Source organism: Equus quagga, chromosome 13 (assembly GCF_021613505.1).
Source record: "Equus quagga isolate Etosha38 chromosome 13, UCLA_HA_Equagga_1.0, whole genome shotgun sequence".
NCBI lineage: Eukaryota > Metazoa > Chordata > Mammalia > Perissodactyla > Equidae > Equus > Equus quagga.
In genome coordinates this window covers 4238716-4382497 of record NC_060279.1, presented here as the reverse complement: position 1 = coordinate 4382497, position 143782 = coordinate 4238716, and the positions used below count along the sequence as shown (strand labels likewise).

Genomic DNA, 143782 nt, shown 5'->3' with positions numbered 1-143782 from the left:
ACAATTTGTGTCTTTTCTACCTTAAAAACAGTCTCGGTCAGCTGTACAATTCTTGCAGTGGCAGATGTTCACAAGAGTATCATCATATTGGCATCAGTTTGAAGAATGGTGACAATTCCAACATCCCGCTTCTTCCCGTCCCCAACACATAAGAGAGGTCTTCCAAAGGCTCCCGTAGTTTTCAAAATAGATGCAAAAAAGTTTTAGGATGCACGGCAGGGTGGACGACTGGGCAGAAATGTCTCAGGGCAGGCGCTCTGCACCCCTCGCTTGTACCAGGCCCTCTGAGTGTGGAAGAGACCGTGAGAGGGCACTGAGCTAGCACCCGTGTGCGATTATAAAGCCCATCCCATTTACTCACATATAAGTGAGATGTAAGCTGGGGCATTATGGGAGTATCCACAGTTCCTCCGAAAATAAAAGACCACACATATTGGAGAGTTAGTGTTGAAGCTCACACGCCCTTTCTCTATTTTAGCACCTTGTGCACATCTTTAAATCTAAATCCTGCTTTATTCCCTTTATGAATTCTCTTAGAACTCAGCCTTCAAACTCCCTCACAAAGATGAGAGAGGATGGGAAGGAAAAGGAAGCAGCTCACGGGGACCTCAAACTGAACGGGAGAAACAGCAGCGTCAACCGGCCCTGCCTCCTACCCAAGTCCTGTGACTGTCGTGTCAGAATTCTTCCCGAAATTGGCCTTTCAGACCACTTCAAAGGGAAAAAAAATTCTTTTAAAACAAAATAATCCAGAAAATGGGAGAATGACAACATAAACGAGTGTTTACGGATCTTCACCATGCTTTTCATTCCCAGTAAAAAATAAAAACTCATAGGTTAGAGATGGGGTAAGAGGAAGTCAATGGGAGACAGTGAGTTATTGGCAAGGATACCCAAATTGTCTAGATTTTTCCACATCTCATTGTTTATCAATTTCATGTAATGGGAGGGAAAAGTGAAAAACAACAACAATAAAAAACAGTCAACAGAGACGAGATTCCCCACGTGGGAGTGCTGGCCTTACTTGCTAACTTACTCCAGACTCTCGTGCACCTCAGCAGCCGGAGGCGCCGTGTCGCTCTCGTGGCCCATGAGCGAGGCTGCCCCTGGAAGCACGACTGAAGCCTGATAAAGAAGCGGCTACTCAAGACCCTGGTCCTGGAGACTGCCTCTCTAATCATCCCACTTCTGCCGCGTAGAAGGAGACGAGACTCCTCTCGTTGGCCGTCCGGGGATGCTCACAGTAAGCGGGAAGGACTTCAGCGAAAACCAGAAGCAACAGCTATCACTCTCCGAATGGTAGGGACTCCTCAGGGGAGGCCTGGCTGCTCCACTTCAGTTGTGTATATGATGGAGAAATGCCTCGAAGGGAGAGAGCTCTGGCGCGTCTCCTTGCCAGCCTCGCTGGGGCGCAGAGGGCCCAAGCAGGGTGCTCAGCTGTGTGCCGGGTCACCAGGCATCGGCGGCTGCTCGACAGCACTAACAACATAATCTTGCTATATGAATCCACAAATTGATATGATAAAGGGTGTAATGTTAAAGTAAGTTAACACAACACAGGAAGCAGAAAGCACCCTGTATTTTAGAGAGAGCAACATCAACAAAAACTTCTCAAGTTGTCTTCAAGTGGCATAGCTAATGGATATTTTCCAAAAACTACAACCGACAGTTGGTGCTGACACCGGGTTCCAGCCAGTCTGGACACGTATCCGTCACTGTATCTACATTCTCCAACCACAAGAAACGCTAAGACTGGTTAAGCCCTTTGATAAAAAGGCCATGTCTATAGAAATATTAAAAGAGCACCTACTGTCTGCATTAAGGCAAACCATTATCTAAATGATGGTGACAGGAATGTCTCTGAATCTTCCCAGCTGTAAATGACCTGAACCAAAGTACAAAAACAGCAAGACAATTTATATCTATGTGGAATCACACCATCTTTTCACCATGCAACACTGGCTCCTCACATCAGGAAGATTAAATAGAGTATTTATACATATCCTTTATACACATCTTTTTCTTCCTCTCTGAATAAACACGTGCTTGTCCTCGCCCAGGTTTCCAAGGCCACCTGTGATTACGGGCTACATTTTCTGTACAAGAGTCCAGTCTGGATTTGTTTCTTGCTGAGATGAGCTGGGTCTTCTCTTAATTTTTCCGGATGTCCGCATACACCACAGACTCTGACTTGTTAATCTTGTCACTGTGATGTCCGCCGGAGTGGTCTAACTGCGCATATATGACTGGGCCCTGGAGAAGACAAGCAGAATGAGAGGTCTGGAAAAGCTGGTGGTCCCACTGGGTGCAGGTATAGAAGCAATAACTAAAGCGAGAACGTTAGGGTTCCAGAGCAAAGAGTTCCCTTTTTTGAATGTCCTCAAGAAGACCTCCTAGGAATGATATGTCCAGGAGTGACTTTAAAATAAGATGGGTATATGTTGGTAATTGTTAAAGCTGGTACATGGGGCTATGTTACATTGTCCTCTCTTTTGTATATATTTGGAAATTTCTATAACAATATAATATTCCTTCTCAGGAATTACTCTTATCTGAATATCTATCACAGGATTCCTCAACCCCTGTAACTGGGATCAGAGTCTTAAGGACTAAGATGGGCACTTCTACCAACCTGAGACCCCAATGAAACCATGAGCTTCAGAACAATACACGTAAGAAACCAACATATTCAGTGCCACCCAAAGATACAATCAATTTGAACTGGTCATTTTATATAAATAGTTACTTTAAAACATTTCAAATATTCTTCCACATACCTACTTATAATCCTTTTAGTCTGATCCCATCATAACCAATAAAAATACTGCTTCTTTGACATCTAAGATCAGATAACTGCTTTTCTTGTTTCAGAATAAAATTCAAAAAAAACCCAGAAAGCCATGATCTATTGAGATAGAAAGGGAAACCTGAGATGGACTGAAGGAGAAGAGATCCTTTCTCGGCCTCAGCAGGAAGGCAGAGAGCTGGCGGGGTCCCACCCAGGAGAGCACGGGCTGCCTGGGGCAGGGCGAGGCCTCTCACTCTTGCGGGAGGAGGTCTGAGCAGGGGCTGGGGGTTCAACCATCACACAGGGGATTGCGCTTCATGACCTTTACAGTTCCTCCCAACCCAGAGCTTCTAAAACTGTAAACAACAACGACAAAACCACCCTGGTTTTAAAAGAAAGGTTTAACATAACCCAAAGTCGACTTTTCTCGCAATCCAGGGAAACTCTCCTTAAGAAGCCTAACACTGTGCTTAAGCTTTCAACTTTGAAATCAAAACTCAGTAGCCAAAGGCATGCGGTTTAAAATAAACATCTTACTCCCACCTAGGAGCCCCCATGACTCGCATCTTTTAGGGTGTCACAGGGCTCCGGTGGCGCTCGCGCACTCCGACTTCCACAGCGTGGACAAACCCAGCTGTGGGGCTCTACCATGGTGCAGCTGGGAGTGGGGTGAGAAGTCACACCCAAGGGCTGGACCCGTCTGCTCTTCGGTGGATCCCCTGTCCGAATTCATGAGACTTTCTTCTTGAGGTGGTGGCACTGGTGAGCATAGCCATGTGGCTTCAGGCACGTCTGGAAACCCCTAAGCATCAGTTTCTCTGTTTCTAAAAAGGCACTAACAAAGTGTTATCCCTCTTAGAGTTGTTGTGAGAATTAAGTGAGATGATACCTTAATTAACTTAAGCAGCGTCCCACACATAGCACTCAATACGCATTAGTCATTATTATCAAGAACATCTTCTACAAACACACTTTAGAATGCACCGCAGTGACTGAGGAGTGAATCAAACAGTCAGACTCAGTGCGTCTGTCTTTGGTCTGTATGTCCATCCTGGCGAATATAACAGATCACACTGTTAATACCAGATCAGAGACCCTCTGTATTCATCTCAGAAAGCTGCATGTTAAATGCAAATTTAAAAGGAAAACAAAAAGAAGTTAAAAAAACCCATTTTCTATCATGAGGAACAGAATGAAAACAAAGTGTTCTCTAGTAAGTTCATTGATCCCTGGTAACGGTCACCTCTAAGAATAGGACAGACCCTGAAATTAAATTATGTGACTTCCTAGGTAATGAAACTTCATATTGTAATTCCTCAAGACTCACCGGAGTTTCAGGGTGTGTTCACGGGGGAAGGAGTTTATACCACGTGACAGAGTATAAAAATGGCTACGAACTCTTTCCCTTGCAATATAATGCTCTTCCCAGCAGGAGTAAGTGCCCGCTTCTCCGCCCCTTGAGTCTGGGCTGGTCTTGTGCCTTGCTTTCACCAACAGAAAGTGGCAGAAGTAAGACTGTACGAGCTCCACACCTAGACCTCAACAGGCCTCCGAGCTTCCACTCTCTTCCTGATCTCGGGACTCACACAGCCACGGCCACCCTGTGAAGAAGCCCAAGCTAACTGCTGGCTGATGAGACACAAGGCCCAGCTGCCCTCTTCTCTCTGGCGAGCAGCCTCCTAACTGACAGACTAGGATCGAGACCACTGCAGACTGTGCTGCCAACGTGAGCCAGCAGAGATCAGCGGGACCGTCCCAGACCAGAAGATCCAGTCACCAGCCCACAGAATCAGGGGCCTAAGAAACGGTGGTTGTTTTAAGCCACTGTGTTCCTCAGTGGTTTGTCACACAGCAATAGATAACCTGAAACACTGTGTGAGTGGAGGACAAAGACAACAGAGAAAGCAACAAAGGAAAAACACACAGAATCATCTCTGACTCAGTCAGTAAATGTTAAGACACCAGTAAGGTCTTTCGTGTGAGACCGTATTGTCTTTCACGGCAAGAGAACATAACAATTTGTTGAAAGCAGTTGGGAAAACACTGAAGAATAAAAGGAATTCCTTCCTGTTGCTAGATCTGGTTTGCTTCAAACTGCTCATCACCACTATCCAATGTCCTCACTCTTTCCCCTTTCGAATCTAACAGGCCCCTAAGGTCAGGGCCTTTGTTAATTAACTGCCTAGAGTGGTCCTCAGCAGGCTGTCGGCGCTGGAGGGAGGGATGGAGGAAGTGATGGATCCAGAGGAATTCTGGGGCCTGAGCTGAGATCCAAGATCTGCTCATGGATCTGGCTCAGTGTAGACCAGCGCTGTGAAGTCTGGTTCTGGGGAATATTTGAAAGCTGAAGGTACCCTGGGTCTCCGTGGAACATGCCTCAGGATCTTGACTTTGAGGGCCAACGAGCCCAGTCAGAACTTCAGGCGGATCCAATGAACCAAGATCAACCTGGAAATGAACCCGCCACTGCTAAGACACTCACTTTTGGGCATGCGAGAATTAAACCACCACCACCACCGCCACCCACGTCAACCTAGCTGTCTCTCCTGTACATCTCGGCACCCACACTCCCCACCCTCCCCTTTTTTGTTTTTGGTTTTGCCATAACGAATTACAAGAGCCAAGTGAAAAACTGCCCTGGATATATACTTTTTCCAACTATTTACTAAACAAATAGTCCATAACTACTGAAAATGTTTCAAGAAACCAACTGCTTGACATAGGTCTGTTTCAGTTCCAATGAGAGGTAAAAACACCTCTGAAGTGCAGCTGAGTGAAAGTCACTCCAATATAAAAACATACTGGTGAAGGTGTGGGGAGAGGGCCCCGGAAGGGCGGGTCATGGAAGAGTGCGGAGCAGCACTACCTGGAAAACAGCTTCACTGCTAAGAAGCTGTTCTGTTCTCTCTGAAGGACACTTGCCGTAGCCTCGGCAGCTGGTCCTTCAGGCATCAGAGGAGTCCCTCCTGACACCCAGCACAGGGATCTCCAAGGGAACACCTGCTTTCACCACGGCTTTACCGAGTGTTCACAGAATACCTCTCTCAGTACTTATTTCACTGCGTTTTAAAAGCTAAATGCACGGGCAGGCCCAGGGGCACAGCGGTCAAATTTGCACGTTCCACTTCTCGGTGGCCCGGGGTTTCCCTGGTTCGGATCCCGGGTGCGGAGACGGCACCGCTTGGCAAAAGCCATGCTGTGGTAGGCGTCCCACGTATAAAAAGTGGAGGAAGGCGGGCATGGATGTTAGCGCAGGGCTAATCTTCCTCAAAAAAAAAAAAGCCAAATGCAGCTGTGAAACACAGCTACATATTATGACTGTCTCTGAGATAAATGAGACTAACATCGATAATCAAAATGGAGTTGACAAGAACTGGACAGGCAGGATGGAATGAGCACGGGCCTCAGAGCCAGACAGATCTGGGTCTAACACCAGCTCTGCTGCTAAGTGCTGCCCTCGACCAGGTGACTCAACCTAGCTGAGCCTCGCTTTCTTCTGTGTAAAACAGACAATAAAAGATCTTACCTGCGGGCGGCTGTGAGGACTAACTGAGGTAACGCACACATACACACGTCTTCTCAAAACAGTCCCACATCTCTGTACCGTCGCTGACAGATCCAGAGCTATTCTAGTCAATTACTGCTCTCTAAAACACGCCTGCCTTTTGCATACAAAGCATTAACCATTTCCAGAAAAGGATCGAAAAACCAACTCTTCACAAGACATATACACAAAAATTATTTTAAACCAGTCAGTCAAAACTAAGCTTTACAAAGAAGGACTTTACTTATCTTTTAACTCCAGGGGTGCATACCTCACACCCTTTCCAACCCAATCTCCACCCCGCTTTGCTGGAAGAACCCTAATTTGGTTCCAGTGCTCACCCTCCCTCTGCTCAGGTAAATGACCTTGGTCTCCCCTGTCCCCAGGGGCGAAGCCAAGTCATAACTCCTGTCCCCTTGCAGATGACTGAAGAGGCATCAGCATGTGACCCACTCTGGCCAATGGGGAGAAGTGGGGGCAGTCTGCTGGGGGGCTCCTGGTAAAGCTTTTCTTCCAGAATAAAAACTGCACGGGAGAAGACTCAGCAATTCTTCCAGTTTCCTGTTTTCATGTGCTGCCTGAAACCGTGGCAGCCATTCTGCAGCTGAGGGAAGGAGCCTGAGAACAAAGACAGTACGCAAAGGATGAAAGAATAAGATGGAAAGAACTTGTGTCTGTAATGACATTGCTGGGCCACTGAACTAACGAACCCAGAGGTGCTCTGCTTTGGGACCTCCTGCAAGTTAATAAACCTCTTATTGTTAAAGCTACTTTTACTTAAGCTTTCCAATCATAACAAAAATAGTGACCAAAGAGAGACGAGTAATATAGCAACTTAACGTCCTGTCTGGGCACTATGCGTCACCTTTGTAAACCTCTTAGAGCACTAGTATTCTTTCTCCTCTTGTGATAAAGTAACCTGGAGTTATTTATTCATCCAAATAGTTATGACTAATGCTATTAAATTTTCGGATAATGCCTGCAGGTAGGAAATGGGAGGTTTTGCTGGGAATATGTCATGATAGAACTTCTGGAAGAAATCACCAAGGGAGAGTTTGCAAATATTCCTACCACACCCTCATTTCACAGATTTGATTGCTAATATGTAGACAGCAACTACCTACACCTGCTCTTATAAGGCACAGCAGACCACGGACTCTTATAATTAGTAATGGAAAAATGAGGAGTTTAGGGGCCAATTTGCCCCAACCCATCATTTCAAAGATGAGGGAACAGATGTTGAGGTTAAATAATTCTCCCCAAGTCAAGAGAATCAGCTGGACCCCAGAGTCAATACTAGTTTGTAACACATCACTAACCCTTAAAACACTACCTTGGAGTTCATCTAAACATGAAGATTTCCTCGAGGTTGTTTGTCAGATTATTAAAATAAATTGTTTCCCAGGATATTAAAAAAAATTCTCCATATGATGGAAAAGCCTAAAACTGATCCGAACACCCCAGGAGACTCTGGGGTGCTTGAGGGCAGGAACTGGCTGTTAACCATGCCCACATTTCCCATGTCCTGCCTACACTGCATGGATGGTAAGCACTCAAATGTGTGTGGAAGTGAGCCAGAGAGAACATACAATGGAATGATTACCCGGTTAAAAGAAGTGCTAAGCTTGGTTGTGCTCAACTTACCAAAGGTATCTTATCTCACAAATTCCCTAATAAGATGAACAAAGCAGGTCAAGTAAATTTTTCCTAAACTGTGAAAACCTGTGCCTTAGTTCGAACAAACTGAAGATAGAGTATATCGTAAGGATTCTGGGGAGAACGACCCCCATAAAATACTCTGGGGCTCTGAAAGGGAGGTATTTCTGATACACAGCCTGCAAGCAGCAGGTGATGGCCTAAAAGTGTCCACTGGGATCCCTGCCGACGCTCTGCGGAGCGTCTGAAGCAAATGATCTAACCCTGGGAGAGCAGCTCCTGTTGTAAGTTGGCGTGCCCACAGAATGCAAACCGAAACAAAGAAAAACTGGAAGACATCTGTGAGGACATCACACGGTCCACTTCCAAGTATTGTGTTAACTGGCAAAGGACTTATAAGTTCCAGAAACGGGTAAGGCAGAAAATAGTTTTAACATGTAAAACTATAAACTAACAGATACAGTACAACTTGATGACAAATAGCTGAGTAAGACAAAGGGCGCTCCAGTACATGCCACCTGAATAGAAACCCTGATTTGTAACACGTTGGGGAGAAAAGAGACCTTGAGGGGCCTGCACTGAGCACCCAGGGCTCACCTGTGAGGAATTTTTACTCCAATTCTACTCTCAATTGTAACACATCTAGTGTTATACTGAAAATGCTGACAGACGACAACATGGATTGACCCAATGGTTGAATTACTTCTCACCAGCCTCAGACAATGCCATGGAGCCAGGCCTGGGCAGAGCCGTGGGGGTTTACTCACAGGAGAGAGGAGCCTGTCTCTGACTCAGGCACAGCAGGGTGAGGTGGGAACACTGCCAACAGGGTGGGCACATCCACTCACTGAACAGTCAGCCCTCCTCTCCTTCCTCCGCTCAACTCCCAAGCAGGAAATGAGAGGACTTCTTTCTGGAGAAATCGACTAACCCAAGACAAAGGACATCCAGCAACTGACACTGGGAGGTCCCCCAGTGAAAGCCAGCCAGCGCTGCATACAAACGGTGATGCCCACACCCAGGAAGTTCTACCCCGGCACAAGGAGCTTCTGACCAGATCTGAGTGCCCCAAATAGGATGCATAACCAAGGACCGCTGGGCATCTGAGGAAGGCTTCTAACATGAAAGACAGAAGTGACGAGAGAAAAAAGGGAATTCAAAAGAGACAGCAGAATCAAGTAACAGAAGATGCCATAAAAAGAATCAAACAAAACAGAAGAAAGAATAATACGCTCAGAGTGATAAGACAACGCCTCCGTGAAAACAAGTACAGGGCTCTATCATCAGAGAAAAGAGAAACAGCTCTTGAAAATTTAAAAAAAAAAAAAACACAAGATAGCAGAAACAAAACATTCAGTAAAAGTTGGAAGATAAAGTTGTGGAAATTTTCTGAAAAGCAGAACAAAAACTGCAAAACAGAAAAAAAGGAAAACTAAAGGATTGATCTAGGAGATGACCTAATTCCTAATAGGAGTTTCCATAAGAGAGAACAGAAAATGGAAGGAGGAAAAGTTCCAAAGAAGAATGGGAGAAAATTTCCTAAAACTGAAGGACACAGTTTTCAGATTGCAAGAGCCCACTGAGTTAGCCAGCACAATGAATAAAAAAGACCCACAATTTCAGAACACGAGGGATACGAAATTTGAGAACACAGGGATAAAACAGATTCTAAGAGAAAGGGAACACAACTGGTCCCACAAAAAGGAGCAGGAATCAGAAAAGTATCAACGTCTTAGCTTCCTGGCAGTGGAAGCTAGAAAAATCAGCAATGTCTGAAAATGCTGAAGAAAAATGACTGCCAACCCAGAACCCTACCCAACCAGACTACCAATCAAGCTTGAGGGAGGAGAATAAAAGCAATTTTAGACACGCTAAACACAACCGTCTGATCTTACAGTTTGAGGGTCAGCAATCCGAAATGGTTTTCACGGGGCTAACATCAAGGTGTCAGCAGGGCTGTGTTCCTTCTGGGGCTCTAAGAAGAATCTGCTTCCTTGTCTTTCCCAGCTTATGGAAGCTGCCTGCATTCCTTGGCTAGTGACCTCTTCCTCCACCTTCAAAGCCAGCTGTATAGAATCTTCAAATCTCTCTCTGACTCTGACCCTCCTGCTTCCCTCTTCTAAGGACCTTTATTACTACATTTGGCTCACATGGAAAATCTCCCCACTCCAGATCTGTGCATCCTTAATCGTGGCTGCAAAGCCCCTTTCGACGGGTAAGGTCACATATCCCACAGGTTCCAGCAACTAGGATGTGGACATCTTCAGAAGTCATGATTCTGCCTATCCTACAAAGCCTCAAAATTTTTACCTCCTGTGCATCTTTTCTCAAGAAGATATGGAAGATATGTTCCACTATAGTATTGGCTCTACGAAAAACAAAAAAATTGTATAAGAAAGCAAATATATATGGTACAATGGTGGAAAAAACAAGTACACATAACAGTGAACAGTAACCACCTAACTATGGTGTGAACAATACTAGGAAGAAGCATGTGTATACATACGTGTATGCACATGTATGGTGGAAAGAAGTGCTGGGAGAAAAAGAGAACTAAATTTTCATACTCCATTATATGGAGTCAATATATAATATCTAAAACTGAAAAATCTAGAAGTAGCAATATAATAAAGTTGTTGAGAAATATGAAGATAAACACCAGAAGAAATGGCTAAAAGAACGGAAAAGCATTTGGTTATTATTTCTTTAAATATTTTTTCTCACTCTCCTCTCTCTTTTCCTTCTCAGATTCCAATCAGATTGCTTTATATTGTCCACTGGCTTACTACTACAGCTCTGTTCATTTCCCGCAATCTTTCCTTCTCTTCATGCTTCACTTCAGATGCTTTCCGTTGCTATGTCTTCACATTTACTGACCTTTTCTTCTGTAGTGTCTAATCTGTTGTTTACGCCGTTGAACATTCTTTCATTTCTAGAAGTCCCATTTTGTTTTTTTTTTATATTCCTATCTCTCTCCTCATTATGCCAAGCTTTCCTAACATCTTATAAATTCTATTTATAAGATTTATAATACTTGTTTTAAGGTCCTTGCCTATGAATTCCATGATCTCTGTCATTTCTGGGTTTGTTTCTATTGACTGATTCTTCTCCTGGTTAAGTATTTTATTTTCCTGCTTCTTTGTATGTATTGTAATTTTTTATTGGTGCCAGACATTGTAAACTTTACATTGTTGGGTGCTAAATTTCGTTGTATTCTTGTAGAGCGTGCTGGACTTCGTTCTGACACGCAGCTAAAATACTTTTAGGTTAGTCTTCTTCTTTAAAGGCTCCTTTTATGCTTTGTCCTGGAGGGTCCATGGTATCTACATTCTGGTGCTAATTTAGCCCCACTACTAAGGCGGGACCATTCTGAGGACTCCAACCAGTACCCTCTCTCCACTCTGGCTTTTAGGAACACAAACTATTCCCAGCCCTGTGTGAGCTCCAGGCATTGTCCCACCCCCGGCTTTTCATGTGGTTCCTTCTCTGGTCACAGGAGTTTTCTCCCGCATGCACCAAATCTGTACTCAGCAGGGGCTCAAGGAGACCCCACTCCAGATCTCCAAAGCTTCCTCTGTCTGTGTGGTTGCTTCTCTGGTACTCTGCCTCATAAATCCTAGGCACCTTGGCCTCCTCAAACTCTGACTTCTGCCTCCTCACTTTCGGGAGACAACTAAACTCCATTTGCCTTCCCCGCACTGCAGACTGGAAACTGCCTCAAGGCAGCAAGCTGGGCCAATCACAGGGCTCGCCTTATTTGTTTCCTTTCTCTATAGGATCACAGAGCTGCACAACCTGTTTTTCAATGTCCAAAAACCGTGGTTTCTTTTTTACTTCTCTAGTTTATCTTCAACAGATGAGCAACTCCGAAAGCATGTCAAGGGTAGAAGAAACAGTTTCCAAGGCTTCCTTAGCTGTTAGGGCTCTCTACAAGTCTCATGCCTTTATTCCCAACCCTATTCCCATCCACAGCGCAAATTTGTGAACATGAGGTCCCTCAGGTCTACTATGTGATCCCAGAGACAGGCAGACAGACAGACCAGGAATAAATAAAAAGCCTGACACTGTGATAGATTACATGCTGTGCAGAAACCTGGGTTCTAACCCCAGTTCTGTCACTAACTGGGTACGTGCTTTCAGTAATTTAACATCACAATACCTCAGTTTCCCTACCACATACAACAACTGTGGAATCAGACCACGGGTACTTCTATAAAACATTGTTATTCTTTTCTTTGCTTCCTCTTAAATCCACTCCATCCCCCCCAACACCTCCTCGGGACAAAGCCATAGCTGGCGAAATTCCTTATAAGGCTTTCTACCCTAGAAGAACAGAATTGCTACAAAGCTACGGAAGTTCCGCCACGCCACAATCACAGCTACAACAGCACAGCCAAAACACCATCCCACCCACAGGCTAGATTCTGTGCCGAGTTCCAAAGCAAGGGATTCGTCTTTTCTACAAAAAGTAGAAACCAAAGCCTTTCCTTGTTCATCAAGCCTACTAATTATTCAGATAAATGCTTACTTTCAATTTCTTCTAAAAAATTCATACAAAATAATTTTTCTGTTTTATTTTCAATGCCAAGAATATCAACTTTTTCCTGCTAATTCCTTGTCTTACGGAGCACCTCAATACAGATTCTAGTCCACTAGACTTATTTCCTTGTGCAATTAAGGAAGAATCTTTTACACCTGAGCAAGCCATTTCTTAATTCTACTTGGGCCAGAGCAGCCACGCCGTTAGTAAACCGTCTGTCAGCGGTGGTTGGTGGACATCTTTCCTCAGGTCAGACTCTTCTCCAGTCTCCCGTGGTCCTCCTAACCAGCTCTCACTTGCCCTCTCCCCCTCTTGCTCTGTTTCTCTGTTTCTCTCTGTCTGTCTCTCACTCTCTTGCTGTCTCACGGTTCACTCAGGAGAGGGACAGCACCAGACAGCAGAGCAGCTGCGGTGGGCAGAACTGCAATTAGCCATTACCTGGTGAGATGCAGAAGGCAGGCTCTTTACTAGACCCTCTGTGTCGGAGGGGGACTTCCGTGGAGCCTGCTTAACCGGTGACACATTCTCTGATGCACTGCAGCTGGTGAGTTGAGAATTTGGAGAACAAATGTAAAAGAATTAAAATTAATGGAAACAAAAGTATAGAAATGCAAGTGATGACAAGATGAAGCAGTAGACATATAAAAGCAAAGCAACAAAACAATGGGTATCAAAATGATCACATAGCTTGAAACTACTTTTTATCCCTGACACTTATTCTTCCGAGTCAATAAACCTACTTCTTGGGGAGGAAGAGAAACGAATATGGTGTACCCTACGCCCCAGTTTACATAATGACATCTGCTGAGGGGCATTCTGGCTACAATAACACATCTTATCCTTTGGCTGCTTGGTCTTTGTCCCCTGCCATCAACCCTCCTTTGGGATAAAGGTTTAAAGGAGCAAGCTATCCCTTCTTAATGGCAATTTGCTTTTGTAATTATCAAAGACAAACCTCTTCGGAACATAATTCAAAAATTACAGACACCCAGGCTTCCAGTCTTGGCTCATCTCATTCCTTCCATTCCCCAGCTCTCCATATTTTGTTTCCCTACCAATACCACAGCCAAACCAAAGAAAACCCAGGAAGTCAGGAACGGTAAAAAACTGTGGAAGCCACATCACAGAGGCTGAACTTTTTCATGGATACAAGGGTCTTTAACAAGCCCTATCTCATAAATAAATCAGGGAGCGTGAATGTCACCAGGATTCCCTAATGCGATGTGCCATCAGCAAAGCTTAAATCATTTATAATGTATTTTTGGAAAAAATCTTAGGAGCTGAGAGAAGATCACATTTAAAATCTTGCTACTAAGACCAAAGCATAACATGCATTCTGTAAACTGTGCCTTCTCTGAGATGGGAGGCCATACACCCCAAACCAAAATGGTCTGAGTATTCTAACACGAAAAGGGGCTCAATCACCAGTAATACTATTCAGGTATGAGAAAAGAAAACTAAAACACACACACACGAAGGCATTTTACATGAAGAACGTATATATTCAGATGATCATAAAACTTCTATGTAACCTGACAACCCAATTTTATTGGGATGGTATGCTCAACACGTTTCTAATTACAGACACATGACGTATTGTGGACAAACCATAACTGCTGTTAGGTTAGCTCAGAGCTAGCCAGTTAGTCATCAACAAGGGAGACAGGCTGAATATATACACGTGAATATTAACAGCAACGGGCGATGTGATTAGTTACCATGTGTCTAGTGGGAGTGGAAGAGGAGACCCAGCCCCGTTATAGTCCCAATGTGTCGTCTATGTCAGCTTTTCTTAAGTGGAAGATAAGCAGGATCTGATCCCGGCACACCAAGGAAGAAAAGGCAGGAGAGGGAAAAAAACCAGAGTGAGAAGATCAGCAGCATTCACGATGCCATGCAGGACTCGAAGGCACACTCTTCTGCCCCTTTCTTAACCCAAAAGCAAGAACTACAGAGACTGGCATGCCACCAGCCTGGATTAGTCTCATGTTGAAAACCAACACTCTAGTTATATTTCATCATGAAACGCTCACCATGCAAGGGGGCAGACACAGTCAGCAGAAGAGAAGCATTCCAAGCAAGTAATGCCTGAATTGAACTCGTTAAAACACAGCACCCCTAAAAACTAGAGCAGCAGAGCCCAAACGGAGGTTCCCACCGTCCACCAGCAAGGGAGTCCAGGGCATGCAACCCTCTCAGATCACAGCCCTTCAGGATGGTTAGGGAAGCCCATGCACCTGGCCACAGCTCGTGCTACCTCGACTGGAGTCCAGCCTTCCCCTCAGTCTCACCACATGAGTTCTACAGAGCTTATGTGGTCAGCTTTCCAGCTGGAGTGGGCAAAAGAGAAGGTCTTTCAATTAGACACACACCTTGTGTTCAAGTGTGTGCTCTCTGAGAAGCCATAAACACAAAGGAATTCTACTTTTCTTTACTGCTGGTATATTTTGGTGTTCAACTCTTATTATCTCAGCTTGGATGAGGCCAGCCATGCATTCAAGAATTGTCAAAGCAATAAAACGGCTCACCAAACTACAAAAAGGAAAAGCCCCACATCACCGCATCAGGTGGGGGTCGTTTATTAGCCCAACTCGTCTTGATTAGAGTTTGATATTTGCCCAAGTGGAAAGAAGAACCTTATGAGATTATTGCCAAGAGATTAGAGTTAACCTCCTCAATTGGCTAAGCGATGTCTGTGCCTTAATAATGCTAATTGCAGAGTGGATGGTACAGACCCACACAGCACAGACTGCTGAGCAGTTCATGTCACCAAACCTGAGAAAGAAACTGTACAGCAGGGATTCGTGTCACAGTCCACATTTAATAGCAGGCCACTGATTTCTGCTCGCCAACGTCAGAACACCTCCGAAGGAGAATGTCCGATTCTGGCATGAAAGCAAACAGTAGCTAATGCTTCACAATTCTTTCTCCATAAAAAACACAGTTTTTACAAATTCTGATTCCTTCCCTCCGCCCCTCCCCTACAAAGCAGTGTTTCTTACCCAGTGTAATCCCGTTTGGAGTTTTTCCTTCTGTAGAGGACAGCCAGAATCATGATGATGAGCAAGGTGAGGCCTAGGACCACAGCAGTAACTATACCCACCACCACCCAAACTGGAAACACGGGCAAACTCTCTAGAGAGAAAGAACAAAATAGTGTTAAGGTGATCACTAACAGAGAGAAGAAACGGAATTTTATTAAATTAATAAGCAAGCGTCTTCCTTTGGTAGTTACGACACCCTCTTTTATTATCCAAATTCTGAGATCCTGGTATCTAACTGATGACGTGCTGATAAAGAATGAACTACAGATCTAAGCATTTCTACACACACCCCCTCTCAATGCTCTAAACTCAAGGAAAATCCACGGATGTGAATTTACCTCAATCTACTCTCCACTAAGCAGACCTCGTCTCAAAATGAGACACCAGAATCTGCGTTTTCTGCTTATTCTCACAAAAGGGAAGAAATAGCTGTACTGTTTTTGCAAATGTTAAAACTTTCTCCTGGAGAATATCAAGATACATTAATTTCTGTCTTTCCCACTACCCATCCCCTCCAACCATAATGAATTTTGGTCTTATTTCTAATTAACACTGAAAACTAATACTCCTGAGATGGGATGAACAGGTTTCAGACAGCAGGCACAGAAACGGAGAAATCGGCTGCTCCAGTTGGAATGAGCGCAGGCCCCCACCGCCCGCCCACCCGGGCACGTGTGGTAGAGCCACAGGCCCACGGAAACAGGGAGCATAACAGTATGGCAAAAATACTCCTTTCAGACACTCCCGGGATATAAGTGTTATTCTTCAACTAAACCTGAGATAAAGGGGACTGCATCTCTACTGCAGAAATACTCAAGGAAGTACCTTTCTCTACAACATAGAGCCTAATGTGTCCTGGCTGGACAACAATGTCAGGAGGGTTTTTGACATCACAGATATAGGTGCCATTGTGTATAAACTGCATATTTTCTATGTTGATTGATGCATCTTTCTTGTCAAGGTCTCCAGCCCAGCTGATTCTGTCCTTAAACGGCGGATAATTCCCGGGATATACTTGCCCTTGGGAGTAGTGGAAAAACTGCAATTAGAAAAAAAGAACACATGAGCTATTCTCAAAGGCAGAAGTTCCAGACTCTGTAACAGGCATGCTGCAAAAGGTTCTTCTAAAAAAGACTTTATACAAAAAGAAATACACCTTATTACAAATCTCAAGCTATGGAACCTAAGCCAGACAGAGGTTAGACATCAGGGGGTTCAATCCTGTTTCAGTTGAAGAAATAAACCTGTATATCACCCCCAATCCTCTCAACCTCCCAGTGATGTAGTGATCACCACCCATGTGTTTATAAATAAGGAAATGGAGACTCACAGAAGCCATCTGCCCAAGGTCACAATGGTAACAGGCGCTGGGTCCAGAATCAAGGTCAGGACCACCTGACTCTTCAGAGCCAATGCTCACTCACCATGACTCAGCCAGCGAACCCACAGCTTTCGTCTTAACTCACAAAGCTTACCATTAAGAGACACAAACACATGAAGGAAAAGAAGCCTAAACAGCACAGACCATGGGCCTCACTATGGGATGATGGGTTTCTCCCTCTTACTTACTGGTTTCCCATAGAAAAGTCATAGGTATGTGAGAGGAACAAAGCCCAGATAACCCAAAATGTTCTTTCTTCTCAGACCTGCCTTTAGCAAAGGAACTCATTTCTCAAAGGAACTGTCAAACTCAGCACCCTGGGAGCAAGGTGAGGTCTAGTGGGTGGGGAACTGATCCCGAGACCCGGCTTCCATCCAAGCAGCTCTGCTGGAGCCTTGCTGCCTTTGTTCTTACTCACGGATCGGGTGACAGTGGGGTGAGGAGTGGAAACTAGCATTCGTCAACCACCAAGTTCCACTGGCGATTCAAATAGAACATTTTCGGAACCCTTTGTACATGTTGAAAATCCCTGTGCAATCTCATCCATTCCCAAGATTTAATGACCATCTATATTTTAACTCCCAACTTCTCTCCCCATCCACAGTGTCCCCTGAGCGCTAGTCTCCTCACTCAACTGCCAACTCACTTTACCGGCCCGCTGCCCCTGCCCTCCACGTTTGTCACCTTCTCTTATAGACTTCATCTGCGACCTGTGAATCTGATCTTGACTGATGGCTGCATTCCCGTCTCCTAAACCAGAAATCTTGGAGTTATCCTTGATTCCTCTATCTTCCTTCCCATGCAACTAAGCTCCCAATCCTGCCAATTCTACCTCCTCCCTTCTCTCGGTTCTCTGTTCTCTCCACTCAGTTCCCACTGATAATACCTAATTTTATACCCTCATCATCTTGGACTATGGCCTCTCAACTGGTCTGTCTGACTCCAGCCTCAACCTCCTGCAATCCATCCTCCACAATGCCTAAATGATCACTGAAAACCAGTAATAGTAATAATTACCATTTATCAAATCTATACCCTGTGCTTAATTTAACTTAAATCATGCTGAGAAGTATGAAGGGTCTTGAGATGTTACCCTTGTTGCGAGCTAACAAGTCAGTGTGCCACAGGTTCACAGATGCTGGCAGAAGACAAAAAGACTCCTGTGAAGTCTTTGCTCCTGTGAAGAAGACTTGGAGACAAAAGACCTTATTACTTATAACACAGCGAGCAGCATGTTTATATCTGTGGCCCCTGACGCCCCAAATCCCACAGGGACGGCACAGAGGGGCTCAGGCAGAAGCTGTGCACACAGAGGCTTTGCATCACAGCCGAGGAGTCCCAAACTTAGGGAAGGCAAACCTTTTACAATGGGCAGTAAGCCTGTCTGACCTCTGCCCCAAAGGGAGATATTATCGTTACTATACTGGACAGTAAGCAAACCCGTCCTCTGCTCCAGATGGAGACACCGTCTCTGTCTTCCAAGGTGGGTCACTGCACAAGAAAGGCAGCCAGTGCCTCTGATTACAAGACGTGCAGAATGTGAAAGACCTGTGGAAAACAATGCTCTGATGCTCACAACCTCTGTGTAAGCTGAGATTCACCCACCAGATATTGCACAATGAGGAAAGTGAGGCTCAGAGGACGTAGTGACTTGCTTAAGGTCACAGGTCTTAGAGATAGAATTCAAACCCAGCTTTGATTTCAAAGATTGGGCTATTTCCATTATGTAATGCCTCTCATGTCTGACCACATCTCACCTGCTCAAAACTCTTCATTCTCTTTTTTTTTTTTTATCAAGAAATAAACCGTAAACTCTTAGCTTAGTAAACAAGTCCTTCTGTCATCTGGTGTCTGTCTTCCTTTCCCACCTCATCCACAAATATTCCCTGCCTTGCATTTCTAAACCAGCAAAGAAAACCCCCACTATATTGTTTCCCACCACTGTGTCTTTATGCACACTTCTCCCTCAGTCTTCCTCATTAGCCTGGGTGCCTTTGGAGGCAGGGTATGAATTGTATTTCTCTCTGGATCCCTCAGCACTTAGCACAAGGCGGGAACTACGTACGTCTGCTGAACTGAACCGATGAATAATGCTGTGGTCAAACCAGCAAGAAAGAGAGAAGTGAAACAGCAAAAAAAATTCACAAATAAGACTACATCTCCTTATCGACCAATATTTATTAAGTAGAAGCCACTGTGCCAAAGCCATGAGGGATCTCAAAGATGTGAGATAGGTCTCTACCTGAAAATGCTTTTATTCAAGATGAAGATGACAAAAACTGTCACATTAAGGGACTCCATATCACAGGAGTGGCCCAGATAATGGGGGCAGTGAGTTTTAAGAACAGCTAAAAACATCAAGAGATGGGGCTGGCCTGGTGGGGTAGTGGTTAGGTTCGTGCAGTCTGCTTCAGTGGCCTGGGGTTCACCAGCCTGGATCCTGGGGATGGACCTACATACCGCTCATCAAGCCATGCTGTGGCAGCATCCCAAATACAAAAGAGAGGAAGATGGGCATAGATGTTAGCTCAGGGCCACTCTTCCTCAGCAAAAAGAGGAGGATTGGTGGCAGATGTTAGCTCAGGGCCAATCTTCCTCAAAATAAATAAATAAATAAATAAATAAAGCTCAAAAGAGGCCAGTACAACTTAAGTGGCAAGAGTCCAGAAGTAGGAAAACAAAGCCTAAAACACTTTTTACTAGACTGATGGGGATCACGCAAATGAATAGACGCGGGGCTGAAGTGCTAGGCTGGAACTGAGTTTTTTTAATGGGTTTTGCATTCTAGACAAGCATTGTTAGCAATGGGAAGCTATGAAGTTTCTGACAAGGTGAAAGAACTATTCTAAGATTAGGTACCGGAAGGAATGTAGGTTTGGAGTGAAAGACGGAAGAACAGAAGTGGAGGAAAAACCAAGGGGGTTATGCACTGGTCCAGGCACACGGTATTTATCACTTAATGGAGAGCAGGGAAGCAGGAAGGCTGACAAACAGCTAGGTGCTAGAAACAAAGGAGAAAGAGCCAGCAAACACTCTTATTTCTTGGGGGGGAGGGGGGCATATGACGGGTGGAAGGGAAGTAGCAGCAGATGGGGGAGGGAAGGACCATAAAAACCCCCACAAAACTCAAGGTTTTAAAATTGGGTCCCCAGAAGAACACAACTCCCCAAAAGGACCAGCAGAGCAGACAACCAGACAAGCTCCATTTTGGACATGTGGACCCTGCTTCCACTGACCAGGAAAGACATCTATGCTATGTTGGGCTTGAATTTTCCTGAAAATCTACAAAAATCAAAAGCATCCTGCTCATCTTATTAAATGTGTGCCGACATTTGGGAGTTAAAAGATCCTATATCAATGACTGAGCATTTTGGAATTAACTGTAATCAGGTTGGTGTGTAAGTATAAACCAATCAGCTAAAAAAATCAATTAGAAATACAACATGTCCTTAACATCGAGTCTTGAGGTATGTACACCTGCCTCGACCCGCATGACAACAATGTGTTGAACCTAATGGAACCACTCTTTAAAAGAAAGTAATTACTGGGGCAGGCCCCATGGCCGAGTGGTTAAATTTGTGCGCTCCGCTTCAGCGGCCCAGGGTTTCGCTGGTTCGGATCCTGGGCGCCAACATGGCACCGCTCATCGGGCCACGCTGGGGCAGCGTCCCACATGCCACAACTAAAAACACACAACTATGTACCGGGGGGATTTGGGGAGAAAAAGGAAAAACAAAATCTTTAAAAAGAAAGTGATTACTTCTGGGCGTCTCCTGATGATACTGTATTTTCTGTAGACTAAACACCACCCTCACACCTGCTCCTCTGAAGGTTCGAGACAGGAATACTCACAAGCTGACACAGTTCTGTGGACTCCTGAGTAACTTGTGTGGTAGCTCTGCTTCTACGGGATCCATGCTACACTGACGCCACATTCACGCAAAGCGGGAGAATGCCTCTGATTCTGCTTCCCCACGCCATCTGTGTGATTCCGGCTCTCACTCACTCCTGCACTTTGTCTTACACAGAATCACACCCACCTGGACCCGGTGAGCAAGTTACCTGAATTCGTACATAATCTCTGACTCTACCTCACCCTTCCTTCCTTCTCAGGCACGACACCCAGGGGGCCTCCCTTTTTATAAATCCTGGGGGGCACATGTTCACTCAAGAATCTGGCAATCAGGTATATATCCCAACCCAGGGCAACAGAGCTTTTCTCCTGGAGACTTACTTCAGCAGTAAATACACAGTTTCAGTAGTATCACATATGACAATGAAGCCACTGAGGCCAAACAGAAAGATGTTTTATTCCAGGGGCCACAGTCATTTCTATACATCCTCCAAGTTTTCCCAAAGAAGACCCTCAGGAACTCACAATCTATGGACAACGGACAGGTGGTCCCTCTACTCTTTCAGGAAGAGCATCGAGGGTAATTTCTTAACACAAGGGCCCAGAGCAAAAAAGAAAAAAAGGCACTTCAAAATTGTCACAGGTGAACAGTAGCAATGAGGTAATTTCCTTACAGCTGCTGTAAGAAAGGGCTTCTTACAGAAACCCTGCGCCACACATTCTTACTAGGGGCGACATCTCCTTCAAGGGGGCAAACACTGGTTTTGGGGGCAGGGGAGGGTGAGAAAAGACATCTTCCTCTTTTTATACATAAGGCACAGATACACAGCATATGTGTAGTACTAAAATTTCATGGAAAGGGGAAGTAATTAGGAAAAAAGTCTAAAAAAGGCTTCTTGGGAAGGTGATGATAAGAAAAAAGATTGAGAAACACTGCTTTAAATAATCCCTAAAGCCTACAGACAATAAATATTATTAATAGACTTATCCATCTGCGAGAGAAAATAACATATAGGGGAAATAATACAGTAACCGGAGTTCAACAAAACAGGGCTTGAACAACTAACTGGCCTGTGTGACACGACCTGGGGGAGGAGCAACTCTGAGTCAGGCCCCGCCCACCCCCATCTGGAAGTGGGGAGACTCTCTTCCTCAGAAAGGTGTGGGGATTGTATGACACAGGCATGGGACAGACTCAGCATCTAGGCGACAGTCAACAAATGTGAACATGAAATGCTTGACACTGCTGAAGTCTGTGCTAAAGTTCCAGGACGGTCAACATCAGGCGGAACAGAAGCACAGTGAGCCGCAGATATTAGCACCTCAGGAGAAGGCGCTGTCCCGAGCACTGGACTTGCATGAACCCACTTTCTCCTCAGAACGCCCCTGTGTGGGAAGTTCTCTTGTCTCCACTTCACAGACAAGAATCAGGACAGTGAGAGTGTGTTTAACAAGCACCCACTGCTAACTAGCACTTGTCCAGTTACTAACCTGCCTTCCTCTCAACCCTCTGGCCCCGTATTTCTCTTCTGCATTCATGACACTCCGAAGTCATCGACATGCCATTCTTACTCCTAATGACTCCCCGAGGGAGAGCAGAGATGGCGCTTTACACATTCTTGAAGACCCTACACGCCCACCGCAGAGTAAGCTCCCAATGAATACTGCTGCATCAGAGGGACTGCGAGATAAATCAAGAAACTTCTAACTAAATCAGAAAGAAGTGTGTGTACACACATATGTATATGAATACTTAAAAGAAATACAAACAAAAATGGGGCAAATGAAAGCTGAAGAGATGCAGGATAAACTGTATTTGAGTCAGCAAGGTCAGTCAGGGGCTGCTCTGTGGAAAAGACAAATTTCAAACGGGCCTGACAGTGAGCAGAGCTAGGGGATGCGAGATTAGATGGGCATGCAAAGCCAAGGAGATAAGCTGCACTTAAGAGATGCTGAGCTGTTTTTCCTGCAGAGTCTGAAGCGAGAGAAGGGCCTTGAAGTCTGTAACAGATAACAAGCTCGGTCCTTCTGGAAGTGAAAATCAGAAGACCAGACCATTAATGACACCACAGCAGTAAAGGACCCTGGGAGGTAGGACTAGCCGGGAGCAGTCAAGCATCCCTACCGACACAGAGGTGTCGGTCCCCTCCGGCTGGAAGCTCCAGGAGACGGAGGTCAACGTGCCGGTCATGTTCGTAGACTTGAACTTGCAGGGCAGCTTCCCTTGCGTCCCATTTGCCACGAAGATTTCTTTTGGGGTATATACCTCCAAGGCCGATGCGCCAGCAGTCACTGGAGAGAGAGGAACAAAGGAGAGCTTCAGGGCGGATGTAGCAGGAACACCACGGTGCATGTTTATCAGACAAGATGACAAAGAAAAATACAGGTTACTAGACATATACAGTAACCCACTGCCACTGTGCACTATACATCGCCGGCAGAACATTCTATAGCCAGGTACTTCCTACAAACAGGGTAAACTGACGATGGTCTCAGATTTGTGCATTTTGCTTTTTAGTGAGAAGATACTTTTACTAGTTCATCTATACCTAGTATTTATGTTTTCTTCTTAATTAACAGATTTTATTTTTCAGAGTAGTTTTCGGTTTACGGAAACACTGAACAGAAAGCAGAGAGTCCCATATAGCTCCTCACCCCCCCACACCCGTTCCCCCTACTATTAACATCTTGCATGAGTGCAGTACGTTTACTACAATTGATGAGCCGATACTGTCCCATCGTTGTTAACTGAAGTCCACAGTTTACACTAGGGCTCACTCTGTGTTGTACATGTACGGGTCTGGACAAATGCGTGATGACATGTATCCACCATCACAGGAAAACAGAGTAGTCCCATGGCCTGAACACCCAGGGTACCACCCGCTCACTCCTGTCTTCCCTCCCCCTAAATCCCTGGGAGCCACTGATCTTTTTACCGCTTCTATATTTTTGCCTTTTCCAGAATACTATATAGTTGGAATCATACTATAATGTAGTCTCTTCAGATTGGCGTCTTTCACTTAGCAATGTTCATTTAAAGTTCCTCCACGTCATTTCGTGGCATGATGGCTCATTTCTTCTTAGTGCTGAATAACATCCGTTGTACGGATGTACCACAGCTTATCCATTCACTTACTGAAGGACATCTTGGTTGCTTCTCTGATGGTCTGTTTTTAATGATGTGGAGGCCATAGTTTTATTTCTTTAAATAGTTCTCATATGCACCGGTCACATTTCAACTGATAGCATACTGAACTCTTCTCAGCTTTCATATTTAAAGCAATTAAAATTATTCTAGGTAAGATATCACCTCATTTTAAAGCCATGTTTAATATTTAACTGACCTTTTCCCTATAATCAATTTAAGGCCAAAAAAAAAATAGCATAACATACCTTGTTTTCACTAGTGAAATCTTATCTACCATTAGATTTCAGTGTGCTAGACACACGTGTACTCAAGAAACAGCTGACACCCACTGGTCACGTTTCCATTTACCCATCGAGTTTTTTCGGTTAGCCTAAGCACAGAAAATAGTAGTTAAACTGTCTATCACTCGGAATATAAAAATAGCTTGTTTTTCAACATCTGTAATCAGAGGCAACTGTAGGAATTATTAAGGGTTGCTGCTAAAATAAAATAATCTTCACTCAAAAAGAGAGACTTTCATGGACTAAATGAAAGTTAGAAAGAAACTTATTTGGACTAAAATTAGAAACAATTAGAGTTAATATAGAAAAAAATTAAAACACCTATCTTCAAAATAAGGTGTTTTTTAAAGAAACAGTTTGGAGAAGATTCAGGTCTGCAGTGCTCCAATTATTCTCACAACGTAACAGACGAGCAGAATAAGGAAGGGTATTGTCACCCAGGACCAAGGGTTACATTCAGAATTTTTTCTTCCTGAAGTCTGAACTACGACTCTAGGCCAAGGAGAATGAGAGCACCCCCCACTCCTCCCAAACATCTTCCAAATGTTTATTCTCAGGATACAATGGGCACTTTTGGCTATTCTTTTAAATAAACTGATAGCCACACTGCATCAAGCAGATTTTTTCTGCTAAAGAGGGTGGATTATTATTATAGGGAACAATGGATTATTTATTTGTGGTCCAAACCTCAAAATAAGCCCTTCTTTCAAACAAGAAGCAAACAAAAGAGGTTCCTTGCTGTTGCCGGTAGGCAGAAAAGCAGCCCCGGGCCCTTGAGCTCAAAATGAAGGACAGAGCACAAGACGGGATGATGTGACCAGCTTATTCCAGGAAGCAGTGCTGGCCTGAAACCCTTATTTAGTCTGTGTGATTCTGACTAGTTTTCTGCAGAGTGATAGGCATTGCAAGGAAAGCCATAGTCTTTAAAGTCAGTAAGTAAAGTTTCTCAAGGATTTTCTCCAACCAGACCCCTGCCACAAGGCCTGGTTGCAAGAACTGTTACCCTGAGATGTTATTTAAAGATGGAACTAGGCCAAGTGTCCAAGTTTACAGTCATGGAATTTGAACCAAAAAGACTGCCCAAATCCCTAAATGGCTTTTAGACAATCTAGTTAAGATAAGTTTAATTTAATTATGCCAAAGCTGCTTAACAAACTGGCCTTATTATAAATAAATATGATAAAAATGGCTTAAAAAAAAAAAACATACTGTCACCCTTTTGCTAATTTAAACTTGTAGCTTTCAGAGCCAGGATTACGAATTTCAACTCTAGCCAATCAGCTAGTTCCAGAAAAATAAAACGACTCCATACATAGCTAGTTAATTTCTTCTTATCCCTGGCTCTCTTTCTCTCCAACATTACTCTTGTCATAATTTTTGAGATTCCATTAGTCATAAGATGAACTTTCTGAAACTCTGGTCTCTCTGTTTATCTTCTCTTCTCCCATAATCTTATCCTCAGGTCAATCCCAGCCACTCCTTCCCATGGTCATACCCTAGACCACAGCTTCTAAAACCTGGCATTACTGACAATCGGGCCAGATTATTCTTTGTCGTGAGGACTTTCCCATGCATTGTAGGATGTTTAGCAGCATCCCTGACCCCTACTCAACGTCAATAGCATCTTCTCCCCTTTCAGTATTGACAACCAAAAATGTCTCTAGACACTGCAAATGTCCCCTCAGGGGCAAAGTGCTCCTGACTGACAGCCACTGCCCTAGACTCTACCATCAATACCTGCACCCTCCCCCCAATCTCAACTTCAGGCTTCTCTATTCTCTGACTGACCACCCCTGTCTTTCCAGAGCATGTCCTCTAATACCCCGACTTCACAGATCCTTCAGCCACGTCAGAACCTAAAATCCATCCATCCTCAGTCTTTTCACTGTCTTATCCCCCACAGGTCTTCATCTGTCATTAGACTCATGCCCTGGCTCGCACCATCAGCTCCCTTGCCTCGCTCCCTTCAGTGCATTCACCCGGCCAAAGGTCGAGCCTGGCTAAATCCAGTCCTCTCCCCACTCTGCGTCTCTACCGCGGCGCTGACCACAGACGGAGGAAGCGCACAATCCCACTGATCGGTTTCACCTTAAACTCATGGCACTAACTTCAAGGGGGACTCTCACTGCTGCCCAGCACTCCTCCCACATGTTCCTACGTCATCTACTCTCACTCTCCTAGAAGACCATTCTGCACCTTCCTCTCTCACCTCAACTCTCCACCTCCTCCTGCTTCTCCCGCTCAGCTAATGACTGTGCTTCCTGTTTCACCGAGAAAACAGAAGCAACTTCCCTATGCCCCACACCACACCCTACCCGCTCCTGCATCTGTGTCCGCAGCCTGCCTTCCTCCTCTAGGATGCAGGAGCCGGCTGCCCTCTCCAAGGTCCACTCCTCCACCGTGCACTGATCTCAGCTTCTCCTGCCTCCCTAGGGACACCGTCCAGCAACTCTCCCACTTTCTCCTGAATTTTTCACTCTCTACTGAGTTATTGCCATCAATAAATATACATATTTACATCATGTCCCAGCTTTAGGGGGAAAGAATCTTGACCCTGCATCTCCCCACAGCTAGGATCCCTTTGCTTTCCTCTAATTTACAAATCTTAAAAGAACTGTCTATACTCTAATTTCTCTCCTCCCATTTTACCTTGAATAAAGCCAATTCAGGCTTTCATCTCCAGTACTCCACTAAAATTGTTCTTGTTAAGGAACCCAATGCCTTCCATGTGGCCAAACCAACAATTAATTCTCAAGTCTCATCTCATTGATTTACCTACAACGTTTGACACAGTTGATCACTCCTTTGTTGAAACAATTCTTTTTTTTCCAGTTTAGCTTCTGAAACATCCCTTCCTCTTGGTTCAGTTCTTATCTCATCGCCTGCTCCTTTTCCAGTTCTTCTGACCTTGTCTGTTGTAAAGTCCCAGATCATTCCTCTGATGTCTTATCTTATTCTTTTGGTGACTTCATCTAGTTTCAAGGCTTTAAACACCTCCTAAATGTAAATGACCCCTGTATACACACACACACTGTCTATTCGACAACTTCACTTGGATTTAACTGGCATCTCAAAGTTAATGTGTCCAAATTGAACTCCTAATTCCCACGCCCAAATCTCTATGGTCTTCTCATTCAGTAAATGGCAACTCTAGCCTTCCAGGGGCTGAGGCCAAAACCCCAGAATCCCTCAGGACACCCCTCTTTCTCATAACTTCCCTCCATTCCATTGTGAAACACCTTTTCTCTACTTAGAAACGTATCTTGAGATTGATCTCTCCTGCCTCTTTCAGTGCTACCATCTTGGCCCAAGCCCCTATCATCTTTCACTTGGGTCACTCCAGTGGCTTCCTCAGCTGGTACCTCTGCTTCCACCCTCACCCACTTAACTGCAGCCAATCCACGGAGAGGCCTGAGAGATCTTGTTAAAATGCAAATCAGATCTTATCACTCCTCTGCTCCAAACCCTCCAACGGTTCTCCCGTCAGCCAGGATCAGGTCAAAATCCTCACAGTGGCCTAGAAAGCCTGACATGAGCCAACTCCTGGCCCCCTCTCAGACCTTGTCTCCAACTCCTCCCGCCTCAGACAGGCTGCGGCAGCCACCCCGGTCTCCTTGTGCCCCTCTGCCTGTGATGAGTGCCCCAAATATAGAGAATGCTAAGGACAGAAAGACTAGAGGTAATCCAGGAAATCCATGAGGACAAAGGGAAGAGCCATCAACTGTGTGAGATGCTGAAGGTCAGGTGCTCTGGGAGAAGTCTCCGTGAATACCCCGGCTTAACGCTGCCCGTGGTCCCATGCCCATAACAGAACCCCAGAGGACGTGTACCAGGCACAGGACAGCAGTTTCTGACTGCCAAGACAGGCATGAATGAGTGGCATCTTGTTAGAAAGTTCCTCCTGTGTGGGTAAAGAGAGAAACTAAAACAGGTTTCCCTCTCACACCACATTCCATGCAGCCCAAGCGAGGGATGAGTTCACTGTTCCTTAAACAATTGGGAATGGCTTGCTTTGTCCAGCCTTTTTTTTAAGTGACTAGGAGTATTATGGAAATACATAGTAAAACTGTTGTGGAATTCAGATGGCTCATCTTCAGAGTCATAGTAGAGAGTTTTTAGGCGCTAGTTAAAAATGGCTAAAAATGCAAATGCAGAGAACACTGACATGTAGAGAAGCCATTGTTCTAATCTCCAGCCTTCCCTGTCACTGCAGACGGGAATCCCAGTCTGAAAGGGACACTAAATAGGTTTCTGTTAGGCCTAAGATTCACAATTACAGCACAGCAGCAAACATCACTGTGAAAACTATTAAAACTCTTAGAAGGGGAAAAAAGTCTCCTGTTGAATCCTGGAAAAACCAGTTGCCTCAGGAATAAAAACACAGAAATGAAATGAAATAAAAAGATTAAGCGATATACAAACATTTTTATATCCTGCCAACTTTGGTTTCTGAGTTACATATTAACTTACATATAAATTTCAGAATGATAACAGGAGCAGGGCTTACTTTCCTCCCGGGGGAAGGAATCTTGCTAAATTACACTAGAGTTCAAAGGGCAAGAAAACAAATGAAAACAACTCTTCTTGTAGGAGACCAATTCAAGTGAGAGAAGCCTGAAAAAATCACTTGACAAGTAATCAAAACATTTGTGGAATCAACTCACCAGGGGTCATTTCTATAGTAGTCAAATATGATACCCAAAACTTGATATTCTTTTATTTTGGCTGGAGAACCAGAACAGTTTAGGAAGAAACAAAGCAAATAGAGAATACAAAACAACATCCATCACAATTACAAAGAAAAAAGCAAATCCAAGAATGGTTTGCCCAAGAGGCGATCCCCCCCACCCCATGATCCATCTCCATGTTTTGAATTACTGACGCAGGAGAATGTCAATAATGCTTCCCAACTAGCATGTCAAGATGATCTCATTCCGAGTAAATTCAGACTCTTCTACCATAAAATCATTTGAAATACACTGGGGTAGCTTTATTACAAATGAATAAACACTCTTCAAGGCCTAAGAACGGATCTTGAAACTGTCAGTGGGTAAAGCAACCCCTTGCCATGTTGCTGCTGGGTCCACGTGCAGTACCATCGTCTGTAACAACCTACCCTTTCAACAAAGGCTGCTAAGATTTTCCTTAAAATTGGAAGAAGGCTTTTGTTTCAAAAATTTTTGAAACACTTTGATGTCACTGGTATACTCTCCTTCCTAGAGTACAGTCAAGCAATTTATTTAAACAGCTTTCCAGCCTATCACTTGTTTGCCTTTGGTACACAGTGAAAGTCTGATATTGTCATCTCTCTTAATACAAGCAGAAATATGACCTTTTAAAACACACTAAAAGAGAGGAACGAAAGAGAATACTGAACACAAAGTTCAGACTAGTGGGCATGACTGGAAGAGGGTGAGGGTGCAAGAGGAAACAGGCACACAGTGTTGGTAAAGTTTCATTTCCTGGGCTGGGGAGTGAGGGGGGGGAGCTCATCTTACTGTTTAGTCTGTAAATGGTACACACACAAACACACTCTTTTGTATCTATTTTTTCATAATAAAAACTGTTCTTTCAAAGAGAGAAACGAAGACATCAGCAAGGTGATAAGAGATTTACTTCAACTGCAGAAAGCTCCAGAGCAAGCACGCAGCTCGACCCGTCAGCGTCCACTGCGACTGCTGCGTCCACTGCGACTCCTGCAATCAGGCTGGAAAAAGCAAAGCCCGAGGCAGCGCGTCAGGCGCACATGCCGCTGCCGGTCGAGGCTGCCCTGCCGGTTGGTCGAGGCAGCGTGCCTCCTCGGAAGAGGGCCACTCGCAGCTGAAGTGGGCTGCTCCCTCCCATGAATCAGGGCTATTTGGGACCTCCCTCAGCTGGATGGCACAAAGGAAGGAGGGGCTACAAAAATACACTCTATTCAATGAGCCCTAAATACCACTAAATTAAGCTTTTCATTTGTCAGGAACACACTCCTCTACACTCTTTGTCTGAAGTTGTGCTTCCGGCCTACATCTAAAAGTGACTTCCTCCCAGCTTCTGCCCCAAACTCCCCAGCCCGTGCCCCGAACATCCTGCCCTTCCCTATTCAGGCACTTCTCTGTCCACGGGAATGACAGACAGGGCAGGGACCACATCCACGTCGTTTGCCTTTTGTTGATGGGTTCAACAAACGTTTGTTTGAAAGTTGGAAAAAAATGAATGAATGAATAGAATGAAAGGAGAGAAGAATAAAACATACCAAACTAAACTCAGATAAACTCAGCCATAAAAATTACACTTGCTCCGCAATGAGCGGCTGCAGCATAACGCCCAAACAAAGTGTCTGCAGAGACTACGCAGGGCCAAGTGAGAATGAGACACCAACCTGGAGGGGCTCAGACAGGTTTCCACCAGGAGTCACCCTCCTATTCAGATGAGAGAATCCCAAAGGAGACTCATCTATTGAAATGCCCAATAAAAAAAAACCCACAGGATTACCAAATTCCTCTCAGAGTCAATTCCTTCCACTCATGATCAATGTCCAGCTGGCCACATCTCTATCCTGAACCTTTTTTTGCACTAACAAAGATCCTTCTGTTTCTCACATGACAGTTATTCCAAAGGTCCTGAATCAGGCCAGTCACTGAGCTGACCACTTGACTCCCTAAAGCCCTGGCCTTTCTTCTTTGCCCTCCTCTGTGTATGTGCTGTTCGTCTTTCTTTCCTGTACTGTTTTCCTTTTTTCAATCAACCATTCATTCTCTCAGACTATGCTGGGATCAGCCTCTCCCCTAATGGACTGCCAGTCCCGTGGAGACAAACAAACATCTCCAGCACAGCGGCAGAGGCCCCGTGCCTGGCCCCAGGGCTGCACGGGGTGCTAGGGCAGACTTCACGCAGGGCAGGGCTTCCGTTAACAGCTCAGTCAACACAGACGCCACAGCTGCAGTCAACCTGAATTGTATCATCTGCATCAAGTGTCCAAATATTTCCCAGTTCTTAGCAAGTAGACAAAAACAAGAAACTTTTGGTAAGAAGTCAGAGCTTTTTACTTTTGAGAGATTAGAGTGGACTAAAATGCTGAGCATAAAGGACATGTTGAACGCTCTGGGGCGTGCATATCTGACAGATAGCAGAACAACGCTCTCACACATTCTGTACTTCCCGGGTGCTGAAATGGCGTATTAAAATTTCTATTCAAGCAAAAGACCACCGTACCTTAAATGTATCTTCCCAAGCTCTGGAATCTTAACCAGAAGGTCTGTGATATGTCAGAAGATACTTGAGCCAAAATTTAATGCAAACCAGAAAAGGCCAATAGAAAACATTAGAGCAACAACAGAATGAGAGATTGGAAAGGACAGGCCTACGGTCGATGGCAAGTGGGGTATTCCCTGCCTCCAAAACTTGGTAAAAAGGAAGTGGGCAATGGAAAAGTCACCACTTACTGAGTGCTTATCGTTCAGCATTACAATCTGTGGCTCATTTATTATGGTCAACAACACCGTTGGGTGTTATCTATGGGATAGAAGCTCAGAAGGCCTAAGGAACTCGCCCAGGTCACTTACCCAGCAAATGTGGAGCCAAAAGTTGAATCTAGGACCTTCTGACTCCAAAGCCCAGCACTTTCACCACGCTGATCATCAAGCTTTAACAGAATTTCTTATTCTAACAAAATCTTATGGGGAACCCGGTGTATAAGGAGATTGAGGCAGTTTGCATAGACAAGTCAGACAAGAAGTACTCAAAACTTACAATAATAAATAAGTCCCCGAACTGCAATACAGCATGACGGTTCTCAACCATGGCTCCACATCAGATTCCTCTAGAAAGCTTTAAAAACTACTGATGTCTACTGAAACCAGTGAAAATATTCTGTATGATACTGTAATGATGGATACATGTCATTATACATTTGTCCAAGCCCAACGAATGTACAACACCAAGAGTGACCATAATGTAAATGATGGATTTGTGGTGATAATGACATGTCAGTGTAGGTTCATCAATTGTAACAAATGTGTCACCCTGGTGGGGGATATGACGATGGAAGAGGACATGTGTGTGGGGGCACGGGGGAAATGGGTATATATATAACCTTTCTCTCAATTTTGCTGTGAAAAAATAAAATCCCTTAAAAACAAATACTGATGCCTGGGTCCCACCCCTACTCCCAGGGATTCTGACTTAATTGGTATGGGGTGTGGTCTGGGCACTGGGCTTATTAAAAGGCCCTCAGGTGATTCTAAATCTGTAAGCCCCACCCAGCATACCAATGAGGTACTGGATTCACTTATGATACTATCATCAAATAAGATGGGGCCTGAAGCAGAGGGGCCTTGCCCGGCATTGACTGAGTGTTGGTACAGGTATGTTCACTTGTGAAATATATATTAGTGCACCTGCGTGAACCGGAAATTCACAAGAGACTAAGGCAGTGTTCTGCTACCTTCTCAATCAACCACACACTTAAGTTTAAATGTGCACAGAAACTACAAAGCCCCCTTTATTGTAAAGACTGCACTGGCTACCGGAGGTGACGTGGCAGTGTCTCCAAAGTCCCAAAATTATGCATATAACTTCCTATCTGTGCTTGTTGTTTTTATTCTTATTTTAATGGTTAACAGTACACTTTAGAGACAAACGAAATGTACATCAAAGATCTGGAAGCTCTAAAGCTGCCAGAATCCCCTGGAATCTACTGGGGAGAGCCTGAAAGCCACTGCTCTGCTTGGTTTTGAGAAGGTCAGGTTTACTACAGGAGTGGAAAACCAGGTCTGCCCCCACAGCAGCCTGACGCTGGACAGACAGACTAACCACATTTCAACCACACGAGGGGAAGTGAATTAAATGGGGGAGGAAGTCCTTCATCCTTCTTAGAGCTACAGGTACTCTCAAATCTGTGTCTACTACCTGGTTATCCTTTGGGCAGCTTCTCAATTAAACGCAAATTTGTCCATGCCAATTTCTCATGTAAAACCCAGTTTAAAAGCTCCTGGATTACATCACGAAGTCCACAGTCCTCAGTATGCCACACTAGACATTGCCAAGTAACAGCCCTTTTCCTGCTTTTACATCTGGCGAGGGCTAACGCTGGTGAGCTGGATCAGCTTGCTCTCACTTCCCCCAACATGAGACGCAGATGGCATGCCACTGGGCACACCATGTGAGTCTACACTTGGCTTGGAAGGAGTCTACTTCCGAATTCCTACAGAATCTCAAGACTCCACCTAAACATGACTTCAGTGAAGCCCTCCCTGATTTGACCTGCTCCTCTGCCCCACGACTCAACATTTCTTGTATGCCTCTCCATGGCTGCAGAATACTGAAGTAGTCACAGCTTCAAGGGAGAAGCAAAATCTTTTTGGTACTGCTCCTGCAATAATCTCGAGCTCCTCTATAAGACTCAGGACTCCTTGGGGCATGGAACTACGTCTTATCTGCCCTTTGTGTGCCCAACATATAGGATACTTCCTGGTGGTCAGAACACTCTCAAAGAACAGTTAAGGAGTAAACAGACTGATAAGAGCCAAATTTTTAGGATTCCTATAACGTGAAGTTATGGTTAATGAAACGTATAAGCACTTTTTTTTTTCCCTAAAATAAATTAAAGAAACCAACTTGCCCTTAAACGGATGCCTAACCCAGGTCAAGTTCTTTCTGACTTTTAGAAAAACCTGGAAAAGAGTCCAGATTAATCAGCACCAATTTATCACTGCCAGAAAGAGTTCAAAGTGTAACTGCTCGCCCTTGGACATCAAGTAAAAAAGGAGAGAGGAATGGAAACATGTGCTCCATTCCTGCTGAGATGCAGGCTTTGTTAGAAGAATAATTAAAAAAAGATAACAATTAAACAACTCATGTATTGAACAGCAAATAAGTGCTAGCTTCTGCAGAGGGTACAGCGTCATTGGAAACTGTGAAAACAGACACACACACAAAAGAATGCATACAACAAACAGTGGGTGCCTACCATGTGCAGGGTCTGGTCACACTGCAGGACATAGGAGAACAGCCCTCCCACAGGGATGACATGCTACCTGGTCTGTATTTTAGTTATTGTTTACACCATCTTATCTCCCCTAAAAAAGTTCCTACTAAAGCATCTCCTAAAGTAGCCAATAGACTATAACTACAGTATGTAGTGAATTAAAGTTGAAGTTAGAAAAATGAAGAGGTCAGGGAGTGTTTTATGGGAAATGCATTTGAATTTTACGGGGGATGTTGAGAAGAATCAAGATAGATAGGAAGGGCATCTTGCAGAGACAGAAAAACGCGAGCTGATGTTTACAATGAATGACAGATTAATCTGGCTGGAGCAGAAGCAAGCTGTCGAGTTGAAAAGGTGGGCTGAGACGCTGGAACTTGATCTGCGCGAAGCGGGCACCACTCTCTATTTGTAAGCAGGGTGATACAGGAAAAGTGGACTTTTTGGTGGAGATGTGAAGAAATGCAGAAAAAGGAGGGAAAAGAGGCATTTAGAAGATTTTTCCCCTCAATGATTTATTTGTTTCATTCTGCCCCAACACAACAAAATAGAAAAACCTCCAGGAACGACTCCTCTCTAAATCTTTCAAAGCAACAATACCACTAACAAACCAAATTATTTTTACATTTAGAAGCCTACAAACTGACTTTAGATATGTGGAGGATATTTTTTAAAACTAAGTATTGCATGTAGCTAATTTCTTTGAAATAATTAATAAGGAATTCTACATGATTATACTTCAGATGGCTGCCCCAAGCTCACTAAACTATTTTTTAATATCCCAACCATTTTGATGGGAATCCTGCTAAGATGTATTATTTTTCTTCTGTCTTCATAAAAAAGATAATATAGTGAATGAAAGTTCGAGGAGAAACAAGATATTTACCTAGTTTCACAGTATTCCTGCACAAGATAGTTATTAATCACAAAGGGAAAAAGATGGTTACTCTACAGTGGAGAAACATGGCAGACACCGTCTTAGGCAAGGATCAAAGTTAGTGTCACCGGGAACGGAACAAACTGGCACCACGTCTCCTTACATCATGCACCGAGAAGAACAGAGCATCACTTCTGTGGCACTCTTGCCAGATGTGCATAACCCGAATCATGACACAAATCTGATAGAGGGGCATCTTACTGCATAACTGGCCTGTACTCTTCAAAATGCTAATATAAAACTAAGAAAATAAGACTCAGGAAGTGCAGACTAAAGGTGACCAAAGAGACATGACAGTTGAAGGAAACACATGATTCTGGATTTTCTTCTGCTATAAAAGACATTATTGGGACAACTGGCAACACCTGAATAAAGTCTGCATATTAGATAACAGTACTATATCAACATTAATTTCCTGATGTTGATAATTACACTGTGGTTATGTAAGATGACGTCCTTAGTCTTTAGGAACTACACATTAAAGTATTTAAGGACAAAGGTACAGACGCACAAAATATTTAAGGATAAAGATCAGCATTCTGCTGCTCTCATATAACTGAGAAACACACTTGAGGGAGAGGGAGCAGAAGAGGGATTAGGAAAACATAAGAAAACGTTAAAATTTGAGAAATCTGGGCAAAGAGCAGATGGTATTCTTTGATTCTTTTGCCACTTTTCTGTAAGTCTGAAATTCTATCAAAATAAAAACAGAAAAGAAATAATATAGCATTCATTTAACTTTTTTTGGTAACTCAGGAGTTGTGTGGACTTCAGGAACATAAAGTTTAGTGGTGCCCTCTGGGGTCCCTCAGATACGTGGGGCTATCCGCCCCTATTTAAAGTTCCCCAGCCACAACTGATTAACCTTCTTGCTATCCGCTCCACTCTGATCAGAGAGGCCGAGGTTGCCACTGCTCACTGCCGCTTGCCTCCAGCAGCCCCTAGTCCACCTCCTAATGAACTGCTCTGATTTATTATGGGCTTGGAAACTCATGTAATTCACGGTCATTTTACAGATGAAAAAGCTCTGTTGAAGGTATCTATACCATAAAGAACAGAAGGATGTAAACAATTCCAAGGCTCTTTTTGTGACCGTGCTAATTAGATCAGTGTGAAAAATTAAGAGGAAACAGTCTCTTATTGAAGAAGTGTGTTACGAGTCCAGCTCAAGAATCTGAAGGAGTGGACTCTGTCATATTAGTGTCAGCTGTCCATTGGCCTTTTTAGGCTTACTTTCCAGTGGCCAGATAAGCCTCTGCAGATTAGTAACGTATTGGTGTATTTCAAGATTTCCCCCTAAACTGCCTGTTTATTTAAAAAAGAAACTCACGTGCTTCATAATCCCTGGATATTCTATAGCTTACTGAGTGGCTGGCTGTACTGCCCAAAGCTGAGATTATTTTCACTTAGATTTATATGCAAGAGAAACAACAATAAATAAAAGAGTGACGTGAGGACACATGCTATTGAGTCACCGGTGACCGAATGTAGTTTAAAATGTACAATAAAACTTTAGAGCACTTTGTTCCTCCAAAAGTATTTTTCCAGCTATTTTCAGATAACTGAAAGAACCCTCTGCCTCCTGACCTACTGCAAACATTTAATAGAGTGACATCTCTTGAAACAGTTCTTTGGGGTCATTCTCCTCAGAGGACTGGCATTTACTCAAAGGCTTCTGGTTGGCAAAAATTCCTTAAAACAACAAAGTCTGTCAAATGGTTAAAACTTCTATTTTAAGGTGGCTGATATGAAGTAACTTTTCAAGCCACCTGACATTTTGAAATCATTTCTAAACCCAAACGTTTCCATCAAGGGTGGGCCTGTTTAAATAAATTATGGTATATCCATGCAAGGGAATACTATGGTGTCATAAGAAAGAATGAGTGCTGACATGGAATGATCTCCATGACGTATTATTAAAGGAAAAAAGGAAATGCAGACACACCATATACAAAAATTAACTCAAAAATGGACCACAGACTTAAATGTAAGAGCTAAAACTTAGAAAACTCTTAAAAGAAAAAAACAGAAAATCTTGGTGATCTTGTATTAGGCAACGGTTTCTTAGATAAGACACCAAAAGCATGAGCAACAAAAGAAAAAATAGGTAAACTGGACTTAATCAAAATTAAAACCTTTTGTGCTTCAAATGATACCATCAGGAAAGAAGTCAATCCAGAGAATGGGAGAAAATACTTGCAAATTATATATCTGATAAAGGACTTCTATCCAAAATATACAAAGAACCTTACGACTCAGTAATAAAAGACAAACCAATCCAAAAATGAACAAGGACTTGAACAGATATTTCTGCAGAGAAGAAATACAAATGACCCACAAGCAAATGAAAACATGCTCAAATGTCACTAATCATAGAGCAAGGCAAATGAAAACCACAATGAGATGCCACTTCACACCCACTAGGGACGCTATAATCAAAAGGACAGTAACAAATATCGGTGAGGATGTGGAGAACTCAGAACGCTCTGCACGGCTGGTGGGAATGCAACCCGGCGCAGCCCTCTGGAAAACAGCTCAGCAGATCCTCAAGCGGTTAGACACAGAGGTAGCAGGACTCAGCAGCTCTGCTCCTAAGTGTCACCCCGGAGAACTGAAAACATGCCCATCAACTGAGTATTATTCTGCCATGAAAAGAAATGAAATATTGATACATACTATATCACGGATGAACCTTGAAAACATCATGCTAAGTGAAAGAAGCTAGACACAAAAGGCCCCATATTATATGATTCCATTTATACAAAATTTCTAGAATAGGCAAACCCATAGAGACAGAAAGCAGACGTGTGGGGGCTGGAGGCAGAGAGGAATGGGGAGTGACCACCAACAAGTACATTTTCTTTACGGAGTGATGAAAGTGTTCTAAAATCAGATGGTAGCGATGGCTGCACTTCTCTGTGAACACAATAAAAATCCATTGAATTTTATACTTTAAAAGGGTCAACTTCATAGCATATGAATTACATCTCAATAAAGCTGCTGTTAAAAAAAAAAGCAAGCTGTTGAACACGTATGGGATGCAATCACTTACAGATTTGCTCATAACTCAAACTCTCTCTAGAAAGATACACAGGAAAACTACCATCGGCCTCCTCAGCAGGGGACTGGAGACAGAGGAAGATTTTTTCACCAAGTGCTTTTTTAACTTTTGGACTATGTCAATATAGCACTGTTCAAAATCTTTAATTAGAGGTAAAATGAAATTAGAAAATGTTTTTAATAGACTAGTTCCTTCTTCTGGTTTAACAATGCAAAGCTCTGTGCAAAGCAATCCATGTGGTCACAGGACTGCAGATGGTAATGAGGGCTAAAATTAGCCTCAAGTAACAGAAAATCAGTACAGGTTTCTCTTCTGTACCGTATAGTTCTAGTTCCATTAACTTCTCCCCGTTTGTCTTCTAACTCTCTATCTCAGGGGCGCTCTGATGAACCAGTTTTGTGTGCCTCTTTATTTGGAGACCCAAACTGAACAAACCTCCTGCAAGGCATCAAATCCCCAAACTTGTAAAAAACCAAAACCTATCTTTAAAAAATTTTGTGATAAAATCTCCCTCTACCAGATGTTATACTTTAGGGGAAATTAAGAATAATAAATGACCCTTAACTTAAGAATAAATTTAAGAATAAATGACCCATAGAAGAAGCCAAAACAGCTTAGAAGCACTACTTTCTACATGCTCGACTCCTGAATTTCTGAATGGATTACTACTGCCCTCTGAAAGCCACTCTCCATTTTTCACCAACTTTGTCAGAGAGCTGGTCCAGAAACAGGCTTCCAAAACAGGCCACCGAACCCCAGCTCCACAACCAGGGCAGAAGGAAATAGCCCCACTTGAAGAAGTTCTCCTTCCCGTTTAATTCCACATTGTCCAGCTGGAATCCGGGGGTAGCTCTTTCCGTTTGGGAAAGTTCCGTACTACAGATCTTACTGGGTATATTGCATTCTCTACACGCTTCTGCTGTAACGTCGAGGCAGCCCATGCGGGAGAGCTGCAGGAGCCCGCCAGCACAGCCTCAGCTCCCCAGCATGACACACAGGCCCTTCAAAGGCCGGCTCCAGGTTACCATACCGGGCAGTTTATCACTCTCCCCATCTCACCCCAGATCCTACATTTCTGCCACGCCAAGCTTCGAGCCCCTTCCCCAACACAGTGTACTCTTAACAAGAGCACGCTTTGTACATGTTACTCTCCTTGTCCGGAACGCCATCCCCACCAACCCACTCACTCAAGGTGGGCCCACGCCTTCTCTTCCTTTCAAGAAACTCCTAGACAATCACCTCTGGAAATCTCCCCTACCTTGGGGTCTAATCGTGGACATTTTTTCTCAAGTTTAAATGAATTCATATTAAAAGACTTATAAAGTTCTAAAAATTAGCATATTTCATCAACACTAAGACACGACTGGTGGTAAGACAGATTATTTTATGTGCCACCAGAAAATAAAAACGTTGGCTCTGACTCACCAACAATTGGAAAGCACACCCCATGTCAGAGAAAATGTGGAGAAACCGATTGCCTGAAAAGCGAAGAAATGCAGCAAACCACAGAAAGGAAAGATAAAGACGCAGTCTTTGAACTCGCTGCTCACCTCTAACACATCACTTGACAGCGGTTTCCTAGGCCCTCCCACCCTTTGGCATCTAAGTTGATTTTACTCACATTTGATTCCACCTCCCAATAATTAGCTCAGAACCTAAATCCGAAGACATGCACAGGAAAATAAGAATCCCACTGATTACATTTAACCATAAGAGCTCCAATATATTAAGCATCTGTTTAGTAAAATGTAAAAAATGCGATAAAACTTAGAAATCATTAATGCCAGAAAAATAAAACTTAACAAAAATGCTTCTTTGCCCACAGGGACCCAGGCAGTACCCAATACTTCAGCATTAGTATTAACCCAAAATACTGGAGATGTTAAATATTTTCAAGAGATGTACAGGATATGCCCATGTGTACAAGGCTCCAAAAATATCCTTGACATCAGTTTGCTCAATCTTCTATTCACGATATTATGTGAACGTGACACGGTATTTACTTAGTACATAAACAACATTTTTGCCCCATGACATAAACAATGATAAGCGCTTAAAGTATATTTGTAAAGAGAATTTCTGATGCTTGACAAGCTGTCCCACTCCCCTTTCCCCACGGCAAGCTGATAAGAAAGCAAGTGATCCTGCCTGTGGAGCAGGTGGGAAGGTCAAGCTAAGCACTGCCTGCAGGCACAGGACCCTCATCCCAGTCCACCATCTAATCACAGCAAAAGCAAAGCCACTCTCCTTCCAAGCCACTTTTGGACCTGCTCGAGAAGGCTGCCCTGCTCTTTGCAGAAAGCCCCACTATGTGATTAGCAAACCTTCACATCCTCTTGGTGCAAACCGGCATCGTGAGTTCTTACATCTGGACCAAGTGTTGGGAACGGTGGGCATCCCACTTCTGCAGAGTGATCGCAACAATACTTCATCTTGAACTGAGGGCAGCAAATATTATTCCATTATGATTTCACTCTCAATTTAAACGAAATAAATTTAATGAAACAAATGGATAAAAAAATGTTCACCCGTTGTTGGAAAGGGTCCATGATAATGACTTTTATTAAGGCCTATATGTGAACTGTTTCAGAGGGAGGAAGTGGGCAAACCATTTGTCTATATGTGGGTTCTCACAGAACTCTTGGACTTTATTTAGAGATACTTCCTAGTGGATCTTTTTTGCTTTACACATCAAAAGTTGTCCCCCTAGTAAGCTAAGTTTTTAACAAGATATCTACAATTTTTCCTGTAAAACTACCAGTGTGGCTATGTGGTCTCCAACTATGGAAATCACAGGGCTACTTGAAATAACAAAGAAGGATGCACATCCCTGGGCAAATCCCCTTCGTGCCTTGGCTTCTTCTACTGTAAATTTATTCTAGTAATAGTGCCTACCTCATAGGGTTATGACAAGAACAAAATGAGTTAATATTTATAAAGGGCTTAGAAAAGTGCCTGGCCCATGGTAAGCTCCATATGTTTGATAAATAAATAAGCAGCTGCAAGAACATTTAGGTGTATTTGTGCAATGTGATGCTTCTGGACTATAAAAAGTATCTATCAAAATAGACAATAGCCTCTCCCTTCTCTGAACAACTATTGCATCAAAATAGACAATAGCCTCTCCCTTCTCTGAACAACTACTGCATTAGTAAAGAGTCCACAAATGATGGTCCCATTTACTTCACGTATATTAGCTATTTCTCCAAATGGACTCGAAGCACTCAGAGGGCACAGGTCATTCCCCAGTCTTCTACTGGACCTGCCATAGCAGTTTCACGGTGTCCAGCTCCTGATGCGTATACATGTACACAACAATGCTGGCGGGCTGGCAGCTTTGCGAATGGTGTAAACAGTGCGGGAAGCAGAGGACGGAAAGGCTGCCCAGCCCATCTCAACGAGATCTGCTCCTCGTGAAACGGCAGAGGTTCTAAAGCAATCTCTAGGTAAAGAATGTTCAACAATTGTTTACGCAGACTCCAGAGACAGAGGCCAAGTTAACCAGCATCAGAGAAACGGAAAACAAAACGTGCGACTCGACTACTGGAAACAAGAGGCATCGTTACTTTTATTTACTTATATTCTGCCTAGTAATACGATGGAGCTGATGGGGCTCACTACAAATACACATAAACATAAATATTAAATAAAATACGGAATCAGGAAAATACAAATTAAAATAAAAGATCAATAGTGGAGGTCGGGGATAGAACATAGACAGGCAGGAGGTCTCCACCCTGGCTAAAACACAGCCACCCCTTAAAAAAAGAAGCGGACAACATGAGACCAAACAGGATTCAAAGAAAGCAACTGTGTAAGGAGTCCGGGCACTAGGGCCCAGTACAAACCCAAGAACGAAACAGCCCGGTGGGACGGCTATACCACACATCACTTCAACAACCCTTTACAGCATCACTTCTCCAACCAGGCTCCTGAGTAAAGCTGTCCGGTGAAACGTTTCCAGTTACATTCTTCACCAGGGTGGTGTGTGCTGACTACCAAAGGCAGAGCTGCATTCTTCCAGATCAAAGGACAGAGCAGGTTGACAGACCACTGTAAAAACTGAGGGGCCAGATCAAAGCTCTCACCTAGATGCGCGGCCCTCTGGCCCCCAGGTGGGCGGTGAGCCACGGCAGTGCCCCTTGAAGGCAACAGCAGCGCTTTTCTTAGAGACTAACTTTGGGATTGCTCCAGAATGAAAGACAAATGACTGATGACACTGCCGTCGCCAGACCAGAGAGCAAAGGCAATATGATTTTAGTCCAGAAATTTCCCACAGTACCTGCTACCAGCCACCCAACATGGCCAGCAGCTACCTAATTTGCAGGGCCCGAGCCAGGGCTGGGAAAGGGCTTGGCACCTGGATCAGGAGGGTGGGAGGTGCCTGCCGAGCTGTCCCCTAGACTTGCTTCGGTGCTGCTGGCCGAGCAGGGACGGGAATGGTACCACGCTGCTGCGCCCCAGACACCCCAGGGCACGCTCTTGTCTCTGACCCTCCCTAGTAGAAGGGCGGCGGGCCAAAACCCCATCAGGTGGCAGAGGCAAGCTGGCCTACGAGCTGAGGCTCTAAGTCCCTGTGCACAGGCCACGGCCTCACCAGACTTCACCTACAAAACACAGATTCAAAGCTAAAATTACAAAGAATTTCCAGATGGCAACCACAGAGCACTGAGCCTCGAGTCGGTGTACGGGCTGTTCTGAGCACAGAGCCCTGTGTGAGTACGCCAGTCACGCGCCCGGGAAGCTGACTCCAAGAGTCACGAAAAATTCTGCAAAACGTTCTCACAAAATGTCTGATTGTGAGTGACAAAACTTATCAAAAAACCTGTCAACTGAATGAGCTGAAAAAGATATCCTCTGTCACATTTAGAATTTTATATCGCATCAAACATAGCACACTTTGGCTTAAAGTTACCACCATCACTATTTTAAAAATGACATATTCGGAGTTCTGGCTCTAATTCCAATTTCTATTCTGACCACGGCACACTGACGACAGACTAGGGACTCCTTACAGAAATCCCTTCAGGATTACTTATTTTATTTTAAAAGTTGGAAAGTATCTTTTTTATTTGAAAGTTACTATATATCTGCCCACAATATTACAATTAAGCAGTACACTCTTATACTATGCTTATATTCCAAGCTTTTAACACTATGGAAAACAAGAATTTGATCAGACTGAAGGGTTTTAAACAGGAAAGTGACATGATCTGATTGAAAATAGTTCTTGCTTTTATGCAGAAAATGGAAGGGAGGGGAATAAGGGCAGAAACAGGGAAACGAGTCAAGAAGCTATTGCTACAGTTCTGGTGCAGGGCAGTGGTGGCCTGGACGGGAGGACAGGAGCTGGCAGGAGAGAAACGGACAATAAACAGGATTTCTTGCTGATAACTAAATATGGGAATGAAGTAAAAGAATGAATGAAGACTAACTCCTGGGTTTCTGACTTGAGCAACCGGATAAAGGTACTTACCGAGCTAGAGATTTAACTGGCGAGGATTAGAAACCGACTGCATTGGAAATGTTAAGTTTGAGATGTCTACAAGACATCCAAATGGAGTCAACTAGGTAACTGGATATGCAGGTCTGAAGCTGAGAGAGGCGTGGGCTGTGTACACATTTCAGAAGCTACCAGCACACAGGTGGTATTTAAAACTACAGAAGACGCTATCACCTTGGAAGATAACGTAGAGAAAGATGAGGGCCAGGCGTAAGTCTGCGGGAAGACCAACCTGGAGAGGTCAGAGAAGGAGGGAGGGAAGACCCTGCAAAGGTGGCTGAAAGATTGCGAGAGGGGAAGAAACCCAGAGGATGGGGTGTCTGGAAAGCCAAGAGACGAGCAGAGGTAGAGGGGCCCAGAAGATGACTACAGAAAAGGGTCAGTAGGTTTGGCAACTTGGAGTCCCCGGATGATCCTGCCAGGAGAAGTTCCAGGGGAGCAGAGGCAGCTGTGAGCAGGCTGGACTGAAGGAAGGGCAGGAAGGGAGGAGGCGCGCACACAAAGACAGGAGAGCAGACAATTCCTGAGAAAGTCTGCGGAGAGCTGGGGCCCGGAAACGCAGCTGAAAGGGGCTGTGGGACCAAGAGAGGGTTGTAAAGATTAGAAATTGGAGAGCACATTTGTATTGTAATAAGAATGACCCAAAGAGAGGCAATAACAAAGAACATCCTTGAGGAGATGAAGAGATGGAAGGGCTTCCCCAGGGTTGAGGGCAGGCCAGGGGAGCACAATCAAGGGACAGGGAGGTGGGAGTATTTGCAAGGGCATGACTATAACAATGGACCATGGACTGCAGGCTGGAGAGGGAGAGGAGCAGCCAGCAAGTGACTCGTGTGTAAATAAGAGAGTGGGGAGGAATCAGAAGTCTTATGAGTTCCAGAAAGTGCTGCAGTGAGACTGTAAGAAGGAGACGGGGCTTGAAGAGCAGGATGCGATTTTGGAGGTGGTGCATTTTCTAGTAAGGACAAGGTTCAGAGAAGACAAGAGGGCAGAAGAGATGGCCAGAGCAGATGTTCAGTGTGGGAAGAAACAACTCCTCCAGGATGGCATGCACCCAGGGACTGACTCCCTGCGCGGAACTGTGGTGAACAGGGACGTGACGGACGGAAGGGTAACCCAGACACACTCTGAGAGCTGGGTACCAAACAAGTTCTTGGCTGCCTCCCCCGGGTCTACAGCTGCTTCTCGGGCTCCCTGGGGCTTCTTGGGCGCCAAGGCAACACTTACGGAAGGCAGCGCCTCCAGAGACTTGTAGAGCTCAATTTTCACATTCACGTAAGGGAAATCACACCTCAGAGTTTCAGAGTCTTAATTTTTACTTTGAAAATTCAAAAAGCCCCTCTCTTTCAAAACTTTCAACTAACAAACCTTTAACACAATATAGCAAGACTCTGCCCACCACCAACAAATACATTCAACAAACACCTAATGAATTCCTGCCGTGTCCCAGGCACTTCTCTGGGCTCTAGTGGAGATTTATACTCCAGTGGGAAAGCCGAGACAGAGTAAACACATAAGGAAAAACATAATATATTTTCACTTATAAATAGTAGGATGGATACAAACTAGAGCAATGGAGATCAGCAAATGATGGCATGAGCCATCACAGGCTTATTTTATTTTGTGCTATTGTGTTGTTAGTCGACATTAAGTATTTACTGTGCTTATGTTCATTTTTGCGCACTCTGACCCCTAAACTCAATGTTCTTTTCATTTAACATTAGTATACCAAATATTTTGAAATCTGGTATAAAACTGATTATTTCAAGAAAAAAAAAGGGATGAATTTCAAAACAAGAAATATCAGCACTCAGTGGACTATATTGGGCATCTGCAGAGATAATCCATTCTGCCCAGGAAGACACTCGAGATGCAGGAAACTCTAAAGTCCAATCGAGGTTTCTGGATTGTATCCTCATGTCTAAAGCGTAACTGTCAGCAGGCTGCAGCACTGCCCAGCGAAGAGGGTGACTTAGCCAGTCCAGCACATCTGTCGTTATATTCCCTCCATGGAGAGAGGGGCATTTCAGGCTAATGTGGCTTGATGACCGTAGCCATTGTGGCCATCCAACATCCACTGAGCTGCTCCCATAATCCCTGGGCAATCTTGTGAGGATAATCTGTTCTTGCCTGGGAAGAAAAATGCACTAACAACCCAATCTACTGAAGCATTCTAGCCCCCCAGCTCACTGGAAGTTAACAAGCTGACATTATGCTCTTACTGGATATCATGCCATTGAGAGCCTGGTTAGACAGCTTCCCCTGTGAGCCATATCACTGTCAAATCCAGTGTCTAGACTACAAAGATGAGGTCTAACTGCTCCCTGGATCTCGCGATCCCAAGCTCTGGAAGGACCTGCTTCCCTGTTTTCTTTCACCCTCTGCTCTAAATACAGAGTTTGAGATGCCTCTGGACATTCCAATAGATATGGTCAGTGGGTAACAGTCTGCAGTTCAAAACAATGGAGATACATTTGGGAGTGCCCATTTATTCAACAAATACTTACTGAATGCCTATATCTGCCAGATACAGATTGGAGTAAAAAGAACAAAAATGGACCAGATCACCAGAGATGAGCACATGGTGAGACTGGCAGGGGGCTGAGAGCAGAACCTAAGGAAAACCAATGCTGGGACACAGGCAGAGGAGGAATGCTTGGAGCAGGCAGGGAAGAGAGAGGAGGATCTGAAGCAATGTCACAAAGGCAAAGGAGATAAGATCACAGTGGTCAGTAGCGTCAAGGAAAGCAAAGAAGTCCAGAAAGAAAAGGCCTGAAATGGGTCAGCTGATCTGGCAATAACAGATGGGCTTTAGCAAAGTGTCAAACAGGTGAGTAGAGGCAGAATACAGATCACAAAGAATAGATCTGTTTATGAACAGGGGAAATCAACAATTTGAGATCTCCACTTACGGCTTATCTTTTATAACTCATTACTGGTGTGATGGTTAATTTCATGCGTCAACTGAACTGGGCCACTGGCTGGACCAATAATCTTTGGTCAAAGATTATTCTGGATGTTTCTATGAAGGTGTTCTTTGGATGAGAGTAACAGTGAAACTGGTGGACTCTGAATAAAGCGGATTACTCTCCATAATGCAGGTGGGCCTCATCCGATCAGCTGAAGTCTTAATAGAAACAAAGACTGGCCTCCCCTGAGAAAGAATTCTACCAGCAGACTGCCTTTGGACTTGCACTACAACACTTCCATGAACCCCTAGCCTGCTGACCTACCCTGTAGATTTTAGACTTATAAGCCTCCACAACTGTGTGAGCCATTTACTTAAAATAAATATCTATCCATCCATCCATCCATCTTTCTACCTACCTATCTTTCTATCTATACTGCTGGTTCTGTTTCTTTGGAGAGCCCTGACTAATTTTGGTACCCTGATTTTGGTACCAAGAGTGGTTCTAGAAGAAAAGAATCTTATAAGGATGAGTTTTCTGAATTGGTTCTGGGGTTTCTAGAAGCAGCTCTCAAATCTGATTAGATTTAAAGACACTAGTGACTCTGTTTCCAGCAGTAAAGAGAGCACTGACATTCCCTGGCATGATGTGGAAATAGATATGTGAAAAGTCACTACTGGATACTCCTAATCAAATATTTATAAAAACCAAGGCTCTGGGTGTCCATGCATATAATACCTTTGAATATTTTTGTCCTACTAACCAGGATAATGATATTGGCTGAGTGCTCCTAATGTCACTAGACAAAGTGGGGAAAGAAAAGGATGAGCTCAGGAATTTGAATTCCCAGCTCAAGTGCCACATAATGACCAGGAAACTTCTATAGCTACCCCAAAAGAGACCCCATCTCCTATAGCTGCACTGCTGCAAACCCAACCGGACTCTCACCCTGTGAGCGGCCGCATTACAACAGCAGTTGAACTCCCAGCCTCTCAGGGTGTCCACTGTTCAAGTGAGGGCATTGACTGGGAAGGAGTGGGACCCTGAAACTTGGAATGGGGACGTGTGGGAAGACCCTGAAGAATTCAGGGACAATGAACCCCTAAATACTGACGAGTCTTCTCTGTTGGCAGAAGCAACCGCTCCAGCCTCATCTGAGATTAACCCTGCTTTGCCTGAGGAAACTTTAATGCCCTCCTGAGACAGCCGCCACGAAAGACACTGCTGGTTCTCCTCAGGACCCCATCCCCACCACCTCTCTTTCCTTTAGACTATTATGAGACTCAAGTCAGAGAAGGCCCTAAAGAGTGACCCACGGGGAGGCGTGCTACACTCCAAAAGAACTACTATTTTTCTAGTTTTTACAAACAGAAATGCAGGAACTATGTGTGGGAACAATGGTGTGCGATAACGGTGGAAGGAAGAGCAAGGTGGGTCAGGCTGAATTATTGACATGGGCCCACCAAACAGACATTCTGCATTTAACATTGCCACTCAGGAAATCAGAAAGAGACGTAACAGTTTGTTTGGTTCCTTGGCTGAAACATGGACCCAAAGTGGTTCCTAGTAAATGAACCTGAAATGCCAGACCTGCCTTGGTTTATGACACAGGAAGGGACTCAAAGGCTTAGGGAAAGGGGGATGTTAGAGAGGACTTGTCACTTAGGACCTCCTCACCCACCCTGGGAAGGTCCGGAGGACACATCTTTCACCATGACTGTGAGAGGAGCCCAGCAGTCCTCAAGAGCTCGGTGACTGCTCTTCTCTGTAGGCCAGACCTCACAGTGGGAACTGCTACCACTGAGCTGGGAAACCTAAATGCAACGGGAGTAACTGGATCTTGGAGTGGCAGGAGAAGGTGGGCACGGTGACCATGATGGACAGCACAGCGAGGCAGCAATCGAACAGTCCGACTCGCAGAGACCCATGGCGTTGGCCAACTGATCGTGGTGTGATCTGGGAGTGAACTAGATGGGCAGCCTACTAAATTCTGACTTGATCTGTATGAGCAGAAGAGTTTTCAGTCAAGTAAACACACGTCTAACTTGAATCATAAAATCAGAAAGTCACAGCCCCTCAATCAATTCCCAGACTTGAGCCAGTTTACAGACCCAGAACCCTGTGAATAAAGGGGAGGCCAGGTCCAAACTAGCATAAATCAAGAAAGAAATTTGAATGAAGGAGTTTCAATGGCAAGCCATTGGCTATATGTACCAAACTATTTACAGAACTAAACTGTATTTTGCAGTTCTTAGTATTTAGGAGAAGAAGAAAATTTGAGATAAAATACTGTACAGACCCACAAACTCTAATCGAAAAGCCGTGGGGCCAGATGTTTCAGAAGGTAGAATTTCTTAGATTTCTGAAAATTAATACAGTGCATATACCATATATTCTCTCCCAGCCCAGCAGGGTCTAGGGTGGTGCCCATAATCGAACATATTAGTATTTCTGTAGCGAAACACATGATTAGTCACACCAAGTGGGATCAAGATTAGAAACAGCCTCTCATTAGTTCAGGTCGAATTTTGCAGCCAAAAGAGTTTGTATCAAACTGAGAAAAAACCTTTGGTTTTTGGATTTTTGGAATGGCTGATAAGAGACTGTGAACCCATATTTGAAATGAAAATGAGAGAATGCCCTTCAGCATTTTCTGTTCTGAAATCGATATACTAGAACCTGGCTACAGATCGGCACCACCTCCGCCTGCTGTGAATGCACTCTGACTTCTCTGGTGCATCAAGTTCAGCAGGCCTCACTGGGGTTCTTCTGCACGTTCAGTCACTGGAAAAAACAGCTGAAAGTGATCAAGACTCATGGTCCCCACTAGCTGAGAGACAAGGGATAGGCTCCTGCCTGTGCGGGGCTGCAGGGCAGCACGGCCACGGCACCTCTGCCACGGGGTGGGGACCAGGGAAGGGCACGGGGGAGGAGCAGCAGTTTGAACACCCTCAGCCTGTCTGGATGACCTGTAGGGACGCCTGCCGGGATCTGACTGCAGGAGGAGCTGCACAGCCTGCAGGGAAGAACCCAGGCCAAGAGAAGAGGAGAGGCTGGGCGGTGTGGTCCACAGGCAGTGCCCCGAGGTGGGCAGGGCACCATTCTGAGCCCAGTCTGGTGTCAGACACTGGCTTACGTGGACTCATCCCGTGTCCTAGCCAGCAGGAGCAGCGTGAGAGTGAGATGCTACAAGAAGCACATCATTCAAAGTCCCTGAGGAGCAGCAGAGCACCAGGTGGCAGAAACAGATCCTGCACCGTCAGTGAGGATGGTCGACACGGCAGCTTGGTCACTCCACGGCGGAGTCACTGGCATCAAGGCACTGGGTTCTTGGCACAAACACCACTACACAAAGGAGGAAACTGGGGGCACCCGGGTCAGTTAAAGAACTCTCTGTTAACATTTATGACATCCTGGAAGCCTCCCCCAAAACAGCCAGAGAATTTAAAGGAGAAATTCTGTAATATAGCAGAGTGGTTGCAAACCAATGCTTGGAGCTTGAGTCCCAACTCTACCGTATGCCACCTATGTGACCTTGGACAAGTTACACAACCTGCCTGGTTCTTAGTTTCCTCATCTGTAAAATTAATAAAAATAATAACTATCACAGAGTTGTAAGGAGTAGATGATATAATGCATATAAATTGCTTAGCACATAGTAAGCACTCAATAAATGAGGGTAGAGCAAAAGGAATAACATGAACTTAGTTTTATGTCTAAATAGCCACATTTTGGTCAACAACGGATTGCACATATGACATACGACGGTGGTCCCATAAGATTAGTACCATATGGGCTAGGTGTGTAGTAGGCTACACCATCTAGGTTTGTGTAAGTACCTTCTATGATGTTCTTTGCATAACAACACATGAATACAGTTAAACCTAAGAACTGGGTACAATGTGTCACAGTTGCTAGAAAACTACTTAAGCTACAGGCCCTGACAGTAGATTGGAGGCATTATAAGGGATCATAATTTCTAAAGAGACTCTGAGTTTGGAAGAAAAAAATAAAAAGAATAAATTACAAGAATTTATCAATGAAGTCATCCTTCTGTTCTTGGATAAAGGCCTAATGGGACCAAGGGAAAATGATAAATGAATAAAAAATTTCAGCAGGCATGTGCATTCTCAAAGATAATGAATACATAAAAAGGGTTAATGGCAAAGATATAAAGGGCCCAGGAGACAAATACAATTTCCCAATTTAGGCACTACGAATGGTCAGACAGTCAACTGACCTCTGCCTTTTTACAGCAGCCAGAAGTCCAAGGATGTTGGTCGGGACTCTAGGGCATTGCTAATGCCAACCACTTGGTAAAATAAGAGTGGAAAGGAAAAAAGGAATATCACTGAAGATATATGAAGGCTTCATATCTCACCAGCCCTAGGACCAAGAGCCATACCATACTTGAGGTCTCAGGAGATGCTTCTAGTTCTTCTAATAATTAAATTCCTTTTGACAGAGGCTAAAGACCAAACTAATCTACAATGAATTCTGTGCCCAAGCAAACCATTTATTCTCTCTTTTAAAGTGATACCAGTGGTCTTAGAAAGCAAGATTAAAATCTCTCCAAGGTTGGGGTACACACGAGATGCATGTCCTATACAGAGAATTCAAATTCTCAGACAAAAGATACAACTTAAATAAAATCACCCTTAGGCTGCAGTTAGAAGATTCTAATCATCCAGAAGTGATTGTGGCTGAATTGACTCAACCTCAGTGGGGACGGAAAGGAAAGTGAGAAATATTTAGCAGGAAGACCAGCATTTACTAGATGGAGGGGAGGCATCAATATTTCTGAAAAACTGTCTATATCAGGTTTGTCCAATGAAATTATATTTTTAAAACTCAGGAGGAAAGATCAACCATTAACGAAATCCCATAATGTATCCTTTGTAAGTTTAAAAAGTAATTATTTTGTGACACAAATAAGTATACTCTGTTTTTTTTATTTACTGCAAATCTTCATAGTAGATGAATCATATTTTTTTTAAAGTGGTGAGTGTCAGGAATTCAATCTTTCCTTTGCTGTGCATTACTTCTTTGAGTATGTGCACCCTGTCTGACACATCCCACTGGAATCTAGGCCCCCTGCTGCATCCACGGGACCTGAAACCGCCTGGTGCCTGCGAGGGGCTCACTTAGTCGAACACACAGACAGAGACTCAGTGAAAACACACATTTACATTCTATGTACTTTTCCCATATCTCTCTCTTTCACTTAATATTTGTCTTTATTTCTTCTTTTGGCAGCATCTGAACCTAGTGAATTACCATAACCTGGAGTTATGGTAAAAACAAGTGGTAGAATATTAAAAAAAAAGACTAAGTTTTGTTTTATTATCCCAACTGATAAATAAGTAAAAGGCTGAAGGAGTTGGTGATGAGATCTGGGGCCTTTCAATGACAGAGATAGTGGCTCAAGTCTAAATTTGGTCAACAAGCCTTGGAAAAGAGAAATTGATTTGATAATTGAAAATTGAAAATTTGAAATTGAAAATCCTATTGATAAAAGAGTTAGATCTACAACAAACATGATAAAATAATTTAAATACATAATAACCAGTAATTCTAAAAAAACCCTACAGTGTTTAAAGTATTCGAAGAATGTTAACATATTCCATCTGAAGAAATATGAAATGGTCCTAAAAGAGTGAAAATAATCAGATAATGCATGAGATCACACTTGGAAAAAACATTTCTTCTTTCAACAAATATTTATTTGGTACCTACTATGTGCCAGGCTACATCCTAACTACACATTGCAAACTAATGAACTGTTGTGAAGACATGCCTCATTGCTGTTTAACAAATATTTATTAGTACCTATCATATCCACTATACTAAGTACTAGATACTTCTATAAACAAGATAGACACTATCTCTGTCCTAGATTCTAGTGGAGGAAAAAAGAGAAGACAAACCACATAGTTAGAAATTACAATAAGGAAATAAACGAAAGGCCAGGAAATGATCCCAGGGAACTCCTCTGGATTAGGGTGGCTGGAGAAGACCTCTCTGAGGAATGACATCTATGCCAAGACCTCACCGACCTCACCAATGAAGAGGAGCCAGCATGGACAGTTTTGGAGAAAGAGCATACCAGGCAGCAGGAACAGCAAGTACAAAGTCCCTGAGGTGGGGAGGCCTGTCAAAGAGCAGAAAGACGGTAGCGCGGCTTGAATACAGTCAGCCAGTGGTGCCAGGTGAAACCAGAGAGGCAGGCAGAAACCAGGTCACAGAGAGCACTGTAGGTTATGGGGAGACACTGGGATTTCATTCCGAGTGCAGTGGGAAGCAATGAAGAACTTTTGACAATAAAGTGACATGATCTGATTTGCATTTTTATAAAAATAATTCTTGCAGTTACGTGAAAAATGGATTAAAAAGAGATAAGAGGGGGAAATGAGGAGACCAGCTGGGAGACTGACTATCCCAGTAACATAGGCAAGAAATGATGGTAATTTTGACTAAAATGCTAGGAGTGCACCACTGATAGAAAAAAAGGAGGTGAATTCCAGATGCATTTTGGAGATAGATGAACTGACTGGATGGGGCGGAGGGATGAAGGTCAGAGAGGAATCGAGGGTGGATCCCAGGTGTCTGGGCTGAGCAATTAGATGGTCGGTGGTGCCACTTACTGAAATAGGCAGTGCAAATCACTGAGATTTATTCTTCCTACACTGTGTGCTCATTCCCATCCAAGGGTCACCAAAGACATTCCAAGTGCCACATACAGTGAATCCCGACTGTATTCAATCTCCTTTCATCCGACACTGCTAACCACTTCTTCTTCCTTAAAACTTCATTCTCTCTTGGTTTCTAAGACACCAGTTCTTCTCTTACTCATGAGCTTCCTTCTCAGGGCCCTGTCGCTGGCCCTCCACTATTTCCTTCAATGTTCTCTCCCATGGTGACCTCATCCAAGCAATCCACAAACTGCTAGCCACAAAAAGCCTCCCACATCTGTATTCCCAACCAGAACATCCTCCTCATTTCCAGAACCTTTTACCCAACTGATTCTGTGCATTTCTACTGGGATGTCTCAACAGCATCTTAAAATCAACAGATCCAAGAGTAACGTCATCTTCTTCTTCCTCCAACACTCTTATTCACTCCTCTCATATTCTTCATCTGTGAAAAGCCCCATTTTCCAAAAACATGCCCAGCTTCCCAAGCTCACAACCTTAGGATCATCTTACACTCCTCTTTCAAGCCCACAGCAAATCAATTTCCAAGCCTGATCAAATTTACTTTCTAACTAGCTCATGAGTATGTCCCATTACTTTAATTCAGGTCTTCATCACCCTCCTCTGGATTATTACAACAGACCTCTCATTTCTTCAGCCTCACACCACCCTAACCCACCCTTCACATCTCAATAGGCAGAGAAATCCTCGTCAGGCTTCCCACAGCCCTTAGGATAAAATCCAGCCTTTTGAACAGCAAACAAGGTCCATTGTGAGTTAGTGCCTCTGGCTGGCTCTCCTGCCTCAACTCCCACCATCTGTCTTATACACTCCAACCTCCACCACACACCCACAACAGGGTCACTCATGACTCTGGACACACTGTGTCCTCCCCCAGTGCCTACTCAGCTTAAGCATCCCTCTCTCCAGGAGCCGGAACTTTGAGGTCTGAGATGACGACCCTCCTTAGCGCTCTCACAGCACCCCATTATCAAGACTTCTTAGATTCCTCATCACACTGTGTTTCTCCTGCTGAACTGGAACTGCTGTGACGGCAGGGACAATCCTTCCGAGAATACTGCATAAATGTTTGCTGAATAACTGTGTCTGGATCAAACTCAAGAAGCTTTTCAGTAAAACATGAACTAATCTGTACAGCATCCATGACCAGGAAAAGGTGACTTGGCAAGAAGAAACACTGGGTTGTCTTCTGAAATTACCCAATAACATCAGCTGCTGACTCGCACATACCAACATCCACCTTTCACTACTGAAGAGCTAGGCAGGTCCAAGGGGTATGGAGCTTTATTCTGATGATCGTTTCCTATTAGCAGCCATTTATATTTAGAACTTCAGTCCTGCTACTTTTAATACCCTGACTTTAATTACCATCTCCCTGACTGCTTCCCCCTCAATGGCCATGTCTGACCTCTCATGCATAATCATTGCGTCTGAAGCACACAAGCTTTGCGATAAACCTGACTTTTAGCTATTCCCTACGTGTTCACTTAAACACAAATATCTCCACCATCACCAACAAAAACTCCACACATTCAACTTTTCTTTTTCAGAAGAGACATTTATACAGGCTGGATTGTGTCTGATATATACAAAGCACACCTCCACCTGTCAACCCGGGTGGGTGGACCCACTTCTACAGCTATGCTTTACAGCCCATGGAATCATTGGTTAAACCACGTTTTCCCTGGGTCCAAAGATTACATTAAGGACTTTTCCATGAAAGAAATTACTGACGAAACCCGTATTCAGACACTGTGATGCAACGGACATTTTGCGAAACAAAGGAAATGAAAAAGTCTACGTGGTTTCTGAGGAGTTGGCCCTGTTTATAACCATTACTTAACCACCTTCTGAGACAGCAACAAGTATTCTGCCTCGAACACCACAAAAAGAGTCCTATGGGAGACACCGCTTCACACGTCCATAGAACTCATCCAATCCAATAAATCGAGACTGAGGTTTACCTTAAATCTGACACACGGAATTTGGCAAGAAAAAGAAAATGTGCTTTTAAAAAAAAATGTGCTTTTTAATGTCCTGTGTCTTGTCAAACTACGGTGACTATGTGGGGAATTACCACGGAAGTGACCAAATCCTTTTGAGCCAGGTCATTTCGACGGTATTCCCCGATCTTTGCAGCCTAACCCAGAAGTAACGTGAATTTCTTCTTGGTGCTCTGCAGACTACAGAGACGAGACAAACAGGACTGCAGGACTCTTCCGTCACCGAGGCTTCAAAACCGGATTGGAGAGCATTGGAAATGGAACTTACGACGCAAAACCGAACATTCGCCTAAACAGGGAAACAAACCCACAAAGGCCCTGCAAATGAAAAAGCTGCAACCTTCCGCCAGCCTCCCAAAGGTGGGAAACGCCAGAACTCCGGGTTCCTGAACCAGAACGGCAGGCGGGCCTGGGGCACCCGAGTCACCGTGCGGAGGGAGCAGGGGACCCAGCGAGGGCGCGCCGCGGCCGCCCCCCGGGCAGGGGCAGCTGGGGAGCTCCCCTCCTCCGCACGCGGGGACCCGGGGAAGAAAGGCTGCGCGCTCGCCGCCGGCGGGCTCCCGGGCCGAGGGCGAGGCCGCGCCCCGTCCCCACCGCGGCGCCCTGTCCCCACCGCGCGCAGGGCCCGCGCCGGCCACGAGGGGCGTGTGCCGACCCGCGAGCCCGCCGCCCTCGCCCCAGCCCGGCCCGGCCGCAGCCTCACTCACAGAGCCCGAGCGCCGCCGCCAGCACCGACCACAGCCAGCGCCTGCGGTGTGGGGCCGCAATCACGGCTCCGGCCCCGACGGGCGCTGCCATCGTCCTCCCGCCGCCGCGCCCCTGGCCCAGGCGCGCTCTGCGGTCGGCTCGGCTCGGGGCAGGGGGCTCGGGACTCGCCGCCGCCGCACCGAGGGCTTGCCACGCCGCGCTCCCCTCGGCCGGCCCCAGCCGCCGCCAGCCAGCAGTCTGCCCAGCCCGAGCCCCGCCGGTTCGGCCGGGCGCTCATTGGCTGCCCCGCGCGCCCTGGAAGGACGCGATTGGGAGGCCGCCTGTCCATCACCCCTCTCGTGGGGCGGGCCCCGCCTTCCCGGTCCCGCCCCGGCTCCCTAGCCCGGCGCTGCAGGCTGCCGTCGGGAGTCCTCTGCCTGCGTGGCTGGCTGTCCCCGCCGGCCCCACGGCCCGCCAGCGTCTCCCCTGCTCTCCTAGGGTCCCGTCCCACCCATCCTTCATTGTCTCTCCTCGCCGAGGGCTTCGGCGGGTCTGTCGGCGCCTCTGTTTCAGCTCTTCTCTGTTTCTTTGAGCCTCGCCTAAAAAAAAAAAAGCAATTCATTTACCGGAAAAAAAAAAAAAAAAGACTTGTGATTCAGTCGCCAAGAGAGAACACATCTCCCGCCTCACCCTGTCCCCAAGGCCTGTCCTTTGCCTGGACTAGAAAGTGCATGTGCTGCAGTTTGAGAAATCTACTCGCTTCAAAAGAAGTCTCCATCTTGTCTGAATCTCCTCTGAGGAGCCCCCGCCCCGCCTTTGGCTTAAGAAGGGGTGGGAACTGGGAACTCTCTCCCACTACCTGGAACACAGATGAATGTGCTTTTTGTTTGCTTTGCTTTTGCAAACAAAACGTCGCTCGATTTGTCAATAAAATATTGGGATAGGGGAAGTTGCTCACCCTGACTCAAGTGTCCTGGCTGACCTTGCTCAACTCGGTTACCTTGGCCCAGAACGGTGTCTGCTACCTACTGGTTGCCCAATAAATACTGGGAAGTGTTTGGTAGGGTCCTTAGGTGAATAGCGTACAAAAGGACAGGGAGGGACAGGAGCAGGAGAAAGATGAGGCAGAAGGAAGAAAAGGGAAAATCCAGGTGGGGAGGTCCGTAGAGTGAGGGAAGGAACGAGTTTCCGGTAATTAGCACAAGGGAGGGGAAGAGCATGGTGAGAGAACGCAAATGCAGCCGCTCCTTTCAGGGTGTTGTGGAAAGTCATTCTTACGTCCTTCCTGATATTTTTGCTGTTTTCGCTTAATAGCCTTGTAGTACAGCAAACTTGTAATAATTGCTTTAGCATTAGTGAGAGAAAACTAAAAGAGCATGACAGATCATTTTGCCCTATTTCTCTCAGCAGATCCTTATGAAGTGTGCCTGGAATGCCATCGGTTGGAAAGAATACACATGCATTAAGTTAGTAACGCCTCTGTGCTGCAGAACACCTAAGTCTTACTCTTCAGGAACGCATAGTCTGCCAGGGTAGACAAACAGGTACTGAACTAAATTTTTTTAAATGCTTGAAGAGAAGGGCACATAAAGGACCACCCCAAGGCCAGCAGGGACAGTAGGACTCAAAGACACACATAACGTGAAAAGCTTCTGCTCTGACTGTGATGTACCACAACACACATACCTGCCTCTTCTGAGCACCACTGGCCCAAGAGGAGTCTGGGAAAGATGCACAGAGGATGTGGCATTTGAGGCAGACTGCAAAGAATGGATAAAGGTTCACCAGAGAGAAACAGGAAAAGCAAACTCAGCAACAGGAAAGCAGTTCCAGGTGCAAGAAACAGTGGGTAAATCCTGTGTGGTGTGCAACTTTGGGGGAGTGAGGGAAAGAGGGGAAACAGAGAATGTTAGAAAAGTGGGCTGTGGTCCTATTTTGCACAGCCTTCTTGTCTTTGTTCTGTAGGCATCAGGAGTGATGAGAGGGGAGTGACATGTTCAGATCTGTGTTTTAAACGGGTGACTGCTGCAACAGACAGGCAAGCTAAATCAGTTTCATTAACATTTCTATGGAAAGAATGTCTTAATCCAGGAGAAGGGTTGCATTTTTGCTAGAAAATTTTGAAAATCTGAAAATTAGAGCTCTAGTGTCTCTGGTGTCCCTGGGCACAGAGGCACCAAACTGGGTGAACAAGAGTAATGGGATCCTTAGAAAGGAGATGCCAGTTGTGATAGGGGAAGGGTATGTCACCAGGCTTCTTCATTCACTGTGACTGGGATAAAATGCTCCTCCAGATCTTCCGTCTCCCCGTGCCCTGCAACCATCTCTGTACTACCGCTGCTTCCCAGAGACCTACAAGGGAAGATGTGCCCTGGGGAGGGGTCCCGGCCTTCCTCTAACCGGGAGAGAGCTACTTATTGGGAGTTAGGCAGTTGGTGTCCTGAATCTTGTCACTGTCAGTCTTCCTGCATCATCGTTGTGAGGGGCACGTGAGGTCTTCCAGTGGAGCCTGCAGAGCAGAAGGGAAACTCTTCTTCAGTCACTAGAGAGAAGGAGGAGTAAGGAAAAAAACTCCAAAATGATAATAACTATAGTAAACTCTAGTGGCAAAGGAGAGCAGAGAGACCTCTTAATGAGCGTAGAGACTACGGTTTTCAGAAATCTGAAGTGGTTGCAATATTTCCTAACAAGTTATATTTTGTAGTTTCCCCATTCTCAGGACAAATCTAAACTTCTTGAGTGTCCAGGGCACGTTTTTTCTAGTTAAGTTTTGATGGGTAAACTATCCTGGTGTCTAGAACTAATTAGCATTTTAAAGGTTGTTCTTATGCTTGTCCTTGCCTTAAGCCTTAAGAAAAACTGAAGACTCAAGTTAGGACACTTTCAAATAAAGAAGGGTGGGGACCGAATGTTACAGCTCCAAAAGTATAATTTACTGGTGTCAAACCACAGGAAGAAAATTGACGATTCAGTGTCTGGCACATAGTTAGTGCTTGTAAATGTTTGTTGAATGAATGAGCAGTCAAATGAATAAACTGATGAATGAATGGTATATGAAATAAAACAGATAAACAGGTCTATCTAGGATAGTGACGCTGTCTATCTGTTGTGTCTTATCTGTTTAATTATTTGCTAGAGTGACAATTCACAATTACCAGTTGTCCAAGTACCAAAATGTAGTATTGTTAAGGAATTTGGAACAAATTGAAGTCATTCAGCAATTATTCATTGAGTGCCAGCTTTGCTAGTGTAAGCCTCAGTACTAAATATTTAAGAATCTAAAATATTGTAAAGAAGCCATGCCTTCTTTATCTAATTAAAGATATTGAGCCAACTGGGCACCAATTATACAACTGGTTAGCCAATTATACAGCAGAATTCAATGTTGATATTGTTGTGTTGTCCTCCAATAAATTATGACTAGAGGAGACAAGACTGCAACCCAATTATATACACATTCAACTAGTTTTAATATGTTAAAGAATCTTTTTCTGGGAAGGTTAGAGTTTGGAATTTATCCAAAAGGGAAAAGGTTTTCCAACCGAAGAGAATAGTTCGAGTGAGAACACAGAGATGGGAATTCGCAAGGCTGGAAAGGCAGTGCTTTGAACTCTCGGATAAAAAGGATAGGCGAGAAACCAACAATTTTACTACTATTGGAAGGCGCAACATCCAGAACTCGTAAGGGAGAGAGTTTGGAATCTGTCTGCCACAGGGACAGTCCCACACACTCGCTGCAATTTATTAGTCATGAATATGAATAGACTTAAGGTTTTCAAATTAAAAGGTAAATATTACACTGGTAATGACACCGTCGTCCTCTCCTGTGTTACTGATTTTCAAAGATCAAAAGAGAAAAGAAAGAAATTCGAAAACTTGAACGGTAGAACGCGAAAACAGTCGAAAGATATAAATCCAATACACGAATAACCACTTGGGGGCGCGGGACTAAGTAGCTCCACTTTCCTTTGTCATAGCGGGAAAAGAGTAACCACGTCGGCTCGTTGGTCTAGGGGTATGATTCTCGCTTAGGGTGCGAGAGGTCCCGGGTTCAAATCCCGGACGAGCCCTGTTTTCCTTCCTTGATAAACTGCAAATTACGGAGTTAATTTTAGAATAGGTCACTAAACATAATAAATACTCCTTGGTGCGAAACACAAAACTGAACTTAGAGCACACTTTACATTCAAATAGCATTAAAAGACGTAGCGTGAGAACGTAGAAATGTTCCAACTTCGTTAATGCTCTGAAAGCGCCGTCGGAGGCGTGCGCGTGCCAGGGCCGCCGCGTGCGTTCCTGGGGCCCCCAGGCGTGGCTTACACATGCCCGCGCCCGCGCACGTGCACAGGACTCGCAGGAGGGGCCCGTGCCCCCCCCCCGCCCGGGACCCGCGCGCCCCCCCCGCCCGGGACCCGCTCTCCGGTTCACCCTGGGCCCGCTCCTCCGTGGCGCCCCCTGCCCACGTTTGGAGGTAGCGTTAGAGGGGTGTCCAGGACTCCGCACGAGGCATCTCTTTTCCAAGGCGTGTGCTTTAAAGGGTAAAGCAAATTTGACGCCTTGCTCTCCGACGTACAGTAACCGTATGTTGTACGAATTGATCTCATTCGGTCCCTTACTTGGCAAAATTAAGAGGATCAACATTCGAGCTCAGGGGACCAGAATACTTTCCTGTAAGCCTCTAAATGGGTTGTGGGAGGAAGAGAAGAAACTTTTTAAAATTTAGGATGTAGACAAAGAAAGAGAGGGAGGATAAAAAGCCTGGGCTCGTCCGGGATTTGAACCCGGGACCTCTCGCACCCGAAGCGAGAATCATACCCCTAGACCAACGAGCCGCTCTCAGCTAATGCGCTCCCGGCGCCTCACTTCAGCTTTAGCCCGCCCCTCGGCGCGGCTGACCGACCCCAGCGGCGACCCTTCCCCTGCGGCCCGGACCGCCCACGCTCCTAGCTCGGGCGCCGGGCCCGTGTGGCCCCGCAGAGGCGGCGCGGCAGCGCACGCGCATTTTGCGGGGCGGGCCAGGGCATCACCCAACCCTCGGGCTCCCTCCTCGGCCCGCGGCGCGCACCCGGTCCCAGAAGCCGCCGTCCCTGAGCCGGTCGCCCGGCCAGGCCCTCGGGCGCCGGGGCCCGGCCCTTGCGGGGAGCTCGCCGCCTGCGCTCAGCCCACCGGCCAGGCACGGAGGCTGCCGCGCGCCCCGCCCCCGAGACCGCCGGCGGGAGGGTCGGGCAGAGACGGCGAGGGATGCGGCTTGTCCCTGCCGGGAAGGAGTGATGGGGCGGAGGAAGCCCAAAGGAGAGTGCCCACAGCCAGCTTTTGTGGACGTTCATTATGGGATCACGCACTCTTTTAAGGGCTTTGCATCTGTTGAACTCACGGGCTGTCCATAACAGTCTGCCCCTTAGGTACTACTGTTATCCTCATTTTGCAATGAGGAAATTCGGGCCCAGAGAGGTTAAGTAGCTCACTTGAGGCCACACCTCGAGGAAGTGGCGGCGCCGGTATAGGACTACCGAGATCTTGAGAGGTGGGGTGAAGGGGCGGCATGAAAGGGGCTGGGGAGGAGGGAGCAGAGTGGGGCGCCTTGGTAGCTTGGAGCAGGGGAGCGCAGCGGCAGCGGGGTGGCCCTTCGCCTGGCGTCCCGCTCGCCACCCCGTATGCCCGCGCGCTGAGCGAGCCGCCCCGAGGCCCCGAGGCCCCGAGGCCCCGAGGCTGGGGGGTGGGGGGGTGGAGCGGAGCGCGGGTCTCGGCGCGCGTCTCCCCGGCGGCGCGCCTCCTGCTGGCTCGCCCTCCACCTCCGCGCGGTTCGGGGTCGGGTGCAGAGGCCCCTCATCCCCGAGCTGCCTTGAGTCCGGGGGAGACGGAAGCGCTGCTCTGTAGCCGGGTCAGGCAGGGCTCGAGGTCCAGGTGGCTTTTGCCTTGTCACCTTTTGAGAGCTCCCCTCGTGCACCCGCTCGTCTGCTCTTCCTCTCCTCCTCCGGATGCGGGCGGGCGCTCGGGGTGCCGCTCAAGGCTAGGTCAGGACCAGAGCTCGTGCCCTTGGGGAGTGTGACAGGGAAATACAAGTGAAAACACCTCAAAACAAACAGCAAAAGCTGCAAACCCTTTTGATAACCCATTCCGGCGACGTGGAGCTCCCCGAGCCGCGCTGCTCCCCGGAGGAGGAGGCCAGGCCTAAGGTGGGCAGCTCTAAGTCCTCTGTTTGCTTTGATCGTGTGTAAAAATTTTACCGACAACCCCCGCTTCTTGTCTGAGACGGCTCTCTTCCTCTTACTGAGCTGAGGTTTGGGAGCTGGATATTGCTTTCAACTCGCTCTTTTTGAGTTTGAGGATGGGTTCAGGGGTGAGGGTCGGGGAGGAGGAGCTCTCACCTGGGTGAGTCCCGAACAATCTGGGTCTTTCTCTCCTTTGAGACTGCGCCTTTGGTAGGGCCCCCTCTGCCTTGCCGGAGCTGTCTCCCACTCCTGGCATTCCCTCCACTCACCAGTGCCGTGAAAGATGGCAAAGCTGGAGACATTTCTCACCTTTGTCCGCGTGCCCCCTCAAGGTCTGTATTGTTAGCTGTTGCTGTTTTCTAATTTCCCACACCTGCTTTCCCATCTCTTGAAGTTGTTTGTAATGATCTCATACTATCCATCAAAATAATATAGCAATTTTCTTAATTATTCTTCTATTGTATGATACATAAGTGGTGTCTAACATTTCATTGATTTGTTCGATTGACCCATTCGTGTATATACTTTCCCCGGGTTTTATATGATTTCCTTAGGGTACTCCCAGAACTGGCATGGTCAAATGGGATGACCGCTTTCACGGCTCTCCTGCAATTCCATGCCAATGAGCTTGCCTTGGCTGGTTAGCAAGCAAGATGGAAACTGACGTGGAAGAAGAGGACAAGTGGCTCTCGGAGAACATTGAAACTCATGATTCAATCTTTTCATTTCCTTTAAGGGATTTGGTGGCATCAAAGCTTTTGAGAATGGTGGTAATGTTAAAAGTACTATTGAACATCATAATTTTGACTTGAGGTCAGATGCATGAGGGCAAAGATGAAATTAGAAAGAGTTGGTCCATTAGGAGGTGATTAGAATAACTCTGGGATGGTGTTATGGCTGATGCCTTGAAACTGTGAATGACTTTTTAAATCAGTTGTAGTGGGAGATTAGTGACTGTTTTATAACTAATGTTTGCTTGCCACTGAATTCTGACCCAACGTAGAGTTAAGTGGTGCAGACTTGGCTCTGACTTGGAATGGTCAGTCCTTGGAAGTGAGAATACAATTTAATCCTGTGGGTTTGCCATCCAGAGGAGTTCCCTTCCGGCTCACTTGGCACGCAGGCTGTGTGCTGAGCCTCACTTGCTGCCTGTGGGCTAGGCACCTGCAGGCCACGGCAGGTGTCGCAGCTGGTAGATTTGCTTCACCCACTGTAAGCCATGTCCTGATCGAAACAGAAACTTGGATCTGATGGAAAATTCGTGTCTTTTTCCAGTCTCCAGTCCACTATCCCACCAATACCTTCAGTTACATTTTACCAAGAACATTTCTATGTGATTTCCTTAACGATCCATTTTCTGAGGTTTATCCTATGCTTCCCCCTGAATTTTGCAATCCCTGAATCATCAGGAATGAATTTTTGGAGTTGCCTCAACCTTTTCATTTTTCATTCAAAAATTTTAAGTTTTGAGAGAGCATGAGGTCATAAAGGTGATAGGCATCTAAAGTCCAGATTGTGAAAAGAACTGCTTCCCGCCAGAACACCTTCATTCCCACCAGGGCATATACAGATCCTCTGCTGTATACAGAGTTGGTCTTGCTCTGAATCATATTGGGTGAATCAAAGAGGACAGAAGTGTAGTTTTCATGATCAAAATTGTGACCGTTTATGAAGACATGCTCATGATAGTATGTTACAAAAAAGAATGATACACAATTACAAATACTAAGTTCCCAGTTTTGTAACAACCAAGAATTAAAAACAAAACAAACATATATACATGCATTAAAAAACCAGAAGAAAATCCGGAAAATATTAACACTAGTTATCTCGAAGTAGTGGGATTATGAATAATTTTTTAATTACTTGAATTTTTTCTTTTCCTCCACAACTTTGCTAAAATAAGGATGTATTGCTTTTATAAAGAGACAAAAAAGGATAATTAACATATTTAAATCACAAAGAAAACAGGATTGTTAAAAGTGTATTTCCTTGTGCTTGGTGGAATGAAAAGAGACAGAATTAGAGGCAATGCAGCGCAGCCCCTTTTGCACTTTCCCACCCTGACTGCTTCCGGGAGTTGTCAACAAGACTGTTACTGTCACTCTGAGGGGCCAGGTGCAGCCATGATGGGGAAGTGCCTGGCACCATCCAGCACCCATGGGTTCCATAGATAGTCCAACAGTAGTGACTAGTGTTTGAGGTCTTATTATTTTCTTGGAGGGGAATGAGTATCTCGCTCTTGGTAACACCCATTCTTTGAGTGCCAACCATATAATCATTCTAGAATCTTATTACTGAATGCTGGTTACAGTGCAGTTCAGTCCTCTCACTCTTTAAAACAGAAGCAGTTGATCAGTGTGATAACTAACATTATAGGTTTCCCTAAGTTAAAATAATGCTCTCAAATTTTATGCAAAACTGCACCAGCAAGGGCCAGAGTCACTACTTACAGGTGTGTGGGGAGTGTGGGGGGGGGGGGGGGGGCGGGTCAGGGTTAGCCTCCTGTTCGCCCTCTTCCTGCTGCCTCCCTCATAACATCTCCCTGGCTGTGCCAGGACCAGGGGGTTGCAACTCCCACGGAGAAGCCCACAAGTTTGCAGAACTGGCAGGAGGGGTCAGAAGTCTCCCTGCTCCTATTTTTGAGGTGGGCGGTTTTACGCTTGTGGCTCCCTTTTCACCATAAGGCATGTAACAGGTTGACCTCCTCCTCCTCCTCTGAAGAGCCTCAAAGAATCACAGTTTCCTGCCCCGTTTGACCACAGGGGAGCCTCTCCAGAAGTCCCATAGCTCTCCTGGGATTTGAGGGCGGCAGTGGAATAATGGTCTTCTCAGCATCCATAGCGACTCTGGTCAGCACGTCACTGGGCTGAGTGGGAGCCTGGGTTGCCCCAAGGAAGATAGGGAAGCCTGAGAAGTGTGTCTCCTGCCCTAGACTTTTGTGCACTCTGCTCTTGTTTTCCAACCTCCCTGGGGAGAGTTTCAAGAAGCAACAGAACCCAAGGTGTGATGAAGCAGGAGGATCAAACTATTTCCTCTCTCAGGAGCACTGGCACTTTGATCGGGAAGGAAGACTGAAGCCAGGGCAATCAGTTGCTACTTAGGACACTTCAGGCATCTGGTATCAAATAAGCGGAGTGTTGGGCAGCGATGAATGTTGAAAATAATCCTATTCCAGCTCTGAAGTCAGTGCAGTCATTCATTACTTAACACGTTGAGTGAGCACCTACCATGCGTGAGGCACTGTGCACAATGAAGAAAAACACACACCCTGACTGCACCCTCATGGAGCTCCAGGCCGTATCTGGACACAGCAACACGGTGTTACACAAATCATGAGACTGGTTTTCTCTGGGAGCTTATGAAAACTAATACAGTTCTATTTGAGTAGCGCTTGAATTTTGCTCAGTGTCCTTGACATCTTCATAAGTCACCTGGTCATGCATCATACAGAGACATTCTGTTCATACTATTTTCACCTGGCCCATGGAGAAAACGTTGACAAAAACTAGTTGGCGTTAAACAAAATGTAATTTTTTAGCAAACAATGGACAGTAATTTGGCTTCAGGTATTGCCCTGTTGGAGACATCTATCATGTTTTTTGCCTACCCAGCATCATTTCTTTTGGTCACAGCACCCCAATTTCACCTTGAGGCGCCCGTTGCTCCTATTCCCAGGGCATTGATTGACTTACCGAGCCCCTAGCTCCAGGAGAGAGCACATGATCTGGGCCCAGCCAATCTCTTGGTCATAACGACTGGTTCAGGTATGGACACAGGATCCACAAGGGGCCTATAGAAAACCTTTGCAATTTTCCCCCATAGTCATTGGAAAAGAATCAGCTCTTTCCATTGGGTTTGCAGGCTGGAAAGAGCCTGCTTAAGAACACGGCCAAGATGAGGAAAGCAGAGAATAACAAAGAGAGATTTCTGACATTGTTGGAGTGATTGTGTTTAGGTCTATCCACAGATTTTTAATTTATATGATTTAGTGTATAGGTAGAGAGAGATTCTTGGATGTAGTTCTGTCTTTCATCAGCCAATCTGAGTCGGGCTCCTTTCATGAGCAGAGGAAGGTCCTCATTCATTCAACCGTATTAAACTTTTACACTTCCAAGAGCACCGAATCAGAAGATGATGATGTACTCGTTGCCTGACCACTCGTTGATTCCTTTATTTGACATATACTTATTGAGCTTCTAGTCCACTGGTCATAGACCAAAACCAGTATGGCCAAGTGGGCCTTGTTCAGGGTGACCCCAGTGAGGAGAGGGGCATTCTGAGGCCCTGGGGCCTCTCTGATCAACTGGGCACCCCATTCCACCTGCAGCTGAAACAGCATCCCAGCCTCTTTGAAGTATTGGCATATCCCTTCAAAGCATCCCTAAACTTTTCTTCTTGCTCCCTCTCTGGAGAAAGGAAGGACACTTGAAAAATCAAGCTGGATTACAAGGAAGTGGATGAATGATTCTGATTCGTTATCCTGTAGCTGTGAAGAATCGCGTTTTCTTTGAAGCCTGTTAAGGAGGCCTGAAAGAAACAAGGTCCCCCAGGCCTGGCGAGGACCTCGTGCTACCTAAGACAGAAATGGGCTTCTTTAGTCCCCACTGTCAGCCATGCGGACGCCGCACCTCATCATGGTCGCCTCCGGAAAGTGGAGCTATAAACAGCCAGGCTGCAGCCCCCCCGGGAAACGGTTCCTGCCAAAAGCCCCCTGTGCTGACAACCCCTGGGAACGGGGCCTCTGTTTTTCACAAAATAGATCAAATAATGTGCTTAATAGGGAACTAGGGGAGATGGAAAGGTACTCTGACACCATCAAGCATGCTCCTTCAGCATCAAATTTTTGTCATTTTTTTATTGCTCCTTTCTCATCTGCTACTCTAAGGTTTAGACCCTCGAGAAGAAAAACAGAGTTTTATTTTCACACCTACATCCCATGCTTTCTCTTCTGTTCCTTTTTCAAGTAAGAGAAAGTGGCAGATTTACCCTTTCATCACACACCCTCACAATCATGTACACATTCACAAAACTCTTGCCTGGATATGTATGTGTGTACAAACAACCCCAAGACACAGAAATAAAATCATGTATTGTTTAGGGGCATACATCTCTGTAGATAGATAGGTAGATAGATGATAGGTAGGTAGGTAGGTAGGTAGATAGATAGATAAAGGGATAGATGATAGAGAGATAGATATACATGATATAGGCCTCAAAATATCTGACACACACAAATCTCCAAAATTCTGCTAAAACTAAAAGCTTATTATAGTATTGGGCTTGACTAGGTTACAAGTTTTAGAAGATGTGTTGTATTTAAAAATAGTATTGAAAAATACATATATCCCAAATATTAATATTATCCTGGAGTTAGGAAAACTGTAAATGGGATGAGAAAATTGAGGTATCCTTGGTGACATAAGGTCTTTTAGTCTGGGAGACAATTTTCTGAGGTCAGGATAGGGTGTGGTCTAACAGACCTCCAGGAAAACACCTGCTCCACCTACCAAACCAGCACGACGAGACAGTGAAATACTCAGATCTGAATAAGGATCAACCCTGAAGATGAAACATTTATTCGGATTAACATCTTTCAGCAGGAGTGCACGAAGAGAGGAGAAGACACAAGTTAAGGAAGGGGAGTCAGGCCCCCTGTTCCTTGCAAAACAGCCTGCACTCTGCAGACAGAACATTAAAGCCAGAGCTGCCAGTGCGAGCCGACTGAAGACCCCAACCCACTCCTGAGTCGGGAAGGAGAACTTGGGCTTCCATCAAGAGCAGCTTCCCCGGGCAGCAGGAAGGATGCCTGCACATCTCAACACTCAAAGCACCTCCCAGGAAACTGCTAATCCATGCTCGAGGCCAGCTTGTGGAGGTGCGAACTTCATCCTCACACGGTGAATCAGAGGGCAGGCGTTGTTCAGGTACCACTGCCCTGCTTTCAGGATGAGGATAGGAAGCAGAGCTGTGAAACCTCCTGACAGCCTGCCTCTGCCTGGGAGATGCTCCCTGTGGCCTCTTCCTCCCTGGCAGAAGCAGGCCAGCTGAGCCAGTCACCTCCCATGGTAGTCATCAACAAGAAAACTAGGGGACAAAAAGCTCCTATTGCTGGAACAGACACATATTTTTTAATGTTTCAATAATTTTCTCTTCTAGTCCAATGTTTTAAAAATTGGCTGGCCAGTTCAAATTTGGACCTAGCAGGAAGTTTGTCTCCGGGTCTTGATACAATTTAAGATCTTCTGTAACTTATAGGACTTATATTTTCAGCAATACTATTTTCTTTTGTTTCTGGCCACCGGAAATTAGCTTTTACTTACATCTGAGAACTGTAAAGACTTTGAACATCAAAAAGGCTATCACTTTACACAAACGAAGTCTGATAAGCTAAATCAGAGTCCAGTTCCGAGGTCAGCGGAGGGGTCAGTGGATGCGGCCAGGACCCAGCCCTGCAGGTTGACAGTATCCCAGGGAGTTGTCACCACAGGAAATTGCTTTAAATAAGATTTTTTTTTGTTTTTTTTAACCAAGTCTACCAAGTGACACACACTCAAGCTGATAAAAGTCTGCTGCCCTCAGATCCAATCTCTGTCTGCGGACGGCATAGAGGCCAGGAAGCAAATACCCTGCATCTTCAGGGGGCTCCAGACCCTCCTCCTAGGCTGCTTCTGCGATGGCTTCATCTGCTGCTGCTCCTACTGTTGCTGCTGCTTCCAGAGAGACGTCTCCAGCAGCTTCATCACGGGCACAATGAGCTCGTCCTCACATTTTAGTGTCCTGGACAGGGGTGTCTTCCTGTGAACAGAGGAGGAAAGAATGAATTAGGAAGACAGTGGGGAAATCCTGACACTCGGCATATGTCCTTGGGGATGGCAGATCAGGCAGTAATAGTAATGGTAATGGTAATAATCATGCTCTGTGCCTGACATAGTTTGTTACGTGCATCAACTCATTTATTCCTCACAAAACCAATGACTTGGGTACTTCTAGTAACTCTGTTTTACAGGTGAGACAGTTAAGGCAGAGAGAGTTTAAGCGACTTCCCTTAGGTCACACAGCTTATAAGTGGTGGAGTCAGGGCCCAGAGCTTGAACCCTCAACTATTAGGTGATACTGCCCATTTCTTGATGGCTGGCTTCCCATGTCCTCCGTGCCCTAGGACTTACCTACTCACTCCTTCCCACTCAATTTCATCTCCTGAAACACTGCTCAAGAATCTTTGGCAGCATAAAAATGGAAAAAGAACAGAAAGACATGAAAATAAAAGACTTGAGTAAAGGACAGGAAAATAGCTATGTATTCAACATTCATTCAAAAGGTATGACTTTTAGCTCCTTCTCTGCAAGGAGCCACACGAGGCCTCAGCACCACCAGTTCTCTAGCTGTGAAGTGGAGACGTTCGCAAGTGTGTGCACTGAGCAAGGCGGTAGGTGACACGGGCTGCCCTGGTGGACTAGATGAGTGTGAGGAGCTGCGCAGCTCTCTGGGGGCTTTGTCATGGGGCAGTCAGGGAAGGCCTGCGGAGGACAGGGATGCAGTGAGAGGACTTCTAGGTCAGTGAGATGGCCCAGCCAGCTGAGAGCAATCTCACTGGGGGTGCAGGCACTGGGGGGTGGGGGGGCGGCAGGAGCCGGTGACAGGATGTGTTGCCTACTGTGGAATGGTGGGTGGTGTAGGCTGCCTGGAGCCCTGGACCCCTCAGGGGGGACAGGTGAAGGCTGGGCACAGTGGCAAAGTTCGGCACGCAGAGGGGTGTGAACTCGACTTTCCAACGGGTTTTGGGTAGGAGAGCAGACAACCGAGATGGCATTTTCAGGAAGACGAATTTGGTGCTAATGTGGAGGGAGGGTCTGGAGACCAGGAATTCCATTAGGCATGAGTTGTGACTGTAGAGATAAGAAAGAAAGGGTAGTGCTGGCGTCACAGCAGCGGAGATGGAGACGGGGAGAGAGAGAGGAAGTGAAAGCTCCCACGTGAGAAATCTCATGAGACCTGGGAGGGATGAGGTATGGAGGTAGAAGAAATGGAACTGCCTCATTAGCAGAGATGGGCAAGTATAGCTAAGGTATTTTGGGTTTCAGTTGACTGTAGGTGAAGAGACAGAGTGAGTAGGATGAATTTGGTTCTGGAAATGTTGAGTGTGAGGCACTGGCGGGCCTCCCAGTGGGGAGGTCTGCTGGTGTGTGGTCGGGACCCCGGCCAGGCTGGCACTGAGTCAGGAGTGGTCCGGAGGTGACGGTGAGGTCAGGTTTAGGAATCATTCAGAAAACGTGATGGCTGAAGCCTGCGAGTGAGAGCCAGAGGAGACTGCCAAGGTCAGAATGTGGCGGCTCTTTAGGAGGCAGAGAGGGAGGAGGGGCCGGGGCAGCCTCGCCAGACAGAGGCGAAGGGAGGGAGGTGGTTTCCAGGGCAGGCCGCCAGCGTCAGCTGCTCCGCAGAGGTGAGGGTGAAGAGAACCAAGACATGACCAGTCTTTGGGGGCTGGGAGGGCATTTGTGAGCTTCAAGATCATTGATAAGAGTGAAATCACGAGGGGGAAACAAATGAGAGGGAGACAGAGAAGATGGTGTGTATGGGGTTGGGGGGCGGGGCAGAGGTTCTTCTTTAGGATTGGAGAGATCGAGCATGTTTGTAGGCAGAAAGGGGTGAGCTAGCAAGGAGCCTGAAATACAGAAGAGAAACCAAATAGGAAATTCTTACTCTATTCCACCACTTAAAATGCACAGACACACCCCCCAAATGTCCAGAAAATGGTATCGGGGGGAAGCTAGAGCACAGCAGATGAGGGGCTCTGTGTTGTCAAGGAGAAGGGGTCTCTCCTCCGAGTCACCGGAAGAGGAGACGCAGAGAACGAGGAAGGCGGCCAAGTGGCTGGTCTTCCTTTCAGTCAAACAGGTGAGGTCATCCGCAGAGCGGGAGAGGATGTCAGGTGCAAGTGCGAGGAATATGGGAGGAAAGAGGACGGCAGACGTGCAGCGAGAGGCCTCCGGCAGCAGTGAGGATGGGTGCGACTCAGCCGGGTCGGTAAGGGTTTGGAGAAGATCCAGGCAGCAGGGTCTTGTGAATTCCACCAATGACATGCATAAGTCTTGGCAGAGAAGGTGGGTATGAGAGGGACTTAGCTTTGGGGGGCAATACAGGAAGATGGAGCAGGTCAGGGGTGAGAGGCAGATTAAGAAACAGCAGGACAGCACTTAAGTGGTGCCACGAGGTCCCTGAGGTCCCTGGGGGGAGGGACCTCAGTGAAGGGCAGTTTTGACGGTAAGGGAGGGGTTGAGGTGGGAATGCAGGGGAGTGTGGCCCCAAGAGAAGTGAGAAGGGATAAAGGCCGAGAAATGAGTCTCAGGGACCTGCCCAGTTAACGGGGAGGGAGAAGAAAGAAGAGAGCAAAGTAAACACTTAGTTACAAAGTCAGGAGAAGGGGCTGTCCCAGCTGAAGTGAGGGAGAAAGGAGCTTCAAACCAGATGTGGCAAAATCAAGGAGCATGGCCTGGAAAAGCAACTGCACCAGGCCATTAGGGAGTCAGCACTTACTGTCAGTACTAAAAAGTCTTGGATGTGACATCAGAGCATCTGGAATGTCTCTGTTTGGATGAGTCTGTCTCCGGCATATGTGAGGGTCCTAGAAGGTACTGGCTACGGAATGAGTGAGAAACACTTGTTCCATTTATTTACAGTGTTAGAGCTGGGTCGTATTCAGTGCCCTCTTTCCAGCGCTACTTTTCCTATAAACAGAATCCTAAGTGCTGTGCTTTGGTATGTCCAGCCTGCACCATGATGGAAATTCCCAAGATGGCTCATTTCTTTAAGCATGAAATGTTAACATACTCGTGAGGGGCAACATAACAGCAAGTTAATCCTTTATAGTATTTCACACATCTGATGCCTTCGGCCCACTTAGGAAACCTTGCCCTGCTTCCTCTTGAAGAATCAATTGCTCCATCCTTTGTACTTCACACAGCACTGCAGTTCCCAGGCAGAATCAGTTATTCTACTGTCTTGTCGTTATTTTTATTTGTTTGTTTGTTTATGCCTCCGTCTTTTTCATCTGTGAGCCCCCAGTAACTAACACGGTGCTGGAGATAACTGTCGAATGCAACCATCATTAGTTTATCTGAGGAATCGATTTCTACCATCAAAGGACAAGATGTGGCTTAGATCATGGGGCTGGACAGCGGTCTCTTAGTGCCTCTGCCGGATCAGGAAAGACCTGGGACGGGCCTGGGGGGCCCTGGGAAGCCCGTGACCCTCTCACTGGGGAATCCTTTTGCAGCACTGCCTGAGGCATTTTGGTGCTAACCTTGCGCAGGCTGGAGAGGGACGGAAGAGGACTGGAGGCCACGCCTCCCCAAGATGAAATAAATTATGCAGGTGGGCATAGGTGCTTTGTGAAGCAGTTTATTCCAATGACTGGAGCTGGTGTCCATCATGTCAACACCGAGCTCTGTGACCTTGGACAACTCCTGTCCCGTCTTGTAGACTCAGTTTCTTTCTCTCTAAGACCAGGGGGTTGGGCTAAGAGCATCAAAGTGTTGCATCTCAGTGATGGCTAAGGAGAAGGAAAAGCGTGGAGAGATGGTGAGTGGAACTACTCTTTCTCCACCTGGGCTTCCTGTTTGGGAGAAGAACGCTTCTGAGGGTGCTGGGCATCTCGTCCTCGTGCCAGGGCCATGTCAGGTGAGGAAGATGAAGCAGTAAGGCTCAAAATGAAGCAGTAAGGCTCAAGAAATTTCCAGTGAGCCTGCCCCAAAGATCCTGGAGCTTCTCCAGGAAGCCTTCTCTACCTGAGACCTGCCTGAAGCTTTTCAACCAAGGATCGAGGCGGCGGTTTTTTTTTTTTTTTTTTAAAGATTGGCACCTGAGCTAACATCCGTTGCCAATCTTTTTTTTTTTCCTTCTTCTCCCCAAAGCCCCCCAGTAGATAGTTGTATATTCTAGCTGTGAATGCCTCTGGCTGTGCTATGTGGGACGCCGCCTCAGCATGGCCTGATGAGAGATGCCATGTCCACATCCAGGATCCAAACCGGGGAAACCCTGGGCCACTGAAGTGGAGTGCGCAAACTTAACCACTCAGCCACGGGGCCGACCCACCAAGGTGGCTTCTTAACCCTTCAGGACTGGAAGATGAAGCCAGTGAGATGGGAAGGTCTCCTGGAAAGGCAGGCACCTCCTAGCCTGAAAGTAAGATGAGGGAACCACTGGCAGGTGACTATGTGGCTCCATTCTCATAAAGGAGTAAGGGTTTGGGGCATGCATTTGCCTTCTGGAGACTTGGTGGCTATCTCCAGGCTAACAAGATCAGATTGCTCATTTAGAATGGATGGTATTGCGGCTGGCCCGGTGGCGTAGTAGTTAAGTTCACATGCTCTGCTTCAGCGGCCAGGGGTTCGAGGGTTTGGATCCTGGGTGCAGACCTACACACTGCTCATGAAGCCATGCTGAGGTTGTGTCCCACATAGAAGAACTAGAAGGACATACAACTAGGATATACAACTATGTACTGCGGCTTTGGGGAGAAAGAAAAATAGAGGAAGATTGGCAATAGTTGTGATCTGAGGGCCAATCTTCCTCACCCAGAAAAAAGGATGGTGTTGAAGAAATCTGAATCATCTTTGTCTAATAGCCCAACCAGAGAGGTCTGAGTCATATGTCATGAGTCTTTGGGACCCACACATTCTTCTCCCCAATCTGGTTTGAGTGGGAATAAATGTGAGAACCCCTGGGGAGCCCCTACAAACACATCAACCCCTCTTATGTCTGTAGCTGTATCATTAAAGATGATTTCTTTTGGGTCAAGCAGTTTTCTCTTTTCTTTTAAAATTCATTCATGCACTCAACAAATTTTTTTTTAAGGACCTACAATGGTCCAGCTTCTGTAGCAGGTACTGGGGATACAGTGGGGAAAAGAGTCAAGAGAGATCATAAAGAAGTAAACAAGAGAATTTCAAATAGTGATACGTTCTAAGATGACAAAGTGGAATGGTGGGAGAGAGTAACCGAGGGGGTGGTGGTTTCCTTTGGTTTGGGTGGTCTAGACAGACTTAAGTGAGGAGGGGCCTCTTGACTGAGATCTGAAGGAAGCGGCCATGTGAGGATTAGCAGGAGGACTGTTCCAGGTGGAGGGGGCGGCAAGGATAGAGCTCTGAGGGGGATGAGCTCCAGGTACTGGAAGAACAAAACACCATCAGCGTGGCTAGAGCACAGCGAGGGGAGAAAGAGAGCCAAGGGGAGCTGGGCAGCACCCCCCACTGCACATGCAGGGCCTCACAAAGGGTTTGGGTTTTATTTTGAGTGCACTAGGAAGCCAGAGGACAAGGGGGTTGTATCCCCCCAAAAGCTATGTCCAATCCTAACCCATGGTACCTGTGACTATGACTTTGTTTGGAAATGGGATCTTTGCAGATGTAATTAAGGATCTCAAGATGAGATCATTCTGGATTTAGGGTGGGTCCTACATCCAATGACTGGTGTCCTTATAAGAGAAAAGAAGGGGACGTTTGAGACACACAAATACCGATGGAAAGACCACGTGAAGACAGAGGCAGAGGCTGCAGTGATGTGTTCACCAGCTGTGGATGCCAAGGGTTGCTGGCCACCAGCAGAAGCTGGAAGAGGGGAGGACCGATGTCCGAGGGTTGCTGCCAGGAGTAAGGGGACAGGCACGGAGCAGTCTCCCTCCTAGCCTCCAGAGGGAAGCAAGCCTGCCAATACCTTGATTTGGAGTTCTGGCCTCCAGAACTGGGAGAAAATACATTTCTATTGTTTTAAGCTGCCAATTCTGTGGTAATATGTTATGGTCTGCCCTAAGAAATTAACACAGGAGGTGAGTAGTTTTAGCAATGAGTCCATGACCTAAACACACATACCCACAACACCGAAACTCTCTGGTTGTTGTACAGAGAATGGACTATGCAGGCAGAAAGTGGCAGCAGGAAGCCCCATCAGAGGCTAATGCAGAGGAAGCTGATGGTGGCCTGAGTGAGTGAGTGAGTGAACAACGGAAAGGGAAGGGGACCCTGGAGGGTGACTTGTTGAGGAGAGGGGTGGGACATCCAGCTCTTCCTGTGGAACTTCCTAGTCTTGGCAAGGCTGGTTCTGCTCCTGAAGCAGAGGTAGGTGAATGATGATGGGCGCCCCAGGAGTGGTGGGGAGGGGTGCTGCCCAGCTGCCACGTTGGGGCCCAGCCCTCCTGCTCCTCATGTGCACTGGGAGTCCAGCGCCCGGGTGTGGATGGATGGAACACGGAGCCGCCTTCCAAATGCCGCCCTGCCCCGAAGCTTCTCCAACTCGCCTGTGCTCGTCCCACACACTGTGCCTCCTCCGCCAGGGCTCCGGCTTCCCCCGGAGAGCCCCTGCCCAAGGCCACACCTGGCCCTCCTTCACGCACCCTAGGGCTGCTGCCCGCAGGTGCCCGGGTCTGCGAGTCTTTTAGGGAAAGGAGCACGCCTTCTCCCTCTGAGTCCCTTCAGCAGCAGCCAGCCCAGGGCTGCCTCACAGGATGTCTGTGGGCCTCAGCGGCGGAGCTGTGCCCAGGCGGGGTCGCTCCTTACACACCCAGGGTGCACCAGACCTCCAGTCAGCGAGAAGCCAGAGGGCATGAGACACACTTCCCTCTCTTGTCCTCTTGTCCCCTCCCCATCAGCGACCCCTGTCTCAGCCCAGTGCTGTTGTTACTGCACACTGAGCTGCTCTGTGAGGGACTGTGAGGAAAGGGCATGTGGCAAAGGCACACGCTGGCACTAGCCCTGCCCTCCCCGGGTGGACCCCCGGCCACCTACCTCTGTCCTGGGGACCTCACTGCTGGTTTCCGGCTGGGCCTGGCTGGTCTCGGGGCGGCAGCCCGGCTCAGGACTGGGCCCCTCCTCTGGCATGTCCTCGCCTTCCCCCTGCTCCGGGCTGTGGCTGCCCTCTTCTCCTGCAGAGGGACGTTGGGGGGCCTCCTCCCCCGCGGCCCCCTCCCTGGGCCCCTTGTCGTCTTGGCTGTCTTGCGCGGGCTCCCCTGCTTCATCTCCTGCCCTCTCCTCCGTCTCCTCTGGAGCCTTCTCCGCCTGCTCTGCGGCAGCTCTGTCCTCCGGGGGGCCCGCACACCCCTCCTCCACCTCCGGGGCCTCCTCCCCGGAATTCACGGCCGTCCCCGGCTGCGGGGCTTCCTCGGGGGCCCGGCCCTTCTCCTCCTGCTTCTCTGTCCCACTGGACGTCCTCCTCAGAGGCGGCTTCTCCTGGGACCCCAGGCTCTTCCTTGCTTCCTTTCCCGCTGCCCCCTCGCTGGGCGGAGGCGATCCTGGGGACCCCGGGGCCGCGCTCTTGGTCAGGAACACCTCGTCTCCATTCTCTTCCTTGGCACCATTCTCCTGGGATGGCTCGGTGGCCCTGAGATTTCCCAGGTCCCCACAGTCCGACTGGGACCTTCGGAACCGCCTGGAGGGAGGGCGCCTTTTGATGGAGCCCCTGGTCCGCACCTGGAAGAGAGTGTGACGCGGAATCATCCACAACCTGTAAAAAGACCCGGAGGAGGACTGCGTGTTCTTCCCGCGTTGGTCTAAACACTGCTTCACAGGCCGGCCCCGGGGTCATTTGCTTTTGTAGGGGAAGGGACCATTATTTGCTATATATGACAGCCCTGTGGGATGGTGAAATTACATGGGAGCCTGCAGACTTTTGTCTCGTGAAGATGAAAATGCTCTCCATCCAGTAAAAAAACAACCTGTGATTTTACTGCCCTGTAAAACATTAATCGGTTTGGTGTCTAATTTAGCAATTTTATTCTAACATGTGTTCTTTTCAACCACCTATAAGTAACCGTTCTTCAAATGTTCTTTGAGTGAGCTTTACCATCTTACAGGTTTCCTCATAAATTGACAACTTGAATAAAACCCATCTCTATTTTGTAAAAGTCATATTTTAACATTTTGAAAATTAGACTTTGACAAAGGTGAACCCAACAGACAAGAGGGTTAGGGCTTGCGGGCGACCTGGCCCTGGCACAGGGACCTCATGGATGCAGAGTTGGACAGCTGGTGACCAGCTCCCTCCCTTCCCCCAGATGGCCCTTCCTGCCCCCCACCCCACACAGCTGACTGACCCCGGGAGAGCTGAGTAGCCAGAGTCTTGCCTTCTAGGAGTCAGGTCCACCACTATGGGAGGCCACATCTTAGGAGCACCCAGCGGAGCTGGTGCACAGCATTTCCTCTCTGGGCAGTGTGTGAATCTCAGAATCCGGCCTCACCTCGGCCCACTGGACTTTGTCCGAAGCTCAATGGAAATGTTTATATTGCTGCCCTACTTTACTGAAGTGAGGTGTCTTGTAAAACTTTATATGTAAACTACATCTTATTTTTGTAAATCTTAAATGTTATTTTTGTAAATCTTATTTTCCCACTGGCTTGAGTTTTCGTATTTATCACACCTACTTCCATCTCAGAGGTCTGGAATAGATACTCGGTTTATAAGAGCTTCTGGGACTTTGCTGAGATGAGCGTGGGCCAGCCTGCAGGCTGTGAGGCCCTCCCCGTCCCGCTCCACCCCCTGTCAGCAGCTCAAGCCTGCCCCATCCCTTCCTTACCATCAGTTTGTTTCCTTAGGCCCACCTGTTTCTACACATTTGACCTTTTTTCCCTAGATGGATTTTCCAGAAGGGCCCCGAAGATCCCGCTCTCTCCATCCTTAATTCTAAAGTCACATCCATTTGCCATCCCCGGCATCAGAGCCCCTTAACTCCCCACCGCTGCCCGGCCCTGGCCCAGATTTGCTGGGTACCTGCTGGGACTGCACCTCTGCTTCCCACCTCCGCCTGGGAGGGCCGGGGCTCTGAGGAAAGCCCGCATGAAGTATCAGGGTGGCATCTACAGAAACCAGCCCTGCCATACATCCTTTTGCAAAGGGAACACTTTAGATGACCTTTAACTGAGGCAAGATGCAGCACGAGCGACTTGAGCCCAGAGTGAGACACTTCAGACCATTCACATGAGGCCAGGACAAGGGGTTCCGGATCCTTGTGCCCCTGCCCGCCCTTCTGCGTGAATCGCTGATCACCCCATCAGCTCCTGACTTTCTGTGGAGCTGGGATCAGTCCCGACTTCCCACCCATCTCCCCACAAAGGATGGAGCACTCCACCCCGAGGCCTGCCTTTCGGGTGGTGAGTGGCACAGTTACAGGAGAGGAGATGAGGGAGGCAGGCCTGGTAGAGGGGTGATCTTAGGTCAGCGATCACTTGCAAAGAAGAGGAGAAATTTCCTTTCTGTTAAAAACCAGATCTGGACCAGCCCAGTGGCATAGTGGTTAAGCTTGCATGCTCCTCTTTGGTGGCCTGGGGTTCACGGGTTCGGCTCTTGGGTGCAGACCTACATACTGCTCATCAAGCCCTACTGTGGTGGTGTCCCACATATAAAATAGAGGAAGATTGGTACAGCTGTTAGCTCAGTGACAATCTTCCTCAAGCAAAAGGAGGAAGATTGGCAATAGATGTTAGCTCAGGGCCAATCTTCCACACCACAAAAAAAAAAACACAAAAAAACCCCAAAAACCAAAAACCCAGCTCTGACTAAAGTTGAAATGTATCCTCCTTTCTCAAGGACAACAACAGGGCAGAGATAATTCAGCCTGTTCCAGTGCCCACATTTCCAGAGACACACCACAATGCTTTGGAGCCAGACATCACCTTATTGTAACAGGGCAGGTGACTGCCTTCAGGAGGCTGGTCGAAGCTGACGGGCACCTCCTCTGACTCGCTGGGCCGAGACCGCACGCCAGGGCTGCTGGGGGTAGAAGGCGGGCTGTGAAATGGTGACACCGCGGCCTTGAGTCCAGGACTCTTGGGTGAGGCCCCAGGCAGCAGGGCCGCTGGATCAAAGGCTAAATTGGCCTGTTGAGAAGAGACGAGACATTGCAAATGGGGGTGAAGAGAAGGTGAGAGTTTCCACTTTAGCTTGTTGGTTACCGGGCCTCAGAGCTGGTTGGGACAAGGTACCACGAGGCTTTATGAGTTACCTCCCAACCAGTTATCCATTATCACATTATGTCCTGCTCTTGTAATCATTGCCTAGTCAACCCATCGCCTGCTGCTGGCTTACCACTAGCCGCGTTCCAGAATGCCCAGAAAGTCCTGCTTTGCATCCAACAAAAATGCCCTGGAATGGCCTCAACTTACAGACAAAGAGCCCAAGATAGGATCTCACAGTAAGTTAGACCCCTATCACCTTTCTTGTCAGGGTCAGTCGTAGTCACTGCTCGCTGGATGCCCACTGCTGCTGGGTGCGTGCAGTATCTCCCTCCACAGCGACCCTACTGTCCAGTTTTGTTTGTATTGCACAAATTAGGAAAGCGGCTAAGAAATCTGCCCTGGGATGCAAGCCAGGTCTGTCCCTCGAGCCTTGTTGGTAGAGGGCAAGAGTGGGGGACACAGCAGGCTGCTGAGGCCTTCCAGGAGGGAGCCGCAGTGTAGGTGAAACCAGATTAAAATGAACCCTACGGGCAAGCAAAGGGGAGCGGTTACCCAAAGGAAACCGAGGCCTGAGGGAGTCCTGAGTTTGGGGGGGAGGAGGTGGGTGGTCCACGATCCACCCCACTCCAACAGAGGTGCTGGTGGTGCAGGCAGGTGTCTAGAGCACCCAGATCCTCTTTAGTGGCATCAAGGGGTACTTGCTCCTCCAGCATTTCCAAATCATCGCACAGCTGCGTCCTCCGGACCAGGGCAGAGGGCAGCACGGCCTCCCAGGGAAGGGGCCAGGCCAGAGGGGCAGACAGACAGCGCAGTGGGAGGTACAGGGGCTGCACAGCGACACACCGGACTCCAAATGTCGCATCTGTCACTTAACAGCTGTGTGGCCTTCAGCGAGTCCTGACCTCCAGAGTCTTTTAGGATCTGGTCCCCATTACTCTCTCCTGTGGCTACCTGACTCACACCCCACACTCACACCCTCGCCTCCCAGACTCCCCTGGGCGCCACCCTACCACCACCCTATCGCCAGCCAAAGCTCTTGTCCCAGAGGACTCCTACATGAACTTTAGGACTTGCAGGCGACAGAGCATTAGAGATGTTTAGGGAGGTATTCATATTTCCATTGTGACTTCAAGGAAGAACTTATACACAGACAAGACGAAGTAACGGTAAGAATTAAAATTACAAAAGTTAAATAGCAACTCTGTGAGCCCAAGCCATGTCAAAAAGCAGCACACGGTGGGTACCAAGGGACGGTTTGGACCAGAGGCCGTGGGAGCTGATGCACTGGGATGGCTCAGGGGCTTCACGGCAGAGGGGACTTGACGGGGCATTAACAGAGATCCTCCTCCCCTCAACTTCAGCTGGGAAGTTCCCTCTGTAAGACTGATGGCAAATGAAATGAACCTCGGTAGTCAGCAGAAAACTGGAACTTCGAATTATAGACTACGCGAGTGGAGAAAAATCAGTTTATTAACTCATCCGATAGACTATTTAGAAGAAAAATCTAGCCGATGATGCATTTCTTAGTTCTTTCTCCACATATTCATAACAAAGTAAAGTTCCTATGGGATTTGGCCAAATTGTCATACTATCACTGACACTCTTAATGAGATTAAACAATTGGAGATTAAAACCTCATTCTTAAGTTGCTGTGTTTCCCAAAGAGGCTCATTAATGACTGGAAAGGGGAGTGAAACCAAGACTGCAGGTCCGGAGCGTTTGGGAAGTAATTTCTGGCACTTGGATAAGGGCTGTGCTGGGCTGCAGGGAGGCAGGGAAGGGGGTCCTGGGCTAGACCCCTCGGACGGCTGCTGGGAGGGATGTCTGAGTTCCGGGGCCCCTTCTGGGAGCTCCCTGTTACGTGTAAGGGAGCCCTGCAGCCTCCTAGGGTGACGGGCAGCCCCACTCCCTGCCTGCAGTGGGGGGCTGGGGGTGGTACTCAGGGCTTCTCAGTAGGAATTAAACTTCAGGGAAGACTCCTCTCCACCCTCCGCAGGGGAGGCTCAGGGCCAGAAACCAAGGATGCTGCCCTTAACCCCAAATTAGGCTGGGGCCAAATCCCTGGGCTCTCGGGTCACTGGGGACCGCAGAGGCTGTGGCTACTTGCGTTGCGCACTAATAACGGCTTCAGAACAAAGCTGACAAGCCAATTTTCTTAGTTAGGCCCAGCCGGGAGGACACAGTGCATAAGAGCTCGGCTGTTCTCCTGGCCAGCTGCACAGAGACTGTGGTGAAGGCTGCAGCGTCTTCCAAAGGCCCTACCCAAACGGAGCATGCCTACCCTCCTCTGCGCACTAGCTCATGCTGTTCCCACCAGGAGCACCTTCCTCCCTCTCTTCCAGCCATCCATTCTTAAGGGCCGACTCTGGGTATGGGTGTTTCAGAAAGCGTTCTTCACTTCCTCCTGCCCAGTCCACTCTCCTCCTGCTCTAAGATTCTAGAGCAGTGGGTCTCACCTCGGGGGAGGTGGGCTGTGATTTTGCCCCCTGGAGACATTTGGTAATGTCTGGAGACACTTTTCCCTGTCACAACCTGTTGGAGAGTGCTCCCGGCATCTAGTGGGCAGGGACCAAGGATGCTCCTAAACATCTCGCAATGCAAAAGGCAGCCCCACCCCCACAACAAAATTACCCAGCCCAAATAATACCAAAGTTGAGAAACGCTGGTCTGGAGAGTAGGAGTTGGGGAGTCACACACCATCGAGATCTCTGGCATGGACTCTCCGATTCGTCTTTTATCGTACATGTGTGAAAATCTTGCCTCCCCAACAGGACTGTGAACTCAAGCACACTGTCTTCCACTTCATTTACACTCCCAGGAAAGCCAGGCCGGCTGCGGGCACATGCTGAGGGCTCCGGGCACACAGCGGATGGGTGGAGAGGAAGGGCAGAACACTTTCCAAACGACGAACTGGGCCGGGTCAGAGCAGCTGAATTTCAGCCCTGTGTGAGGCTGACGTGGTTTGCGGCTGCATTCAGGCCTTGGGGGAGAAGACCCAGGTATTCCTGGAGTGTTTCTTATGCTATAATGACCTTTTTCCAGAAGACTCTTGAGGCATCCCATTATCCATCAACGACCATTAGGTGTTAACTACATGAGCTCACCCTTGATATTGTCCTTATTTTAGCCCTTTGCCCCCAAGTAGAGCTCCTCATGCTTCAGGGCAGTTGGGTGACTAGCTGGTCATCAGAGGTCAACTCTCCAGGTGACAGACAGGGCTACCCCTGGGAGCCGGGAAGACAGGCAAACATTGGATCAGAGGAGGGGTTGGATCAGGGGAGCAGTCAGCAACCATTCCGCACTTACCTGGAGCTTCTCAATCAGAGGCGAGCTCTTCACCTTGATTTTAGGAGGGTGGCTGGCATTGGGCAGTGATTTCTATAGAGCAAATGAACCAAAACAACCGAGTGAGTGAGGTGAAGGGCATTGGGTTCTGGCCGGAGCCCAGAAGCCACAGATGGAAGAGGAGGGGAAGCTAATTTCACCGCTTCACACTTGGCTTCTGTAGCCCACTCACCTCCTCAGGGCCCGGGCCAGGCAGGGTCCCCCGCGCCATCCTCCTCTCACCCCTAGCAAGACCTCTTGAATCTACGAATCAGAGCAGGCATGACCCACATCCAAAACATAGGAGGTCTCCTGTTCCAGGAAGCAGGACTTCACGGTCATTATGAGGGAACAGACTATGTCGGAGGGGGACAAGATCTTTGTCTCATGACCTTCAATAACGTGAACCAACAGTTGGAGGGAATTTCAAAGAGAAAGGGCAAAATGACTATCCATTCTGTTTGTCACAACAAAACAAGGACCCGCAGACCAGGAGTGAAACCTGACAGATGCATTATTGAAATTCCTCCCTTGAACGAATGATATTTTAGAAAACCCCACCAATGATGTTGTTTATAAATCATCATTTTCCAAAACATTGATTATTCAATTTGATTAAGCAGACATTTACTGAGTATCTGCTATGTTCCAGGCACTGTGTTGCTTATATATAAATATATATATATCCATATACATGCTCTGTCAGTTGCAGACACTTTTGTGATGAACGTATGTCAGCAATCTTCTCTGTCTTTGGATTTGATATTATCTAAAAAGACTGACTCCTTGTTTTGTGTGAAACCCCTACGACCTGAGTCTGGTTCCACAGGCATATTGATCCTCAACATGTAGGAATGATGACAGTGATGAGTGATGATGATGATGATGATGATGATGAAGAAGAAGAAAAAGAAGATGACTTCTATGTTGCTGGACGGAGGCCAAGGCAGAAAAGGGATTTTCCCATAGCTTGGAGACCCAGCGTGTATTATCTGCCCCTCACCCCCATGTACTAGTTTACCTAAATCAGAAGAAGAACACCAATATCTTAGAGATATCCTGAGCTATTCATTGAGTGACATGCCTGTATTTTAGTGGTGGAAGGAGGGAGACTTAGCCGAATTTGTGGCCTTTTTAAGGCCCAACACTGAAGAAGAGAGGTGGAGTGGGACAGTCACTGCGGGGGGCTCAGGAGCCACCCCTTCCCCAGCCCCTCCTAATTCTGCCTTTGACAGGAGCCAGATGGATGCCTCCGCCTCAGCCTTCGCAACCAAGACCCAGGCGGGTGGGTTGGAATAGATGATTCCAAGGACTCGCCCAGCCCTGCGGTGCCTCTGGCTCCACGAGCTTACGCAGTCAGACATATTCCTAGAGCAACTTTCAAGGAGCCTTGTGTCCAAAGAGCTTCCAGCCGAGACTCAGTTGTCCTCAATTCCTGTGCTTTACAGTAAAATTTCACAGGAGCCAGTGTCTCTGAAGATACTGTTTCAGAAACTGCAGGAACAATTTTGCCGACAAAACTCACTTTATGTAATACTATAAACTCTTCTCTTTTCCAACTGACCACTCTCTTTGGAAGAGAGTGGAAATTAAATAAACACAGCCCTTTCACCATAGGACAGTGCTGGAATCCAGCTCGTGCTGCACAAAATCCTTGAGTTACGCTGGACTGCAAAGGAAGCATTCAAGAGCGGCTGGTGCAGTTCCCGGGAGCGGCAGCAGGTGGCAGCATTTCCCTTACCGTTTAACAAGGGACTCCGGGCACGTGGCTGGGAAACCAGCCTTACATCTCTCTAATGTGTATGTATATATGTCTATACATGACATTCTTATAATGTCTAGAAATCAGGGACCTAATTTTTCAGAGGGGAGTGTTTTCCAGCCCTTCTCTGGGCAGACAGGGCAAGGTCTGTGGGTGTGTTAAACACCCTTTGGCTGGATCCTCCAGAGACGGGTAACTCCTGGTCACCCTGTCTGCAGGGGCTGACACCACTGTCTCAGGCCCAAGCAGGCAGAGGGAAGGGGCAGGGATGAAGAACAGACAGGAAGACGTTTCCCAGCACTGTGCCTTAGGAACTGAGGGGTGGCCTGACTGGGGCCCTCCCTCAGGCCCCCCAAGGCTCCCGGCATCAGGGCTCCTGCAGGCTGTGCTGTGGGAGCACAGAACTGTGGACAGCAGCCCCATCCACCCCAGACAGACAAACCGGGCTGCTCATTTTATTTCTATGTGAATTTCAAGGTGACAGAAAGTCATTAATCCTGGAAGCAAAGTCCCTCCTAAGTGCAAGCAGCCTATCACTGCAGGCAGGCCATTCTCTCTAACTTCCACCCTCCTATCCATCCAGCTCTTGGGTGTTATATGCCGTTGAACTGCTACGTGTGCCCCACGGGGTGAAACCTGTAGATTTATTTCTCCCAGAGCCTCTGAACTACCCTGACTCACTCTGCTTTTATTCCAGGGAATAAAATGTCCCATGCAGCCCCTTCATCTGTGTGGTTAGTGTTCTCGTCCCATATTACAAATCAGGAAGCAGGCTTGGTGCAGTGCAGTGACTTCTCCAGGGCCCAGTCTAGGTCATCAGGGGGCAGCCTCGCAGCAGGCTCCTAATGGCCATGGCCTCAGCCTGCTGTCCAGCACAGACACCAAACCCAGAGGGTGAAGGTCATGAGGAGAAGTTGGCCCTTCGTAAAGAGAAGTTGTTGGTGTGTATTTGATAACCCCAGGAAGCCACAGAATCATAATGCCAGCACTTCAGGAGACCCCAACAAAAAACTGTTTTTAAAACTGTGCGTCTTGGGGTTCTCATTCCAGAAGACGAGCCTTGTTGAGTGTGTAGGGGGAGTATTCACAGAGCAGATGGGGCTCCGGATCCCGCCCCTGCCCCTGCCCCCTTGACCCAGAGCAGCCACGAGTTTCTGTTTTATCTGATGGGCATCTGCATATAAGCCCCGGGCTGACAAGCTTTGAAAACCGTTGCTCTCCTCCAAATGTCTCTCTGCAGAGGGTGCCTAGGTCCACACAGGCAACCGGTATCCATCGTCAGGATGCCGGTCCCCGCAAGGAAGCGGGGAAAGAGGTGGCTGAAGCGGGATTTGGGAACTGAACTGTCTCTGGCTTGCTTCCTCTCTTTGGGGTTGGCCTCCCAGGCTGGAAGAGAGAACATGCACATTCATTTCTGGAGGGACCGTGAGCACAGTGATGGCTCCCGGGCTGCGGGGTAGGGCGTGGAGAGGTCCTCTCACAGCTCAATGAGATAAAGGAGAGGTGAGCACACAGCTGGGAATCTGTTGCTGGCTGTGCTCTCCGATACCAGAGCCTTTATTATGTTGGTAACATTGGCTATTTATATATGAGGCCTCCTGTGTGCTCTGGTTTTCTTCCAATGACCCAGAACAATAGTCTTTACAAGATCCCGCAGGACCACACAATTCTTTCACATTATAATTCTGCCTCATATAAGTGTAGCCCCTCTTTCCAGGCACCTTCTCCAACAGAAGATTGTATAAGTCAGACCTAGGAGCAAAACACAAATTTCATGACTCCTGAATCTGGTGTGGTAATACCATATGGCCCATTCTCTTTGCTGAAATTCTCAGGCTTGAAAAATAGTGTTCCTGTCCTTGACAAATCGTAAAGGAGGCTCAGTAAGAGAAAGTAGGAAGGACCCTAGTTTTCAAAATAAAAGGTTCAGGAAGCATCAAGAAGAAGAGCCCTGACTCTGAATCGGAGAAATTCCCTGCACAGGTTTGAGGTCTAAAAGTGTGAATTTCGTGCCTCTTCCCATATGAAAGAGAAAGAAAATTCATAACCAGCATCCTCTGAGCCCCGGCCACAGCAGCTCTTACCTCCTCGCCATTCTGGCCCAGCTCTGCCTTGGGGGGGAACAGGGGGAGGGAGCAGGGCGGTTTCCTTCTTGTTGGTTTACTGGCTGGTGTCTAGAGGGAGGGGGACAGACGGACACACAGAGAGAAAAAGAGAGAGAGTGCTAATCAGGCAACAGGGAGGAAGAGGAAGGAAGCAGAAACTGGTTTTACGAATGTTTAGGGATGTCTGGAGGAGAAAAGAATGGAGGGAGGGATTGCGTGTCTTTGAGACTGCCCATTAACTATATAAATTAACTCTATTTAGCTGTCTGCCCAATTTGATTTTCAGTCTCTTCTCTCCTAGTCCTTTCCTGCTGGAGCATCCTCCTTTACTCGAGACTCCTTGGCTTAACACAACCTCTCAAAATGACACGCGCATCCTTCCGCGCACTGCCAGCACCTTAGATCAACACCACTTTCTTCACCCTTTGACATTTCTATAAAGGCCAGAAACTGTGGACCAATTTTTCAGATGGGAAAACAAAAGCACAAAATAACAGACCTAAAAAAGCATGACAACTTCGCTCTCGTTTGCCCCAAGAGGCCATGATAAATCTCCCCAACCTCGGGGTGCCCTTCCCTCATTTCACTTCTCATGAGCTGCTCAGACTGTATGACTCAAGGAAACCTGGCCCAAATCTCTCCAGCCTCACAACACCCCTTTTCACACTGTCCTGTCCAGCAGGATTCTTCCAGAATCCACTGGTCACTGGATCCCTGTCCTTTCTGACCCCTGGCTTCTTATCTGAATGTGCTTCCCTTTAAGTCCTCTTTTCCTTCTCAGCTCTCAGTTTGGGATCTGCCCTGCCCTGCCCTGCCTTGTTCTGGATTCCTAGGCGCCGGGGCAGGACCCAGCGTGGGGACTTCTTTCTTCTGAACCAGAGCAGGCCTGGCACGGCTGTGCAACATCTGCATCTCCATCAGGGGATGCTGGAGATGGAAACGAATCCCGACCCCGCCTCTGAGGGGCAGCCTTTCAGCTCTCTGCCCCGCATCTCCTCCTTCCTCCCAGGAGGGTAAGCCCCCCTCTGTGGGGAAAGATCCTGCACAGCCCAGCAGCAGCAGCGAGGCGACATTCCTCACATTCAGAGGGACCCCTCTCTGGCTTTTCTTCCTAATTTGGTATTTACCAAGCCTCCTCCCTCCCTCCCTCTCCTCTGGGCCAGACCCAGACTTCCCCATCCTCCAGTCCCCTCCCAGAAGAGGGGCTCCGAAGCGCCAGACCCACCTCCTTTGCAGCAGCTGCCTGCTCCCTAAACCGCCCAGCCAGCTGGGCCACCGAGGGGGGCGCTGAGTTGTCCACACTGGCATTGGTCTCTGCTGGTCTCTCCTGGCAAACCAAAAGGAAGCAAACGTTAACCAGCAAGTGTGCGCTTAGCTCCTCTCAGTGTCTACCAGGTGCCAGGCAAGACACTCGTCTTGTGGCCACAAGCAGGGATGCTGTGACAAGGAGGTATTTTAACCGCATTTTGCAATTGGTTCCTGCATCCAAAGATTTAAAAAAACCATTCAGTGAACCACATTTAGGGACCATTTACAATGTGCTCAGCCCTGCACGTGGCCCTGGGGATCTGGAGAGGAAGAAGAGATGGTCCTGCCCTGCAGGGTGCCCAGGGCTGTGGGAGGCAGTGCAAGCCGAGGCTTCCCACTCCGTGTAGACCGGGCCTGCAAAGGGCTCGGTCAGAGACAGCGTTGAGTCTCCTTGCCTTGGCCAGACGAGGCTTTGAACACCAGGCTGGCAAAATGCACTGGAGAGAGGGGCCTTTAATTGTATGAAATGAGTAGCAAACGCCCTAAATGGAGCTTTTAATGTGTATATACGTGTCTTGTCCTCCCCACCTAACTGAGGCGCTGGGCACAGCCGTGCTCAACACATTTGTTGAATCAATAAACGAATGTGAGGCAGGCAGTGGTGGCGGCAGAGCGGGACGTGGGGAGTCAGCCTGGGGGCTCCTCTCCTGCTGGCTCCGGGCCTTGCGCACTGACCCCACCTTCCAGGCCTGGCACAGGATAAGCGCTCAGGTGGGGTGTTATTACCACAGGCGATGGGGCCCTCCTGGGAGCCCCCGGTGCCACGGTTGGGCATCTGTGCACCGCGTGGCTGTCCTCCAGTGTCCTCACTGAGCGACACTCACCCTTCTGCTCTTCTGTCCCTTTTTGCTGAAGGGATTTCCTGGATGTTAGTTTTCTCCAAGCTGGTTTCAAGCACGTCCGAGCCCCCACTCTGCCACCACGGCAGGTCATCCGTTTACTGTGGCTCCCTCCCCCAGGGCGCCACCATGCTCCCTGAAGAGACCAAGACGCGCCCTGGACACGGTTCACTCCATGTGCCGTTTGTCACCGAGACACAGAGGGCGAGTCAGCGAGTGTTGGAAATGGCCACCTCGCTTCTGCCTTGTTACACACAGCCTACAGAACCACCTGGATTTAATAATGTTTCTTAAACGTCCAGACCCAGAGACGTTAGGCTTTTGTTTTTTGTGACCACGATGACAACAGTTCTTACACAGACGGCAAACTCCCTCTCTGCTTGCCCTCCTCACATCCAGCCTGACACTGGGAGCACCTGGGCAGCCGTTTGCCTGAGAAAGTCTCTCTCTGTCTTTCCGTGGGGCTCACAGCCTCAGAGACAAGGCATGCTCCTCTCCAGCTGCAGCATGTGCCCCCGGATACTGCACGTGCACACACACAGAGACACACACACAGACATGCATGCACACACACAGACATGCACACACACACAAACATGCACACGCACACAAATGCACACACACAGAGACATGCGCACGCCCACACACACAGACATGCACACATATTTCCTAGGGCCTCCTTTTTGTGCTAAAAGTGTCTCCAAGCTTTCTTATTTGGGTGGTCCCCCCAGAGTAAATGTCATGCTCATGCTATGATGCTGCCCCCTTGACAGAGGGGAGGGGCAGACCCCTGGCCCACTAGCTGCCGGCGGGGAAGTTAAGTAAATGGAGGCAGAGCTTTGGGAAGAAGGCTCTGTTAGAGACAGGAGAGCCTGCTGCGGCCCTGGACCTTCCGCCCTGTGAACAGGCTGTCCTGGAGGAACTGCTTCCTGCACGATTTGAGTTCATCCCCATCCCAGCCTAAACGCCAAATGCTGACTTCACACAGAGATGTAAAAGGATTCACCTCTCAGCGATGCCAGAGTCCCCACAGCGCTGGGGGAAGCAGGGGAGTCCGATCCCCTCATTAGTGCCCGCTGGGCAGAGCTCCGACTCGCACCTGTCCGACCACACTTGCAGCATCAGGAGGGGCCAACATCTTGTCCGCTGGGAACAACGGAGGGGCCCAGGGACAGTGTGATTAATTGAGCTGCTCTTGGCAAAGATGCTGGGCCCATCGGTCTGTCCATCTGTCTCACTTCCTGCCCACATAACAGATCAGTCTCTCTGTCCGCTGCTGTTTACTGCTGGGTCCTGCTGACAGCGCACTTTACCTCCGCTCCAAAGGCGCCAATCACTGGCGGTGCAGGAAGATACATTCCAGATAAAAATAGAGCTGTGCAGGAGTCAAAAACTCTCCCTGACTTCCCCGTCTCGAAACTGGGCTTGGCAAGGGGCTCAGAAGCAAGAGAACTACGAGGCTTCTGGAAGCATTTAGGGCTTAAAAACTGGGTTGAAAGAAAAACTATAATACGTCTGAATTTGTTTTCCTGGAGCCCACTGAATGGGTTTTCTTTAGAACATCTAAGCTTCCCCAGCTTGCGGAAGCCTGGAAAATCCATTCACTGCCAGCCCCTCTCCAGATGCTTCTCATTCTGTGTTGTGGAAGACTAACTGATTATTGCCTTCTCCCAGCTGGGCACACTAAAGCCCAGAGAGGGCAGGTAACTTAGCCAGAGTCACATAGGAGAAGTCAAACAGAATAATCTGTGAAACACTTAACTCCAATGCCTGGTAATCCAGCAACGGACATCAGTCGAGTAGCATAATTTGTGAAGGTACTTTGAAAACTGTCAAGTGCCATAAAAACAGTGAAATTATCATTAGCTACTGGGTTGCACGGGTGAAAGGGAAGAAGCATGGCCTTAAGGATGGACGGGAGCCAGTGGCCCTGCCTGTTGGAGGCTCTGCCTGGATTTCTGCCTTGCATTTCTGGCAGGTACAACTACCAACGTCCTCCAGGGGTCCAACAGCACCACCTCAGCCCCAGGCAGGTGAGCGACTTCTGCAGTAGCTCTCTCTGTCCTGAGGATGGTTTAGTAAGGGTATGCTCTCACCTTGACTGTTCTTAGTTCTGAGAAGGACTTCAGGTCCCTACTAGTCCCGGTAGGGATCCTGGGACCCCTTAGCCTCCCTGGGACTAAGCGTTGTTTCTCTGTTCCAGGGATCAGAAAGTATTTAACACAGAGTCTGGAACCCAGAAAGTCCTCAGCGAAAGCACATTTTTCCCCCTCCCCCATCCAACCCAGCCTGTGGTGTCAGGGCCTGGGAACCTGCTCCTGGAGTCACCGACACTCTCAACCCAGCCCTTGGGACATGCATCCCCATTCTGGGTCTTGATCACTGTTGACCTCAGCTTGTCCTTTCTTCTTGGGCCACGTCTTAAATCTGTTTTCTGAGCTCCTCTCCCTTTGTGTCCTCCTGTAGCTGACACCCATCTTTATGGACTGAGGCCTCCACTCCATCTTCCTGGGCCCTGATTTGCTGACCAAGCCCTTCCTGCCCCGTTCCAGCCTGGCCCTGCCAGCTAGCGTGGAAACCACTCCATGGTTCCTGTCTGGCTTTGCCCAGGCCAGGAGAAAATCACCCTTCGTGTTTACTTTCCATTTCTATGGGACTTTCTTCTGAGAACTGAGGAGCCCCTGTGTCTGGACAGCATGGAACTTCCCCCACACTGTTGCCATGTTGAGTAAATACAATTTGGATGCTGCGGACCAACCACACAGTGGAACCTTTGTGTACAGGCCCGAATCGGGCTCTACCTACCTCCCTGGCTCGGCCCCTGTTAACTGTCTCTGGGCCCGGGTTTAGGAAACGAGGCCTCCCCATCCACGCTTGGGAGGAGAAGCAATGAGACGGCTCTGCCTGGGGCTGAGGAAGCCCTGCTCTTGGCTAAAAGGAAGGTTCTCTTGCTCACCAGAAACACGCCAGACAACCCAGAGGCTCGAAAGTACACAGCATGCTTGCTTCTTTGCTCTTCTAGAACCGTGATGGCTCTTAAGACAGTCACGAAGGTACTCACCCCCTTCCCATAGGACTGTACTTCCACCATCATTTGAAAAGGATCAACAGACAGTCCCTTTGGGATGCTGCAATGATTCCAGAGTCTTCTTTACTCTCTTACCTTACCCCTAACTCTTCCATTCACCCCAGCGTTTAGCCATTGCCATCCTAAATGAAGGAGAGGGTACTGCACTGGGAACCAGGGCCTGTCGGACCTGCCTGCCTCCTCAGAGCAGCTGCTGTGTGGGAGGCACCATCCTGACAGCACTTGACATCTTTTCTACCCTTCTCACAACACCTCTTCTAGGACAGAAAACGGCCCGGAGTGGCCAATTTGCTATACAAGTTAGTAACTGTGGCACCAGAATTACTGAATCCCAGAGCTCTAGCTCTTTCCATACCCACACGCCACACTGACTCTAGCCCTTTGCTGAAAGAGTTACCTTTTACTCAGTCTCTCATCAATAAACACTTACTGTTCTGGCCCTGGGGCGTCACAGCGAACAAAAGAGCGTCCTTGCACTTAGGAGTTGCAGTGAGGGTAGCAAACAATAAACAGATACACAAACAAATAACTTGTTAAATACCATGAAAAAGATAAAATAAGGCACTTTATCTAGGGAGTGTGGGAGGGCCTCTCAGAGGAGGGGTCATCTGAGTTGACTCCGAGCTGGAGAAAAGAAGGGAAGAAAACTGTTCTGAGCAGAAAGCACAGACAGGAACAGAGGCTGAGGGGCGCAGAAAAAAGAGAAGTGTGGCGGGGACCTGTTGACGCAAGAGAGGGAAGGGGACACAGAGAAGGGGAGGGAAAGCACGAGACGCAGCCTGGGGCCCAGCGCATGGGGCCTTGCGGACTGTGGCAAGCAGTTCATATTTTATTGGGAGTGAATGGGATGTCATCTGGAGGGTTTCAAAAAGGGATGTGACCTGAGTTACACATGAAGAGGCTGTCTGTGGAGGATGGACGAGAGTGAAGGCAGAGAGACCAGGAAGAAGGTTCTGGCAGTAGCGCAGCCGAGAGGCGATGGTGGATGGACCATGCTTGTGGCAGCAGATAGTGAGAAGGGGGAGGATCTGGAGGGAGCACAGCTAGGAACTACTGATGCATTGGGTGTGGGGAGCAAGGGAAGGAGGACAATCGAGAATGACTCCTGGATGTTTGACTTGGACAACGGGAGGCATGGGGTATTTCTTCCCAGGTTGGGGAAGGCCTGTTGGGGAGCGAGATGTGAGTGGGTGTAGGTGGGGGATGAATAGTTCTTTCTTGGTCACGAAAGTATGAAATGGTCTATTAGACATCCAAGTGGAGAAGCAGTAGAGCGAGTTGAATACACACCCAAGACTGGAGGTCAGAGTGGGTGTCCAGGGTGGAAACAAAACTTTGACAATCACTAGTTAGAGATGGTATTTGAAGTCACAGGACTGGATAAAAGCACAGGAAATACAGAATAGAGAAGAGGAGAGGTCCAAAGACCGAGCTCTGGGCTGTCTCCTTCTCAGCACCAGGCTGGCTCTCACTCACAGAGGTGAGGAGACTGCTCCTGCTACTCCAGTGGGAGCCTTGCAGATAGTTTGGTGCAGACTGAAGATGGAATGGGTTGGGGTCAGAAGATTTCTTTGGCTTAGGTGATAGAGGGTAAGCAATCCTGGAATGTCACTGGGAAGAAAAACATGGTGTCCTCCATCCATGCTGTTGGGTCACATATTCATCATTTCTTGAGCACCTATAGACACTGTAGCATGCTCTAGGATAACAGTGGTGGCCCTCAGGAAGAGAGCAGCCTTTTTGGGGGGAGGTGAGAATAGAGAGGAAGTGAAGAAGAACAACAATACCCAGATAAGGCAGAGGAACAGAAATGTGGGTGTGTGAACACTGGTCAAGTATTTCACATAAGACCAAAAAAGTCCCAAATACCCTCTACCTACCCACTTGTAGGCTTTAAGGATCTGAAAATGGCAATCCGTGGCCTCTGAGATTCTCTCCCAGGGGAAACCCAGGGAAGGTACTCTCCTCACACAAAGGACCCCCAGGCCCCTGAAGTGGGAATGAGTCCCTCTTTGGGACCTCCAGGACTTCTCATTTCCTCCTCGGATGTGGTGCTGCAGCCCAGGGGCCTGGCCAAGGTTTAGCAACCCTCAGTCAGCGGGACACAGTCCTGACTGCTTCAGTGCTTTCAGAATTGGTGTAGCCCACAGCCTCAGGTGCCTGGCGGGTCATCCAGGTGGGGTCGCCAGCTTTAGTGGTGGTGGCACAGGAGGAGTGTCCAGGTGCATTCCCAGGTAACAGCAGGGACAACAGAGAAATGGGAGGGAGATGTCCATTCCAAATGCCATCATAGTGATAGGAACTGATCAGTGCAATTTGGGAGATAACGTACATGAAATTTCTCTACAAAACCTGTTAACTATTGTACAAGCATAAGGAAAAAACCCATTTTGAGTGTGGCAGAGTTAGGGGATGCACAGGGACAATGTGATAGAAGTGGAAAGAACAACTAATTCAGAGTTAGACCTGGGTTTCAATCTTGGCTCTGACATACGTTGGGTGTGGACCTTTCTGAGCCTCAGTTTCCCTGTCTGTAAATGAGATTATTAACACCCTTCGGCCTTTGCTCCAACCCAATATGCAACATGTACCTTGTTTTCCGGAGGCTGCACCATCCTTCCTCCATGGTCACAGGAAGTGGCCAATATCCCGAGTCCCCACCAGATTCAGATTCAGCCCTGTCTGTCCCAGGAGGAGCTGCCGGTGTCACAGTGCTCCATGTGGGGCAGAGGGGCACAGGGTACAGGCTCCGGGCCGGACTGCCTGGGTTCAAATCCTGGCTCTGCATTTCCTAGTTCTGTGGTCTTGGACAAATTACCTAACTCTTTTTCCTTCAGTTTCTATCTGTATAATGGGGATGATGGTGGTACTATCTATGATATATGGTCACCGGAAGGATTTAATGAGTGCTATGCAAGTAAAATGCCTAGAACAGGGCGTGGCACGAAGTAAGTGTTCAAAAATTGTTATTATTATTATAGCTATAAATTATAATAGCTATAAATAGCTGTTATTAAATGTGGGCTATGGGGATAGCACATCCCCCGAATATACCAAAGGACGTCCAGGGTCTCATCTGGTCTCCTCTACCCTTCTATTCTCTCTGGGTCCACAGAAATCCCAGGGGAGCCACAGCTGGCTAAGGTGTGTTTCCTGCTGTTTCCTGCCATTCTTAATTCAGGAGGGGGCCATCCTGACTCAGCCATTTTGGTGGGCTATTTTATTACCAAGGCAGACACTTAACAGACACTCTACCCCTGAGCGTTCAAACCATCCCTGAGAAACAGTAACTAGCGATTAAAACAATAAACAAAGCTAAGTTTCATTTCATGGCTTTAAGGGTCACGACACAGGTCGGACTACACACACAGCCCAGCTGTCCAAAGCTCTGTGTCAAATCAAGACAGCTCAACTGAAATATCAAGTTCACGTCCATTCACCGAACGGATAAACAAACTGCGGGATATCCATACAATGGACTATTATTTGGCCACAAAAAGGAATGAAGCACTGACACACGCTACAACACAGATGAACCTTGATGACATCATGCTAAGTGAAAGAAGCCAGTCACAAAAGACCACATATTACATGATTCCATTTATATGAACTCTCCAGAATAAGCTAATCTATAGAGACAGAAAGGGTATTAGTGGTTGCTTAGGCCAGGAGGGGACAGGGAGACAAGAGATGGGGTGATAGCTGAAGCGTACAGGGTTTCTTCTTTTTTGAGGTGATGAAAATGTTATAAAATTGACAGTGGTGATGGTTGCACGTATCTGTGAATATACTAAAAACCAGTGAATGTTACACTTTAAATGGGTGAATTGTATGGAATGTAAATTATATCTCAGTAAAGCTGTTATTTAAAAAAGTGTCATCCTTACATCCAGTCTGAAGGGCCTGTTGGTCTGGGAGAGGGAGAGGCCAATGGAGAGAAACCAGCTCTGTCTCCACGTTCCTGACTTCCCTTCCCTCCTGTTCAGCGTCCTCTGCCCATAGGCTCAGCCTTTCCCTCGCTCCCAGCATGCCTTGCAGCTACAGACACATCTAAGGAGTGTCTTCCAACTTGCGGCTGGAAGGGGTGACTGAAGTCAGGCACCTCACAGGTTTGTGAGAAGGACAGAGGAGTTTGACGTGAAGGACTTCACTGAGAGCCCCTCCAAGTCTGAGGGGTGGGCTGGGCTGCAGGAGCCACCGCACCAGGGCTACCTGGAGACCTGGGGTATGCTGCAGCCGCCTGGAGGCCACGCATGAATACTCTTCACTAGGAGCCTGTAGGGCCTGGGCCTTGCTTGCTCAGGAGAAACCCCCAGGCCCATTGCAACCATGTGTCCTTCTGGATCCCTGCTGGGCAAGCAGCCCAGCTACCGGGATTTGTAACGATCTGGGCCTGGCCAGCCCGGATCCTCCCTTATCCCATGAGAAGAACATCACGTCTTACAGAGACACAGAGCCTCTCCATGTGAGCTACTGTTCCTGGGAACGCTGGTCGTACCAAGGACAGCCCTTGTCAAGCATGCAGCCTCTGCTCCTCTGCTTACTTAAGCAAGCTTCTCTTGTGGGGCGATTGTGGGTGCACACTTCCATCCAGCCGGCCGCCACTGGACCCTCTCCCACAAGTAGGACCCAATAAACCTATATGTCCCGTTCGCAGTCTCTGGGTCGTTTCCTCAGTCTCTCGGCATAATATCCTGCCCCCTAGCCCAGCTGGGCCTGTGGCGAAACACAGCCATTTCTGCTTCCCAAGTGGGAGTCCAGAGACAGTGTGTATCCTGGGGTCTGGGACATTTGTCCTTCAGGCCACAGCAGAAAGCCAAGACATACCTTCTAAGATTAGAACAAGTTGCCCAAGGACCCGGGCCTGCCTCCCAGTCAGCTGCAGCCTCTCCTGTTACAGAGGCTCCGCTCCCCTCTGCTCCCCTCCACCTCCCTTGCAGTAGAGCTGGACTCTTAGCAGGGAGCCCCTCAGGATGCTCTGTGGGTTGGGTCACCACGGGCAAGACGCAGGGCTGGGTCCTTTGCTCCCTCTTTTTTTTTTTTTTTTTTTTTTTACCATATCACGGACTCATTTCTTCACTCATCCTTTCTTTCTTCCTGTATCCCAGGCCCTGCGCCAGGATATAGCAGGTCCTTTCACAATGGAAGCCACAGTCTAGTGAGGGAGACAGACATTCAACAACTATCACTACTTTTACTCCAGTTTATTGTTTCTTAGGGTGATAAATGCTGCAGGGGGCAAGGATTAGGAGAGCAAGTGACAGGGGATCTGACCCAAAGATGTGACATGTAAACTGAGATCTGAGAGGTGAGTAGAAGTGATCCAAGCAAAGCGTGTGCTGTGCTGAGGGGAGGGAGGCAGCCAAGAGCATTCTAAGTGGAGTTGACACAAAAGCCCAGAGGCAAGAGCAGGAGGTGTTTGAGCAAATGAAAGGAGGCTTGTGTGGCTGGCACTCAGAAAGCTTATCAGATACCCACGGTTCTGCAAGGGTGTCTCCTGTGTTATAAGCCTTGAGCACAGGGACCATGTGTCATTCATGTCCCCAGCCCCTAGCCTACTGCCTGGCCCATATTAAGTGCCCGATAAATGCTGGTAAATGAATGAATGAATAAATGAATGATGCCTCAGTAAACCAACACCACTGGGCTGAGATGTGAGGGCCTGATAAATATAGATCAGGACCTTGAAGTGAAAATGGAAACAAAGTGTCAGCCAGCATTGGCTCTGGGCATACCAGGGTTGTATATTTTTATTAAGGTTCATTGACCCGTCCAAGGTCACTGGAATAGTAACTAGAGAACAAAGAATGAGACCTTCCCTGCCGAGTCCAATACTTAACAATCGGAACCTCCAGTCTCTACATGGAGCTAAGAAATCCATTATAATTTCATGTTCGCATCCCTGGGTATCTTTCTTCTCCGGTTTGAATAACCCAGCTATCCTAAAACATGACTTATCTACAAAATACTTAAAATTTGTCTCTTTCTTTATCCAGAGTGGTTCAGTCTTTCTGTTGGCTGTTGATTTTTCAGACGCATTTCATCAAGGAGCAAACGGAGGCAAAGGGAGGGCGTGGGTCCCCTGTCAGCCTAGAACGACGTCCGCCCAGGATCTGAAGTCCCCACCTCTGGCCCGTCTCGGCAGCTGTCCGCAGACACCAGGACTGTGCCCCAGGCCGTTGCTGCCCAGGGTGCTCCAGGCAGGAGCCCACAATCCCTGGTATGTCAATAGGGCCCATGCAAAGCACGGACAGGCTCTCCCTGCCCTTGAAGCCGACTTGGCTGGAATGGGCCAAAGGGGTCAGGAAGCTCTTCTTTCAGTTATCCTTCTCATCTCCTCTCACCACACCCCAAAGAAGACAAAAGAAAACCGCCCAGCTGAGCTGAGTGGCTTCACCTGAGTGCAGACCTGCGTGCCGTGAGTGACTGCCAGGCTGCTCAAGTCCCCCCGGTCCCCGCCCCCACCCCTCCCCGCCCAGCATTATGGGCATACTGAGTGATTCTGTCTACACTTACTGCCATAGCTCACATGTCTCTGTAGAAACTGGTTTTGAATTGGCAATAGTAGCCTTTGGCCGTGTATCTCCTCAACGATAATTAAGCAGCTAACTTACTGAACGTTTATTGTGCCAGGTAGTGTGTTAAGATTATCTCATTTGATCCTCACAACAGCTCTGCCATGTGGGTTTCGTCATCACCTCCATTTTACTGATGAGAAAACTGATAGTCAGAGAGGTCAAGTAACTGGTCTGAGGTTGCATAGCTACTAATGGTAGGTCTAGCTGATCACGTTCAGATGGTCAACTAAAGCCTGTGTTCCTAAGCACAGCATTGCACTGCCTCCTGCAGCAAACACATTTGGGAGTTCACATTTTGGGGTTAAAAAGTACTCATCGAATTCAGTATTCATAAGACAAACAACCCCAATAAAAAATGGGCAAAGGATTTGAACGGAATCTTCACCAAAGAAGATATACGAACAGCTAATCAGCACACTAGTCATTAAGTAAATGCAAATTAAGACTGCAGAGAGATACCACCACACGCCCACAAGAACGGCTAAAATAAACTAAACTGACAATATCTAATTTTGGTGAGCCTGGAGAGGAACTGGAATGCTTATAGACTGTTGGTGGGAATGCTAAATGGTAGAGCCACTTGGAAAAATATTTTGGCAGCTTCTCACCAAGTTAAACATACACCAACTAAACAACCCAACAATCCCACGCTTTGGTATTTGCCCAAGAGAACTGAAAACATATGTCCATTTAAAGACTTGTATGCAAATCTTTGGAGCAGATTTATCATTAATGGCCCAGATCTAGAAACAACCCAAATGTCCATCAACTGGTGAAGTGGATAACTGACCACATTCTGTCATACCACAGAATACTACTCAGGAAAACACAATGAACCAGTGACACGCACAACATGGATGAATCCTGAAAGCATTACGCCAAGTGAAAGGAGTCAGACACAAAAGACTACCAGTATGCTTCCACTTATACAACATTCTTTTTTTTTTAAAGATTGGCACCTGAGCTAACAACTGTTGCCAATCTTCTTTTTTTTTTTTTTTCCTGATTTTTCTCCCCAAATCCCCTCAGTACATAGTTGTATATTTTAGTGGTGGGTCCTTCTAGTTGTGGCATGTGGGATGCCGCCTCAACATGGCCCAATGAACGGCGCCACGTCCGCGCCCAGGATCTGAACCAGCAAAACCCTGGGCCACCAAAGGAGAGCATGCGAACTTAACCACTCAGCCATGGGGCTGGCCCCTACACAACATTCTTAAAAAGGCAAAGCTATAATGACAGAAAGCAGCTCACTGATGCCTGGGACCAGGGGATCCACTGTCAAGGGTACAGGGACCCTCTGAGGTGATGGAAATGTTCCAGATCTTGATTGCGGTCTATACCTTGTGGTAGAAGTTACATAACTGTATCCGGCTGTCAACACTCATCAAACTGTATGCTTAAAATAGGTGAATCTTACTCTATGTAAATTTTACCTTATAAAGTGATAAATGTTTTTAAAGATTTAAATGCTCATCACAGCTTAAAAAAAAGGTTGAGCCACACTCCATCTGCGAGAGATCTCCTTTCATTTGCCCTGGAGCAAGGGGACCAGCTCAGTCCCAGGATGCCAGCCCTATGGGGCCCATGGCGTTGCCAAGAAGGCACCGTGGCTGTAAGAGGTTGGCAACCTCTGGCAGCTGCCAGGAGTGGGCCACACCCCGCTATTCCTGTCCAACCCAGGGCAGCCACCAGCACTCATGAAGCCAGAATGGAGAAGCGAGCACAGAATTTAGGGCTTGACAAGCCCAGGTTTGAATCCCATTCTACAATTATGGGCTGTGGGATCTTGGGCAAATGACTTAGCTGCTCAGTCTCAACTGTAAAGTGCGGCCAACAACGCCCCCTCGTAGCATCATGGAGATGCTAAGAGAGAGTTTGGATTAGACAGTCTGGGTCCAAATCCAAACCTGCCTCTTACTAAATGTGTGATCTTAGGCAAGACGCTTCACTTCACTGAACCTCAGTTTCCCCACTTGTAAAATAAGGCTTGTAATAACATTTATCTCATGATTGTTACAAAGCCCAAATGAGACAACGCACATCCAGTCCCAGCACAGTGCCTGGCACAGAAGCTGTGCCTCCCATTTTAGCTATTGTGGTTGCCCCCTAAGATACTGACTGCCACACAGTGGGTCTTAGTTGGAATGCGGGCTCCCTTGCACTCCTTGTAGGGATGCCAGGCTGATGCCAGTTGGTCCTGAAGAACTGCAGGAGGGTAGTAGGGATCTGCTGCTGCCAGGTCATTTTCATCCCCATCCTGCAGAACAAGTCTGCAGACCAGGTAGATTGGCAGTGCATCTTAGTGTCAGAGGAATTTACCAATGGGAATCTTCTGAATCACACAAAAGAGCAGACTGGCTAACTGGAGTGTGAATCTGCATGCAGCCATGTGTAGCCTAACTCACAGCAGGGCTGCTCATGTGCTGGGGTCACTTGGATGTCTTGGGAATGTGGGGTAGGGTAATGGGGGCAAGACCAGCCATCCGAGGGAAGCCTGCTTCTGGCTTCTGTAGGTTGGGAGGGTCTTGCCTTTCACTTAGGGCCCTACACCAGGAAGGGGCCATAAAGGAAAGCCCTATGACCAGAGTTTGAGGGTTGTGCCTGCCCCGTAGGTCCAAGCCTGATCAGGCTAGTTTCTCAAGTGGGGCTACAACAGGTGAATGGCTTGAGTAGCTCTCCAGGGAACATGCCTGGGTCCAAAGGGTGCAGGGAGTTGGAAAAAGGGGTTAAGTCTCTGGGCAGATATGCTCTGTCCTGCAGAGTCAGAAGGGAAGATCCAGATGAGTTATTTCAAGAGCTGAGCAGCCTGGGGGCAGGGGAGGCCACTGACCCAGCAGTCCCGAGAGCTGTGTGAACTCTCCGCCCCTCTCTGCCCTTCCGTTTCCTCATCTGTGAAACGAGGGCCTTGCAAAGGATGCTTTCCAAGGTCCCTTCGGCTGGCTTGCTCTTTTTTTTTTTTCTTACTGCAACATCACTGTGAAGAAAATTGGGAACACTTAGGTTATCTTTCTTGTATAGATGAAAACGGAGGTAGATAACCTAGCTAAGCTCAGGTGGAATCGGAGCAAACTCTGCCAGGAAGCTCAGGAATCCCAGGGAAGCAGAGCACTATCCCCTGGGCATCTCACACACAACTCTTCGAGCAAAGAACACCACCCCTCCTTCTCCGCCTCCTTTCCAAGAACATTCTACGAGTGGAACCCTGTCCCCTTCTCAAACTGGGACGCAGATGCTCAATGCAATATAATCCTTTCATTCCAAATTAGCAAACTAGGGTCAGTCATTCTTCTGGAAAGAAGAATTTCAGGAGATCGAGACGGCATGGCACAAACAGCTTGGGAGGCCGTTAAAGCAATAAAGAGGACAGTGGGTGAGAAAGTGGTAACAAAGAACAATGACCCAGCAGGAACAAGGGAGAAAGGCTGAAAGAAGCATCACTGTAAAGGGGGAAGGTAAATGAGTAGAGAGGGCTCCCATGTCCTCCGTCCCATCCCCCCACCCCCAGCTGGGGAAAGAATAACCCCCACTTGAGTTTTCTCGGGGACGTGCTGCGAAGAAGGAAGGACCACAGGCTTTGTCTTCATTCACTCCCACCCATTGGCATGTTACCCTTTTGCTCTCTGCTATGCCAAGGGCACAGGCCGGGTGCCTCGGCCAGCTTGGGAGCCTCACAGTTCTGAAGCAGGAAGGGCTGAGGGAGGAACGGGGGCTCTAAGAATAGAATGGGCCTGCAGGGAACACGCTTCTAGCTAATCCCCTAGGGGAGTGACTCTCCAGGGCTGTGTGGGAGGGAGGGGCATTGTCCTTCCCGCAGGGGGCTCCCAGGCTCTGAGCAGAAGTTCCTCACAGGAAACCCAAGAAAGGTCCTCCCAGCAGCCAGCACACAAATATCCTGGCCCCCGGCCCAGGAAGCAATGAGTACAGGGTCTAGGATACAAATAAACCAGTCTCGTCTTGCTACCCTCTAATCAGCATCTGTGCCGCCCTCCACCGCATACACAAGGAGTCTCTGGACACTGGCCAATCTGCTCCTCATGTGGATATTTGGCCAGGTGACTCAAGATGACTTGGTTTTCCTCTCGACAGTGGAGCCGTGGACAGCCCAGGCAGTACTTTATCCCATCACTCCAGCACACTCACACACACACATCTCCTAGCAGCCTCCAGGGAGCCCGGGATGGCGGTGGCTGTGGCTTTTCCAGGAGAGATGGCTCCACTCTTAGTGGCTCCCAGGCCACCTCACACAGAGAGGACCCAGGATTGCAGAAGGACCTCCTTAACCCTCACAGAAAGCAGAGAGCAGAGTGATGCTCACTTCCACTCCAGGGTCAGCATGGTGCTGGTAACGAGGTCAGACTGGCCCATGCTGGCCCGTCTGCAATCAGCCTGCGGTCCACAGGCTGGCGTGATGCCGTGCGAGGGGAGGACTCAGCCCAAAGTGGAGTCTAGTCGAGACTCATCTCCTCCAGACTTCATTTCCTTCTCTGTAAAATGAGGACGATGTCTACTACACAAAGTCATTATGATAATTAAGTGAAATTGTGCATGGGAAGTGTCTGAAAAGCCAATATTTTAAAAAATTGATGGATTGATTGATCCTATTTGCCACTGATTTTACTTAAGATGGCCAGGAGCTGACCCATGTTGGGGTTAGAACCTGCTTGGTAGCCAAGCCCTTAAGTTAAACGGAGACTTCTGTAGGTTCACCGTTGCAAACATTTTAAAGCCAACTGAGATTTAAGAAGATTCAATATCCCTAGAGAAGTCTTGGCTAAATGTCATTTTAGCGAAGGCCAGAAGTTCCTGGAAAATAAAAAGCCATCAGACAACGAATTTGGGGGAGAGAGGGGAGTGGTCACAGAGAAATTAAGTCATGGCCCCTGCTCTGCTGAAGCTGACAGTCCAGCTTGGGAATAGAAGCAAAGGTAGATTAGATGCAAGGGAGTTCAGAAGACAATGCTACAAGAAGTTGTATCCTTGTGTGGTGGGATGAACGGCCCAAGAAGCAGCACAGGCTGAGGACCCAGGAAGGAGAAGCCGTGGGGTAAGGATTGGGTAAGACTGGATCAGGAGGTGCTTAGAGACAGTGCTCCGGAGACAGAAGGTTGGACTGATACCCCACTCTGCTCCTGGTGTGACGGTGGGCAGCTGACCTCACCTCTAAACATCAGGCGCCTCATCCGTAAGGGGAGGACAGCAGCATTTACAGCACAGGCTTACGTAAGAATCGAGGGAGAGCACAGGTACAGTGCTTAGCACAGAGTCTATTTGGGATTTATCCTGCAAGGGAAAATCTGGCAAGGAGCTTAAAGGAAAACACTTGTCCTGAATTCTTACCATGCAAACTGCAGAGAGGCGCGCAGGCAGCCCCCGCAGGGACCAACACGTCCTTTTGGAGAGAGGGCTGGATGTTCAGGGAAGGGTGGGCGACCCAACTCAGATGGCAGGAAAGGACCCTGTGACCCTGGGAGGCCCCAGAGTAAGGGCATGGAGAGTTCAGGAACATTCCACATCTATCCCGCCAGAAAGAAGGACAAAATATAGAAGAAAGCTGGGAAAATGGAAGGAAAACTTCCATTTAAGGAGCAAATGGGGAGGGGGCTGGCAGGGGAGGGAAGAGGAGACAGGGGCTAAGAGCTGGAGAGAGAAAAATTCCAGGCTGGTATCAGCTACACGATCTGGCCAGAGAACTGGACACGTGGTCTAAGGGGAGCCTGTGATAACAGTTCCCAGCATGCTTTGCTGAATTCCCACGCCTGGCTCAGGGGTTCATGACATTTTGAAGGCAAACTGAGATTAATTAGCTGAAACACAGGATGTAACAGCAAAGTACAGGATAAAAGAGTGTTAAAATAAAATGTTTCCATTTTTAACTAAGAGAGAAATCCCAGGTGCCATATAAAAAAAGCCCCTCTAACTATAAAAAAATGTAAAACTTTTTTATGGCAAAAATACTATAAATGAAGTAAAGAGAAAACAATATATCTGCAAAAGTGTTTGTAACACACATCAAAAGGAGATAACATCTGTCATATAAAGCACTCTCACAAAACGACAAGAACAATACACAACAAAGGATATAAAAGGTAAACATAGAAAAGCATATTCAAAGAGCCAATAAACATAAAAAGAAGCTCAAACTTACTGGTTGTCCGGGAAACCCAAATTAAATTAACACCAAGATTTCTCTTTATGCTTATCAGATAGGCAGCGGGGCGGAGGTGGGACAATGAGCTATTGCCGATTTGGAAACGGGAAAAAGGAGCCATCCTATATTGCTGGAGGAAATGTGAGTTGTTACCGCCTTAGGGAAAGTTATCTGGCAACATTTATTAAGTTAGATGACACAAACGTTCCGACTCAGCCCCGGGCTCCTGAGAATCTGCTCCATGGAGATGAAAACCCTCGTCTATAAGGACTCGGAGCCTGAGATAAAAGCCCTCGTCTATAAGGACTCGGAGTCTGATCGCAGCACCATTTACAGCAGCGAAACGGTGGAAACAAGTGGATACCGTAAAAAAGGAAATGTTTTATGGTCCATTCACATCACGGGCTGTTATGAAACCATTAAAAAGAGTGAATTAGAGTACTCCAAGCTTCCATGAAAAATTGTAAAGTGAGAATAGTAAAATGCAGAGAAATGTGTATAATATGACCCCAGTTTCATGAAGCAGCCTACCCCATACATGTGTGTATGTGTAAATCTATCTGTACATGTGTGTAATGTACATGCAATCACTTACACAGTTACAGAATATGAAGTGTCCTGCAGAAGTGTATACACGAAACGAGGTTTCGGGAGGCTGGGGCGGTGGGGAGGGGAGCTGATGTAAGGCAGGCGAAGCAAAAGAAAAACACTGCCTGTGGAACCCAGGGTGCTTGCTATGATCTCAGTCATGTAAAATTGTGCACGTGTATTTGAATGAGTAAATCAGAATGGATTTATAGGGCTGTCCATGATATGTTTTCAAGGGAGAGAGAGCAAGTTGCCAAGATATATAATATAAAAACATCAAATAAAGAAAGATTTAAAAAATCCTGAGAGTTTCAAGCTCTACTCCCCAAATCCTTTGGGAAATTCCGGTTTGAACAAAGAACAAATACCTGGAAAAACCCTGGAGTAAAGTGCCAGTCTTCTCAAAATACCAAACCAGGGCCTGAGTGTCTGGGGACAGGACACACAGGCCCAGAGGGAAGGAGAAAGAGGAGGTGAAAGTTGATAATTCCAGAAATATACTGTCACTAACCTTAACTATATGCACCTGGAAGCTGCTTGAGGCTTACTAAAATCGAGACCAATTTACTCCATTTGTGGCAGGCCCAAACACATTTTTAAATGCTTCCCCTTTGCCCTTACATACTGCTCAAGGAAATGATCAATCCGACACCAAACGTCCCCTTCCATCTCAGAACGTACTCTTAGAAAAACCGAATTACAAGACAAGAGAAAGGACACAGACACAGGTGATTTCCTTCAGGCCCCACATCCTGATTTTCTCTAGGTCTTGGACAACTCAGCACACTCACTTCCATCCCTGGTGATAAAGACACTGTGTCCCCAGGGGGCTCATATATTCATCAGTCTTGGAAGGGAAAAAGAAGACAGGAATCAGTCTTGATTGAGGGCATACTATGTACAGGGCACATCGCAGACACAGCTCACTTCATCCTCTCAACAGCCCTATGAAGTCGACATTATGACATAATTAGTTCTATTTTATAAGGAAGCACAGAGATAGAGTAGCTTTCCCAGACTCACCTGCTGGTTGAGTGGAGCTGGGTTCAAAACATGGCCATTCTCTTTTTTTAAAGATTGGCACCTGGGCTAACAACTGTTGCCAATCTTTTCTTTTCTTTTCTGCTTTATCTCCCCAAACTCCCCCTGTACATAGTTGTATATCTTAGTTGCAGGTCCGTCTAGTTGTGGCATGTGGGACGCCGCCTCAACGTGGCCTGACGAGCAGTGCCATGTCTGCGCCCAGGATCCGAACCCTGGGCTGCTGCAGCGGAGAGCGCGAACTTAACCACTCGGCCACGGAGTCGGCCCCCATTCTGACTCTTAATGTGACACAGCCATCCTCCCTTCTATGAAATCTATTTCTACTCTAGATGTCATGATGTCAGTTCTGAACAGGAGCCGCCATTCCGAGAATGCAGCTTGACACTTGGGAGCAATGACCTCTTACAGAGTAGATGGGAAATGGAGATTTCCCAATGGCCAGACCCATTTTGAGCCGGGGTGTGCTCAAAACGCCTGGTTTGCAGCCTGGTTCCAGGCCCCCCTCCCTCGCCGTTTAGGGCGGGCCTTGCAAACTCCCATGCATTCAGAGGCCAAGCAGGCATGTAAGGGGGGGACTCCCACCGGCAACAAAGGGGCTGCTGCCACCCGGCTCTAGCCTGCTGCCTGTGTGGGTCACACGGAGTCATTTTTCAGAAGATCAGTCAAGGCCCAGCATCACCAAATGATCTGATTTCTCAAGACAAGATTTTTAAGGACAATCTACTGATTTTGTTTTTAACATCAGCTCAGTTAAAAACTAAAAAAAAGGAAAACCTCAGTGGGTGGAGAAAATATCTGCCTGCAGCATTTGGCTCAGAAAGCTACCAGTTTGCTCCTTCTGATTTATGGGAAGAACGTTTTTATCCTATTCTACCTGTTTTCCGAGATAATCCCAGCAGGCATCTTTTGGTTTAATATATGAATTTCTTTTTAATTATTATATCATTGCTCTTAACGTTAAATACTATCAAAGGTATTATTATCTCCTCCTTGAATTCTGAAGGTGTGGGTTCAAGTTCCAGCCCTGCCCCTCAGCCCTTAACCATTCTGAGCCTTACTCTCCCCACCAGTAAAATGGATCAGTAACACCCAGCTCATGGAACGGCTATGAGGGTTTTAAAAGATAAGCTGTGTAATAAAAGTATGCAATAAATATTTGTTCATTCCTTCTAAAGACAGATGAACAGCGCCACAAATTCATGAATATTGTGAAACAGACAAACTGAGAGAGATCATGCCGCTTCACTAATGGTTCCTTCACTTCATAAAAAGATTTCCCATCACGGGCTTTTCTGGTACATGACAAACAGGATGTTTTCCCCAAGATTTTAGTTTATGCATAACTTTTTGGGGGTAAAAATAAACAAGCAGTCTGCCTCTTCAACAGCAAAGGCATCCTCGCCTCTTCTACAAGGCTGTCATAATTGGTTGGAGATGGGAAGATTGCCCTACATATGAGAAATAAGAATACTTCTCCTGGAGCTACCTGGCAGCTCTGTCAGGAAGGCCACAATAGCTAGGGACACGACCACCAGAGTGTCACTGAGACCAAAGACGTCCTCCTCTCCACGCTCCCCATGAGGACCTCTTCTCAGTTGGCATAGGAACAAGCCCCACCTTGCACCGCAGGCGAATGGTGGAGAACACAGAGCACGTTCTGGAGAAGTTGTATCTTCACCTCACTTTGCCCAGAGGAAATCTGAGGTGGCACACACAGGTCAGAGCAGGGAGACTTTTTGGAAATCTCAGGAACAAAGCTGATTATGTCATGGGCTCTGTCCTTTCTGACAGCAACACTGTAGGAAACACCTGTAGACAGCAGGAAACTAGAGGAATTAAAAATATCTGCTTGATCCCTAAAAAATAAATAAAAGAGGAAAGTAAAATGGTCCCTTTTCTTCACAGGGAAAACAAACAAAACAATATCTGGTTTGAGCCATTTCCTCTCTGCAAAGCACATCCCTCCTGGGCCACCCTCCCCAGGCAGAGATGAGCCTGGACCACACACTTCAATGGCCCAAGACATCCTCATGCCTGAGATGCTTGTCAGCGAGGGTCTTGAGCAGGTTCCAAGTCTCCAAGCTTGAGATTTCTTTTGCAGGAGGGAGGGTTTGAGGAAGCTGAGCTCATTTCCTTGGGGAGAGGTGCAGCCCCCATTCGGCTTTGGAGACAAGGAGTCCTGTGCTCTTCCTCCACAGTCTTTGCAATCCCGGGAAGTCAGTCCCTGGGAGTCATGAAGATCAGGGATGACAGGCCCACTGGGAAAGGATAAGGTGCCTGGGTCTGTAGGCCAAGCTCAGGAGCAGATTCGAAGGCAGTAGGATTAGGAAACATTAGATGCTGCTCTCTCCTCCAGCTTCTCATAGCCAATGGGTCACCAAGCCTACTCGTTCTGTCTCCTACAGATACTTCCAGTCCGGCCTCTTCACCCTCACTGTGGTCACTGCACTTAAAGGTCCCCATCATCTCTCTCTTGATTATGCGGAGAAATTATGGTCACCTAACGAATTTACTTGCCTCTGCTCTTCTCCATCTTGTCCATTCTCCCCTCTGCTGCCCAAACAATCTGTCTAAACTCTGTCTGATCAAGTCAGCTTAGTTTACCTACTGTAGAGCACCTGCTGTACAATCAAAGCATTTTAGTACAGAATATAAGGACCATCTCTCCTTCCGAAAAGAGTACACCTTCTCAGTAATAACAGCCAACACTTGGTGAACATTAGCCACATGCCGAGTACTATGCTTGGTGCTGAATAAAGATGATTGCATTTGACCGACCATTAGCCAGCAGGCTTTATGATCATCATGTTTGGATAGCAGAACCAGAGAGAAGAGAGGCTAAGTGACTGCCCACAGTGACAAAGCTGTGGTGGAGCTGCGGTTCCAACCTCAGCAGTCCAACTCCACACCCCTGCTCTTTCCACCGTGAACCCCTTGCAGCCCTCTGAACATACTATGCATTCTCATGTTTCCATGTCTTTGCACACGCTGTTCCTCTACCTCAAACACCTTCATCCTTACTTCTTCCACCTGGATAGCTCTTCTTCATCATCCAAGACCCAGCTTCCTCCCACCTCCTCCAAGAAGCCTCCATGGACCTCTCCCCTGGGTTGTATCATCACAGTCACCCGGGCACACCTCTGTCATAGCACTGCCCTTGCTACAATGAGCTGCCTGTCCCTCTGACCAGAGTGTGAGCCCTCTTCAAATCACACACCATAGCCTTTTCCTCAGCTTTCCCCTATTCCTAGCAGAGTGGCCCACACGTGCAGGTGTGTGATAAATATTTATTGGCTTAAAGACATCTGCCATTAGATAAAGACTGAAGCTCTGGCTCCTGGATCAAGTCTCTGGGCCTCGGGGTCTGCATCTGTTCGATGAGACCAGCACTCTGCTCAGCTCCCCTCCTGTATTTCCAACAGGGCCCAGGTTTTGTATTATAGAAACTCTCCCCACATGACTCTAACATGCACCCAGTGCTCTCGAGAACCATTGCTTTGATCTAAAGAAGACTTAGTGGGGGCAAAGGCTGCCAGAGGAGAAGCTTACCAAGGGAAATCACACAGCAGGTTTAGACATGTGAAATCGGGTAAAATAAGCACCAGAAAGCAACAAAGGAGATAGCTTCCAAAGCAAGGAGAGGAAATACTGACCCAAAGTTATCATTTGGGAAGACACAGGACATTGACATCAATAATAAAGTGCAAATAACTTTAAAGTAATATTGCACAGCTATTAGATTGGCAGGAATATGTTATAATGATAAAAAGCCAGAGCTGCCAGGATTACGGGGAAAATTATTCCCTTAAAAGCTGCTGTTAGCAATATACGTTGATTAATTCTGCCCTCCCTTGAGACAATAATCTGGGAATATGTACAAGAGCTCGAAAATGCTTTGCTCTATTTTTAGAATACACACTAAGGAAATAAAGATGAAAAATGCAGTTTTCACAAAATTATCTACAGCATTGCTATTTATATGAAAGTGAAAAATTAGAAATCATCTGAATATTAAATTTTAGAGAATAGTTGAAATAAACTATAGAGCATAAAGGCAATAAAACACTACAGTCCCATTAAAAATGACAATTACTCAGCATTTCTAACATATGTACAGAACAAAAAGAAAGAAGGGCTGAGAGGTCCACAGCGTTTCCTACACAGTGATGAGGGTCTCACAGAAACATATAAATACACATCGACAAAGACTGGAAGTGAACATGGAAGGATGGGCAAAAAATGTGACGTTCTTCAGCTTTGAAATTGTTCACGGTCTTCATAATTAGCAAACGTGCCCCCAGCTGGGGCAGCACCTGGCCCGTGTCTATGGAGGGGCCGGCCTGGCTCCAGTCTGACAACCGGACCACTCCACCTAGGCCTCTTGGCTGAAAATACACTCCAGTATCTGGCCACGGGGAGGTTTCAACTTTAAAGGGGCCCAGTTCCCTTTAAACTCAAATCCTCTCCGTCTAGATGATAAGGGGAATCAGGGCTCCGTGAGGCATGGCAAGTGAGGAGAGATGGGAGCCAGGGGTGGGGAAATCTCCTCCCAGGGCCTGGTAACCTGGTAACCGGCACCGCCCTCCTATGGGAAAAGGCGCAGGGGAGGGGGAGAGAGGAAACATCTGGGCCCTGCCCCCCAGATAAGGGTGGGGGTGGGGGAGGAGTGCAGCCCCTCTCAGGAACGACTGGAAGAAAGCCTGTGAGAGGCTCAGCCCCCTCCCGTGGGCCCACATGCCCTCACAACAGAGGGTAGATAGGAAGCAGGCTGGCTCCTGCTGACCCTGGTCCCCGCCATGCCTCATCCCTTCGTCTTGGCTGGGTAGACGTGGCCCCCCAAATGGAACAGTGACTGGCGAGTAAGAGCCCCATAGTAACAGAAGTACCGGCAGGACGATGAGGAAGAGGAGGGAAGTTCTGGGCAGAGGAACCAGCAGGAGCAATGGCCTACCAGACAGAGGGGCTAAAGTAGCTCGGAATGGCTGGAAAACGCCATGGCTGAGGTCCGGGCACTTAGGTCTGTGTTGGCAGGAGAGGTGACATGAGTTTATCTACCTAGAAGGTAGGGGGAGAGTGGGGAGAGAGAGGAGAGTGGCGCAGAACACCACCAGCGCAGCATGCAGTGTGCCCTGGAGCCCTGGCACTTCCCTTCTACGATGCGGCCCAGGGACAGGCATGGAGCGAAAGGTGGGCCCTGGGCCACAGATTGGGTGTTCACAGCCCTGGGAGTTCCACTTCTGCCCCTGGAGCTGTGGTTGGGAGCAGTGACTCCTGCTGCAATCTTTGCATTCTCACCCACAGCTGGAAGTGAGTCTCCTGGGCTGGGGGTGTTGTTATATGCTGAACTGTGTTCCCCAAATTCCTATGCTGAATTCATAACCCCCAGTGCCTCAGAAGGGGACTGTGTTTTGAGTTAGGGTCTTTAAAGAGGTAATTAAGCTAAAATGAGGTCACTAGGGTGAGCCGGAATCCAACGTGCCTGGTGGCCTCATAAGAAGAGGAGAGTAGGACATAGACACTTATGGGGGGAAAAGCCTGTGAACACACAGGGAGATGCCCATCTTCAAGCCAAGAGGAGAGGCCTCAGAAGAAGCCAGCCCTGCCGGCACCTTAAAATTGGACTTCTAAGCCTCCAGAACTGGGAGGAAATACGTTTCTGTTGTTTACGTCTGCAGTACTGTTTTGGCAGCCCTAGCAAACTAACACAGGTGTTGAGACTGGCCTGTGGAGCTGCGTCTGGCTGTCCCCCACGTCCCCCTCACCCTGGCATACTGTGTACACTCTTGCTCTTGGCACGGAGTCAAGGGAAAAGCACCTCGCATCCTTCTCCCTGACTTTGTCAAATCTGCCCAACTTCACAGGAGCAGAGCCCCTGGCTGAGCTGGAGTCCTGGTTTTCTCCCCTCCCTGCTCTCTTCTTAATTTCTGTTTTTCTTTCTAAAACTCAGAACCCTTCACTGGACAGAGAGAGCCCTTCTAACTCCTGAACTTTGCCCGTGACTGTGGCTGGAACAGAGATCCTGGCTGGAGGGACAGGGCAGTGGTTCCCCCTGGCCTGGACTGGCAGGTCTTTCCTCCTGGTGGGCCCCTGGGGTATGAGGTCAGAGACGGACCCAAACACTAGCGAGTCAGGAAGTCCTATGCATCCCCTGCTGGTTTCCTCTTTGTGGCTTCAAACACCGGCCTCTGCCTCTGAGCAGAGCGATCTGGGCCGGAGACCTGGCCTCCCACCTGTACCAGCTGCTCTGAGTTTCAAAGGCAAGCCGCAGAGGAGGAGGAAGCTGAGGCCCAGGCGAGGGGCCCGCCCCAGAGCACCCCACCCCGACCCCTACCCCCCACACCCCGCCTCCAGAGCACCTGCTTCTCTGAGGGACCAAGTTATTTCCACATATTTTCCTGTGTTTTCCAAAACACAGAGGTGACAACACCTTGCATCTCTGGAGTCTTTACCTTTTCCAAGTCCTTGATAACAAACACCTTATCTCATTTAATCCTCTCAATAAGCCAGGCTGGGATGGAATTACCATTTTGGTGAGGGCCCCAAATCTTGTGTCATTGATTCAAAATCCCACAGCAATTTAACAAGGCAATTTGGTCCAGAGCCCTGAACCCCTGTGCCACTGTGCCTGGTTTCTTCTAGCAGATTATAACACTCACTTGCTTCTCCTCCAGCACACACCCCCCCCAACACACACAGTGCACCTTCAGAGGTTCCCCGGGGGGCACAGGCGAGCTCCTTTTCCTTATAGACACAAGAAACCCATCCCAGGTCCATCTGCCCTTTAAATGCCATGGCCCCGCATGGGCATCCCCCTGGGAGCACAGGCCTCTTGGAACCATGTTGCCCTTTCCCTCAGTCCTCTGCTAGGCCTTAGGTAGAAAGTTCTTGGCCCTGTGAGGAAGGGTCTCCCTGTCAAACTCATCCCTCCCCCTCTGTCTCCACAGTCCCTTCGGAAGCCCGGCTTGCCTGGTCTTTGGTCCAGATGACGGAACAGCCCCTTAAGGCTCTCCAGGCCGAGCTCTCTCCAATCCATTCTCTGACCTATAGCCCGTGAGCTTTCTAAGAGGTGAATCGGATGGCATAACTCCCTGCCCCCACACTCTGAGAATAAAACCAGTGGTGACACGGAAATGGGGCTTTCGAGAGCTTTAAGCTTCCCTGTAATGTCACCAGCCATGCCAAACAAATAGCCAGTTCAAGTTGAACAGTGTGTTTGCTCTACCAATGCAGCGTCAAGGCTAGCCCCTCAGGCTCCCCCTTGTCCTCAGATCCATCAGCCAGCCTCCGAGTGCCTCTCGGTGCGAATCCTGGTGCCTCCTAGCTCACACGCTGCAGAGGCTCTTGCGGTCCTGCATGGTCCACCAACTAGTCCAGTCGTACTTCACACAGTCGGCTCCCTCCTGCCGCTTCCCCCAGCTGGAGCATCCTTCTCGTCACTCCTCCACTCTCAGGCTCCTCCTCGCCCTTCCTCAGGTATCACGTATCACCCCTCCTTTGAGATGCCTTTCCTCCCCCAGGTCAACCCAGACCTGCGTCCCTCCTGAGCACAGATCTATTAGAATATTTGACCAAACTGCTGTCTTGCTGCTATCCTCTGCCTCCCTGACTACACTGCAAGCTCCCTGACGGCAGGATCCAAAGCTTTACTCTCTTTTGTGTCCAGAACTCCCAGCACGGACCTGACGCAGTGGACGCTTATTAAATATTTACTAAGCAGCAAGTGCGTAAGAGAGCGCTTCTCCTCCCTAACCCCAGACCACTCTTGCCCGTGACTGTGAGGGACTTCCTAGGAGCAAGTCCATGGCTCCCTGGAGGCCAGCCCAGGCCCTCCGGGTGTCCTGCCTCCACCCTTGACTGGCAGTGAGGTGCTTAGTGTCCCCAGGCCCACTCTGCCCTGCCCCCATCGCGCTGCTAAGTAATTTCCCCCCATCTGCAGCTGCGCCAGCAGGAAGTCCCAGATGATTGCTTCATTTCCCAGGGTGTCCACACCCCTTTCCTGTCCTCACTGCTTCCCTGCTGGTGGAGGGGCACCCACAGGTGTGCACTGGGAAGACAGGGCTGTGTGCTGAAGCAGGCTGCACGGGTCTCTCTCACCTCACAGTCCCTTCCTGGCCCATCTCGCTGAGCCTGCAGTTTGCGCACACCAGGTACAGTGCGCCTCTGCGGAAGGAAGGCGGGCCAGGGCCAACTTGGCAACGTCCACTGCGCACCATAAAAACACTCATATCCTTTGACCTAATAATTCTCCTCCTGGGAACTGCTTCCAGAGAAATAATTCAAAAGAAGAAAAAAGATGCATGTCCTGTTCACAGCTCTGCCATTTACAACAGGGAGAAAGTGGAAGCAAATGCTATGTCCAAAACCAGAAAAATGATTAAACTACGGTATATTTGTATAAGAGAATAACATGCAGACATTTAAAATGAAAACATGACTATGTAGAACAAGGATATCGTCTTGGGAATAACATTAAGTAAAAAGTACAGAGTTGCATATACACTGATGACAATTTTGTAAGAATTATATGTGTGGCTAAAAATAATAGACACACAAAATTGGATGTAGTTATATTAAGTGGAATTGTCTTTTTTCCCAGGTTTTTTCTTAATGAGAAAGGGGATAAAATTGAAGATCAGAATGGAGCAAGAAAAAGAAAAATAGTTGTTGTGTTATGATGATGAATTTTTATAATTTTACCTTAAAATGTTTAATATTAGCTTAATAATAAATTGATATTTTAAAACTAAAGAGAATATCCTGAACACAAAGTCCTAGGGTTTTCTAAAAAGATTTTTTGTTGGTTGTGGTTTTATCATTGTTTTACAAATAATGACAAGAACATGCCCTGTTCAGACCTTCCCAATGTGTGGCTGCGGGTGTATAAATCGTCTGATAGGGACCTGTAGCCTGAATGTAAGCACTTAACAGACCTTTGCCAAATGGATAAATAACTCTGTCCCCTCTCCCTCCATTCTCTCCGTCTGAACTACCACAGTCCCAGCCTCCGGGTAACAGCCCAGAGGCGTGGAGGCCCATTCTCCCCAAGGCCTCCATTCCTGGAGCTTGAGAGAGGTAGAAGGGAAGATGGGGTCACAAAAAGGGGAGTTCTGGGGACGTCCCTGGGCAGGATAAAAAACTCTTAAGTCCCACGTTTGTGGGATATAGAGAGAAAGCCTGTGACTGAGTTTTTTTTTTAAGAAAAGTGTTAGTTTATGTGAAGTTTCTGGTCAGCCAAAACTCCTTTGCATATAAATTGACGCACTCCTTCGCTGTCCTTAGCCGACCTGGTGTTCCTCAGACGTGAAGGATGTCCACAGCGTTGTCCTTGGCCTGCTTCTTTCTTTACCATCGCCTCTCCCTGCCCCTGCTTTAGAGACCACCTCTGAGCGGATGACTGCTGAACCGCGTCTCAGCCCAATGCCCCTCCAGGCTCCGGTTCTGAGTTTCCAATTCTGAATGTCCTGCCAACGCCTCGACCAAAACCGGGCCTCTCCCCGTCCCAAACCAGCATAATTCTTCTCCCTGCTCCCGACTGCACATGCAGTCACTCGGATCTTTCTCTCTAACCAGCCCCCCACCCTACCACAGTAGCCTCCAACCCAAACCCCAACACTGAGGATCCTTCCCTCAGTCTACTCCACCGCTTCCTGGCCTTTCCAATCTCGAGGCACCTCTCATTGGCACCTCTCATTGGCGCTTTAACCTCTCAACTAGTATTTCAGCCTCTCGAGCCTCCCCACACATTCGGCTGTCACCCTGGGGCCAGATGAATGGCCCTGCAGTGCTCCTTGGATCCCAGGAGCCCTTCTCCTCAAGGACCGTCACTGGAGAACGTCCACCTCATCAGCGTTGTCTTTCTGGTCTGTGCACGGTCCAACCTCGTCCTATCTTTCCAGCAGTGTGGACCCCACCTCTCCCATCCTCACGTGCACGCACCCTGCACGCACGTGTGCATACACACCCACTCCCTGCAGAGACCCTCACTGTGGTCACTTAGGGTCTCACAGTCCCCCCGTATGTCTTTCATAGCCCTCCTCCCAAATTAGCTCCTCCTCATCATTCCTTCTTTCCCCTTCACTACTGCTACCTGTTAACGAAAACCTCCCTAGTTTTCAGTGCGCACTCTGAAGTCACCCTCTCCCACGAAGCCTTCTCCAGTTGCACCGAGGATGTCCTTTCTCTGAGAGAGTCCTCCAGCCTTATGGTTTCGTTGCTTCCACAACACTTCAGCATTCCCTGTGCCCTGCATTTATCTGGAGATGCACCCATCACTTCCCACCACACCATGAAATCTTCAGCTTTTGGAGGTACTGTCTTTATATTTGACTCCCTCTGAGAATCCACACAGCATCTTTCACACAGTGGCCCAATAAATACACATGGAATGATTGAACAAATGATGTGTGTTTCCAAGCCAGCCTGTCCTGCGCTGGTGCCTGACATCTTCCTAAAGCTAAGCAGAGGACTCTCCATTCATCCCTGGTTAATTTCATCATGTTGGTTTTGGCCCAGCATCCCATCCTATATAAATCATTTTGAATTCGAATATGTCATGTATCATATTAACTATCCCCAGCTGTGGGTCATCTGGATTCTTTCTTTTTCATCCAAGTCATTAGCAATGAGATAGAGCCCTGTGCCTGCCCCTGGAGACGTCCCTCGGGAAAGACCTTGGAGGCAAGGTGTAGCGAGCCACACTCTGGGCAAGGTAGCTCAACCTGCCCTGAATTCATCCTGCCAAAAAATTCTTTGTAATACAAGTAACGTGACTGTTTGGGAAATCAGAATACCCTCGTTGGCATGAGAAAGCACTCAATTCCTCCAGCCCAGCCAGCTCAGGATTGATGGCAGCTGAGATTGATGGCAGCTGAGAAGGGTCTCGTTTGAATGGTTGAATTAGAGGTCTCTAATCCCTGCAGCTGTCTCAGCAGGCCCAGAACCCCAACCTGCTGGGCTCCCCAGCAGGGCCTCCCAGGCAGGTGTGAAAGGTGAGGACAGGTGAGGGAAGAGGTAACCAAGGTAAACGACAGGGAGGGGGAGCGGGGAAGCAATACTCCAGTCAGACTGTTCCTTCCCAATTCCTACCTCCTCACCTCTGCTCCACCAGGGCGAACCCACAGAATACACTTGCTGTCTCCTCTCCTCCCCTCTCTTCCTTCAAAATGCGTTTATGGAGCCAATGATACTCGCATCTTCTTGCACGCCCTGGCTGTCCTGTGAGCCTGCAGCTTGCATTTGCTATTCCATGCCTAAGGCTCCCCCCACTTCCCAGGTTCCAGACTCTACTTATGTGGATACTGTTTCAGCACTGCCCCCAGTAGAGGTCCAGAGAGCTTGACCAGCAGAGGTCTGCAGGCCGTGCACCCACCAACCCCTCTACCCACATGTCCTCAGAGAGTCACACACTCTCAGGCTGGAGAAGGACTTCAGATGTCCTCTTGCCCACTGGGTCCCAGTCAAAGCTGTTCCAAAAGCAAGAGAGGCTGTTCTCTTCTAAATGACTATAAAAACCTACTATTCATTCAACAAACAATCGTATTACAACTAATACGTGCCAGGCATTGTTCTAAGTAGTTTACACAAACACTAACTCATTTAATCCTCCTAACAATCCAATCATGCAAGTGCTATTATTATTTCCATTTTACAGATGGGAAAACCAAGGCACAGAGAGGTCACAAGCTAGTAACTGGCAAAGTCAGGATTTGAAGGCAGCTGTCTGGCTCCCGGGGCTCTGCTGTAACCCCAAGGTCAAGCTGCCTCTCCGAGAAGCAGTACGAAGCCTGCGTTCCTGGCTCCATTCAGAAGGGTGTGCTGCACATACACTATGCTCAGGGTAGGATACATGGCCAGAGATGGAGAGTTTTAGAGCTTGCTGTCTAGTTTAAGAGATATGGGAAAGTGCTCTGAGAACAAAGTGGGGTAGAACCGTATTTTCCTTGTTACCGCCGCACAGATCCGAGCCTGCATCCTCACTGGCCTATAACGGAAGCCTGAGCTTTGCTCATATTCACTAATGTTGTCTTCTTTGCACTCCCTCTGTCACCTTCCATAAGGCAAAGAGAACACCAGACCTCTCTTACAGGAGACACACGCGAGGGGGTTACAATTTTTCACAGCATCCGTTAAACATTAATAACCATATTAATAACCATACCACTGTGACTTTATGGGATATTTTAACTTTCCAAGGTACTTTCATAAATTATCTTATGTATTGTGCATGATCTTATTTTCTTCTCAAAATCACCCTACAAGGTAGGTAAAGCAGGGACCAGTTTTATAGATAGAGGGATCACCCAGGACCCTAAGGTGAGTTACTGAGCCTGGACCTGAAATTCAGGTCTCCTGGTTTAATCTCTCTGCACAGCATCCCCCTTGGCAATAATCACACACAGGAAGCCTAAAGGGCACAGAGGGCAGAGGCAGCCTGTTGTTACCATTTCCTTCAAATTCCACCGCCTAATTCCAATGCTACCTGCAGGCTGACATTCACTAACCTGTCCTTAGCCACAAAGGGCAGGGCTTACGGACAGGGCTCATGGGAGAAAAACAGCAACTCTAAGTGTTTTGTAACCACACATAGCAAAAGGCATAGCTTCTGATTTACTATGGGGGAGTGCTTCCAAATAAGAGAGGACGTCTCTCAGCTGTCTTTTGAGGGCCTGGCCTATGCAATTGGCCAGTCCAGGGCTGAGACGCGTGAGAAACATTTTAAACAGCTGCACCCTAATGCCGTATGTCTATATTTGGCTGATAGTTTCCTACAGAAATGGGGTGTACACTCACTCCGTGACTTCCCCCTCAAGCCTACCTGCCCCTCCTAATCACGCCCCAAAGCATGAAGAACAACTGAAATCACTGAAAATATTCTTCGCGCTTGCAAAGCAGCTTTCGTTTTAATCAGGAAGAACATCTCCGACCACGGGACCTGTGTCAGTCTCCAGTGAAGGAGCCCTGAGCAGCACAGACAAACCTTCTTCCTCGGGCTTCGCACCTTTGTCAGCCTGAAAGACACAGGCTGACTTCCAGACACAGCTCAATGACCATCTGCTCCGTGGTCTCCTAAGACTGCACCCGGACACCAACGATGCCCATGAACTAGTTCTCGCTCTCATCACTTGGGGCACATGGAGGAGTGCACTTCCTCATCCCTGCGGTTGAGTGGAGGCATGTGGCTAGTTCTCACCCTTCCAGGCCAGGGCCAAGGCCAGGGCAAGTCCTACAGAACTTTCTTTCATTCTGCCATGACAACACCATGTTCCATAAGGTAGCTGCTCCTTCCACCTGGGTCCCAGAGGAAGGACAGCAATGTCATGGAGCAGAGCCTCCAGCCAACCCTTGACGGACATGTAGCATGAGTGAGAAATAAACCCATGTTGTTTTCAGCCACTAGGACTGTGGAGCTGTGTTTTACAGTGACACGCCAGCCTGTCCTGACTATTCCAGTCCCCTGTCCTCATTTGTGCAATCGGACTGTTTACTCACTGCCTTCACAGAGCCAATCACATTGTTCTGGAATCATTTCCTTCATTTCTGTCCCCTTCTCCCCTTCCAGACTGTGTGGATCTTGAGAGCAGGTATTGTGTCATTAATTCTCATTTGGCAGCTGCTCGGTACATGTCCTTAAAGGAATGAAGGGAGGAAAGTATGAATAAGGTATTTGATACCAGAATATCAAATGAGATCATATTTCTACACAATCCTTTCTGAAGGTGGGGATGATCCTGGATAATCTTAAGGAGCTCTTCCCAGCCTGCTAACACTATCGTCACCTCACTGCAAGGTGACCAGACCAGGGAGAGATGATCCTCATAGCTCCATGGAAATGCTTCCTAGCGCCCTGGAGACCTCCTCTCTCAAGTGTGGCTCTGGACAGGTAGAGCCATGATTGGGACCACCCCGGTATGGGTGTATGTGGACTACCCAGGAGGTAGCAAATTAGTCAGACAACAGGTATCAATAACTATTAGTTGGTAATTCACCCCAGGTCAGCGGGATGTGTCACAATACAGCCTAAGAATAACAAAGGATTCACCCTACCAATCTCCACCGTGGCCTGGCCCTGAGCGGAGGAGGCCTGGCCAGGCAGGGAGGCCTGTGGTCTCCCTGTGAGTCCGCACAGGCACTGGGGGGACAGCCAGGGCTTCTCCAGTGCAGGAAAGAGAACACGGCCCCAGGATCCCACCCAATAGGGTGACTGCCAATGTTGGCTCTCCAGTAACCACCTTTCAGACCTTGAGCACATAATTCAATCATATTGAAGCCTCAGCATCCTCATCTAGAAAACAGATTTAATAGGAATTTATGAGGATTAAAAAGATAAATACACAAAACATCTGTATTCGGTAGGCATTTAACACGTGGTGGCGATTACCATGATAACAAGCTTTAGGTTTCTCCCACACCAACATCAGTGTGGCTGCTCAGAAACAGATTTCCCATTAGCCATCAAAACGTTTCTAAAAGCAAGATGAGCCAGGGGCCTAAAGCCTGGGAAGGTATTTCAGAGATGAACTGTCCATCCAGCCCATGTGCTAGGAATAAACTATTGTGGGTGAGGGTCTCGACGAGAAGCCCTGCCCAAGGGGCCGGCAGCCCTCTGTGGCATACTACAGATGTCAGTTCTCTGCGGCCTCTGGCGTGGGTGCTGGGTTGTGTAATAGCAGCTGCCAGGCTCAGCTTCTTGTTTCGCTGGGTCCCGCCAGGCCTGGGCACGTGGCTGGCTGCTGCTCCCGAGCCCACCTCAGCTTGTCCCTGCACTGCCTTTGGACAGAGAGGAGAGGTGCTGGCTTTTCAGAGCATGCACCGGATTCGCCACCGCCGTGGGAGGAATGAGCGGGGCTGCAGGTGGAGGTGGGGACGGGAAGAGCAGACTTTTTTGTGAGTGCGGTTTATGCCCAGAGGCCTCTTCTGTCAGAGCAGGTAAGAGGGCCGTGGGGGTGGCTTTTGGTGAGCTTAACCAAAGGCATTCCCTTGGGGCCTGGAACCTGCTGTGCGCTCACCTTAGGGTTGAAATTCCCTGTCCGTTGTGCACCCCCAGGGCTACCAGGAGGCCTTGGATGAGCCACACTTGTTGGGGGGAGTTCTCAGCAGAGCAGGCAAGTTTCCTGTAGCTCCCCTTAGAGAAGCTGACGCCAAACTCCCACATACCCGAGAGATACTCTCTTGTGGGGCTGGCCCCTGGCTGAGTAGTTAAGTTCACATGCTCTGCTTTGGTGGCCTGGGGTTCACCAGTTCAGATCCTGGGTGCGGACCTACACACCGCTCATCAAGCCATGCTGAGGCAGCATCCCACACAGAAAAACTAGAATGACTTACGACTAGGATATACAACTATATACTGGGGCTTTGGGGAGGGGAAAAAAAAGAGGATGATTGGCAACAGATGTTAGCTCAGGCTAATCTTCCTCACCAAAAAGCATACAAAAAAAAAAAGATACTACCTTGTATTTTTCTATGTCGTGCCATGTGTGTACATCTTGGTTCCCAGGAGCTCCTCTTATGGCAGGAACTGTGATTTCTATTTCTCCGTATCCCCCATCTAGTACCCCAACTTCAAATACCTCTACCTTGCTTCTTCCTCCAGCAATGAAGTTCCCCACGCTACCACGTTGTTTCTAGCACCAGTGGCTTTGCTCTTGTTCCCTCTGACTGGAATGCTCTTCCCAATTTTCTGCACTTGGTCAACTCCTACTCAGCCCTCAAGACTCAACTTAGAAGTCATCTCTGACAGGAAGCTCCCCGGACCCCCAGGCTGGATAGGACATCTCTCCTCTGCCCGTGCGAGCTCAAACCAACCCTTGTTCTGCACTCACCTGTCAGCTGCTTGCCCCCCTCCTAAACCCGAGTTCTTGGAGAAGTGGCAGGGTGACACGTTCATCTTTGTATCCCCAGTGCCAGGCAGGCAGTAGGGCCTCCATGCATGTCTGCTGGGCCTAACTAAAGAGCTAGTGTGTGGCATCCGGTGAATTGTTACCAATTGATCATGGAAGATCCAGCAGGGGAAAGAGTTGTGGTTGCTACTCCGAGGCCAGGAGGGAGGCCATGACATGGTCCAAGCAGGTTCAAAAGGAAGGGCTGGGGACATGTGATGATGCAAACGCTTAGCTTCTTGGCTGGAGAGAATGTCCAGCTCCAATGTCCAGAACGTCTCAGTGCTGCCAGCATGGGGGCCCGGGGGCCCTGACACTATCCATTAAGGATGGGCTCTGATGGCATCTCAGGAAGGTCTCTCACAGAGATAAGGGCCCTACGTGTCCACCTCACCTCTCCTAGGCAGCCACTTGGGCTTGCAATTGCAGTGGCTGGAGCCCCTTCCCGCAGAATAGGATTTGACCCATGTAAGTATGCCGCCTGGGCTCAGCAGTCATTTTCCACAGTTTCCAGGACACAGGTATTCAGGAAGCCCAGAAGGATAAAGATGGGGAGCTCACTGCCCCAAAGACCAGGGTGTGAGGGCAGCGTGCTCTCTGGTCTGGCTCAGGAAGATCCACTCGGGAAAGGAGCTACTGCAGGGCCCTGGAGCAGTAATGTTGACAGTGGCGGCCAAGCCTTAGCCCTATGTCAGCAGCATCATTCTATCCTCTTTTGCACAGAGATAAAAATGTCTACGTAACACCCTGAAGGCCAAACATGAGGTGGATAACGCTTTTGTGATAAAACTGATAATCCTGCTTCTTAAGGCCTAGGCTGACTACTCTCCAGATGAGAAAAAATCGCAAGTGGTTGGTTTTCCAAAGGTCCAGTCACACCTGAACCCCCAGGCAGCCTCGGTGACTCTCTCAGCATCTTGGTTTTCTCCCTTACAATACAGCAGGGGCAGTCAGAGACCGTCTCCTTCCACCTGGAGCTTGGGGATGTTCAGATTCTAGTGGGTTGAGTAGGGGTGGTCAAGCTGGCCCTGCAAACCTAAACCAATTACTGAAGGAAGGCAGAGCTGCCTTCGAATTTCTCTGGAACCAAAATGCCTTCTCTTGAGGTCCCGATAAGATTACCGGGCTGCTGAGCCGCCAGCGTTCAGATTTCCCACGGCACTAAGCTCGCCAGGCTCTGGCTCCCCTTGCTTCGTGGAGCACGCTGTGGATCAGGCTCTGAAACCTGACTCCCTCCCAGGAATGCACACTCGCCCCTCCTGAGATAGGGCCTGGGCCCTTCCTGTCTAACTACCCGAAATTCCCCTGTCACTGCAGTCCAGCGAAGGGAAAGTGTCTGCTAAGTGGACCCAGGGTTAATTCAAGGGTCCCACAGAGTGCCTGGGGGCCAGACAGGAATGTGGGGGCACCTGGGCATGCCCACAAGTCCACTGAGCCAACCTCCAGCTTCCAGAGGCCATGTCATTCCTAATTACAACCTGTAAGCTCCAGCCAGCAGCCAACACATGGCGCAGTGAAAGGGTGGGTCCAAACACAGGAAAGGCTGTTGCTGAAATTGTGGGAGAAAATATTTAATGAAGTAAAAAGATATCAGTGAAAAAGTAGGTTACAAAACAAACACATCATATATACCACTATGTACACACACACTCACTCTCTAGTTGTCAGTAATGCTGAGAGTCTGTTACAGGGCAAAGACGTGATAGCCCAATAATTTCTAAGTAACATTTACAACACAAGATCTAGTATGTAATAAATGTTTAATAAATACTGAATAAATGGACAAATGACAAAGACTATCTGGACTACACATGGTTGTGGAAGATAAATTTTCGTGTGTCTACTATTTAGTGGAACAAATGAAGGATCTAGTCCATGAAAATTAAACGTTTTGCAAACACTCTCAGGCTATTTGGTAGTGGCAACAATTTACATTTAAGCAACTAAGAATATTAATTTCATTTCGATGTCCTAAGTGTCCAGCTCTTTCTTTACTATTCACTTCTCTCTTCAGGGTTCCCATCCACAGTAACTTCACCTATTATCTCTTCTAGAGAAGAACCATATTTGCATAACAAATCTGTTTTTCTCATGGAGTACTGGACATTTCTGCCTGGAATATTCAAAACCAACATATCTTGCTTTAAAAAAGAAATCTGATCTTTCCCCCATCTTCAATCACTTACTCATTCAACAAGCATTTACTGAGTGCCATCAGACCTAAATATATAAGATATGGCCCCTGCCCTCAGGAGCCTTCCAGGAAGAGCCAGGTAGGCGGACAGCTACAGTTCTGGCTGGTGCTTGAATTCGCTTTAACTAGTCACTCTGAGAGTGTTACAGAGTCTGAGGGCATCTGGGACGGCTGCCTGACGTGGAGACATGTGAGCTGCAGATTGGAGGGGAAGGAGTTCCCTATTTCTGTTAACTCACTTATCCAGCAAACTTTTCCTGAGAAATTACATGATTATATTCCAGGCACTGTGCGAATCTCTGGAGACCAGAAGACCAGTGAGACAGTCCCTGCCTACAAAAGGCTTACAGAAAAGCCATGTAAGAGCTGCACAGTCATTCTCCTTGGCATCTTGGAGACCTCCCCTCTTCTGGGCACCCTGGTGAACTCAACCACAGAAGTCATTTCTGATTTCTCCTACAATACATGGTCTTTACTCCTCCATCGCTTTTTTTCTTTTTTTTATCGTTTCTATTCTTACTTTCTTGAAGTCTCAATATGCCTAGACTCTCAGAGAAGCTCCGTAGCCTGGTTCCCTTGCTCAATCCACACACTGGCATTTCTGCCATATCATCCCTGCTACACGGTGGCCACCATCTTACTCAACACCTCTCGGAGTTTCCTCCTGTCCATGGAGCAGAATCCAGGGCCACGCACTCTCTGGCCTTTGAGGGCTGCAGCTGGCCTCTGCCTGAATTAGGAAAATGCACCGCTTCGGGACACAGCTAGGCAAGGAGCGACTTAGTTTGAGGAAAAAGTAAGCCTTTCCTCCAGACACCTTGGATTTCACCTCCCACTCACCCATTGGCCAGCGTCCACTCTACTCGGAGGCCCTGTGGTTTTTACCTCCCTACTTTCATTTTTCCCCTCACTGCTTCCCTACCTTCCTCTCCAGCCAACGGGCCTACTTTCCTGGACGTGGCATGTTCTCCCTGCACCCATTCCTCCTGCCTTCTCCGCCTCACCACCCACCTCCCTTTCCAGGCTTCTTTCGAGTTTCATCTTGAAATACTGAAACACTCTAGAACTTTCCATCTGTGGCAGTCATTCACTTCACATTTACATGTTTGAAAATTACATATAGGACAGGATATAGCCAGTCTTATTACCCTACTGGATTGTGAGCTTTTCAAAGGCATCTTTATCTTATCCCCTTTGTCCCAGAGGGCTTGATGCGGGCTGAAGAATGATAGATATCCTTGATAACGGTGACAGCGACTTAAGAAAAGATTTCCCGAAGACTTCCAACAGGTAAGTGGGTTCCAGAGAAAGAATGCTGAGTAAGCCTCTTTGGTCCGGTTTGCATTCCTAATACTGGGAACTAATATAACTCAGTTTCTCCCCAAATATAGAGGTTCCTTCATGTCTCAAAAGTGGGTTTCACTTCTCAAAAGAGGGTTTTACTCTCAGATTTTTCAGGAGTTCCCAAATGCCATGCCCGCTATCATGTCCCGCCATGACAGCTCTCCCTCCTGGCTAAGCCGCCACGCCCAGCCCGGGTCTCCTCCTCGCCTCCGCCACCAGCGCTCGCTGTTGGAGGGCTCTTCCCAGGCTTCTGACAAGCAGACGTCAAAAGCAGTCCCTCCAACCAGCAAATCCACGCCCTGGGCCCACGCAGGGACGGCCACGCTTCCGCCGGCTCAGCGATTCCCTCCCAGTCCCCACCCTGGGAGAACCCCAATCCGTTCCTGCACCCCTCGGCAGGTCGCCTGCGGGGGGGGGGGGGGGGGGGGGCTCTCTTTTTCAGCCACACAGGAAGTTGCTCAGGTAACAGTTTCAGGGCCTCTGCCACACACTGTTCCTTCCTCAACTGAGGGAGACGAAAGGGCCTCTGTGGAAGGAGTCCCCCCATGTCTCTGCAGAACAAAGTTCAAACTTGATTTGGTCCTCAAGCAGCAACCTGATTTTAAGCCTAAATCTTGCTTTGCTCTTATCTCCAATCCATTTCCGCAAGAGATCAGACAGGTCCTAAATCCTGCTGCACCTCGGCCGAGGGCCTGAGGCGCCCTGCACTCTCCAGAGCGGGGAGCCTCTTCGAAAGCGGCTTCTTTGGGAGCCTCACCCAGCCCCACAAGCTGGGCGTCCCGACTGGCCCCCCTGCCCTGAGCCACAGCCAGGCAGAGTCCTGCCGCCTAGTGCGTGTCGTCTTGAGCAGACTTGCGAACACCACCTGCCGAGCTTTGCCCTGGTGCCTCCCTCCCCGCCCAGCCTAACGTGCCCGAGCGTCTACCGGGGTCCACCTCAGACTCGGGTGGCCCTGCCTCTCTGAAGGTGACTCCGTTCCTTGAAAACAGCTGGTGGAGCTGGACGCCGGAACCAGGATGCCTGCTCAGGACAGGCCTATGCCCCGCGGGAAAGTCACAGCTTCGCGGGCGGAGCAGCGAGGCCACTCAGAAGAGCCCCCCGGGCTGCAGCGGAGAGCCTGCGGCCCGGAAGACGTGGAGAGCTGATGAATCCTGAGTGCCGTGGCCACAGCCTCGGGGGGAGCGGTGTTCCCTCTGAATACCGTGGGAATCACCTTAGAAGCTACGCGACGTTTGTACCTTCTCCTTTCATCTTTTCAAAAGCCCCGGTCCTGCTAAGACTGACTTTGGAGTAAATGTCAGGTCTCAGATCACGGGGGGAAACCCGCGAAAGCCTGAAGACGCGGAGAAGGCGGGGAGGAGGAGACGCACCCGGCCACCCCTCCGGGAGGCCGTCTCCTGGACCCGCTGTGGCTGCGGCTGCGACGGCAGCAGGAGAGTCCCGGGCAGAGAGGGTGGGCCTCACCCCGGGGCACCCACAGATGTGGCCGGCACAGCCAACACGCCCGGCCTCAGAGGGCAGGGGCGCGCAGGGCAGTCTCGAGCTTCTTCGGAAAGAGCGCCATCTGAGCGCCCACGAGGGGAGCTTTTCGGAAAGTTCTGAAAAAGACGTGACAGGCAGAAGAGGGACCTGAGAGGCGGCGGAGGCCGGGGCTCTAACGGGCACTCTTGGGTGGAAAAGGGAAGCCCGCGGACGGGCCGAGAGGCGCCTGGGGCCAGCCGTTTCTCTTTCCGTACCCGCCTCTGCGGGCAGGCGCTTCTGCCCTCCGGGGAGCCAGTGCGCACACGCCGGCCCGCGTGCAGAGCTGCCTGCGCCTCGCCCGCCCCCCGGAGCATTGCAGTCCCTAACCAAAATACCTGGGCCCCAGAAAGGGCCTCCCTGTCGCTCTGAGCTCTCTCCCCGCCGGCCACGGGGCTCCTGGGGGGACCGGGCGACCTTGGGAGCCGGCCGGCCCGCGCGGCAGGCGCGCGCCCTCCCCGCCGCGCCGCGCCGTCCTACCTCCATGGCTCCAGGTGCCGGCGCCGCGGGCCCGTCTGCGCTCCGCTCCCCGCCGGCCGGTCCGCGCGGCGGGCGCAGGGCGAGTGGGCGGCGTGACTGCCCCGGCGCGGGCCCTGCGCGGGGGGGCGGGGGGAGGAAGAGGGAGGAGGGAGCGGCGAGGGAGGCCCGCGATCGGGTTTAAATTTAGACACAAATCTAAACAGATACTGTCCCCTCCCAGGGCAGGACTCCAGCGAGGGAGCCACGACTCCATTAATCTGCCCAAACATGGGGATGCGACCGCCGCCTGGCCCCTCTTTCTCGCGAAGTTTCTCCAGGACCCCGGTCTTGGCCACGGTTTCGTCCATCTCAACCTCTCCCTCCTTTGGTGTGCCTTCTTTCTTTTGCCTGCCCCAAAAGTTAGAGTTGTTCTTCCATTATTTCCGCTATCTTCTGTTTCCTTCTTTTATGCACGTCCTTACTGCGTTCTTTCTTCCACTTCTTTTTAAAATTGCATTCATGTCCTACCTGGCTTTCCCGGCGTTCTGGGGTGGAGAGTGAGGGGACCCTCCCTGGTTGACGTGCCTGTTCTCTTCCGGCCCCAGGAGAGGAGCCATTTAGACCGAGCCTTCGTGCTCAGTGTGGAACCCACAGGACCACCTTACCCTTTGTCATCTCTGTTCCTCTCCAACCTTCCGGTCACATTTTCAGGAAACCACTATCATCTATCCATCTCTCCTCCGTGTGTCAGGAGGAGGAAGAGAAAAGCAAGGAATCCGAGCAAAGTTGTCCAAGCTCCCTATAGCAGTAAATCTTTGCCTGCATTGGACTGATGGATTTGATGTTGTGGGAATTTCAGCACCCACAAGCTGCTTGCTAACGGGCCTTTTCTCTGTTCCTATTAGACTGAGTAAAAGGCAAGATCCGGAACATCCCATTCCCATTAGGCCCAGCATAGCAGCCCTCCCCTGGGGCTATCTCAGCCGTCTGTGCCGCAGAGGCTGAAGAAGACAGGGCGGCATGCAAGGGATGTGGAAACTGGAATCTGGAGCAGCTTCTCTCTCAGCTACCAGTTTGCGTGCTGGCCACCGGCCCTAGGTGCCCCTCTGGATGCCTCCCCCTAGGGCGGAGAAGAGGAGGGGAAATGCCTTTGGAGGCGTAGAAGTGGAAGGGGATTGGCTGGCACGGATGCCTCTGTGTCCTTCTGCAGCATTCTTGTGTCCCCTGCTCCGTCCCCGGGCCGGACCCAGCTCACCCCAGGAGAGGGAGAGCCATCTCAGAGGTGGGCAGTGGGCGGACGATGGTGAGCAGGGTGAAGGGGGATATATGGAGAAACTGGGAAAGGAAACAAGCTGAGAGCTTGCTCACGTTACGAAGAACCGCCTGATTCTGCTCCTCATCCCAGCACCGCCCATGGACTTCCAGGCACTTACGTTGCTGCTTTGGGTACCAGCCTTAGAAACATGGCCTCCTTCCTGTCATGGAACCTTCTAAAGCCTGACTTTCTAAAACACTAACAGCCCTAATGCCAAAGTGGTTTCTAGTTCCTTTAAATCAGTTGAGCCTAGGGGCAAGACTCTTGATTTCAGAAACAGGTTGAGAGTTGCATTCCAGCTCTGCTACTTTCTAGCTGTGTTTCCTTAGACAAGTCACTTAGTGTCTCTGATCCTCATTTTCCTCGCTTATGCGGTTTAGTAGGCATTCTGAAGAGAGTAGCTATTTTTATAATGCTTCTCTTCGTGTACAAGCTCAGATGAATAGGGATCCAATTTGTCTTTTATTTCAGGCTGGGCATTCTGGGGCCCAGTGAAAGTCACCCCCACCCCCTCAACCCCCGGCCAGGAATCCCTGGTGAGCCCCCTTCCATGCCAGCCACACCGCTACAGAGGTGAGGGCACTAGGGCAGAACTGGCAGCAGGAAAGGCAGTTTCCTGGGACCTTGCAACGTGTACTCGGGCTTGTGATTTTTTCCCTTTCTTCTTTTTAAAGCTGTGGGCTCCACTGAGTTGCTGATGGGAGCGGAGTCTCTCACCCTGTCTTCTAACTCTGACTCAGGGGGCCTTTTCCTCTCTGCCTCCACCTAGTCCTCCATTCTGCTCAGAACGGGGTGGCCCCAGCACAGGTTTACGGCTTCACAAACAGGAGGGCGGAAGTGCCTACCCAGAGGAAACCGTTAGGCCTCGATAGCGTCACAGTCACCCAAGGTGCCCTGCAGCCGCGCCCCACGCCCTGCTCAGGCCTTCCCTCAGCCAGGAGACCCCATGAGCCACAGTGCAAACACGCTCGGCCCCCGTCAGACTGGGATGCTGCTCCAGAGCTCTGGGGGCCCCAGGCAGAGACCATCAGTGGAGGAATGAGTGGAAAATGGGAACCGCGGGCAGGGGCCCAGCGCTCACTTTCAGTAGCCGTGACTAGGTGAGGGGGCTGTCCCCCTTATCTCCCCGCCTGCCCCTCCAGAAGGCCCCCAGAAGCCGGAATGGAAATAACCCAGCTGGTAAACACCCTGTTTTCGCTGGGCTGCTTGGGCTTGCTGCTCTGTGTGCCGGGAGGAGCTGACAACCCAGGCGGAAGGGAAAGTGGCTCTGAGGGGGTGGTTTCCTTCCCTCTCTGGGGGGCTGGTCAGCTCACAAGGGCCCACTTCCTTTACTCTCCCCAGGGCCCCACTTCACACACCCTGGTAGTCTGAACCAGCCAAGCAGTAAACAGAGGCCAGTGCAGAATGAAGAAGAAGGAACAGCAGAGACGCAGCCCCCTCAGGGGAGACGAGGGCGTGGGAGCCTGTGTTCCCGGGGACAGCCCCAGGCACATGGCAGGACTTCAAAAAGTATTTGGTGAATGAATGCGTGGATGAATGAATGAATGATGCAAATTAGTAGGATCTTTGCCTTTAAATTAAAGGCAGAGCCTTTTTCCATGGATGGGTTTCCAATGGCAGAAATGATTCAGGGGGAGAAAAAATCATGAAGGCAGCATAAGGTAAGCAGTGACTTAACTAGTTTTGAGCAGAACTTCAAAGAGCTCCGGTCAGTCAGCTCTCAGTAAGTGACCACACTGTGCTGCTGCTGATCATCTTTTTTTTTTTTCTTTTTTTGCTGAGGAAGATTAGCCCTGAGCTAACATTCATGTGAGCCTTCCTCCACTTTATATGTGGGTCCCCACGACAGCATGACTGACGAGTGGTATGGGTCCACAGCTGGGATCTGAACCTGCAAACCCGGGCTGCCAAAGCAAAGTGTGCCAAATTTAACCACTAGGCCACAGGGCTGGTCCCCAACATCCATTTTAAAAATTAAGAGCAAGAAGCAAATATTCTTTCATGACTATAAATACTAACTTTAAAAGGTAGATACTTCAGCTCTAACTCCTGGGAATGCCCCCAAAACAAAACAACCCCTTCTGCCACAAGTGACTGTCACTGAAGAAGAGAGTGAATACACTGAAATGAAAGTTCCAAGGCTTCAGCACTTTTGTGTGTTCCAGGAATGGCGATCGAGCGATTCCCAGGGGAAGATGGCAGCTGTCTGTAACACGTGAAAGGCAAACGGAGGAGGAAGGCGGCGGGGTAGGAATGCCGCCACAGAGAGCACGTTGCAGTGCAGGGGGCAGCCAGCAGGGGTTGGGGACCTCATCAGGAAGGCTTTTGACTGGCCTGTGGGGATCAGGAGGTTGGCTACATAGGGACGTTGCGTGAATAAGTCGATCTGCTGAGGCTGCCGGGAGCCAGGTTTCTCACTGAAGGGGAAGGAAGGGACCGTGCAGAGCGGGGGACTGTGGTGCTGGACTGGAATGGGAGGTGTGGTGCGAGCTCATGGTTCTCAGTCTACAGATAGTTAGATGTGGCTCTAAAGTGTGACAGATGCTGAGAGGCCCTGGGAGCAGTGACACCCCTGGAGCAATCAGTGCGCACAGAGCCTAGATGTTGGCTTCCAGGTACCGTTCTCCACTACAAGAAGCAGGGCTCCTTGGAGAAAACGGCTGATGACGGGTAAAGAACAAGACAGGCCTGGAACAAACATCTTGTTGTGCCAGGAAATATGGAAGTGGCCAGTGTGTGCCAGGGAGATGTTAAGAGGACACAGAAGCCAGTCTGCAGGTCTCCCACTGGCAGTATTGGGATAATATAAAGATCAAAATAAATAATGATAGCAATGGAGTTTAACCTTGAAATAAAGTAGGAGTTAAGACTGATGTAAACAAATAAGTGAATAAATAAGTGGGAAGAGAAAGCTTTTACAGCACAATACCGTGAACAAATGTAAGAAAAAAATTAGAGGAAAATTGCAACGTGACAACCATCATAGTTACAATAATTTCAGCTAAGAAACACTAATGGATTTTAAATCTATGAGTAAAAATGGGATGAGGAATGGGATTTTACACAATTTCAAAGTATCTCCCTACAAATTACTCATTAATTACAAAAGAGGGAAAAGTAACTACAGAGAATAAACCTAACAGATGCCATATTAATCACGTGATCAAAGTAAACACCACCAGCGATGGGACAAAGTGACATCACATGCTACCTGATGGGGTGCATTGCGAGGAACACACCATCATTCTGTGATATTCCGGCCAAAACTACATAACCTGAATCTAATTGTGAGGAAACACTGGACAAGCCAGATAGGAAGTCATTCTTCAAAGTGACTGGTCTGTAATCTCCAAAAGTGTCAATGTCCAGGAAGGTCAAAGGAAAAGCTGAAGAAGGGTTCCAGGTTAAAGGAGACTAGAGCAACGTGACAACAGGGTTCAACGTGTGGTTCTGGGTTGGCCCCTTTGACTATAAACTATATCAAAGGAATTATTATAGATACATATACCAAATCATCGCAATGTACACTTTAAGTATCTTACAATTTTGTCAGTTATACCTCAATAAAGCTGAAAAACAGAAATTATTAGGATAATTGACAAAACTGTAAGGAATCCTGGGTGAAGAATATATGGGAGTTCTTTGTACCAATGTTACAACTTTTCTCAAAGTTTAAAATTATTTCAAACTAAAAACTTAAGAAAAGAGATGGCGGGGGTAAGAATTAAGCCTTCTCATTTCTTTGACTCCGGCTGTCTCCCTGTCCAGTGCCTTCATCACCTGTCCCTGCCCACTGCCCGCCCCCAGAGACCCGCAGGATGGGCCAGGGGCCGGTGGACATCAGCGATGGAGAGAGACAGCAGGCGGAGACAGAGAGAGACAGCATGGTCTTCAGGAATGATAGAGAATGGAGACATGAAGGGGAAGATTATTCACGTTTTTCTTTGTACAAATATCTTTGTGTTGTTTCAGTGGTTGCAGTAAACACGTGTATTTTTTTTATTTTGGAGGAGAGATTTAATGTAAAAAAGAGAAGAAAACGAAAGAACTGAACCGGACTGAGGGAAGGCTGGACATGCTGATGGAGACTGCCTCAGCTCAAGCGCACTGAAGAAGGGCTGGGTGTCCACAGCTGAGAGACGGGCCAAGCAGGGATTTCCTGGGGTAGGGCGGGGGAAGCCCCGCTGGGACACTGGCCTAGTCACCAATGCCGAAGAACAGTATTGACGAGACACCAGAGGATGACAGTCTCAAGGCCCCACAGACTGTGGGCTTTTCCTTCCGAGGCACGTCCCAGCTTCAGGAAGGAAATTAGGCAGACCTACAAGGAAACTCAAACCTTTCAACCCTAAAGTGTATCACACAGAGCATGTGAGCACCAACCTCCACTCTGGCTGTAAATTACAGTGACCCATGGAGCTTTGAAAAAAATATCTATGCCTGGGCCCCACCCGAGGTCAAGAGAGTGGAGCTTGGTGTCACTGTTTTTTTATGCTTCAGTAAAGAGGTATATTCTGAATAGTCTAAGCCAATTGTGGAAATACCATTCTTCTCGCCAGAAATTGGCTTAGAGAGAAATAAGTGAGGAAATTTTGGTCAATGACATAAAAGGGGAAATCTTTATCCTTCTGGATAAAGAAATACATAGGAAGAGATGCTCTAAATATGGGGTATTGTCCTACCTGATGTGATGCCTGGAATTGCAGCAACCATTTTGCTACCATGAGGCAAAGCTGGGAAGAGCTAGAATGTAAGGTCCATGACATTTCTTTTTTTGTCAGTGTATATCCCATGTACTTAAATTGAGGCCAGGCACAAATGGGATAATAAATACTCATTGAACAAGGAACCCAATGACTCTGTTGAGGCACTGAACTGACCAACTCTGAAGAGACTGTCCCTTGGACTTCTTGCTATGTGAAGTAATAAATTTATTTATGGTTTAAGCATTTGAGTATGACTTTTTGTTATAGCTAAAAGTATCTGACTGATTCAGATAGAGACAAACTTGTAAGAAGAAGACAAAATCAGACACACATACCGGTACAGAGAAAGAAGCACTCCCTCAGAAAAAGCGTCCCGGAGAGATGCCGGAGAGAGACTGGCATAGAGGGGCAGGGAGAGGAATACACACACACATGCGCATGCACACACACACACAGATAAACAGAGAGCTGGGAGAAAGTGAGGCAGAAAAGGAGGGTGGGAAACCTAATGTCCATTGGGGAAGAAAAAAAATCTAGATTGAAGAAATAAGAGTAAGCCCTGTCAGAATTTGAAGTGTCTTAATTCCTATCTAAATTTTGGACAGCAGGTGGTCTAGATAATCCTTTATCTTTTCTTGTTCTTAAAAAGAAAAAGAAGTGATTTCTTCTAGAAAGAAAGTAGGGTGATGGTTACAGAAATGGAGGTATGTTTTCATGAAGATGATTTCATATCACAATTTCTTTTCAGATGTTGTTAGTGATGTTAAGTGATGTTGCCATTTTGCCACTGAAGACATTTACTAATATTCATCAGTATCTTGGGTTGGGCAAGAGCATGTCCAAAGCTGGAGGTTACCCGCAGGGCCTTGAAATGAAGGACTCCAACTGCTGTACACTAATAAAAGTGAAACAGCTTCTAAGAAAGAATAGTACACAAGTCCCATCTACCACTCATCGCTTTGTTTTTTTACATGGACAACAGGCAAAGAATTATGGGGAAAGTTTTCTGCACAATGCATGCTCATTTCCAACCCCAGCAAAGAAAACATTTGCAAAATGTACTAAAAACCTATGCCCTCACCTGTTAGTTTCTCTTTCCTTCGTGTGGCAGTCTCTCTATCCGTCCATTTGTTCATGACAGAAGCCTGGGAGTCCTTCGTGATTCTTCCTTCACCTTTCCCAACCTGGTGCTACAATGCTAGCTCTGAAATATCCTGACCTCGGAAATGTCATTCCCGAACCTCCCGTCAATCACAGTCACTGCCATCTGTCATCTAGATGAAAAAACCGTGTCCTGGTTCATCTCCGTGTCTCCGCGTGCTTGTCCCCGCCTCCAATCTTGACTGACCATCTCCCCCCATCTATTTCCCACTCTCTGGGCAGTAATCTTTCTAAAACTCGTAACTCACACCCTTTCCTGGCATGGCCACGCTCACCTCGCTGGCCTCTTCTCAACAGAGAACACGGAATGCTCCACACTCCAGCTGCGCTGAACCACTTTCATGTCCTTGAATGAGCTCTTTTCTCTGCCTGGAACACATTCCTTGCTTTGCACGAAGCAAACTCTTACTCATCTCTCAGTTCTCGGTTTAGGATTCCTCCAGGAAGATGGTCCTTACCCGTCCCCCCACTCCCCTTCCAGCTGGGGGAGGGGTGCTCCCTGTGTGCACCTCGGGCCTGTACTTTTCCTGCATTGCAAGGATGACTTTATAATCACCTGTTTACTTTATTTATCCTCCCACAAAACTTCAAGCTTAATGAGAGCACATTCCATTCTGTCTTGATCAAATTTCTATGATCAGTGCTGGGTTCAAGATTGGTGAGTCGCAAAGGAGGTAGAGAATCCATTCTGCAATTCAGTTCATGAGCGTCCAGCTAAAAATGTAGGCAAAGCATGAAGAATTGTAACATAGAGGATAGCATAGAGATTTAAAGATCAGCACTGAAACCAGGCTTCCTGGGTCCAACTGTGACCTTGATCAAGTTACTTAACTATTTTGCTCCTGTTTCTCCATCTGCAAAATGGGCATGATAATAGAATTTACTACATGAAGTTGTAAGGAGTAAATGAGTGAATACATGTGAAATGCTTAAAATAGTGCTGGCGAATAGTAAGTGTGACCAGTGCTGGGTCATTATTGTCACAGTTGTAACAGGAGCAGCAGCCACACTTTATCATGAAGACGTGACTGTAACAGGGGCAGGTCTAGGCACGAAGGCAGCTTCCTTCACAAGACGATTCCATGTTCATCTCTCCATGCCGAGCCCTTGCTCGCGACTTCCACCTACTTGTGATAAATTCCTCTGCTTGGCTGCAGCCTCGCCTTAGAGGAAAGATGCATCTTTGTTTTATTTCTCCTCCTCTGTACTTTATCCAACAGTTCTTGAATATTCTAAGTTCAGATTCAATTCTGCATCACACACCAAAACAAAAGGTGGAGGAGGTTTTTCATATCTCAACTCTGAATAAACTTCACTATCTTGAACAGTGTTTTTTCATTTTTGAAATCAGTTTGAAGATACCCTGATTTAAGTACCACATAAATTTAATGCATAGAAACTATGGTTTTTTTCTGGCATAGTCAAGGATTTGACCTTCTTTCCTAAATTTTACCTCTTGTCAACTAGTTTACTTGTCATCATCCCACTGTATAACCTCACAGCTCCTGGTGCCAAAACCTTTCCCATGATTTTATGGGTTTGGCGTATGTCATTATTACATTTCCTACACTCATATATCTTCATTCACCTTTTCTGCTTCCTGATCTGTGATAGCATTTGAGACCTTTTTAGATTTTTCTCATCTTGGTGTACCCAACACCATTCAGCCCTGCGAGGCCCACACAGGGTCCCTGTTAGAAGCATGTCATTTATCTGAGAACACAATAAAGAAGAGACCCTTGAACGTTTGGATCATAATGCACACTCAGTGCGAGAAGTCCTGAAGCAGTGTGAGACTGGATGCTGTGGGTCCTCAGAAAGGCCAGACTGGCAAGGATGGAGGGTTCACGGAAGACCGGGGGGCAAGAGGAAGAGGAAGCTGACCTAGACATCTTGGTGGAGAGCGGATGGTGGGGCTCTGGGTGGAAGAACCACGTGAGCAAAGGGCTCCGGGAGCCTGAGGAGGATGTGGACAGAGACATGAGGTTTGTCAGAGGCCAGGTTTGATGTCCTTCTCAGGTTTGCAGTGCCTGCTCCAACAGGGCACGTGTCAGCCCCTTGGGTGGGCATCAAGTTTGGAATCCAATCTGGCCTCCTTATAGGGAGCCGGCTGCTCACAGAGTGCTGTTCTGGGAATGTTTTATGCTTAGTATTTGCCTCTGTAAAAATAGGTGATATTTGCATTCTGAAGATTATTGAGCTTGAGCAGAGTTGCTTGTGATCTGTATTTTCCGCTTCTGTTTCCTTCATTGCACGTGTTGGGGATTTTAGGTGACTACAAAGAGAAAGAGATGGTGTGAGAATGAGCAGAGAAACAGACAGGAGAACCCCTTACCTTAGAGACCCTGTAGGCAAAGGGGCCAAGCCGAGGACTGGGGATCCCAGGACCCTACCGTGTATGTGCTTTCTAAAGGGCAAAGTCACCGAACCCTTCTCCTTTACTTATTTGATGATAATTCTCAGCTGTCACCCAGGGATGTGGCAAGGCACTCCTAACTAAAATGACCATAAATCTAAAACCATAATGAAATGGGTTAAGCACTAAATCTGACCTCACACAGCCAGTTGGCAATGAAGCAAAGGATGGAAAGTCACACAGGGAGATGAATGTGCCTCTGCTGCGGAAAGGGGACTAGTGTGGGTGGCCAGTGGTGGGGGAGCGGGGTGGGGGTGGGGTGGGGGTGGGGTGGGGAAGGAATTTGCATCTCATGGCTTAATCAGATCTGAAAGCTAACATCCTGTTTTTCTGTAGGTTGGGCACGTCAGTAGCTGAGAGCCTCCCCTGACAGGGCCAGCCTCAGGAAGCGAGTGTCAACAGCCCTGCAGATGGGGACCCAACTCCTGAGTGACCATGCCTGCAAAGGCATCCCGCCCCCTCCCCAACCAGGCCCCTTGCCCTCCCTCCACCCCAATTCTAGACCGCCGACCTCACTCCTCCTCCCCAGAGACTTATCAACAGGAAGTTAAGTCAGCTGGAACACTCCGTTCCCTTGACATTTTTGTTTTAATTCTGCAGCTGTGTTTAAGGCTTCGTGAATTATCTCCCTGGCTCTGTGTCTTGAGTCTGTCTGTTTGTCTGTCTGGTGCTTTTTCTGTCACATCCGTGCACCAAGTCATGGTTACCATCAGGCCGGTAGACCAGAATGAGAACTGGGGTTGGTAAGAGGGAAGTGGGACGGTAAGAAAGCCCTTTGGGGACTGTAATACCAGCCGTTGATGAGTGAAGGATGGTGACCATTTGCTGAGGGATCGTTGTCGAGAAGAACCTGTAAGTGCTGCGAAGGAATTCCTAAATCATTAACCGTGTGCGTCGCCCACACCCATCCCTCCTCACCCCTTCGTGGTGCTCATCTCTGCCTCATATCACAGTGGTGTGTGAGCGTGCCTTCTCTCCTCAATATTCTACAGCACCCACTCAGCAGATGCCTGAGCCACACTTATGCTCACTCTGGAAGCAGCTAGTAAATGAATGAACGGAGTTTCTTTTCCTCCCTTTATCCCAAGTCAGCTTATCACTTAAAAAATCAAGACACGGCTCCCAAATGCAGCTTGGTCTCGCTCAGGGTGATCTCCCTGCATCTCTCGTAGCTGCGATCCACAGTTCCTTACTTGCTGAATGTCTGATTTCGATTCACAGTACCTCGTTCCGAGACTCAGCATGGCATTATTTAGTTCTGTCCTACTTGCTTTTCCTTCTACTGCCTCTCATTCAAGTCTAGAGGGAAAAGAGCTCTAAACTTGGAGACCCTGAGTTTCTAAAGCCACCAAGTGTCTAGAAGAAAAGTGGTGATTATCCTCTCTCCAAGTTTTTCTTCTTCAACAGATCCAAAAAGAGTGCTTCCCATTCATTATAGTAGTGGTCCACTGAACTCACACGTGTAAACTGCCAGGATTGGTTTTAAAGGACCGCCTGAGGTAAATGACTACGGTCACGCGTGCTGGATATGCTTCATCCATCACTGCCCTGGAGATCCAAGTCCCAGAGAACATAGCTCCTAAGACAGGTCTGGTCCCTCATGGCCCCAGAAAACCACAGGTAGGAGATCCACACACAGATCTTTTGTTGCCAATTGGTAATCCTGGGCTATCATTTCAAATGCCTGCTGGTGTTTGCCCAAATTTCATATTTCATAAGTCCAAGAATCCTATATTTTATTTATTTATTTATTTACTTTTAAAAATATAAATCACATGTATATGCTTTGTTATTTTTTAAAATTTTTTTGAGTTAATGATAGGTTAGAATCTTGTGAAATTTCAGTTGTACATTATTGTTTGTCAGTCGTGTCGTAGGTGCACCATTTCACCCTTTGTGCCCACCCCCCACCCCACCTTTCCCCTGGTAGCCACTAATCTGTTCTCTTTGTCTACATTTTTAAATTCCTCATATGAGTGGAGTCATACAGAGATTATCCTTCTCTAACTGGCTTATTTCACTTAACAGAATTCCCTCAAGGTCCATCCATGTTGCTGCAAATGGGACGATTTTATTCTTTTTTATGGCTGAGTAGTATTCCATTGTATATATATACCACATCTTCTTTATCCAATCATCTGTTGATGGGCACTTAGGTTGCTTCCACGTCTTGGCTATTGTGAACAATGCTGCAGTGAGCATTGGGGTGCATGGGACTTTTGGGATTGCTGACTTCAAGCTCTTTGGATAGATACCCAGTAGTGGGATAGCTGGGTCATATGGTATTTCTATTTTTAATTTTTTGAGGAATCTCCATACTGTTTTCCATAGTGGCTGCACCAGTTTGCATTCCCACCAGCAGGGTATGAGGGTTCCTTTTTCTCCACAACCTCTCCAACATTTGTTACTATTAGTTTTAGTTATTTTTGTCATTCTAATGGGTGTAAGGTGATATCTTAGTGTAGTTTTGATTTGCATTTCCCTGGTGATCAGCGATGATGAACATCTTTTCTCGTGCCTATTGGCCATCCATATATCTTCTTTGGAGAAATGTCTGTTCATGTCTCCTGCCCATTTTTTGATCAGGTTTTTTGATTTTTTGTTGTTGAGTTGTGTGAGTTCTTTATATATTATGGATATTAAGCCTTTGTCGGATGTATGACTTGCAAATATTTTTTCCCAGTTAGTGGGTTGTTTTTTTGTTTCAATCCTGTTCTCATTTGCCTTCAAGGAGCTCTTTAGTCTGATGAAGTCCCATTTGTTTATTCTTTCTATTGTTTCCCTTGTCCGAGAAGACATGGTGTCCAAAAAGATCCTTTTAATACTGGTGTCAAAGAGTGTACTGCCTACATTTTCTTCTAGAAACCTATTCAGGTCTTATCTTTAGGTCTTTGATCCACTTTGAGTTTATTTTGGTGAATGGTGAGAAAGAATGGTCAATTATCATTCTTTGACATGTGGCTGTCCAGTTTTCCCAGCACCATTTGTTGAAAAGACTTTCTTTTCTCCATTGTATGCCCTCAGCTCCTTTGTCAAAGATAAGCTGTCCATAGATGTGTGGTTTTATTTCTGGGCTTTCGCTTCTGTTCCATTGATCTGTGCACCTGTTTTTGTACCAGTACCATGCTGTTTTGATTACTGTAGCTTTGTAGAATGTTTTGAAGTCAGGAATTGTGATGTCTCCAGCTTTTTTCTTTTCTCTCAGGATTTCTTTAGTAATTCGGGGTCTTTTGTTGCCCCATATGAATTTTAGGATTCTTTATTCTAATTCTGTAAAGAATGTCATTGGGATTCTGATTGGGATGGCATTGAATCTGTAAATTGCTTTAGGTAGAATGGATATTTTAACTATGTTTATTCTTCCAATCCATGTACACGGAACGTCTTTCCATCTCTTTATGTCTTCATCCATTTATTTCAGAAAAGACTTGTGATTTTCATTGTATAGGTCTTTCACTTCCTTAGTTAAATTCACCCCAAGGTATTTTATTCTTTTTGTTGTGATTGTGAATGGTATTGTGTTCTTGAATTCTTTTTCTGTTAGTTCCTTATTAGAGTATAGAAATGCTACTGATTTGTATAAATTGATTTTATACCCTGCAACTTTGCTGTAGTTGTTGATTACTTCTAAAAGTTTTCCAATGGATTCTTTGGGGTTTTCTATATATAAGATCATGTCATCTGCAAACAGCAAGAGTTTCACTTCTTCCCTCTCTATTTGGATTCCTTTTATTCCTTTCTCTTGCCTAATTGCTCTGGCCAAAACCGCCAGTACTATGTTAAATAAGAGTGATGATAGAGGGCATCCTTGTCTCATTCCTGTTCTCAGGGGGATGGTGCTAACTTTTTGCCCACTGAGTATGATGTTGGCTGTGGGTGTGTCATACATGGCCTTTATTATGTTGAGGTAGTTCCCTTCTATGCCCATTTTGTTCAGAGTTTTCATCATAAATGGCTGTTGGATCTTGTCAAATGCTTTCTCTGCATCTCTTGAGATGATCATGTGGTTTTTATTCCTCAGTTTGTTGATGTGGTGTATGATGTTGATTGATTTGTGGATGTTGAACCATCCCTGTGTCCCTGGTATGAATCCCAATTGATCATGATCTATGATTCTTTTGATGAATTCCGAATTTGAGTTGCCAAAATTCTGTTGAGAATTTTTGCATCTATGTTCATCAGTGATATTGGCCTGTAGTTCTCTTTTTTCATGTTGTCCTTGTCAGGCTTTGGTATCAGCATGATATTGGCCTCGTAGAATGTGTTAGGAGGTGTTCCATCCTCCCTAATTTTTTGGAATAGCTTGAAAAGGATAGGTATTAAATCCTCTCTGAAAGTTTGGTAGAATTCCCCAAGAAAGCCATCTGGTCCTGGGGTATTATTCTTTGGGATGCTTTTGATTGCTGTTTCAATCTCTTTCCTTGTGATTGGTCTGTTCAAATTGTCTGCTTCTTCTTGACTAAGCTTTGGGAGGTTGTAGGAGTCCAAGAACTTATCCATTTCCTCTAGGTTATCCATTCTGTTGCCATATAGTTTTTCGTAGTATTCTCTTATAATCGGTTGTATTTCTGCAGAGTCTGTTGATATTTTTCCTCTTTCATTTCTGATTTTGTTTATTTGAGCTTTCTCCCTTTTTTTCTTTGTAAGTCTGGCTAGGGGTTTGTCAATTTTATTTATCATCTCAAAGAACCAGCTCTTTGTTTCACTGATCCTTTCTACTGCCTTTTTTGTTTCAATTGCATTTATTTCTGCTCTGATGTTTATTATTTCTCTCCTTCTGCTGACTTTGGGCTTTGTTTGTTCTTCTTTCTCTAGTTCAGTTAGGTGTAGTTTAAGATTGCTTATTTGGGATTTTTCTTGTTTGTTAAGATGTGTCTGTATTGCGATGAATTTCCCTCTTAATACAGCTTTTGCTGTATCTCATATGAGTTGGTATGGCATGTTATCATTTTCATTTGTCTCCAGGTATTTTTTGATTTCTTCTTTAATTTCTTCAATGATCCATTGCTTGTTCAATAGCGTATTGTTTAGTCTCCACATCCTTGTGCCTTTCTCAGATTTTTTCCTGTAATTAATTTCTAGCTTTATAGCATTATGATAGGAGAAGATGCTTGTTATTATTTCAATTTTTTTAAATTTGTAGAGGCTTGCCTTGTTTCCCAACAAATGGTCTATCCTTGAGAATGTTCCATGTGCACTTGAGAAGAATGTGTATTCTGCTGTTTTTGGATGGAGTGTTCTATATATGTCTATTCAGTCCAGCTGTTTTAGTTTTTCGTTTAGCTCCACTGTTTCCTTGTTGATTTTCTGTCTGGATGATCTGTCCATTGATGTGAGCAGGGTGTTGAGGTCCCCTACTATTATTGTGTTATCTTGGATATCTTCTTTTAAGTTTGTTAATAGCTGTTTTATGAACTTTGGTGCTCCTGTGTTGGGTGCAGAGATATTTTTAAGTGTTATTTCTTTTTGATGAAGTGTCCCTTTGATCATTATATATTGGCCTCTATGTCTCTCTTTACCTGCCTTATTTTGAAATCTGTTTTGTCTGATATAAGTATTGCAATACCTGCTTTCTTTTGTTTGCTATTAGCTGGGAGTATTGTCCTCCACCCCTTCACTCTGAGTCTGTGTTTGTCCTTGGGGCTGAGCTGTGTTTCCTGGAGGCAAAAAATTGTTGGATCTTGTTCTTTAATCCATTTTGCCACTCTGTGTCTTTTTATTGGAGAGTCCAATCCGTTTACATTGAGGGTGATTATTGATGCATGAGGGCTTAATGCTGTCATTCTGTTGCTCGTTATCCGGTTTTCCTGCATTACCTTTGTTTCTCGTCCTGTGTGTTTTAGCCTACCCATTGACTTCTGCAATTTCTTATGCTGAGTTTCTTAGATTTTTCCTTATTTACGTTTTGTGTCTCTGTTCTGCTTTTTAGTTTGGTGGCTACTTTGAAGTTTGTGTTCAGAATCTTGTGTATAACATAGTCCATTTTATGGTGGTCTCCTACTTCCTTAGCCTAGACTGATTCAGTCCCTTTTCTTTTCCCCCCTAAATTATTATTTTCATCTCCTATTCCATCTCGTATTGTGAGTTTGTGGTTAGAGTGATAAGATTGTCTTTGCTGTGGTTATTTCCTTCCCTTTATCCTAGTGCTATAGTTGAATATTTGCTATCCTATTCTAATTCTATTTATTTGTCTCCCTACTCTGTGTTTTGTGACCCCTTTCTCCCTTTTTTTCTTTTTTCAGGCATGAGGGCCTTCTTGAGGATTTCTTGTAGTGGAGGTCTTTTGGCTACAAAGTCCCTTAGCTTTTCTTTGTCTGGAAAAGATTTAATTTCTCCCTCATATCTGAAGATATTTCTGCTGGATAGAGTATTCTTGGCTGAAGATTTTTATCCTTTAAAGTTTTGAATATGTCATTCCATTCTCTCCTAGCTTATGAGGTTTCTATAGAGAAATCTGCTGAAAGTCTGCTAGGGGTTCCTTTGTAGGTTATTTTCTTCTGCCTTGCTGCCATGAGTGTTCTTTCTTTGTCCTTCATTTTTGCCGTTTTTACTACTATATGCAAGAATCCTATATTTTAAAAAGTGAAATATGTGAAGTCCCAGTGAACATCATACTCAACAATGAAAAACTTAAAACTTTCCCTCTAAGATGAGGAACAAGGCAAGTTTGCCCATTCCTACCACTTGTATTCACCATAGTACTGGAAGTCCTAGCCAGAGCAATGAGGCAAGAAAAACAATCAGGCATCCACATTGGAAATGAAGAAGTAAAACTACCTTTGTTTACAGATGACATGATCTTATATGTAGAAAACCCTGAAGATCTCACACACTAAAAAG

At 47.5% G+C, this 143782-nt stretch overlaps 2 protein-coding genes and 2 non-coding genes across 6 annotated transcripts in view; 1 reads left to right on the top strand and 3 right to left on the bottom strand.

Annotated features, from left to right (window-relative positions):
* MPZL1 (myelin protein zero like 1) overlaps window positions 1-56280 on the bottom strand; it is a 56409-nt gene extending 129 nt beyond the window's left edge. The window contains exons 1-6 of the mRNA XM_046681678.1: window positions 56036-56280; window positions 22932-23098; window positions 16398-16611; window positions 15531-15663; window positions 12967-13069; window positions 1-2253 (exon numbers count right to left, since the gene is read on the bottom strand). The exon at window positions 1-2253 is cut by the window's left edge and continues 129 nt beyond it. Coding sequence (XP_046537634.1) covers window positions 2152-2253; window positions 12967-13069; window positions 15531-15663; window positions 16398-16611; window positions 22932-23098; window positions 56036-56126 — 810 coding nt within the window. The 5' untranslated portion in view covers window positions 56127-56280 and the 3' untranslated portion in view covers window positions 1-2151. The remainder of the gene's footprint in view (window positions 2254-12966; window positions 13070-15530; window positions 15664-16397; window positions 16612-22931; window positions 23099-56035) is intronic.
* Window positions 56281-60013: 3733 nt separating this feature from the next.
* On the top strand, window positions 60014-60085 carry TRNAP-AGG (transfer RNA proline (anticodon AGG)). Its single transcript has one exon. It is a non-coding gene; the product is annotated as a tRNA-Pro (tRNA).
* Window positions 60086-60775: 690 nt separating this feature from the next.
* Window positions 60776-60847, bottom strand: TRNAP-CGG (transfer RNA proline (anticodon CGG)). Its single transcript has one exon. It is a non-coding gene; the product is annotated as a tRNA-Pro (tRNA).
* Window positions 60848-67777: 6930 nt separating this feature from the next.
* RCSD1 (RCSD domain containing 1) lies at window positions 67778-127825 on the bottom strand. 3 transcript variants are annotated; one of them, XM_046683050.1, is made up of 7 exons: window positions 127366-127804; window positions 87587-87688; window positions 86341-86430; window positions 82477-82548; window positions 78889-79092; window positions 76009-76689; window positions 67778-69025 (listed from the first exon to the last, which is right to left on the bottom strand). In XM_046683050.1, exons 1-7 carry the CDS (start codon window positions 127369-127371, stop codon window positions 68993-68995), a joined length of 1188 nt encoding a protein of 395 aa, XP_046539006.1. In that variant the 5' UTR covers window positions 127372-127804; the 3' UTR covers window positions 67778-68992. The 3 variants fall into 3 exon arrangements, with proteins under 3 accessions (XP_046539006.1, XP_046539008.1, XP_046539007.1); XM_046683051.1 differs by lacking the exon at window positions 67778-69025 and adding an exon at window positions 69053-69447 and having other exon boundaries at window positions 127366-127825; XM_046683052.1 differs by lacking the exon at window positions 86341-86430 and having other exon boundaries at window positions 127366-127815.
* Between the last annotated feature and the right edge of the window lie 15957 nt (window positions 127826-143782).

What these genes read in the sequence shown, in the direction of transcription:
- RCSD1 (XM_046683050.1), bottom strand. An exon ending in TGGGCCAGAATGGCGAGGAG is followed by an intron (nt 82,549 to 86,340) that starts GTAAGAGCTGCT and finishes TTTGCTCTATAG; the next exon opens with AAATCACTGCCCAATGCCAG. An exon ending in ACCTGCCCTGTTACAATAAG is followed by an intron (nt 76,690 to 78,888) that starts GTGATGTCTGGC and finishes ACTCTCTTCCAG; the next exon opens with GTGCGGACCAGGGGCTCCAT.